The 110,610-nt window shown below is 45.5% G+C and overlaps 3 protein-coding genes across 12 annotated transcripts; 2 read left to right on the plus strand and 1 right to left on the minus strand.

The window, feature by feature from the left end:
- The first annotated feature begins 33,649 nt into the window (after positions 1 to 33,649).
- Positions 33,650 to 56,733, plus strand: CDC23 (cell division cycle 23). The gene is made up of 16 exons (XM_038413900.2): positions 33,650 to 33,821; positions 34,067 to 34,139; positions 41,930 to 42,067; positions 42,334 to 42,376; positions 43,331 to 43,436; positions 45,682 to 45,814; positions 51,585 to 51,762; positions 51,854 to 51,951; positions 52,227 to 52,308; positions 52,883 to 53,036; positions 53,245 to 53,364; positions 53,677 to 53,752; positions 54,221 to 54,282; positions 54,735 to 54,813; positions 54,911 to 55,030; positions 55,917 to 56,733. Exons 1-16 carry the CDS (start codon positions 33,685 to 33,687, stop codon positions 56,085 to 56,087), a joined length of 1,770 nt encoding a protein of 589 aa, XP_038269828.1. The 5' UTR covers positions 33,650 to 33,684; the 3' UTR covers positions 56,088 to 56,733.
- A 10,438-nt stretch (positions 56,734 to 67,171) lies between these two features.
- KIF20A (kinesin family member 20A) lies at positions 67,172 to 78,220 on the minus strand. Of its 2 annotated transcripts, none has more exons than XM_043520385.1 (19): positions 78,018 to 78,220; positions 76,973 to 77,151; positions 75,585 to 75,674; positions 75,267 to 75,386; positions 74,844 to 74,982; positions 74,572 to 74,759; positions 74,347 to 74,491; positions 73,366 to 73,566; positions 72,882 to 72,993; positions 72,674 to 72,745; positions 71,940 to 72,083; positions 71,688 to 71,853; positions 71,394 to 71,558; positions 70,606 to 70,745; positions 70,376 to 70,478; positions 69,141 to 69,345; positions 68,524 to 68,615; positions 68,054 to 68,191; positions 67,172 to 67,780 (listed from the first exon to the last, which is right to left on the minus strand). In XM_043520385.1, the coding sequence occupies exons 2-19, from the start codon at positions 77,132 to 77,134 to the stop codon at positions 67,460 to 67,462; spliced, it is 2,703 nt and encodes a 900-aa protein (XP_043376320.1). In that variant the 5' UTR covers positions 77,135 to 77,151; positions 78,018 to 78,220; the 3' UTR covers positions 67,172 to 67,459. The 2 variants fall into 2 exon arrangements, with proteins under 2 accessions (XP_043376320.1, XP_038269823.1); XM_038413895.2 differs by having other exon boundaries at positions 76,973 to 77,156.
- Positions 77,127 to 98,756, plus strand: BRD8 (bromodomain containing 8). 9 transcript variants are annotated; one of them, XM_043520384.1, is made up of 22 exons: positions 77,127 to 77,176; positions 78,454 to 78,550; positions 80,546 to 80,615; positions 81,170 to 81,219; positions 82,583 to 82,705; positions 82,854 to 82,934; positions 83,428 to 83,492; positions 84,252 to 84,388; positions 84,734 to 84,949; positions 86,716 to 86,860; positions 88,041 to 88,250; positions 88,722 to 89,002; positions 90,144 to 90,584; positions 90,924 to 91,017; positions 91,220 to 91,257; positions 91,627 to 91,841; positions 92,234 to 92,326; positions 92,620 to 92,688; positions 93,980 to 94,157; positions 94,544 to 94,648; positions 95,566 to 95,610; positions 98,334 to 98,756. In XM_043520384.1, exons 2-22 carry the CDS (start codon positions 78,528 to 78,530, stop codon positions 98,391 to 98,393), a joined length of 2,739 nt encoding a protein of 912 aa, XP_043376319.1. In that variant the 5' UTR covers positions 77,127 to 77,176; positions 78,454 to 78,527; the 3' UTR covers positions 98,394 to 98,756. The 9 variants fall into 9 exon arrangements, with proteins under 9 accessions (XP_043376319.1, XP_038269815.1, XP_038269821.1 ...); XM_038413887.1 differs by lacking the exon at positions 77,127 to 77,176 and adding an exon at positions 78,207 to 78,302; XM_043520380.1 differs by lacking the exons at positions 77,127 to 77,176; positions 98,334 to 98,756 and adding exons at positions 78,209 to 78,302; positions 97,748 to 97,922.
- Positions 98,757 to 110,610: the final 11,854 nt, after the last annotated feature.

The raw sequence follows: 110,610 nt of genomic DNA on the forward strand, positions 1-110,610 counted from the left end.
TGAGAAAGTTCCAGACAGCCTGTAAGTAATGGCTGCTATGAGTCAGCAAGGTATGCAAGGGCATGTGACCATGCCACATGACACGGAACTTCATCTTGGATACCAGTGTTTTTCCACAAACTGAGTTTGCGACAAAGGGTTCCCGCCATATGCTAAAGCTATATAGGCAGGGAGTGACATCCTCGGTTGTTCTTCACTCCCTACACAGGAGGATTCCTGGAAACACCTGAGGAACAAAGGATGAACTGGGGGAAGTGCTACACCCAGGCTGAAGGGATTTCTAGCCTGTGTATGGAAACTGGGGATCCCAAGCTGCAAAACAAGTGCAGTTAGTGCCCTGACAATCTGCTTGTATCATCAGACAGGGTGAGAGACTGCTAATTCATATCCAATCTATCTAACATGTTAATCTTAGTTTGCATTTTTGTTTATTTGCTAAGTAATCTGTTTTGATCTGTTTACTACCACTTAAAATCTATCTTTTTGTAATTAATAAACTTATTTTATGTTTTAATCTAAACTAGTAAATTTGGAGTGAAGTACTTGGGAATCTTAGCTCAGGTGGCTGTTGCATTTCCTCTCCACATTCAGGGAGGGTGAACTTTATGACCTTACGCTGTACAGTATAATTTTGGGTTTATACTCTAGTGGGAAGGTGCATGCCTGAGGAGCTACGGGTTATCTTGGCTGTAGCCTCTCCATTGTTGGTTCATGCAGTGTCTGGTCAAAGAACCCGCATATATCTGCAGTTGACCCTACCTGTGTGAATCCTGGTGGAAGTGTAGGACTGGGAGCGGGTCTGAAAATTGTCACAGCAGCACAGTGTGAGAGGGAGACCAGGCTGGTGAATCAGAAGGCTCGGGGTACCCCAGTTCCAGCTGTCTGGGTGGAACCAGTTACAACCACTTTTATGAGTCTATGATAAATTTTGTTCAAGGTGTGCCTTGTGAGGTATCATTTGAGATGTCATAATCTGCTGAACATTATTGTTCTGGTAAAATATGTGTATTAACATTGTATGTGAAGTTATAAATTCTGCTGTTATAACATGCTTCAAGATTAAGAAAAGCAGGCCCAAACCAGTTTTTCAGAGACAAAGACACACTGACACCCAGCCAGGTATTAAAGAGCTATCACCCGCTTAAACAGCCATTCTCCAGCAACGGGAACATGCAAATAAGAAACTTACATTTAATGACAGATACAGTTTAACCCTCATGTCCACAACAGACTATCTGTCACCTGCACCCCAGCAGGGGTATAATCCTCAAGGGCGGGGGGGGAATGGTATAAGAATGGAGGACACACACAGCACAAAGGACCTCTCTCCTCCATCTCTGCTCATGATATCAATGACTCTCAAAGAACTGAGCTAAGGGTAAGGGGTCCCAAGCTGAAAGGAAGCCCAGGCTGTGAAATTTACTGCAGTGTACGGTGAGACAAAACCTTTTGCTTTTAAGTTCATGTACCTTGTTAAATTAGGTAGTAGCATGCTGTGACTGGAATCCCAGGGGAGCCAGCTGAGGTCACTCAATTAGGAGGAACTGCAAAGAATGGGATAGGCAATCCCCAAAGCTGGTGGATGTTCTAATACTTAGATTTATCAAGCCAGCTCAAAACAGCTTCTATTATACCTCACTGCTTACTCAGAAGTCAACAACACAGTTCCCTTAAAGTAACCCAGCCTCAGGCCTCCATCCAGGTACCCAAGACAAAAATGATGAAGACTACTGAAAATCTTATTCATCATATAAAAAAGGTTCTACCAATCCCAAAGGATCGGAAACATTACCTCCCAGGTTAATGAATATTCCAGATCTTACCCAAATACACGCTTATGATTCTTATTAACTAAACTAAAATTTATTAAAAAAAAAAGAGAGAGAGTATGATTAAAAGAACAGTATACATACCGACATGAGTCAACCTTGAGATTCCGATTCATAGCAGAGATGGAGAGCTTTGTAGATGCAAAGAGTTCTTTCAGAAACAGTCCATAGGTTATAGTCCAATGTTTGTATTCAGGGTGGTGCAGTCAGGACTGGGATCTCAGTGCTTATGGCTTAGGCTTCCCCTGTATGAAGCCTCAAGCAGAACTGAGATAAACAGAATCAGGACCCAAGCCATTTTTTAATACAGTTTCAGGCCTTCTTTGACAGCTTGGAGTCCCTCGGTGAACAATAGGCACTCTTTTCCTAACCATCGCTGGTAATTATCCACACAGATTAACATAAGGCAATTGCCTGTTTTTCCACCATTCGCAGACGATTTGCTATACATTTCAAAGAGGGATGAGTACAGCGATATCCTATGTTTACAGTTCATTTAAATGTTAAGAGGTTCTTTTGATCTCTGAATTAACAGAATACAGCACAGACCAAGACATTGTTGACCACGACCAATATATATGTAAATACACAAAACCACAAACATTATCTCCCAATATGTTTTTAAGGGTTGAATTTGAGTTATTGATCCTGCAGGATGCTTAACCCTTTCTGGTCATGCATCATACTTGCATTTTACCCTTTTATTTTCTTTTGTAACCAATCCTGACTTTTATGTATCATAACTTGTAATCACTTAAGCTCTATCTTTCTGTAGTTAATGAACTTATCTTATTGTTTTATCTTAACCAGTAAGTGACTTATCAGAGTACTGATGTATTTATCTGGGAGTGACTTTGCATGCTGTAGCCTGTGTGAGTAGACCAGGCGTGGATGCTCTGACACAAAAGCAGTGTAAAAGGCACCGCAGGCTAGAGAATTAAGGGGAAACTGCTGTTCAACGGTCCAGACTGTACCAGACTGGGGAATGTCACAAAGTGACACATGGAGCATTTTAATGACAGGCTCAATACTTATTGTAAGCCATGCTTAGAAAATGCAGCTAGCAGGTAGTCATGTGGACATGGGACTTTACTTTCCTGTAGGGCATGCATGTTCTTTTCTGTTTAGCTACTTCAGCCTCTTTTGTTCCTTTTGGTTCAAAAGAGCTAGTAAAGGCCTGTCTACACTTAATGCTGCAGCGGTGCAGCTGCTCTACTGTAGCGCTGAGTGAAAATGTTACCTATGGCAAAGGGGGAGCACCCCAAGAGGCAGTAGCTATGGCGGTAGGAGAAGCCCTCTCCTTTTCCACACCCGAGTGACAGAGTTATACAGACATAAGTTGGTAGTGTAGACCAAGTTTAAGTGTTGCAGATTTAGAAGGCTCTGTTAAACTGCTCCAAAGAGGATTTTAAGCTGCATCAATTTACATGAATTCCTGCCTACTATTTAGTTAATTGTGGGAATATTCTAACAGAACCTTTTTAATTCTCAAGTGAGATAGATGTGCTTTATTTCTTTTTCATTCTGAAGCACACTGAAATTACCAGCCTTGTCTGCATTTGTCTCAAAGTAGGGATTAGTTTCTTTCCAAGGAAATCTGCACATTGTTATCCATCAGCAATGCATACAGAGAGAACTCAGTAGAGTTAGCAATGGAGATAGCGAAGGGATGCAGTGGAGATGGATTAGGAAAAAAGAAGTTCTGCTATAACATTCAGCAGAAATTTCCTTCTCATATGAACAGAACACAAGCTACAGTATTCACCCTCATGAAATTCTCTTTTACTCCTTTTTTCTTAATCAATTTAACTTTTGTTAGAGTGAATAAAATATTAATCACATGGAGAAGAAAACTCAGATAATCACGCAAGTGGTATTTGACTCCTATGCCAGCTCTGATTTTTACAATTAGGGATAGAAAGACATAGCTCTTCTGTCATGGTGAAACTGCCAACAGTTCCCTTGCTTCCTCTGGGACCCAGAAGATATTTGCATGGTATCCTCAGTTTGGCTGGATAAAATATTGTCTCTTCCAGAAACAAGAGAGGAGTCTAGGAATCTTAAATTGGAGTCTCTAAGTGACCCAGTAACAGTGCAATACTGGGCACATAAAATCTAAATCTTTTAAGAACATAAATGACCATACTGGGTCAGACCAATGGTCCATCTAAAGCAGCATCAACACAATCAAGTAAAATTTAGTACTAAATCAGAATCTTTGTCCTGTTTTGAGTTTAAGGCATCATCTGGTCATCAGTATGTTGTATGTATGAACTGATGGTGTGTCTAATTTACAATGTAAGCATCTTAGGCGACAAACTGTTCTCTAGGTTTGGTGCAACACTCAGTAAACTAAAAATAAAATAAAAAAGGTACCTGGCCCTTGCTTCGTTCACCAGATTTAAAGATTTGTGCTCTTATAAGATTCCAGAAGGTCAAGGAGTTTATTTTATTCCAAAGTAGTTTTAACAGGAATCATTTTGCCCAGTGAAATGACAGATTTCCAGAGGGTACTGATAGCAAATGTTTAAGGACTGTCAAATACCAATGTTGCCAGTACGTGTCCTCTGAAATAGACAGATTACAAACTAACTTCCCTTCTCAGACTATAACCAGTTGTAATTTAGATTGTCCTTAAAACAAAATGCATGGTATCAGGCCAGAAAGCCCCAGAGGAGGTGAATGTAATCAAACAAGGTGTATATGGCTCATTACACTGCTGGTCATGGAGATCAGCAGGCTTCTCAATCAACCTACACAGAGGGAAACCAGAACGCTAATAACTTCAGCACCACAGGAACCATGAAACCTCTTAATAACCCTGTACCTTTATCTTGTTTCTATTTTCTGATATACATAGTTCTACCTTGTGTTCCTCTCTCCATTCTCTCCAGGGAAGCACTGCTGTGGAAAGGCCTAACACAACAGGTTCTCTTGCTCAAGAGGGGAACTCACAGCAAGTTTCTATTTTCTTTTTTCCTCCAGTTCTAATGATTTACAGTGTTTATTTTATTCCTGCTGAACTGCACAGAGAATATACACCAACACAGCTGATTATTAGAAGAATACTAGAGATATACTGCTTTTTATTTTGAACAGGTCAAGTTGTCCTCTTTTGCCATTAAAAAGATCCCTTTAAAGTTCTTGTAACAAAAACATCATTCCCATTTTCCCCAATAGTGGTATGATTTTCAGAGGTGTTGAGCAACCCCAGTTCCCACTGTAGTTGATATGAGCTGCAGGTACCTTTGAAAATCAAACCACAAAACTAGTGCTCATAATGATACACAAGTCTGCCATGAAACCTGCTAATGGCATGCCAGTCACACAAAGTGATATCCTCCAGCAGTCCCAGATGATAATTTAAATCACTGGGGGAGAAAGATGGAGGGGAGAAATATAATTGCACAGGGTCTGGACACTGCAAGTACTAATAGTGATCTTCAAAGGCATTTAAGAAAATTCTTGCTACTTTAGAAATCTGTGTGGACTTGCCCAGTGGCCATCCTCTGAGGCAGTCATAGTATTAGCAGCTTCAAGGGCGCTACTCAATCTCCATGTTTAGTTCCTGTGATGTCACGACACATCATTAACTCCTGCTGCAAGTAAGATACACCAGTATGGAGAGTGCTGTGCCATTACACAAGCTACCAAACCTCATGGTAGCTACTTACAGACATCAGCCCTATACGTTGGCTTCAGCCTAATTTTTTCTGCATTGGTGTCCACAAGTGTAACGAGGTGCTCTAGGTATGATCCAACAGAGCTTTTGCCTCTCTAATGTCTATTACACAGCCCAGATTTCCCTTCTGATGAAGGTTAGTTTAATTCCCTGGACAAAGACCATAGATTCATAGATACTAAGGTCAGAAGGGACCATTCTGATCATCTAGTCCGACCTCCTGCACAGCGCAGGCCACAGAATCTCACCCACCCACTCCTACGAAAAACCTCACCTACGTCTGAGCTATTGAAATCCTTAAATCATGGTTTAAAGACTTCAAGGAGCAAAGAAGCCTCCCTCAAGTCACCCATGCCCCATGCTACAGAGGAAGGCGAAAAACCTCCAGGGCCTCTCCAATCTGCCCTGGAGGAAAATTCCTTCCCGACCCCAAATATGGCGATCAGATAAAACCTGAGCATATGGGCAAGATTCACCAGCCAGATACTACAGAAAATTCTTTCCTGGGTAACTCAGATCCCATCCATCTAATATCCCATCTCAGGGGATTAGTCCTATTTACCCTGAATATTTAAAGATCAATTACTTATCAAAATCCCATTATCCCATCATACCATCTCCTCCATAAACTTATCAAGTAGAATCTTAAAACCAGATAGATCTTTTGCCCCCACTGCTTCCCTTGGAAGGCTCTTCCAAAACTTCACTCCTCTGATAGTTAAAAACCTTCATCTGATTTCAAGTCTAAACTTCCTGGTGACCAGTTTATACCCATTTGTTCTTGTGTCCACATTGGTGCTGAGCTTAAATAATTCCTTTCCCTCTCCTGTATTTATCCCTCTGATATATTTATAGAGAGCAATCATATCTCCCCTCAACCTTCTTTTAGTTAGGCTAAACAAGCCAAGCTCCTTAAGTCTCCTTTCATAAGACAAGTTTTCCATTCCTCGGATCATCCTAGTAGCCCTTCTCTGTACCTGCTCCAGTTTGAATTCATCCTTTTTAAACATGGGAGACTAGAACTGCACACAGTATTTTAGGTGAGGTCTCACCAGTGCCTTGTATAATGGTACTAAAACCTCCTTATCCCTACTGGAAATGCCTCTCCTGATGCATCCCAAAACCGCATTAGCTTTTTTCACAGCCACATCACATTGGCAGCTCATAGTCATCCTATGATCAACCAATACTCCAAGGTCCTTCTCCTCTTCCGTTACTTCTAATTGATGCGTCCCCAACTTATAACTAAAATTCTTGTTATTACTCCCTAAATGCATAACCTTACACTTCTCACTATTAAATTTCATCCTATTACTATTACTCCACTTTACAAGGTCATCCAGATCCTCCTGTATAATATCCCGATCCTTCTCTGAATTGGCAATACCTCCCAGCTTTGTATCATCTGCAAACTTTATTAGCACACTCCCACTTTTTGTGCCAAGGTCAGTAATAAAAAGATTAAATAAGGTTGGTCCCAAAACCGATCCCTGAGGAACTCCACTGGTAACCTCCCTCCAACCTGACAGTTCACCTTTCAGTAGAACCCGTTGCAGTCTCCCCTTTAACCAATTCCTTATCCACCTTTTGATGTTCATATTGATCCCCATCTTCTCCAATTTAACAAATAATTCCCCATGTGGCACGGTATCAAATGCCTTACTGAAATCTAGGTAAATTAGATCGACTGCATTTCCTTTATTTAAAAAAATCTGTTACTTTTTCAAAAAAGGAGATTAGGTTGGTTAGGCACGATCTACCTTTTGTAAAACCATGTTGTATTTTGTCCCATTTACCATTGACTTCAATGTCCTTAACTAATTTCTCCTTCAAAATTTTTTCCAAGACCTTGCATACTACAGATGTCAAACTAACAGGCCTGTAGTTACCCGGATCACTTTTTTTTCCTTTCTTAAAAATAGGAACTATATTAGCAATTCTCCAATCATTCGGTACTATTCCTGAGTTTACAGATTCATTAAAAATTCTTGCTAATGGGCTTGCAATTTCAGGTGCCAATTCCTTTAATATTCTTGGATGAAGATTATCTGGGCCCCCCGATTTAATCCCATTAAGCTGTTTCAGTTTCGCTTCTACCCCCGATATGGTAATATCTACCTCCATATCCTCATTCCCATTTGTCATGCTACCATTATCCCTAAGATCCTCTTTAGCCTTATAAAGACTGAGACAAAGTATTTGTTTAGATCTTGGGCCATGCCTAGATTATCTTTAACCTCCACTCCATCCTCAGTGTTAAGCGGCCCCACTTCTTCTTTCTTAGTTTTCTTCTTATTTATATGGCTATAGAACCTTTTACTATTGGTTTTAATTCCCTTTGCAAGGTCCAACTCTACTTGACTTTTAGCCTGTCTCACTTTATCACTACATGTTCTGACCTCAATTAGGTAGCTTTCCTTGCTGATCCCTCCCATCTTCCACTCCCTGTATGCTTTCTGCTTCTTCTTAATCACCTCTCTAAGATGCTTGCTCATCCAGCTTGGTCTACAACTCCTTCCTATGAATTTTTTCCCCTTTCTTGGGATACAGGCTTCCGATAGCTTCTGCAGCTTTGATTTAAAGTAATCCCAGGCCTCCTCTACCTTTAGATCCATAAGTTCTTCAGTCCAATCCACTTCCCTAACTAATTTCCTTAATTTTTGAAAGTCAGCCCTTTTGAAATCAAAAACCCTAGTTGCAGATTTATTTTTGTTAATCCTTCCATTTAGTTTGAACTGAATTAACTCATGATCACTTGAGCCAAGATTGTCCCCTACAACCATTTCTTCTATGACGTCCTCGCTACTTACCAAAATTAAATCTAAAATGGCATCCCCTCTCGTCGGTTCAGCAACTACTTGATGAAGGAATCCATCAGCTATCGCATCTAGGAAAATCTGAGCCCTATTATTATTAATAAAAAGGGCTCTATCCATATCCAAATTAGATCCCGGAGGTCTATAGCACACCCCAAGCACTATCGTAGGAGAGGCTTTACTAGTTTTCTTCCCCAATATAATTTTTGCCCAGACAGACTCCGTCTTATCCATTGCATCGCTTCTTATTTCTTTACATTCTACCTCATCACTGATAAACAATGCTACTCCACCACCTTTACCTTTGTTTCTGTCTTTCCTAAACAGCACATACCCTTCAATACCTGTAGTCCAGTCATGACTAATATTCCACCATGTTTCTGTTATCCCTAGAATATCTGGTTTCACTTCCTGCACCAGTAGCTCTAGTTCCTTCATTTTGTTACCTAGGCTCCTCGCATTGGTGTATAAACATCTTAATTTTTGCTGGTTGGCCTCGCTCACATTTTGTACCCTATTAGGCACAGTCATTCTACAGCCAGTATAACCTATTAGACTAGTATCCACACCGCCCTCGCTCCTTATATACAGTCTCCTACCCACGGCTGTATCCTTTCTTACTTCGTCTTCTTCCCTCTCAATGCTATAATCTGGCGTGGAGATTTCCTGGACATCTCCCAACCATCTCCCCCTAATTCCTAGTTTAAAGCTCTCTTTATCAGTTGTGCCAGCCTTGATCCTGGAAGTCTATTTCCTTCCCTACTCAGATGAAGTCCATCCCGAGAGAACTGTCCTCTGTCCGTGAATGCCTCCCAGTGGCCATACATCCCAAAGCCCTCCTTATAGCACCACTGCCTAAGCCATCTGTTGGCAGTCATAATCTTGTCACACCTTTGTTGCCCTTCTCTAGGAACAGGCAGGATCCCACTAAAGATCACCTGAGCCTCAATTTCCTTAAGCGTCTTCCCCAGCCTAGCATAGTCTCCCTTAATACTTTCCAGCGAGAATCTAGCCATATCATTTGTTCCCACATGAAGGATAATTAGGGGATTCTTTCCCGCTCCCTTTAGGATCCTTTTCAACCTCAGGTCTACATCCCGTATCTTAGCACCCGGAAGACAGCACATCCTTCTATTCTCTGGATCAGCTCTAGTTACAGGCCTGTCTATTCTTTTCAATAAAGAGTCCCCGATCACATAGACCTGACTTTTCCTGGTGACGGTGCTATTCTCCAGTCTCTCCCCTGTTCCCTCTGGCTGCAAGTTCTTTCCATTCCTGTTTTCCCTTATAATCCTCTTCAACCCATCCTGTATCCTCCTGGGGCTCATATTTGGTGTAGTCTCCCTTGACTCTTCCCCTTTTCCTATAGGACTAGCCTCTCTTCTCTTCTTCCTTACCCTTCCACCTTCAACAAGTACCTGCTGAGCCCCTTCTTCATTTTCCAACTCTGCAAACCTATTCCTAAGCTCTATTTCTCCTTCACTAGCCTGTCTTTTCCTCTGCCTGGTTCTTTTAGTCACATGCTTCCACTGACCACTTTCCTCACCCAGTCTCCCCTCAAAATTCCCCAGCCCTGCTTCCATCCGTAAGTCTGAGCTTTTCCCTTCAGATACCTCATACCTTTGCTCCATCATCTGCTCAAACCCCTTCCTAAACTCAACGATTGTCAGCTGCACCGACATTCTAGGCAGCCTGGGTATAGAGGGACAAGCAGAGGGCATGACAGTACCACTAAGATCCAGCAATGTGAGACCACTATATTGGACTGTTTTAACGGTGATGTTTAGTCTTCTGAAAAGAAGACTGAGGGTGGACCTGAGAGGGCTGATACAAAGGGGATGGTGAGCAACTGTTCTCCATGTTCACAGAAGGTACAACAAGAAGTAATAGGCCTAATCTGCAGCAAGGGAGATTTAGGTTAGATATTAGGAAAAACTTTCTAACTCTAAGGGTAGTTAAGCTCTGGAATAAGCTTTCAAGGCAGGTTGTGGCATCCCCGTCATCTGAGGTTTTTAAGAACAGGTTGGACAAATACCTGCCAGGGATGGTCTATGTTTACTTGGTCCTGTCTCAGCACAAGGTACTGGACTAGATGGCCTCTTAAGGTCCCTTCCAGACCTCCATTTCTATAATTCTATGGCTTTTGGTGGCAAAATGCTGAGAAAATAGAGCTCACTGAGGCTGTCCTCAGGAAGCTAGTCTGTCTGTTTCTTGGACTGAGCACTCTCAATAAATGGTGATGATGGTAACAAAGTCTCTTTCCTGACTAGTTCACTCACCTCAGATATTTAAATGGAATAATTTAGATATGGTAAGTACCCTTTTATTGCATGACTCATGGGTCCCCAGAGGCAGCTCCTATGGCACTTCTGTCTCAGTACATTAACTATATCACTCACCTCACCAGGGAGCAGTTTGGAATCAAACAGAAAAGATTTATAATATTGATGACATGTAAAAAGCCTCCCATGAAGTCATAATGCTGTAATGCTGAAGTCATAGACAGGCCACTGGCTGCCTGTAGTTAAGTGCTGAAAGTGGAATAGTAGAAACTAACAGGATCCAAGATAGAGACAGAGGAAGAGCCACCTAAGCTGCAGTGAATCAGGACAGTAATGAACTCATGAGCCCTTGATGAAGTTGCCATTGTTTCTATTGCAAGTAAAAGAAATGTTTTAATCAGCATCTTCTTAACACAGGATTTAGCCTTCACATGTTCCCCTTTCCTCTTCTGTATACATTCTGTGTATGAACAACCTTTCTAAAACAACTGTTCTGCGTTCTCTCTGATCTACATATGTGCTGGAATGCTTTCTGGTTATCTAAACCCGGAGTCTGTGTTCTAGAACAAAGATGAGATGGCAGAATTACTTGCATTGTTTTAGCTGAATACAGAGTCCTGAACACTTCATTAACAGCCAACTTTACAGTTATCAACAGTTGTAACACCTTAAAAAGCCTTAAACACAAACTTATTAAAATTTGGACCTTTATTACATATACTAAAGAAGGAAAGCACTCTGTGTTTGCTGTCTGACCCTGCACTATTCACAGATCAGTATATGCATAGTGTAATTCTCCTTATTTTCAGCTATAGTGGAGTGGTAGTTATAAGTCTGAAGGACATGTTTGTGCCTTGAGTGCCAGGGCCAGTGTTAATCAAGTTGTCCATAGAATCCAAAAATTACTGGTAGGAGGTTTCTGGATATTTTGCTCCATAAATGTTGTGCAAAAATTGTTTTTGTTGCTTACACAGAGTCATTATAGTCTAGTGTGCCTGCTAGTAATAATAATGACTATTTCTTGTATAGTGCTATTCACCTGTAGATCTCAAAATGTTTTACAATCTTTAAGGTAGGGCATTATTTTATAGATGGGGAACTGAGGCACTGAAGCTAAGTGACTTGCCCAAAGTCATACAGGAAGTTCATAGTAGTGCATAGCAGAGAATGGAATTGAACCTAGGACTCCCCACAGCCTAGGACAGCACCCTAATAACTGGACTATCCTTCCTGCTCTGTTGTTCATGCATCAGAGCTGGAAGGACTGGGGATTACAGTGGATGAAAAGCTGGATATGAGTCGGCAGTGTACCCTTGTTGCCAAGAAGGCCAACGGCATATTGGGCTGTGTTAGTAGGAGCATTGCCAGCAGATTAAGGGAAGTGATTATTCCCCTCTATTTGGCACTGGTGAGGCCACACCTGGAGTATTGTGTCCAGTTTTGGTCCCCCCCACTACAGAAGGGATGAGGACAAATTGGAGAGAATCCAGCGGAGGCACATGACTTACGAGGAAAGGCTTAGAGAACTGGGGTTATTTAGTCGCAGAAGAGAAGAGTGAAGGAGGATTTGATAGCAGCCTTCAACTACCTGAAGGGGGATTCCAAAGAGGATGGAACTAGGCTGTTCTCAGTGGTGGCAGATGACAGAACAAGAAGCAATGGTCTCAATTTGCAGTGGGGGAGGTCTAGATTGGATATTAGGAAACATTATTTCACTAGGAGGGTGGTGAAGCTCTGTAATGGATTTCTGGGGAGGTGATGGAAACTCCATCTTTAGAGGTTTTTAAGGTCCGGCTTGACAAAGGCCTGGCTGGGATGATTTAGTTGGTGTTGGCCCTGCTTTGAGTAGCGGATTGGACTAGATGACCTCCTGAGGTCTCTTCCAACCCTAATATTCTATGATTTTAGTCTCTCTGCTTTTTTTCAAGCATGGAGTCCTTCCATTCCCTACTCTCTCAATCAGCAGCCTCTGAGGACTGGAGAAGTTCTGAAAACATATCCTCCTTTATCCACTTCTTTAATTTCCTAATCAGGGCTAATCTTTCAGTCATGGAGAGTTCACCTCCCAGGGCTACATTGGTCAAGGAGGCTGATAAAGTGATAGAGCCATTATTTGAATTACAGTGGTAGCAGAAAGGAAAAGTTAAGTCGCAAAACTCCTGAAATTTTTAAGAACATAAGAATGCCCATACTGTGTCAGACCAATGGTCCTCTTGGGATATAAAGCAGTACATGTTGTAATGTGTTATAGGCCACTGAGGCCTAGTATGAATGCTGTGTGCTTGACATGAGTACAGCGACTCCTCACTTCATGTTGTCCCAGTTAAAGTTGTTTCCTTATTACGTCACAGACCTATTAGAGAATATACTAATTTAAAGTTGCGCAATGTTTGCTTATAAGGTTGTTTGGCTGTGGGGGCTTGGAATCAGAGTGGGCCAGCAGATTCCCTATCAGCTCCTCTCACCCCCTCCCCAGCGCCGCCCACTGGCAGCTCCGCACATCTGAAGCTCCCCACTCCCTCCCTGCGCCTCCCGCCTGCAGCAGTCAGCTGTTTTGTGGCATTCAGGAGGGTGAGTGGGAGGAGCGAGGATGCAGCATGCTCAGGGGAGGGAGTGGAGCAGGGGCGGGAAGAGGTGTGGCAAGAGAGGACCCTTAGAGGAAGGGGTGGAGTGGGGGTGGGCCTGTGGCAGAGCCAGGGATTGAGCACCTCCCGGCACTTTGGAAATAAATTTGGAGTCAGACATCGATCCAGAGCCCTGATTTTGAAGAGTGTGCAGTGCTGGCTCCCCATGCCTTATGATTGGACCAAACCTTGACTGACCATGGGGATTTTGTTCTAATCTTCAAAATCTGGTGCAGTATGTTTGGGGTGTGAATGTGGAGTGAGTGGGGTTTATATTGTAATCAGTAAAAGTATTTAGAGTATTATATACCAACACTGTGTCCATGTGGCAGGGTGGACTAGGTCCAGAGGCCCCCTGCTGGAGGCCTTCTGGCCCTGCATCACCCTGCCACAGAATAGAACAGTGAGAAGTCCTCCAGACAACCTAGAGTGGCTGCAGAAGAGTGGCCAATCAGAGGGGCTGAAGGACCCTATATAAGACAAGCAGCAGAGCCAGGAAGTTCAGTTGCTCGGTGGAGCTCAAGCAGTATTGTGAATAGCTCATTGCAGACAGAACTGAGCCCAGGAGAGGCTGCTAAAGACCAGCTGCCTGGCTGGCTGGATAGAGTAGCAGCAGCAGGACCATGAAAAGGTCAGGGTGGGTAGGCTGAGCCCAGGGGACTGGTGAGGCCACACCTGAAGTATTGGATCCAGTTTTGGTCCTCCCACTACAGAAGGGATGCAAATTGGAGAGAGTCCAGTGGAGGGCAATGAAAATTATTTGGGGGCGGAGGCACATGACTCACGAGGAAAGGCTTAGGGAACTGGGATTATTTAGTCTGCAGAAGAGAAGAGCGAGGGGGGATTTGATAGCAGCCTTCAACTACCTGAAGGGGGATTCCAAAGAGGATGGAACTAGGCTGTTCTCAGTGGTGGCAGATGACAGAACAAGAAGCAATGGTCTCAAGTTGCAGTGGGGGAGGTCTAGGTTGAATATTAGGAAACATTATTTCACTAGGAGGGTGGTGAAGCACTGGAATGGATTTCTAGGGAGGTGGTGGAATCTCCATCCTTAGAGGTTTTTTAAGGCCCGGCTTGACAAAGCCCTGGCTTGGATGATTTAGTTGGCATTGGCCCTGCTTTGAGTAGAGGATTGGACTAGATGACCTCCTGAGGTCTCTTCCAGCCCTAATATTCTATTATCTTAGTCTCTCTGCCTTTCTTCTGTCTCTCTGCTTTTCTTCAAGCATGCAGTCCTTCCATTCCCTGCTCTCTCAATCAGCAGGTGACTGAGCCCAGGACCTGGCCAGACCAGGTGAGGGTACCAAGTTGGGCCCTGCTGGTCTGGTTGAAGACTGAGCCCAGGGAGGCCTGCTGAAACGCCACCAGCTGTAGGTACTGTGATGGGCCCCAGATGGGTGGTTGAAGAAGGCAGTGCCTCTAGGAGAAGCCTTAGGCTCTGGCCCCGTACCAGGGCGTAGATAAGAACTTGGACTGTGTACCCCGGAAGGGGGGACAGTGTATGTGGCTTGACCGGAGGGCTGAGTCACTGAAAACCTACAGAGAGAACCGTCAGCTGGTGGGGGTGCTTGCAAGATAGGGGTGACAACCAGATATAAGAACTAAAGCCAAAAGCGTGCTCACACCAACCAAAGGGGACTGCCCATGATAGGTGGGTGCTGCTCCAAAAAAAGACTGACTGCAGGTATTTTGGCCAGAGAGAAATGGGGCCTTATTCGTTTTTCTCCCCACCATCCACAATTTTATAGGTCTATCATATCCCCCTTAGTCATCTCTTTTCTAAGCAGAACAGGCCCAGTCTCTTTAATCTCTCCTCATATGGAAGCTGTTCCATACCCCTAATCCTTTTTGTTGCCCTTCTCTGTACCTTTTGCAATTCAAATACATATTTTTTTTTGAACAGGGTGACCAGACAGCACACAGTATTCAAAGTGTGGGTGAACCATGGATTTAGATAGTATCATTAAGATATTTTCTATCTTATCTATCTCTTCCTAATGGTTCCTAGCATTGTCAGCTTTTTTTTAGACTGCTGCTGCACGTTTTCAGAGAACTACCCACCAGGACTCCAAGATTTCTTTCTTGAGTGGTAACAGTTAAATTAGACCCCATAATTTTGTACATATAGTTGGGATTATTTTTTCCAATGTGCATTACTTTTCACTTATCAATGCTGTCAGTTTGTTGCCCAGTCACCAAGTTTTGTCAGAACACCCTTTGTAACTCTTCAAAGTCATCTTTGGATTTAATTACAGGTTTCAGAGTAGCAGCCGTGTTAGTCTGTATTCGCAAAAAGAAAAGGAGTACTTGTGGCACCTTAGAGACTAACTGTAGCTCACGAAAGCTTATGCTCAACTAAATTTGTTAGTCTCTAAGGTGTCACAAGTACTCCTTTGGATTTAACTATCTCAAATAATTTTGTATCATCTGCAGACTTTGCCACCTCACTGTTAAACTGTTACTCATAAATTATCTGGAAATGTTAAACAGATCCGTTCTTAGTACAGATACTTGGGAACCTGCTATTTACCTCTTTCTGTTGTGAAACCTATTGCTTCCTATCTTTTGTTTTCTATCTCTTAACCAGTTACTGATCCATGAGGGTCTTCCCTCTGATCCTATGACTGCTTATTTTGCTTAAGAGTTTGTTGTGGGATCTTGCCAAAGGCCTTCTGAAAGTCCAAGTACACTATATCCACTGGATCAACCTTGTGCACATGCTTGTTGACACCCTCAAATAATTCTAATAGATTGGTGAGTCATGATTTGGCTTTTGTAAAGGGAAATCATGTTAACTCTTCCCCAACATAGTATTCATCCATGCATCTGATAATTCTGTTCTTCACTATACTTTCTACTAATTTGCCTGTGCTCAGTGCCCTATAATTACCTGGTTCGCCTCTGGATCTTAAAAAAACAAAAACAAACACACAAAAAAAGTTACATTAGCTATCCTCAGTCATCTGGTACAGAAGCAATAGGTTACATCTCACAACTAGTAGTTCTGCAATTTCACATTTGAGTTTCTTCAGAACTCTTGGATGAATACCATTTAGTCCTGGTGACTTATTACTGTTTATTGTATCAATTTGTTCCAAAATCTCTTCTGACCCCTTAATCCATAAAGAAACATTTAAAAATATGCCGAGAGTCTGTACCTTTGGGACAGCTTGATTCAGAAGCACTCTACAGGTGCCACCATTGTAAGTAACATGGTGATTCTATTATAAATCTGTGGTCATAAGGGGAGGAGTAGCCTACTGCATATCCCAGAGTATGAATGTAGGAACAGTGCAGTAAATATTACTAAAATTATTACAGGCAGTGCTAATTATGGGTGATGTATTGTTCCTGAGTGACACAGGCCCAGTGAAGGCATCTGCTCTACAAGGTGTGAGGCCATCCTGGCCTTTATGCTGCCAGGACATTTGCAATGATCGTGCTAATGGAGATTACAAGGAGAAAGTCTCCTCTCAGGATGGGTGGGAGAAACAAGGCTGCAGTCCTTAAACCTGACCCTTTCCTGAACTTGGTTATCTCCTGGAAAATGTTGAGATTGGTTCCAGAGGACAAAAGGGGCATTTGTGCACAAATCTACACATTCTTCCACCAGGGAAGAAGGATTATCCCCACTGCCTAAAACCACATGGCAAGGAAATTAAATCCCCTGAACCAAGAATCACAGGTTTCAGAGTAGCAGCCGTGTTAGTCTGTATTCGCAAAAAGAAAAGGAGTACTTGTGGCACCTTAGAGACTAACAAATTTATTAGAGCATAAGCTTTCGTGAGCTACAGCTCACTCTCCTACTTCCATCCAATCACACAGTATAAAAGGGATTTATTTTGGATTGGGGAAACTGGACTTTAAAATGAAGCACTGTTTTGTAATATTTTCATTACATGTTTACTTTTAAAGTAAACTCTTAAAAATAAGAGCCTAGACAGCCACTAAAGTGATTTATTTTTATGGCCCGGTATCAGTGTATCTTTCTGTTTGCTTGTAATGAACTGATTTTTCTAACTTGCTAGAATTGTATGATAGCTGAAATTCTATCTGCATGCCAGAACATGTTGGCCACTAAATGACTGTAATATTCTTATTTTATTGCCAGTACATGATTTAAAAATCAATCAGCTGGTTCAAAAGTAAATTCCTTAGTTCTTTGATTGTGCAAATAGGTGCCATTTTGAAGGAGGGGAGAAGTGGGATGGAGGCAGGTGCAGGCAACACAAAGGGGAAACGCTTTTTAAAGATTCATGAATCAATATGCCTAAGCCCCCTTCCTCACTGGGCTCATTCTCTTGGCTCATCTGGGTCAGATCCAGCTGTTTCAAAGAGGTCCCAGCTCTTTGCTTCATTTGCTCCCTGCTCCACATCCCATTCTCTGACAGCTTGTTCTTGCTGACAGGGCTGTCCCTAGACATTGTGGTGCCCTACACAGCTCCCCCCCGTGGGGGGGGGAAGCTGGCCCCAGGCCTCTGCAGGGGTGGGGGGGTGTGCCGCACCCAAGATCTGTGGGGGGGCAGGAGCAGGCTTGGACAGTAACGGGGAACTCACTCCCTCAGCACGAGCTGGCAGAGTGGAGTGGGTTGGGGTCAGGTCACTCCACTTCCTGCTGCCTGGTGATTGCAGGGCAGGCCTGACCCTGCACTCAAGGCGCAGCGGGAAGTGAAGTGACCCAGCCCCAGCTCGCTCTGCTCCTCTGGCTCCCATCCTTGGGACTTGGGGGGTAGGGGTGAACCACCCCCCAGCACTCACTGGTGACATGGCTGGGAGCTGGTGGAGTGGAGCAGGCTGGGGCTGGGTTGCTCCACTTCCCGCTGCCCCGTTAGTGCAGGGTGCACCCAACCCCTGCTGCAGTCCCCCAGGACGTAGCTCAGGGAAAGGGGTGGGAAGAGGCGGGGTGGGGGCAGCTTTCCTGGCCGGCAGCTGCATAGGGCACCAGGAAATTTGGGGCAAGTTGGTGCCCCAAGTTTCCTGGTGCCCTAAACAGCTGTGTAGTTTGCATATGGGTAAGGGCATCCCTGCTCGCTGACCACTGCTGAAATTCTCACCATCACATTGAGGGTGGCAGTCAGGTCCCCACCAAGTAAGACATGGAGCTCACTGTAGAAGCAGTAGCTCTGGGGGCTAAGGGTGGCCCCAGCTTGTTTGTTGTCCTCCCTAACCTTCATAGAATATCAGGGTTGGAAGGGACCTCAGGAGGTCTAGTCCAACCCCCTGCTCAAAGCAGGACTAATCCCCAACTAAATCATCCCAGCCAAGGCTCTGTCAAGCCTGACCTTAACTTCTAAGGAAGGAGATTCCACCACCTCCCTAGGTAACCCATTCCAGTGTTTCACCACCCTCCTAGTGAAAATTTTTCCTAATATCCAACCTAAACCTCCCGCACTGCAACTTGAGACCATTACTCCTTGTTCTGTCATCTGCTACAACTGAGAATAGCTCCATCCTCTTTGAAACCCCCTTTCAGGTAGTTGAAAGCAGCTATCAAATCCCCCCTCATTCTTCTCTTCTGCAGACTAAACAATCCCAGTTCCCTCAGCCTCTCCTCAAAAGTCATGTGTTCCAGTCCCCTAATAATTTCTGTTGCCCTCTGCTGGACGTTTTCCAATTTTTCCACATCCTTGTAGTGTGGGGCCCAAAACTGGACACAGTACTCCAGATGAGGCCTCACCAATGTTGAATAGAGGGGAATGATCACATCCCTCTATCTGCTGGCAATGCCCCTACTTATACATCCCAAAATGCCATTGGCCACCTTGGCAACAAGGGCACACTGACTCATATCCAGCTTCTTGTCCACAGTAACCCCTAGGTCCTTTTTCTGCAGAACTGCTGCCTAGCCATTCGGTGCCTAGGATTCTTCCATCCTAAGTGCAGGACTCTGCACTTGTTCTTGTTGAACCTCATCAGATTTCTTTTAGCCCAACCTTCTAATTTGTCTAGGTCCCTCTGTATCCTATCCCTACCCTCCAGAGTATCTACCTCTCCTCCCAGTTTAGTGTCATCTGCAAACTTGCTGAGGGTGCAATCCACACCGTCCTCCAGATCATTAATGAAGATATTGAACAAAACCAGCCCGAGGACCAACCCTTGGGGCACTCCACTTGATACCAGCTGCCAACTAGAAATGGAGCCATTGATCACTACCGATTGAGCCCGACAATCTAGCCAGCTTTCTATCCACCTTATTGTCCATTGATCCAGCCCATACTATAACTTACTGGCAAGAATACTGTGGGAGACTGTGTCAAAAGCTTTGCTAAAGTCAAGGAACAACATGTCCACAGGGCAAGTTATCTCATCATAGAAGGCAATTAGATTAATCAGGCATGACTTGCCCTTGATGAATCCATGCTGACTGTTCCTGATCATTTTCCTCTCCTCTAAGTGCTTCAGAATTGATTCCTTGAGGACCTGCTCCATGATTTTTTCCAGGGACTGAGGTAAGGCTGACTGGCCTGTAGTTCCCAGGATCCTCCTCCTTCCCTTTTTTAAAGATGGGCACTACATTAGCCTTTTTCCAGTCATCCAGGACCTCCCCCGATCACCATGAGTTTTCAAAGATAATGGCAGATGTGATTGCAGAGCCATTGGCCAACTCCTTTAGCACTCTTGGATGCAGTGCATCCGCCCCATGTATGCCTACTGCAGATCCTTCGCCTTGCATTGCTTTTTGTCCCTTTCATAGCCCTGGACTTGCATCCCCATTGCAATGTTCACACAGACCTCCTTAGTCCTGTAATTGCCCTGCAGCTGGGCTTGCACAGCCTCTTCTCCTGTCAGGCTGAGAAGATCCAGGACTTTTTTCCTGGTCCAGGCAGTGGCATGAAGTTTAGCTGGAGCTCTTTCTTCATGCTGAGCCATACCTTTGTGCTCACACAAAGGTGGGCTAATAAGAAAAGAAGCATTTCTAAAACATGCTGGGTGTTGTAAGGAGGGCTGGGCTTCTGGTAACTGACTCTTGGGCAGGAAAGCTTAGAACTGTGGTGAGAGCAGGAAGAGGCACGCTGTGGGCTATTGCTGGATTGTTTTCACTGATACCGGTAATGCAGTGGCCTCCACACTGGCATACCTCAGCCAACAATTCTCCATTGGTGGACTTGTGGTGTTCAGAGAGATGGTGTTTTTTTGGTGACAGGCTGGAATTAAATTTGTATGGAAGTGTGCAAACCTGTGGCAACAAAAGGCAACTTCTGTCAACAAAACTTTGTAGTGTATCCTAGGCCTGACTTCTCTGTTCACACACTAAAACATGGCAGACACACAGTAGTGGGGTGGGAAAGCTTGCTTTTCTGCTACCCATGCTTCAGTTCAGCAGATGGAGGACTTGATCTCCAGGGATATCAGCCTAGCACTTTTTACAAGAAGAAAATGACTAGAATAAACTGTTGCAATTAATGGTTTGCTCCTGCCATTTCTATAATAAGGAACAGACTGTTTTCAATCAGGGCTGTTCTATGCTTTCCCTTAAGTGTATTCTATCATTGATTGTCCCTTAAGGGCTGAAGACTAGATAGCATTGCATCCAATGATTGGAAAATCAAACTCTGCTCTATTACTCATGTTAACAGGCTCTCTAGATACTAGATATTTTAGATGGAGAGCCACTGCTGACTGTGCCCTTCAGTCACATGGGACATCCAGGCAACAGCAAATAAGTGAAAGAACCTCTTGTTATGCAGAGCCCATGATTTACAAGATAAGTATGTGTGTGGTGGGGGTGCAGGCAAAGGGCAGATGGAGAAGGGAGAATGAATCACAAATTCGAGATGGAAATGCCATACTAAATCAGCTGCTCCTTTCAGCCTGAGGTGAATGTGGGATTGTTCCCTAAAGTCTCTTCTCCAGTCTAGTTTAAAGTGTCCCATATGGCAGGGTTTCCACTAATCCCATAGAGGTTATACAACCTAATGTACCTCACCAGTAGGGCTTGTTTTCTTAGTCTCCTTAATTGTAAACTTTTTGTTCAATTTCATGCTACTACTCACCCTAAATTTCTATCCCTGTCTGGAGTTTACATTCTTCAACGTTATGTCCCCACCCCTTCCAATCACAAACTCTCTGAGCCTTAATTACATTTGAGAGGAAGGATTCTCATTGTTCACCTCACTATTTGGCAGCTCCACATTAAGACCAGACACTCAGATTCTCAACTTTCACTGCTCAGTGAGGACTGGGCCACAAGCAGTAGGGACGGGAGACACATTACAGGTGAGAAGTGTGCAGATATCATGATGTAAAGGACTTTCTGGAACACAAGAATTGCCATAGTGGTCAGTGATCAATCTAGTTCTGTATCTTGCTTCTGAGAACAACCAGGACTAGCTGCCACAAGAAAGGTGAAAGATCCTGCAATAGGCAGTTATAGGATGACCTACGCAGAGGAAACATTTCTTTCTAACCCTAAACCCTCGTTAGAGCTTGGTTTGTGCTCTGAAACATTATTTACATCCCACCCAAAACTATTTTATTAATCTTTCTGTAACTCTGCATATCCCTGTTATCCATATAAATGCCCAGTTCTTTTGGAATCCTGCTAAGCTCTTGGCCTCAAGTATATCTTGAGGAAAGAGCACCACTGGGCTAATCATGCCTTGTGGGAAAAGGTATTTCTGTTTATCGGTTTTAAATTTTCTCCCCTTCAATTTACTTGAATGTCCCCTTGTTCTTGTATCAGAGTGATTAGCAGTGCCTTATGCCACTCAATTTTGTATACACTTTAATCATTCACCTTGTCTAAGGCAAATAATCCTAATATTTTAATATGTGAAATATCCCCCCATTCATCTGTTAATGTCAAAGCCTTGTTGAGATTTATTCATAGACTTAAGCCCAGAAGGGACCATTAGATCATCTAGTCTAACCTCCTGTATATCAGTCCATTAAATTTCACCCAAGTACCCCATATTGAGACTAATTTGTGCTTGCTTGACTAAGCACTCTGTATGTTTGGCTAAAGTATATATTTCAGAAAGGTATCCAGTCTCTGTGAAGAAATCAGAGATGGAGAATCCATCACTTTCCTTGGTAGCTTGTTCCAGTGATTGATCATCCTCATAGTTAAATTTGTCTTATTTCTAATCTGAATTTGTCTAGTTTCAGCTTCCAGCTCCTGGTTATACATTAAATAACTTTCATAGCTAGTATATTTGCCCTATGAAGGTACTTAAACACTAATCAAGTCACATCTTAATTTTTTGATAAGCTATACAGCTTGAGCTTTAAGTGTCTCACTGAAAGGCATTTTTTCCAGCCCTCCAATAATAGTGTAAAAAAACTGCAAAATATCCAATGTTTCCATATTCTTTTTTAAAATATGGACACCAGAACCAGATGCAATATTCCAGTATCAGTCTCACCAAAGCCATATACAGAAGCAAAATCACTTTGTTACTTATAATCATTATTCCCTTGTTGATACATCCCAGGATCACTAACTCTTTTTCCCCACAACATTGCACTGGGAGCTCATGCACAATTACTAGTGGATTATGACCCCGAAAACCTTTTCAGAAGCATTGCTTTCCAGGGTACAGTCCCCCATTGTGCACTTGTTCCTAGATGTATAACTTTGCATTTGGATGTAATATTTTATTTGACTGGGTCCAGCTTACAAAGTGATCCAGATCCTTGTTGCATCCCTATCCTCATTATTCACAACTCTGTCAATCTGTGTCATCCAAAATTTTATCCTCAGCAATTTTATATTTACCTCTAGATCATTGAAACAGTGGAATATTGTCAGGCTTAATACCAATCCCTGCGGACCCCTTTAGAAACACTCCCATTCAATGATGATTGCTCAACAGCAAGAGCCCCCATTCTCAACCCTGGGTGGCCGACAGCAGAAAATCACAGAAAAGTAATGACTTTATTACCACCAATGATGTCCATTATTACTTTTCCACAATCTTCCATGGCTTATCTGTAATTCAGCTGCAATTTTTTGACAAATCATCCTGCAATTCTTGTAGGGCCTTAGTAATTAAGAGTCAACATGGATTTGTCAAGAACAAATCATGTCAAACCAAATATCCTTCTTTGACAGGGTAGCAAGCTTTGGCGGGCGGGACGGCAGCAGTAGATGTGGTATCTTGACTTTATTTAGGCTTTTGATACTGTATCACATGACCTTATAAACAAACTAGAGAAATAGTCTAGAGGGACAAACCTACAAAAAGGTAGGTGCACAATTGGCTGGAAAACCATATTCTGTAGGTATCAATGATTCACAATCAAGCTGGAAAGGCATTGGTGGGGTCCTGCCAGGACCTGTCCTATGTCTGGTTCTATTCCTTATCTTCATAAATGATTAGGATAAGGGCACAGTACACTTAAAGTTTGCAGATGATACCAAGCTGGGAGGGGTTGCAAGCACTTTGGAGACTAGGACTACAAATCAAAATGATCTTGACAAACTGAAGAAATGGTCTGAATTAAACAGGATGAAATTCAATAAGGGCAAATGCAAAGGAATAATCAATTGCACAAATACAAAATGGGAAATGACTGCCTAAGAAGCAGTATTGAGGAAAAGGATCTGGGGGGGATTATAGTGTATCACAAACTAAATTAGTCAATGTAATAATGCAAATAACATTATTCTGGGATGTATTAGCAGAAGTGCTGTAAGCAAGACAAAGTAATTCTTCCAGTCTACTCAGCAGTGACAAGGCCTCAATTGAAGTATTGGCCAGTTCTGGGCACCACACTTCAGGAAAGATATGGACAAACTAGAGAAAGTCTAGAAGAAAGCAAAAAAAATTAAGTCTAGAAAACATGACTTAAGAGGAAAGATTGAAAAAGCAAAACCTGGGTTTGTTTAGTCTGGAAAAGAGAAGTGTGAGGGGGGGACATAAGTCTTCAAGTACATAAATGGTTCTTATAAAAAGGAATGATAACTTCTCCTCAACCACTGAGGACAGGACAAGTAGTAATGGGCTTAAATTACAGCAAGGAAGATTTAGGTTAGACATTAGGAAAAATTTCCTAACTGTAAGGGTAGTTAAATATTGGAACAAATTACCTAGGACAGTTATGGAATCTTTTTCATTGGAGGTTTTTAAGAACAGGTTAGAGAAAGACACAGGTCAGGGATAGTGTTGTGGGGCAAGTACACTCCATCTCATGTGCCAGGTCATGTATGGTGATAAGAGAAACTGTATAGCAGCTAATTAGGTTCCATGTTCATGACCCTGACTATAAAACATGGCAGCGTGGCCAGAGTCTATAAAGCAGCCCTTCTACTCAGGGTAGTGTGGTCTAATAACTAGAGTCAGTAAAGATAGTGTGGCAGATCAGGGAAGTGGGGCATCACTCAGATGTGTGGTGCCCAGGGTAGGGGGACTCAGGCCCTCCCTGCTCCTCCAAATCCCAGCCCAGGGCCTTGGTGCTCGCCACCAAGTCAGTAGGGATCCTCCAAAAACACTCTAAGTCCTCAGGATAGCAAGCAGCCCATTCTCCCTTGACAAGGCTCCACAGTTTCCCCCGGCTCTCTGGAGTCCAAGTGGCATAATTCCTGCCAGCGCAGTCCCTTCTCTAGGCTCGTGAGGCAGCCTGGAGTCCATCTGGAACTCTGCGTGCTGTGGCTCTATAGTGAGAGCCTGCTGCAGCTTCCTGGAGAGAGTCTGCATCCTCCCATTTCAGCAGCCTGCCTGGACTGAGCTGGGCTGCTTCCTTTTATACTCTGCCTCCTGGTTGAGCATGCCCAGCAGAGTTGGAGGGGCGGGGCTTCCTCAGCCTGCAAAAGCACAGTTAACCCTTTCAGGGCTGGTGCAGGGTACGTGCATCCTGTCACAGATGGTCTAGATCAGGGGTTCTCAAATGTCCTTGCACTGCAACCCCCTTCTGACAACAAAAATTACTACAAGACCCCAGGATGGGGGACCGAAGCCTGAGCCTGTCTAAGCCACACCACCCCATTCAGGAGGGGGTCAAAGTCTGAGCCCCACCGCTCCAGGCAGGAGCAGCGCCCCAAGCCTGAGGCCTGTAAACCTGAGCCCCACCACCCAGGGCTGAGGCCCTCATGCTTTGGCCTGGAGTGGTGGGGCTCAGGCTTCAGCACTGGGCCCAGCAAGACTAATGCCAGCCTTGGTGACCCCATTAGAACAGGGTGGCAACCACAGTTTGAGAACCGCTTGTCTAAATAATATTTAGTCCTGCCTCAGTGCTAGAGATTGGACTAGTTGACCTAACAAGGTCCCTTCCAGTCCTACATTCCTATGATTCTATGTCAATTTGCTAAAGGCACAGAAGGATTGAGAATGGCTTCTGGTAAAACTGTTTTTCCCCAGGAACTTAGGCTACAGGCCACCACATCCCCACCTCCAACCAAGTGCCAGTGGGAGAGGAATTGCAGAAAGAACAAGAACAACTGATCTGAAAACTTGCACAGTCCATTTCTGTGTCTTTTCAGCAGTGCCAGGATAGACGCACTTGATGTTTTACTACGTAGAGACTGACCTGTGAAAAAAGGTGACAGAATTTTCAGCCACTGCTGAAACATGTGGGAGACAGTGTGAAAACAGCTGCATGCCATGTTGGACCACAGGGTAGAAAAGGAGTATCACAGTGAATGGCAGAGCTCCACTGTGCTTAAGCCTGACAAGCTATGACATGCTCTGGCCTTGAACAATGAATAGTGTAAAAAACACTATGTCATGCGGGAGACATGAAAGTCAACACAATATTTTATATTTGTTAAAACATTGTGTAGTTGTAAAATAACTTTTAGATTGATGGAATTACAAACCAGGATATTTCACACATCCCAAAGGAAGATTCCAGCATGTCATAGAGAGGGGAAAAAAATCAGGACTACCCTGGTAAAACCAGCACATATGGATTCTCACTAACATCTCCTAACCTGGGGAAGGGCTAGTACTAGATATATATAGCTACATGCCCCACACCCTCCTCTTGGGGTTTGGGGGGGTGGGTGAGAAGCAGCCCTACCACATAGGGGCAGATGTCCCTATGGATTCAAAAACCTGAAAAATCTCACCCCTTTAAAAACAAACAACCCTCAATAAAATAGCAATTTTCAAAGTGCTGACACGGCTTCCCAAATGACCTGTGTCAGCTCTGTCTGACAAGAGACAGTAGATTGTAGCTACCATCCTTGATCTATGAGGGTTTGCTCCTCAGTCAGGGTGTAAATCAAATACAAATGGTTTCCCTTACATTTTAGGGTCATGTGGTTTCCAAGATCTAATCTGAATTATATCCTGGCAGACACTGTATTATAGGTACAGATAACAGTCACATGACTATACCAAACAGGGAATGCAAACACTATCAGGCAAAAAATTATGTGTAATTTCACACTGAGAAATCTGGTACAATGGAGCAAAAAATTGCATTCACTATAGTTTTTTCTGTACAGGTTAGAAAACCCTTCACAATGTAAGCCACCTAACTAACAAAACAAGCCTAATGTAGATAGATGTGAATTATTAGCTGCTGTAAAAGGACACAATTTTCCAATTCTTTTAGAAGGCTAGAAATCATGTTTATAACTGTATGATGCTCTCCATGTCTGCAAAATGCTCTTTACCACTTATAAAGCTCACTCAGTTACATTTCTTTTAGCTAACGCTGTGGGTTTGAAGACTTTAACCTTAAAAATTAACCCTTGTAAGATGGCAATTACTGCGTTCTTAGCAATATATTTGTCTAATAGTCATGTTAGCCTTCATTTTTCCATTGACCTCCAGTAGATTTTTTTTATCAGATTTTCTAAGGGAGACTAGAGATTATTAATCTAAATCATGCAATTGTGGAATGATGTGTTGAACAAAACTTCTGCTTTTCCAATAGTCCCTCAGTTAGTGTCAGCTAAATTAATCTGCAGCTCTCTGAGATGTTATCATTTTCATGCAGAGTATTTAATTAGCCTCCTGCTTTAAGAGTCAGCCCTGGGTGTCACTTAAAAGATGCATCTATTACACAATGGAGTGACAGAATGAATTAAGATTTCTCATTATGAAGCCTGTCTTGAGAAATTGAATTACTGAACTTTTAGCAATTGGTACCCTTTCACCCTCTTACTACAGCTGCAACTAAAAGACCAGAGCACCACCTTCTGCTCAATTACTGGAACCAAACCTAATGATGTAGGCAGTGGACTCTCACGGAGGAGAATTGCTGACATAAATGATCTATCTGGTTGCCAATTGAAAAAAAGTTTTCTATTAAACTCATCTATACATGCCATACTAGTCAAAATTCATGGTCCTTCAAATCAGCCATTTGTAGACCATCTAGAACAGGGGAGGGCAAACTTTTTGCCCTGAGGGCCACGGCGGGGCTAAAAGGAGGCTGGGTAGGGAAGGTTGTGCCTTCCCATACAACCTGGTCCCCATCCCCTATCCAACCCCTCCCACTCCCTGTCCCCTGACTCCTATCCACATCCCTGTCCCCTGACAGGCCCCCTGGGATTCCCACACCTATCCAACTGCTCCCTGTCCCCTGACTGCCCCCCAGGACCCCGTGCCCCTTATCCAACCCCTCTGCTCCCCGCCCCTTACCATGCCACTCAGAGCACCACGACTGGCAGCAGTGCCACCCGGCTGGAGTCAGCCACACCGCCACGCAGTCTAGAGCACTGGGGCAGGCTGATGGCTCTCGCAGTCACACTGCTCTGCAGGACCTCACAGTCCATAGTGCTGGCGGCATGGTGAGCTGAAGCTGGGGGGGACAGGGGACAGCAGGGGAGGGGCCAGGGGCTAGCCTCCCAGGCTGGGAGCTCAAGGACTGGGCAGGAGGGTCCCGCGGGCTGTAGTTTGCCCACTTCTGATCTAGAACAATGAAATTACCAAACTTGAGAGTTAAACTTCTGAGCATAGGAGCTACCCTAGCACATGGTCCATGACTTTGGAATGCACTGTGAAGAGAGAGCAGAAAGCAGAATGACACCAATAAAAACCTACAGAACAAAATATAACACCAACGTCTTAAACCTCACATTCCCAAATAAATATATTATTAAAAAACCTGTGGGGGGGGGGGACTGAGACAGATCCTTTGGTACTCTCAGTACCAGAGTTATATGTGCCAGTCCACAACCATTTAAGATTCCATTTACATTTCCAATGTATAGGCTGAAAGAGTCTGGAAAGCAATACAAATATTTAAGTTGCAAGTTCTGTTAAATTTTTAACAGCAATTAGACATGGGAACTAATCTGAAATAGAAACAATGTAGTAGTATTAAAACAGACCCCCATCATCCACCATACTGATTTGTTTGGTCTATTTGAAAGAGCAAGAGAGACTAAAAATACCTCATAATTTTCCATTTTAAAGACAAATTAACTATCCATTTCTGTCAATCTGTAAAAGACAAGACAACCCTCATTTCAGCAGACAGCTCCAGATGACATGGGCCTGAATCAATGTACAATTACAACTGCGCTATCTCTGTACAGTTCTTATCAACAGACAATTGAATAACCGGTGGTGGCAGGCATAGAAGTTAATTTGGATTCACAGCAACAAGAAACAGATGACATTCAGCAATAGCAGCTTTACAAAGGATCACAGAAAAATTCCCCCATTTTGATAATTATGAATAAAGTATGGTGACATCATGCTAATCAATTATTCTCCTTTTATCACCAATTCATGTTCTTGTGGCACCTTAGAGACTAACAAATTTATTAGAGCATAAGCTTTCGTGAGCTACAGCTCACTTGAAGTGAGCTGTAGCTCACGAAAGCTTATGCTCTAATAAATTTGTTAGTCTCTAAGGTGCCACAAGTACTCCTTTTCTTTTTGCGAATACAGACTAACACGGCTGCTACTCTGAAACAAAACAATTCATGTTCTGTGACCTCTGACTGAAGTCACTTTTGTTATGATAGAAAGGACACGTGAGCAGAGTCGAGGAACCGATGCTTCCCCTGATACAGATAACATGGAGCCTTCATGGTCATGAAAAGAGATGGCAGCAATCACATTAGGACGCAACACTGTAGCCAAACAGGAAAAAGTATTTCCACAATATTCTTTTATGACCTCTCTTTAGTGAATAAGCAAAGCTGCTGTTCTATGCAGCTAGGCCAGCCTGTGCACATTAACATACTGACTACCTTTCTTAGAGAAAGTGCTAACAAGATGTTGGTGCAGTGGAAGATTTGTGTAGAATGGCGTGGAAACATCTGCTTTACACAGCTCACTTTTCGGGAATGGTATAACCAACATAAAAAACATGCTAGGCCAAATTATTCTCTAGTGTGACACCAATGAGTCTATGGAGTGTGTTTAGGCTAAGACCAAACATGGAAACTTCAGCCCAAAATAAATTTGTCTGAGAATGCTATGAATGGCCAAGGGGAGTATAATGGAGGCTGCATTTCACCCTAAACAATAGCATTGCTGTTAATGCAGCACCCTGGTGTTCCGTTCTCTGGACTGGCTCCATAATGAATATAGAGTCCGGTTCAAGATACCTGCCTCCTGGTGTTCAAAGCCCTCTGTGGAATTGGCCCTAGCAACCTGAAATCTCTCTTCTCCTTCCATGAGCATGATCTCCCCTGGCAGCTATGTTCCACTGGAACAATTAAACTGTTGATTATAGAAGGAGGCTTGTGAGTTTTGGAGACAGAACTTTTATGAAAACTGGATCTAAACTATGGAACTCATTCCTGTAAGGAATAAGAATGATCATAGAGCTCACTATGTTCAGAAATAAATACAAAACTAATTTTGAACCCTAAATTTATACACATAAACATGAGAGAGGTTGTCTCTTTTTTAAGGTACTTGGTAGGCACTTCAACGCTATGGTGATTGGGAGAGGCAGATGCATATAAATACAGAAAAGCAGATCAAACAGACTTTCCTGTTAAAATTAGTTTGTATAAAAGAAGGACCGAATTCTTTTTGTACTTTCTTGATTATGATGTAATACCCAGCACTTATGTAGTACCTGACAAACATTAATACATTAATTCTTGCCCTCCTGTAAGATAGGTAAATATCTTCCTTTTATAGATGAGGAAACTAAGGCACAGAGGTTAAAATTTAACTGAGGGCACAGAACAAGTCACTGGGAGAGTTAGGATTAGAACTCGGGAGCTCTTGTCGCCCTGCTGTGAATACAAACCACGAAAACATGCTGACTCTCAACTCTGTTGTAAGAGGACCAGAAGCAACTGCTATCATTTAGGGTGAAATGCAACCTCCATTATACTCCCCTTGGCCATTGACAGCATTCTCAGACAAACTTATTTTGGGCTGAAGTTTCCACATTTGGTCTTAGCCTAGACACACTCCATAGGCTCTCAGAAACTACTGTGGTTTGTATCATTTGGAGCTTTTTCAGACTGTGGCTGTACTATTGCTATAACAAACTGCAATAATTAAGCCTAAAGGTGGTTTGTTGTAGACAGGTTTGTGTCTAACAGGTTTAGGTACAATAAGCAAGCCAGTCTCAATGGAAGTGGATGCTTTTTATCATGGTTATTTAGGCATCCAGAAGTACTGAGGAATCCAAAAGTTTCCCTAGGTTGTGAACCTACTTACTCTTAGAGTAAATGCCTTTGATAGTGGGAAATGCTATAGAGGCATGTTCTTCAAAGCAGTTGCTCTCGCCTTAGCAACATCACGTCTGTTGTGCCCAGATTCATCTTTAGCCAATTGTGAATATTAACTAGCCACTGAGAACACTGGGATATAATGCTATTTGTGTTTTGTGTATAGGAAATGTAGAGTTGGGCATTGTTTGCATACTCATAATGCTGGCACTTCAGCCCATGTCTCACCAGCTCTCCCAATGGCTTTATACATATGTTGAATAATATGGGGAGAGTAAGATTATACACAAGATGTCTACACAAGAAAATTGCATCAGTTAAATTTAAGGAGCAATTTCAAATTATTATAGTTAAACTGGTGCAAATCACCATGTGGACACTTATCTCAGTTTAAACGTGCCTTATTTTGGTTTCACTTAATTTGATTTGGAATAGATTTAAAATACATTGAAATAAGTCACCCTTAAACCAAAAGAAAAGTGTTCATGCAGATGGTTTCTACAGTTTAACTAAACTGCTTTAAAAACTGATATAAGTTGAATGGGTGCAATTTTCTTGAGTAGACAAAGTCAGGGTTGCAGATGTTGGTCCTGACTGCTATTAGTGCTTCCATAACTACTACTAGTTTCCAAGGATACCCACAGGCTGAGCAAATGAGGAACGCAGGAATTACCATACCAAAACAAAACAATGGTCCATTCAGTCTAGTATCCTGTCTCCAGGGAAATCAGTGACTGAGGGGAGCAGAATGGCAAAGGGGTGCACAGAGTGACCAAGCAGACCTGGCAGAAGGAGAGAGAAGTGATTTGGCAGGTAGGGTGAGAGAAAAGGGGAGAAATAGAGGTGATGGGGGAAGGGGAGATAGAGAAGACAAAAGTGCAAGAAACTCTGCAGCAGATAATTTTGGAATAACCTACCCAGAGGGGAAGTTTCTTCCTGACTGTGGCCAGTTAATGATTGTTTATGCCCTGAAAAAATGAGGATTTACATATCTTACATATGCACCGCTACAGACTAGGGACCGAATGGCTCGGCAGCAGTTCTGCGGAAAAGGACCTAGGGGTGACAGTGGACGAGAAGCTGGATATGAGTCAGCAGTGTGCCCTTGTTGCCAAGAAGGCCAATGGCATTTTGGGATGTATAAGTAGGGGCATAGCGAGCAGATCGAGGGACGTGATCGTTCCCCTCTATTCGACACTGGTGAGGCCTCATCTGGAGTACTGTGTCCAGTTTTGGGCCCCACACTACAAGAAGGATGTGGATAAATTGGAAAGAGTACAGCGAAGGGCAACAAAAATGATTAGGGGTCTAGAGCACATGACTTACGAGGAGAGGCTGAGGGAGCTGGGATTGTTTAGTCTGCAGAAGAGAAGAATGAGGGGGGATTTGATAGCTGCTTTCAACTACCTGAAAGGGGGTTTCAAAGAGGATGGCTCTAGACTGTTCTCAATGGTAGCAGATGACAGAACGAGGAGTAATGGTCTCAAGTTGCAATGGGGGAGGTTTAGATTGGATATTAGGAAAAACTTTTTCACTAAGAGGGTGGTGAAACACTGGAATGCGTTACCTAGGGAGGTGGTAGAATCTCCTTCCTTAGAGGTTTTTAAGGTCAGGCTTGACAAAGCCCTGGCTAGGATGATTTAACTGGGACTTGGTCCTGCTTTGAGCAGGGGGTTGGACTAGATGACCTTCTGGGGTCCCTTCCAACCCTGATATTCTATGATTCTATGATTCTACATTCACTAGTCTAAAGTAACTGTAGATGTTCTCATCCATAAAATGTCATTTTGAGTACTACTAAAATCCTTGTCCCAATGATAGTCCCAGCACTTATGTGTTGTGTAAAAAAATATGAATCGGTTTTAAGTATTTTTTTGTTCTTTTGCACATCTATTCCCTACCATTACAACACAGAGACAAGTTAAATATGAAAAACGAGCACTAAAGCTTACCCTGAAAAGATTATCTTGGTGCTAAGCCTCGTGGTGAGATGATGATTGTAGCATGAGATGACACAAGCAAATGTCAACAGGGGAACTCAGTGACTGAGGAGCACAGGATGGCAAAGGAGTGCATGAAATGACTGAGTGGGCCAGGCAGATGGAGGGGTAAATGACTTGGCAGGTAGCATGAGAGGACAGGGGAGAAATGGAGGTAATCAGGGAAGGGAGGATGGCAAAGAGAGACAGGTATGAACACACAGGACAGATGGAGCAGTCAGAGACAGGAAAAAAATGCTTGGAGAAGGGCCCTGTGCTGGGTTCCTCAAGCCCCCAAACAGCTCCCTGGTTGGGCTGTTCCATAGGAGTTCTGTGGATGCAGGAATCACCTTGTGAGGGAGGCACCTGGGGGTTCACAATCACCCTGTCGGGGAGGGAACTGATGGGTGCAGGGTCACCCTGTAAAAGGGACACTGAGGGATGCAGAGGGTTCCAGGATCACCCTGTGGGGGAGCAATGAAAGATGCAGGGTTACCCTGCAGGAACTGCATGGGGTCACACTGTGGGCAGACACTCAGGGGTGCAAGGTCACGCTATGGGGAGTCCCTGAGGGGTGGAGGGTCACCCTGTGGGGGAGCAATGAAAGGTGCAGGGTCACCCGGTGGGAGGGGGCTCTGAGAGGTGCAGGGACACGCTGTGGAGGAGAGGGGGGCAATGACTCGCCAAACAAGCCCTAGCCTAGCCTAGCCCCGACTCCCCACCGAGGGAGGGAGGTGCCCAAGGGGGGGCAATTTACCCCCTTCACATCTCTTGCCCAAACCATTCTATTTCTCAGCCAATCAGCAGTCAGAAACCTGTGTCTCCCGCTTTGACTGGATGAGATGCGCGGGCTGCTGCCCAATAGAAATAATAGTTGTTAGTGCCGCTAAGCGCGTTGAGGATGTCGGGCTGTGATTGGTCGGAGAGAGTATGGGCAAGATGGCGGCTACTGCAGTTGTGCCCGGTTTGGGAAGCTGCGATTTCTCTGACTTGCGCGAGATCAAGAAGCAGCTTCTGAGCGTGGCGGAGCGGAGCCGCGAGCGTGGGCTGCAGCACAGCGGGAAATGGTGAAGGGGGAGCGGGGCGCGTGGCACAGTGGGAGCTGGTGAGGGGAGCCATGGGGATGGTGTTGGCGTGCGTCTGCCCTGCTGCCAATACCTCCTCCCCGGTGCCTGGGGTCCCCGCTGAGCGTTGCCCAGCTGCTGGTGGGGTGGGGTCCGTGGGGCCTGGCGCCATGCCTGCGTGAGGGCTGGGGATGTGTGTGCGGTGTGGTCTGTGGGGTGCTAATGTCTTCGAGGTCTCTTGGTTTCAGGGCCTCTGAGCTGGCGTTTGCCCTGGATCCTCTGCCTCTGAGCGAGCTGCCTGCCGCTCCTCCGCTCACAGAGGTATGGATGCAAAGAGGATGATACCAGACAACAATGAGCAGAAGGGGCTGTCTCTTTTGGGTGTCTTCCCCTTACATCCAAAATGTTTTCCCTTTAATATGTGAATGGTCCTGTGCGAGGAGACCTCAAGGCCTAGTAGTGCTTCTTGCTATGCTCCATTTGACAGCAGCAACTCCATTTTTATTACCGGAGCATTAGGACTGCTGTGGTGTTGCCCTTGCTATATTACGACCAAGGCGGGAGACCATCTTATCGCACTCTTGTTCATTGGCCTGGTCTCAATGCCATCTAAGTTTGTAACATAGATAGTACCTCAACTATGTCTCTGAAGTACAGTAAAACTCCGGACACAAGTTTAAAATTGTTGGTCTGGGGAATACGATTGAGGTCTTATCTATGCTGCTGAATAGAATCATGTTATAACTAATTGAGGGCAGCTCTCTGTAGTGTAGAGGGCTTTGCATTGAGAGCCCTTTCTGAGATGGGTGATAAACTTTCCAAAACAATTACTCTTTGAACTCAAATTTGGGAAAGCTTGTTCTCTGCCCAAAGGTGAATTTCTATTGGAAAATTAGCTTTCTCTTCAGCTCTTCTTTACATATCTGTAAATATATATGAGAGATGATGGTGTCTTTCACTTCAAGAACATTTCAGGTGTTTTTATTTGTATTCGGCTAGCCAAAAACTCTTCAACATCAAGATCAACCTGAGCCTTTTCCTAGTCTTTACTGAGGAATGTACTTTGCCAAGGCTGTAAAATAAAATATGAATGGTTGGAACTAGCACAATTAGTTGATATCCTTGATGATCTAAAGTCACACTAAGGACAGTATCCAGATACATGTGGGAGATTTATTCTAATATGCAATCGTTTGTGCTTTTTTCTTAGTTATTTTTAAATAGGGAAACTGTAAAAATGTATATTAAAACAACATTATAGAAGTGCATTCCACAAAATCAGAAATTTCAAATTTGAAACCCATAACAACTATTAACTTGGCCTCCATTTATGTATACTTAATTTCAATGTATACTGTTACCTTAAGAAAAGGAGTACTTGTGGCACCTTAGATACTAACAAATTTATTAGAGCATAAGCTTTCGTGAGCTACAGCTCACTTCATCGGATGCATTTGGTGGAAAAAACAGAGGAGAGATTTATATACACACACAGAGAACATGAAACAATGGGTTTATCATACACACTGTAAGGAGAGTGATCACTTAAGATAAGCCATCACCAGCAGCAGGGGGGGGAAAGGAGGAAAACCTTTCATGGTGACAAGCAAAGTAGGCTAATTCCAGCAGTTAACAAGAATATCAGAGGAACAGTGGGGGGTGGGGTGGGGGGGAGAAATACCATGGGGAAATAGTTTTACTTTGTGTAATGACTCATCCATTCCCAGTCTCTATTCAAGCCTAAGTTAATTGTATCCAGTTTGCAAATTAATTCCAATTCAGCAGTCTCTCGTTGGAGTCTGTTTTTGAAGCTTTTTTGTTGAAGGATAGCCACTCTTAGGTCTGTAATCGAGTGACCAGAGAGATTGAAGTGTTCTCCAACTGGTTTTTGAATGTTATAATTCTTGACGTCTGATTTGTGTCCATTCATTCTTTTACGTAGAGACTGTCCAGTTTGGCCAATGTACATGGCAGAGGGGCATTGCTGGCACATGATGGCATATATCACATTGGTAGATGCGCAGGTGAAGGAGCCTCTGATAGTGTGGCTGATGTGATTAGGCCCTATGATGGTATCCCCTGAATAGATATGTGGACAGAGTTGGCAACGGGCTTTGTTGCAAGGATAGGTTCCTGGGTTAGTGGTTCTGTTGTGTGGTGTGTGGTTGCTGGTGAGTATTTGCTTCAGATTGGGGGGCTGTCTGTAAGCAAGGACTGGTCTATCTCCCAAGATCTGAGAGAGTGATGGGTCGTCCTTCAGGATAGGTTGTAGATCCTTGATGATGCGTTGGAGAGGTTTTAGTTGGGGGCTGAAGGTGATGGCTAGTGGCGTTCTGTTGTTTTCTTTGTTGGGCCTGTCCTGTAGTAGGTGACTTTTGGGTACTCTTCTGGCTCTGTCAATCTGTTTCTTCACTTCGGCAGGTGGGTATTGTAGTTGTAGGAATGCATGATAGAGATCTTGTAGGTGTTTGTCTCTGTCTGAGGGGTTGGAGCAAATGCGGTTATATCGTAGCGCTTGGCTGTAGACAATGGATCGTGTGGTATGATCTGGATGAAAGCTAGAGGCATGTAGGTAGGAATAGCGGTCAGTAGGTTTCCGATATAGGGTGGTGTTTATGTGACCATCGCTTATTAGCACCGTAGTGTCCAGGAAGTGGATCTCTTGTGTGGACTGGTCCAGGCTGAGGTTGATGGTGGGATGGAAATTGTTGAAATCATGGTGGAATTCCTCAAGAGCTTCTTTTCCATGGGTCCAGATGATGAAGATGTCATCAATGTAGCGCAAGTAGAGTAGGGGCATTAGGGGACGAGAGCTGAGGAAGCGTTGTTCTAAGTCAGCCATAAAAATGTTGGCATACTGTGGGGCCATGCGGGTACCCATCGCAGTGCTGCTGATTTGAAGGTATACCAGTTGGAGAACACTTCAATCTCTCTGGTCACTCAATCACAGACCTAAGAGTGGCTATCCTTCAACAAAAAAGCTTCAAAAACCGACTCCAACGAGAGACTGCTGAATTGGAATTAATTTGCAAACTGGATACAATTAATTTAGGCTTGAATAGAGACTGGGAATGGATGAGTCATTACACAAAGTAAAACTATTTCCCCCTGGTATTTCTCCCCTCCACCCCACCCCCCACTGTTCCTCTGATATTCTTGTTAACTGCTGGAATTAGCCTACCTGCTTGTCACCATGAAAGGTTTTCCTCCTTCCCCCCCCCTGCTGTTGGTGATGGCTTATCTTAAGTGATCACTCTCCTTACAGTGTGTATGATAAACCCATTGTTTCATGTTCTCTGTGTGTGTGTATATAAATCTCTCCTCTGTTTTTTCTTGCTTGTCACTATGAAAGGTTTTCCTCCTTTCCCCCCCCCCCCCGCTGTACTCCTTTTCTTTTTGCGAATACAGACTAACACGGCTGCTACTCTGAAACCTGTTACCTTAAGAGTATGCTTTAGTACAGTGATTTTCAAACTGTGGGTTGGGACCCCCAAGTGGGTCATGACCCCATTTTAATGGGGTCGCCAGGGCTGGGGTTAGACTTGCTGGGGCCCGGAGTTGAAGCTGAAGCCCAAGATCAGTCCTGGATGGCTGGGCTCTGGTTACAGGCCCCCTTGGGCTTCAGCTTTGGCCGGCTTGCCCATCTGGGGCGGTGGGGCTGCGGCTTTGGCCCCCTACTTGGGAGGGGTCAGGCTTCGGTACCCCCTCCTGGGGTCATGTAGTAATGTTTGATGTCAGAAGGGGGTTACAGTGCAATAAAGTTTGAGGACTGCTGCTTTAGTGTATGTGTGCGTGTGTACACACACACACACACATATGCTGAAAGTTGTTCTGGGAACCATAGTGTAAATTCCCAGAATTTTATGTCTGTCTTTTGTAACAATATATTAAACCATACATCTAACAGTAGATTTATAGACTTCAAGGCCAGAAGGCACCATCATGATCATCTAGACTGACCTCCTGCATGTTGCAGGCCATAGAGCCTCGTCCACCCACTTTTGTAATAACCTCTGGTTGGGTTAAACACTTCAAGTTACAGAGAATCCACCATTGACTATAGTTCAGATCTCTGAGTGACCCATGCTACAGAGGAAGGTGAAAAAAATCCTAGGGTCTCTGCCAATCTGGCCTGAGTGAAAATTCCTTCCCATCACCAAATATGGCAGTAGATTGGACCCTGGGCATTTTGGCAAGACCCGACAGCTGGGAAAGAATTCTCTGTAGTAACAGAGAATCCTCCCCATCTAGTGTCCCATTACTGTCAGTTGAAGATATTTGCTGCTATTAGTCACAGAGCGGCTACATGCTATTGTAGGCAGTTCACTATATCATCCCCTCCACAAACTTATCAAGCTCAGTCTTGAAGCCAGTTAGGTTTTTTTGCCCCACTGCTCTCCTTGGAAGGCTGTTTCAGAACTTCACTCCTCTGATGGTTAACTTCATCTAATTTCAAGCCTAAACTTCTTGATAGCCTGTTTATATCCATTTGTTCTTGTGTCAACATTGATGCTTAATGTAACTCATCTCCCTCCCTAGTATTTATCTCTGAGGTATTTATAGAGAACAATCATATCTCCCCATAGCCTTCTTTTGGTTAGGCTAATCAAGCCAAGCTCTACATAGATATTAAGATCAGAAGGGACCATTATGATCATCTAGTCTGATCTCCTGCACAATGCAGGCCACAGAATCTCACCTACCCACTCCTGTGATAAACCTCTCACCTATGTCTGAGCTTATCGAAGTCTTCAGATCATGGTTTAAAGACTTCAAGGAGCAGAGAATCCTCCGGCAAGTGACCCGTGCCCCATGCTACAGAGGAAAGCGAAAAACCTCCAGGGCCTCTTCCAATCTGCCCTGGAGTAAAATTCCTTCCCGACCCCCAAATATGGCAGTCAGCTGAACCCTGAGCATATGGGCAAGATTCACCAGCCAGATACCCAGGAAAGAATTCTCTGTAGTAACTCAGATCCCACCTCATGTAACATCCCATCACAGGCCATTGGGCCTATTTACCGTGAATAAATCATGTTATCCCATCATACCATCTCCTCCATAAACTTATTGAGTTTAATCTTAAAGCCAGATAGGTCATTTGCCCCCACTGCTTCCCTTGGAAGGCTATTCCAAAACTTCACTCCTCTGATGAAATTAGACGAAGGTTTCTAACCAAGTCTAAACTTCCCAATGACTAGTTTATATCCATTTGTTCTTGTGTCCACGTTGGTACTAAGCTTAAATAATTCCTCTCCCTCTCCGGTACTTATCCCTCTCATATATTTAGAGAGAGCAATCGTATCTCCCTTCAGCCTTCTTTAGCTTAGGCTAAATATGCAAAGCTCCTTGAGTCTCCTTTCATAAGACAAGTTTTCCATTCCTTGGATCATCCTAGTAGCCCTTCTCTGTTCCTGTTCCAGTTTGAATTCATGCTTCTTAAACATGGAAGACCAGAACTGTACACAGTATTCCAGGTGAAGTCTCACCACTGCCTTGTATAATGGTACTAAAACCTCCTTATCTCTACTGGAAATACCTCGCCTGATGCATCCCAAGACTGCATTAGCTTTTTTCATAGCCATATCACATTGGCAGCTCATAGTCATCCTGTGATCAACCAATATTCCAAGGTCCTTCTCCTCCTCCGTTACTTCTAATTGATGCGTCCCCAGCCTATAATTAAAATTCTTGTTATTAATCCCTAAATGCAATCCCTAAATCTTTATACTTCTCACTATTAAATTTCATCCTATTACTATTACTCCAGTTTACAAGGTCATCCAGATCTTCCTGTATGATATCCCAGTCTCTCTCTAAATTGGCAATACTTCCCAGCTTTGTATCTTCTGCAAACTTTATTAGCACACTTCCACTTTTTGTGCCGAGATCAGTAATAAAAAGATGAAATAAGATTGGTCCAAAACTGATCCCTGAGGAACTCCACTAGTAACCTCCCTCCTGCCTGACAGGTCACCCTTCAGTATGACCTGTTGTACTTTCCCTGTTAACCAGTTCCTTATCCACCTTTCAGTTTTCATATTGATCCCCATCTTTTCCAATTTAACTAATAATTCCCCATGTGGCACCATATCAAACGCCTTACAGAAATCTAGGTAAATTAGATCCACTGCGTTTCCTTTGTCTAAAAAATCTGTTACTTTCTCGAAGAAGGAGATCAGATTGGTTTGGCACGATCTACCTTTTGTAAAACCATGTTGTATTTTGTCCCATTTACCATTGACCTCAATGTCCTTAATCACTTTCTCCTTCAAAATTTTTTCGAAGACCTTGCGTACTACAAATGTCAAACTAACAGGCCTGTAGTTACCCGGGTCACTTTTTTTTCCTTTCTTAAAAATAGGTACTATGTAAGGAATTCTCCAATCATACGGTACAACCCCAAGTTTACAGATTCATTAAAATTTCTTGTTAACGGGCTTGCAATTTCAGGTGCTAATTCCTTTAATGTTCTTGGATGAAGATTATCTGGGCCCCCAATTTAGTCCCATTAAGCTGTTCGAGTTTCGCTTCTACCTCTCTGAGTCTCCTCGCATAAAGTAGATTTTCTATTCCTCTGATCATCCTAGTAGCCCTTTGCTATACCAGTTCCAGTTTGAATTCATCTCTCTTAAATGTGGGAGACCAGAATTGCACATAGTATTCCAGATGAGATCTCAATGCCTTGTATAATGGCATGAACAGTTCCCTGTCTCTACTGAAAATACCTCACCAGATGCATTCTAAGATTACATTAGCCTTTTTCATGGCTGCATCATATTGACTCATAGTTATCCTGTGATCCACCAATACACCCAAGTCTCTCTGCTCCCCTGTTGTTTCCAACTGATAAGTCCCCAGTTTATAGCAAAAATTCTTTTTAGTCGCTAAGTGCATGACTTTGCACTATTAAATTTCATCTCATATCTATTACTCCAGTTTTCAGGGTCGTCCAAATGCAAACAAAACCTGTTAACACAGCATTAAGACAGCAAAGTTAAAATCATAAAAACAAGAATGTAGTAATTGCTGTAACCTATCAGTGATGCATCTAGTACAGTGTCCTGTTTTCTACAGGGATCAAAGGAAGCTATAATCTCTGTAAAGATGTGGAATACCTGACTACAGGGGCAGTTTCTTCCTAATCCTACCTTTCCCTGTCATATCTCTTTTCTGAACAGTTCTAATCTTAATTTCTGACATGGAAGTCTTCTGGTCTCTGATAACTTTCCTAGCCTGTCTCTAGACCCCTTCTGTTTCTTTTGTATCTTTTTTTTTTTTTTTTCATATGGAGTGATCAGAAGTGAACAGTTTTCCAAGTGAGGTCATACCACTGATTTATAAAATGACATAGTAAATCACATTATGCAGACTGAACGTGGAAATCATGGTTATTAATACTATTCACAACTTTTCCCGCTTTTTTAAAAACCAAAATCAGTATAAGCCAAGAAGAAGAAATTCCTAACGTGAAACTTGTAGATTAATGTTAACCAGCATTTTCAGTGGCTCAAGACCATTCTGCAAGAAACAAATTGTGTACAGGCCTCCACCATTTTGTAGGGAGAGTGGGGCAATGATTAAAGATGTGCTTCTGCAAAAGATAAACTGGTTTCTGACTACACCAATTTAGTTTATAATTGATGCGTTATAAGGCTCTATGGAGGCAGTATAATGAAGGAGATTTTAGAGTGCTCTGGCTTTAAGTTTAAATTTGCAGTCTGAAATTCTCAGTTAAATTACTTGCTTTCCCCTGTCTCTCCCTTCCCCCACCTAAATTTATACTTTGCATTCATTCGTGCTCCGCATTCAGCTAACTCATCTATTCTCATGGTTGATCGCTTAATATTTTATTTTCTGGAATTTCACTGTTTTGATACATTTGTTTCAAACTAAGATTTAAATGTTTACATAAAACAACTGGGTGGTTGGGATGAAATAAGGGGTTGGGGAGAATGTCTGAAAGTACTCAATTTTTATTTGGTGTGGCAGAGAGAATTAAATCTGAGCTTCCAGAGCAGTGTTTTCCTTTTTTCCTTCCTAACCATTTGTCACCATGAGATGACTTCCAAGGAACTCAAAACTGTTGATTTCATGAACCCTCTCCTCTTTAGGAGGATGCTCGTGATTTGGATGCTTACACATTAGCTAAGTCTTATTTCGATCTGAAGGAATATGACAGGGCCGCATACTTTCTGCGGGGATGCAAGAGCCAGAAGGCCTACTTCTTGTACATGTACTCCAGATACCTGGTAAGACAATGAGGAAAGCTATCCTTTAATATTGAATTTTCCCCTTCTGTCTTCCCACAGAGCCTTGCGGGTTATAGTCTTTCACTTATTCTCTTCCCAGCAACAATCTAGAAAGCCAGGTTAATCCCTTGTTTCCTTGCTAAACCTAATGTAATTTTTTGTTGTTGCTGTTGGGAGCTAGACTCAGATGCTGTTAGCAGAATTATACTGCAATCTCTGGAATAATGTATTGTAAAACTAGGGTTTTTTTCCTTCTCTTTTTACAGTCAGGAGAAAAGAAGAAAGATGATGAAACAGTGGATAGTCTGGGTAAGGATCTGCTTTTCTCACATGGAACAGAGAACCTAAGCTAATGAAAACAGAACTGCCAATATCTCTTTATGCAAACCATATTTGCTTTAAGAAAAGGAGTACTTGTGGCACCTTAGAGACTAACAAATTTATTTGAGCAAAAGCTTTCTTGAACTATAGCTGTGGTTGGGCAGTGTAGCTCTGTCTGCTGGGCCTATGCATGGTCTCATATTCCTAAAGGCATTTGCCACAGATTCTCAATGACTGACCCATTCCTAAAGAACATAGGTCACGCTTAAAAAATGGCGAGGATTGGATGTCTTTCTAAAAGATATGGTCTAGGAATTATTTTGGGGAAGTTCTACAGCCTGTGCTGTACAAGAGATCTGGCCTTAGAAGTGACCAGACCTACACACCTGTGACTGAAAAGGATTAGAGGTCATAATGGACAAGCAACTGCGATACCGTAGCAAAAAGAGCTAATGTGTTCCTTGGATGTATAAACAGGAGGGGATGTATAAACAGGGGGAGGTGACTTTTTTACCTCCTGTATACAGTACTGGTTAGATCAGTACTGCAATACTATGTTCAATCCTGTTGTCAACATTTTAAAATCAGTTTAGTTTACCAAAAACATTGAGGTGACTTGATTAGTATATAAGTACCATTATTTTTAACAGTGAAGGTGATTAACCATAGGAACAAACTACCAAAGGATGTGGTGAATTCTCTATTACTTGGATGTCTTTAAATCAAGACTGCATGTCTTTCTAAAAGATGCTTTGGTTCCACCAAAAGTTACGGACTTGATACAGGAATTACTAGGTGAAATTCTTTGGCCTGTTATGCATGAGATTAGATTAGGTGATTGTAATGGTACTTTTCAGGTCTTCAAAAATCTGATTCTCTAAACTGGTGAAGCCACAAGCCAGTGAAGGATCCTGAAAGCCAGTTGTGTGCTTCTTTTTGCAGGCCCCTTGGAGAAAGGACAGGTGAAGAATGAAGCACTAAGAGAGCTAAGGGTGGAGCTTAGCAAAAAACACAAAGCACAGGAGCTGGATGGTTTTGGCCTTTATCTGTAAGTGTCTGTCTGGGAGTTTTCATATGAACCCTTCCCTGAGGAGATGGGATGGGGATGCAGTAACCTCTGGAGCACTCTGTTCTTCCTCTGCCCTTTTCCTAAGGGAGAAGTAGTATCTTTTTGGAGAATTAGCAAACATCTTGTTTATTGGCTGGTAAGATTGCAGCAGGACATGCCCTATCCACATTAAAAGGAAAGACAAATGTATTCCAATCCATCGTTGCCTAAGATTTTGCATTAGAGTGCAAGTTTGAAGTTGTGGTTCATAATGCTTTTTGATATCTGGAGATGGAAGTGAGCGTCTTACTCTGTGTGTGGATGTGTTATTGACAGCATTGTGTACTCCTTTCCATCTTCATATTGATAAGTCTTTCCCCTTAACTTATTTCCACTCTCTTAAGGTTTGAGGTCTATAGTATGTCCTGCTGCAATAGTAAATGCCCCTAAATTTAGGGTTTTTTCGTCTGTTAATTTCTTAGCTGTGTGTATGTGGTGTGAGGTTTTTTTTGTTTTGTTTTGCTTTTTTTACAGCTTTGCTGTACCTCAGTTCATGGCTCTCTAGATTCAGGGAGAAAGGAAGCTGCCCCTGCTGGGGAATATGGGGGAAACTGCACTACATTTTACATTTTATCCCTGTTTTAAAAATTGCTGTAACAGGGTGGATTGATTTAAATTACAATTGAAATCACCAAATGGAAAGCCTTGATTTAAATCGATGATGTAAATTAATGCTTCCATTTGTACATCTCTTATTTTATAAATAAGATGCATTCTCAATGGTTGATATAACCATTAAAACATGTAGATTTACAACTAAATAGAGACTTTACGCTAACTTTGGTATATCTCTTTGCTACCAGGGAAGATACACTAAAACTATATACACTTAAGCAATTATATAGCTTAATATTTTCAGATTCTTATTAATTAACTTTGTTTTTAATATGATAGAAAATGGTGAATGACACATTGCTTATTTACTAGATAATTAACTTTTTGCTCATGATTTGTACCAAGCTGCATGAGGATAGTAACTGGACTTTAAACACACACAATATAATGTAAAATATATTTTTATTAAACAAAGCAAGACCATAATACTGTGCATGACCTATTGTACCATATTTATAAAGCTTGACCTCAAAAGCTAGATGGTTTTCCCCAAATTCTTCCTTTATTTAGAAAAACAGCCTTTAACTCAAAGATTTGAGGTTCATGGATTCAGCATATTTATTTTATTTAAATGTTTTAAGAGATCATAATAAATTAAGGCCTTAACATATTTTGTATTAAAATCAGATTTCATTTTTAAAACCTTGATTTTAAAAGAAAAATTTACTATAAATAAAATGAAAAAATGATTTGAATAAAATTCCATTTTAATTTTTTTAAACAAGTCAATTTTTAACCATACTGTACTGTAAGTACAGCAAGAGTAATCCTCTATGTTAGTAATGATGACATAACTTGTCGGCCAAAGAGAGCCTTTGAAGGAGTGTGTGGAAACACTTTGTACCCTCTCAAGAACTCTTGGAAGCAGGTGGGTCAGGAGCAGCTGTTAGTTTTGTTAGAGACCCAGGTTGTGGGCCTGCAGTGACCTTGCATAAGTTCTCTCCTAACTTGTTTTTAAAAATGTGGTGTGTTCAGAAACTCTTCCCTGGGTTTTAGGTAGGGGTTTATGGCCTTAGTCAATGATATGGAATTCAACCAGTTAGGAGGCATGGGATTTGAACTCCTGGCCTCTTATTTCACAGCTCTCTGCTAAAATTTTATGAAAGCTTCTATAGACAAACATTACCTATGTATAACTGGTATTAAAGGAATCAACACGGGAGAAGCAACCATGTGGCCAAAAGACAGGTTCCGGCATAAAATAGGTATTTTGCAAAATGGGAGACAAAGAAAAGTGAGATTGATCAAAAATTGCCAGAAGGGTGACTTTTTAATGCTTGTCTCTGTACCATTTTTCAAACCACTATGAAAAATTCAAATAGGGCTCAAAGTTTATATTCTGTGGCTTGGTTTTTGCTATTTCAATTTGATTTTTACAGAATGAAGATGTAAAGCTCCTGTTAAACTGAATTCTAGTGCTGTTGCTGCACCATAATGGGGAATTTGTCACTGGGGAATTTGATTTTTCCCTTCTTGTAGCCCTGTCACTTGTTTGAGGTTATGACTAGATGGGTACAGCTAGTAGAGGTGAGTGATGCAAAGAGTTATACTGGTATCTTTCTCTACTCAGGTATGGCGTTGTGCTGCGGAAGCTGGACCTGGTGAAAGAGGCCATTGATGTGTTTGTTGAAGCTGCCCATGTTTTGCCTTTGCACTGGGGAGCCTGGCTGGAGCTCTGTAATCTGATCACAGACAAAGAGATGGTAAAATTTAGCTTTATTCCATCAACCATTGTCTTGTACCACAAAATTAATGTCCTGGAATTGACATTGCACTTGGTTTTATTCTTAGTGCAGAAGCTCATCAGATAGGCAAGGGACCCTTTACATTGTTTATCTTGTTGAAACCATTGCTATGCTGCACCTATTTACTGCCATGTAGTCTGTAATGCTTTACTGCAGGCAGGATCTGGTACAGATTTTTTCTCATCTCTGACTTTTCCATCTGAGTCCAACCCCCTATGTAAGTGAAGGCAGCACTTAGAAACAAAAGATAACAACAAATGGAAAAGTAGACAGCAGTCAATATAAATTAGAAGTTATTGAAGTGTAGAAAGTTGATAAGGGAAGCTAATAACTTCAAGGCAAAATCTCTGGCTATCATGGCCAAGGACATCAAGAAGTTTTTTAAGTATATCAGGAATGAAAGAAATCCTAACACTGTCTAGGCCCATTACTAAATGCCAATGGTAAAATTGTTAGTGAAAAGGCAGAAGTGCTCAATACATTTTCTGTTCTGTTGCTGGAAAAAAGCATAATTATTTCATATTGCATGAGGGTGAACTACTTTCCAGTCCATTAATGACTCAGGATGATGCTAAACAGCATCTGCTAGGGGTGAATATTTTTAAATCAGTGGGCTGGGATAACTTAGACTCAGGAGTCCTACAAAAAGCATCTGAGGTGTTCTCTGGCCTGTTAATGTTAATTTTTGATAAATCTTGGCATGGGGGAAGTTCCTGAAGACTGGTAGAATGCTAATGTTGTGCCAATATTCAAAAAGTACCTGTCTGTCTGACTTAGATAGTAATAGGCCAGTTGGTCTGACAAAATAATGGAAAATCTGATTCAGTATGTTGATTGGATTTTATTATTATGGAAAATCTCTTGTCAAACAAACCTGATTTCATTTTTTGAAGTGATAATAAATTTGGCCGATGAAGGTAACTGCATAGATGTAACTTATTGTTCACTGTTTGTATTGCTGCAGTGCCTTGGAGCCAGTGCTTAATTTGTAATGAAACAGGTTCCTGGGCTCAAGCAGTGATTTACTTCATAACTGATGTGGCAAGCCCAGAGGTACCAGGGCTATGAACTGCCAAGCCGAGGGGTGCTGGGTTCAGCCCTGGCACAAATGAAACACTGCTCAGAGCCCTAGTCATGGACCAGAACCCCATTGTGCTACATGCTCTACAAACAGAACAAAGAGGTGGTACCATATTTACAATTCTATACGGTGTCTGACATTAGATCACATTCTGATTTAAAAAAAGAGCACCGTACAATTTCAGTAAAGCCCATCTCAACTGGATTAAGAATTGGCTAGCTGACAGATCTCAAAATGTAGCTGTCAAAGGGGAGTCTTCATCAAATAGAGGTGTTTCTGATGTGGTTTCACAGGGAATAGTAGAGGCCTGATACTATTCAACATTTTCATCAGTAATTCGGAAATCTGCAGATGACATCAAGATTGATGGAATGGTAAATAAGGAAAGTGCAGTCTTGTTTATAGAGCAATCTGGATCTCTTGGTAAAATGGACCCATTCAAACAAAATGCATTTTAATAAAGTCAAATATAAGGTCCTATATATAGCAACATTGAATGCAGGTTATTCCTATAGAATGGAAGACTGTATCCTGGACACCTCTGACTCTGAAAAGATTTTAAGTTTAATAGTGGACTGTGATGGGGGCCCTGTTGTTAGGCCGGGGATGAGTGGAGTAACAACAGGATGTGATCGCTGGGTTTGAAGGCCCAGAGACGGGTTCCCTAATTGTATCTCTGCTCCTGGGTCTGTTGCTCTTTCATTAAATTCCCATGAACAAATCCTCCAAGCCTCCTACGGCGCTCCTCAGTTGCAATAAATATGGAACTGACTCCATAACCCGAAACTCTTGTTCCTCCCAGGTCTCTTGGAGGAGGTCCAAGATCCCTCGGGGTTGCCTCCCATACAACAGTTCAAACGGGAAGAGCCCCGTGGGTGCTTGGGGTACCTCCAGTACTGTGAACAGTAAGGCGGGTAACAGTTCATCCCAATGTCTCGGGTCATCCTCAATGAATTTGCAGAGCATTGATTTCAGGGTCCTGTTAAACCTCTTGACAAGGCCATCCATTTGGGAGCGGTAGACTGAAGTCTTCAGGGCCCGGATGTTTAGTAGCTTGCACAGTTCCTCCATTAGTTGGGACGAAAAGTTGGCTCCCTGGTCAGTCAATCTCTCTTTTGGTATCCTGACCTGGACGAACATTTCCAAGAGTTCTTTTGCTCAGGAGGTCCCCATCAACCATCAGCCATTCATGCTCCACCTCCTCCAGCTTCTCTCCTCCCATGGGATGCTGTCAGGACCTTGTAAAGGATCAGGGAGTTCCTCCTCTTGTCCTTCCTCTTCCCTTTGGTTCTGGAGCCCCCTCGCTTGTGATCTTGGGTTCATTTCCACCGTCAGCCGCTGCCCCCACTCTTGCATAACCTCCCCGAACCACCACCATTCATGACCTAGGACCATGGGATACGCTAGCTTTTTGTCAAAGCCAACCCGGCAGGTCTCCTTGTGACAGCCCACCTCTGGCTTTACCTTAGTGGTGGGGTACGGCTGTACATCCCTGTGGATGCTCTGGAGATATATAGGGGCCTCTGTCTGATCCAGTGACTTCATTAGATTGGCCCACACGAGTGTCTGGCTGCACTCTGAGTTGACAAGACATGCTACTTGGGTGTCATTGACCCGCACAGGGACTATCAATTTGGGTGAGTCTTTCTTCAGGGCCGAGTGCCTGCTACCCAGACCTGGCCATACTTGCAGCCCATAAAAGGGCAATCCTGTCTGAAGTGTCCCTCCTGGCCGCACTCATAACATCGATCCTTCAGTATCTCCATCGTGAAGTTCTGTGGTGCTCATCTGGGCCCACCAGAGGGGCCTTTTCCCCTTGGGGTCTCATGCTGGGTTTTTGCTTAATTCCCAGGTGGGAGGTTATCCTCCATGGGCCAGGCCTACTCCGGGGTCCTACTTCTTCAGATTTGAGCTTAGTCTCATCTGTGGCCTCCAGGGCTCCATGGTTTAGGAGATGGAAGTTGGGGGCCTTCTGCAGCTAAGTAATCCTCCATCAAGGACACTGCCTCTGCAAGAGTTGTCAGCTGATGTCGGTGGACTCACTCCTTCTCCCCGGGGGGAAGATCTGGGTAAACTGCTCAAGGATGATGGCCTCTGCCACTTGAGGCCCAGTCAACTTCTCAGGTCTTCAAAGACCTCCAGCAATAATCCCAGAGCTGCTGAGCCATTGGCTGGGGTTGTGCTCCAAGGGGATATCTCTCCTGTTGAAACGCCTGACGGACATTTCGGGGCTCACCCCTGTGTGGTCTAAGATGGCGGCCTTTACTTTGGCATAATTGAGAGCTTCTGTAGGGTCTAGACTCGGATGGCCAGTCTGTGCAGGTCCAGTTAACTATGGGGCACTAGGGTAGCCCAGTGCTCTGGAGGCCAACGGGCTGCAGTGGCAACCCGCTCAAATGTGACCAAGAAGGCCTCCGGGTTGTATCCAAGTCCCATCTTGGCCAGCCTTACTGGTAACCCAGTCAAAGTGTTCTCCGAACCCTGGCTCAGCCCGGCAGGTCTGGGTGGTCCCTTCGGTTACAGGAGTGCCTCCATCTGCTGAACTACATGCTCTTGCTGAAATTGGTGCTGTGCTGCTAGCTCCCTAATCAACTGCTGCTGTTGCTCTTAGTGCTGGACCATCTGTTCTTGTTGTTGGGCGGCCATTTGCTGTAGCAGCTGGGCTTCTTGTTGTTGCTGGGAAGCCTGCCGCTGCTGGCTTTCTAGTATCCATTTTAATATCTTGTCAGTTTCCATAGTGGCTGTGGGGTTTTCTCACTCAGCTCTCCTCATATTAGTCTTCTTAATCCGACCGCTGCCCGCATTCTCCAGCATGTGTGATGGGGGGGGCCCTGTTGGCTCAGAGCGGGATTTGTACGTCCTGCCACCCACTTGTCAGGATTCCCTGTTAGATCAGGTAACTGCAGTACAGTGAGCTCCGAACACCTGGTGGGGCTGAGCAAACAGTCAGTAGCCCCCGAGTCTCTGGGCTGGGGCCGACAAGAACAGCTGGAGTTCTGGCCATCTGGGTAGGATGGAACAATGGTCAGCCTGCAGCCCCCAGGCAGGTTTGGGCAAACAATTAGTCTGTAGCCCCTAAGCTTCCTGGCTGGGGCAGACAGTAGCAATTGGGGAATCAGTCTCTGGAGCAGGGCAGAACAGCAATCCGTCTATAGCTCCTGGGCGGGTCAGAACAGACAGTCTATGGTCCCTGAGTCCCGGGCTGGAACTGAGAGCAAACAGCAGCCACGCCTAGTGATCTGTGTGGTGTGGTAGGGGAACCCGGCCTCTCCCTCTCCACCAGGTTCCAACCAGGGCCCTATGAAGCCAGGGACTTCCCCCGTTGAGGGTTTAGGTATCTGCTTCCACAACATCCCCTGGGTCACTTCCTACCACAATTTGCGTCCCAGGCATCTCTTCAGCTGGTGGCAGCTTGCCGTCCTTGTCAGTCTCTGCAGTCGGCGAGTTGCCCATAGCGTAGTCCGGGTCCACAGGCTCTGCTGCTTGGAGAGTCACAGTCCCTTTGGAGAAGCCTGCAGTACACATCCTTCCTCTTCTGCAGCCAGCCCCGACTGAGCTGGGCTGCCTCCTTTTATCTGGCCCTTCCACCTGGAGCATGCACAACAGGGCGCGGCCTCCAGGGCCCACAGTGATTGGTCCATCCCCTTTGGCCCAGTGTGGGGTTGGTACATGCCCTCACATGGACCAGCAACTGAACATCAGCTCCCAGGACAATGGTATGGCAAAAAGGGCTAATGTGATACTTGGCTGTGTAAACAAGGGAGTAGTGAGATGATTTTACCTCTGGATATGGCATTTCTGAGACTGATATGGGAATACTGTGTGTGTGATTTTTTTTTTTTTTAAAGTGGCCATATTTTAAAAAGAATATTTGAAAAAATTGACAGGTCCAGAGAGGAGCCACAAAAATGACATGAGAGCTGGAGAAAATGCCTAAGAGCGAGAGACTTAAAGAGCTCAATCTGATTAGTTTATCAAAAAGATCAAGAGATGACTTGATTATCGTGTACAAATATCTTACCTGGGAAAGAATGCCAGGTGCTAAAAGGCCTTTTAATCTAATGGAGATGGTCATAACAAGAAACAATCCATGGAAGTTAGTCAGACAAATTCAAATTAGAAATAAGGCATACATTTTTAGCAGTGAGGATGATTTAAAAAATGGAACAAATTGCCAAGGAAGCTGTGGATTCTCCATCTCTTGAAATCTTCAGATCAATGGTGGATGTCTTTCTGGAAGATATGTTTTAGCCAAGTAAGTTATTGGGCTCAGCGCAGGAGTAACTGGATAACATTTTATGGGTTGTGTTTTATATAGGACATTGGGCTAGATGATCTGAGTCCCTTCTGGCTTTTAAAAAAAAAAGATCTATTAATCTGTGGTCCGGATTGAATTCTTTCTATAAAATGACTGATATTAAGTTGATAGAATCCTTTAGTTCATGCTTTTGTTTCTTTGTCTTTGCACCACTGGGTGAAGTTACTGTCTAAGGAGAAGGCTTTGTTGCGGGAGGAGAGAAGTGTTGCCCTTTGTCCTCTAAAGATCCAGCCATTGGGTGAAGAGAGCTGATGGTTTTCCCTTTTCTGCAGGAGGCATTGAGGTGATGTGGATTGTCCTCTGAGTGTGTGTTTTTGTTTGATTGTCAGCTGAAGTGCCTGTCCTTGCCAGACACCTGGATGAAGGAGTTTTTCCTGGCGCACATTTACACAGAGCTACAGCTGATAGAAGAAGCTCTGCAGAAATACCAGAGTCTCATTGATGCAGGATTCTCCAAGAGCACCTACATCATTTCCCAGATCGCAGTTGCCTACCACAATATCAGAGGTCAGTGAACTCCGCTAAGGGGAATGCCTCCTGCTACAAACTCTGCATCAATCAGCAGCACTCACTGTTGTTTGTCTTCCTCTGTCGGCAGATATAGACAAAGCTCTCTCTATCTTCAATGAACTAAGGAAACAAGACCCATACAGGATAGAAAACATGGACACCTTCTCCAACCTGCTGTATGTCCGGGTGAGCATCTCTTCCTTTCACCCACATCCTCTGCAGTAAATTACACCAGCTCACACAGCAAGCATTTTATGGCTTTTTAGCAGAATACCTGAGTTAAGTCTGTCCAATCATATGAATGCTAACAGGTCTCTCTGGACATAAACTTGCATCTGTCTTCTTTCCCCTTCTTCCCCATGGACTGGTATGCTAGATGTGCATTTCTAATCTTCCTACCACCTCTTCCCTCTGAAGTGGTGTCACACTTGTCCCCACAGCAATCTCCTCCTTCTTTTCAGAGCATGAAGCCTGAGCTGAGCTATCTAGCTCACAATCTGTGTGAGATTGACAAGTATCGTGTGGAGACCTGCTGTGTGATAGGTGAGTGGCCGCTCTTCTACTAGTGTGTCACCCAGGCTACAGGGAGTGGGAAGGCAGCTTATTGATCCCTCTCCGCAGGAATTGTTAGCAGGTCTGTTGAGGCTAGGCTGGCTGAAGCAGCTCTCAGTCATGGTAAAACAGCAGATGAAATGATATAGCAGCAAAAGAAGTCAATGCAGTGTTGGCAGTGCACAGAGGTGATGATGCAGGCCTTTGGTAGGGCGTATTGGTGGTGGGTTCTCTACGCAGCTCTGAGATACTGGAATACTGTTGTTTGGTTCTGGGCACTTAGTACCCAAATAGATAAGTAGAATTTATTAGTTTGTGGGATAGTTTTCCAGGGTAAGGGATGGGAGCTTCATTGGTTTGCACAAATGAAATGGATTGGACAAAAGCACTGGAGACCAAACCAATGTCAGACTGGGGCTTGGAGTTACGCAATGAACTGGATCTGACTTAATAGGTTTGTCCCTTCTCTAATTTATATGAAAAAATAATAGATCCTGCAGCTTGCATGTTTCCTAATCTCCTGCTGCTTTTTCCTGTTCACCTTATTCCTTTGACCTTCCTCTAGGAAATTACTATAGTCTACGCTCTCAGCATGAAAAAGCAGCACTCTATTTCCAGAGAGCCTTGAAACTGAATCCTCGGTATCTTGGAGCCTGGACCCTCATGGGACATGAGTACATGGAAATGAAGAACACATCTGCAGCTATCCAGGCTTATAGGTGTGTGTGCAGGAACTATGCAAGGCAGAGAATGGCCTCTAGGTGTGCATGAAGTAGTGACAGATTTGGGTGAAAGGGGAGGAGTATCTTTTGTGGCCTTTTAGGAGCTCTCTTTTGTTGGTCCATATTCCTAACCCTGTGAACTCTGACTTGTTTTGGATCCCGCCTGTTTTGGAACACTTACACCACTTTCTCTTTTCTTTGGCAGACATGCAATAGAGGTGAACAAGAGGGACTACAGAGCCTGGTATGGACTGGGGCAAACCTATGAGATCCTCAAGATGCCATTTTACTGTCTGTATTACTACCGACGGGCCCACCAGCTGAGGTAAAGCTGGGAACGCAGCCATAACTGTTGGCAGTTCAGAGTGAATGCTATAAGCTGAGGTGCAGGAGGTATCAATTACTTAGTGTATGCAGTCTTGTTGAAGTGATTACATTCTGTAGAGATTCTATTCAGCCTCTTTAGAGGCATCAATAAAAGTTTAGTACTCCATGTATCATCAGGGTATAGAAGAGTGTGGTTAGGTAGTGTATTTAGGGCTGGATTTCAGTGGTAGGGTCCATCATTCAGTTAGCTTGAGACAATACTATGTTCTGAGGTAGCTTGACTGTCTGTCTGTCTGTCTGTTTCTCACAGACCCAATGATTCCCGTATGCTGGTTGCTCTGGGAGAGTGTTATGAGAAGCTCAATCAGCTGGTGGAAGCCAAAAAGGTAACTGAGGGCTCAGATGTGCTGTGGGGCAGGCTGGGCATCCAGGTGGCTGCCAGGAAAGCAGACAGAGGCACAAGTCTCATTAGTACTTCAGATCGTCCCGAGCTGTCTTCCTCTGCACACCTAAGAAGTAATGGATGTGGGATAGTGCTCAGAATGGCTATTCAGTCCTCTTCAGTCCTGACCTTGATTCCAGAGTGGGAGTGGGGAGCTGTGTGCAGTCTGGGCCTAATCTTAGCAGGTTCCTGTTTATAATTGTGACTTCAGGGGAAGTTCTTCACTAACCAGCTGCCCTGAGCAGTTGGTGAATATGTCTGCTGCAGCCTTCCAGAAAACCAGCCCTCTTCATGCATCTCTGCTTGAGGGCGTTGCAGTGACTGGGTCTGTATATGATCAGCGTGAACCCACTGCAGGCTAGAGAAGACATTTTTGCTGAGGTGCTTGTGTGACTTTTTCCCTCCTTGGCAGTGTTATTGGAGAGCTTATGCTGTGGGAGATGTGGAGAAAATGGCATTGGTGAAACTAGCCAAGTGAGTATGGCTCAGCATTTATTCTCAGTGTTATTTGAAAAGCGCTTTGAGATCTGTAGGGCTAGGTATTATTTAGATGTGCTATTAGTGGTATCCCTAGGTCTATGGAAAGTGCAACTCCTATCCTAGTGTCCTGCCCTAGCTCTGAAAAAGAGCCTCTGTTTGCATGTGTTGTCAGCTGAAGAACCTAGAAACCCATAGTAAAATTGGCAGGCAATATTAGTAACTAGTTGCTATCCTGGTGGGTGGTCTGTTACCCTGTCCCTCAGGCATAGGGTGTTGTCTGTCTGCTTCTAGGGGACTGGGCCTGGCTGCAGCTAGTAAAGCACGATCCAGAACTTGCTTGTATTTGGGAGAGGCCCTTTCTAAAGGCCTGTCCAGGACAGACAGAAATTCTTGCTTTTGTGTCTTTTCCATGCTATGTTTTTGACCCCATTTCTCTCCTTTCCCAGGCTGCATGAACAGCTGAATGAATCGGAACAGGCTGCTCAGTGCTACATCAAATACATCCAGGATATCTATTCCTGTGGGGTGAGTCAATGGTAGGGGGACAGGAAGGAGAAGTGAGGGAGAATGATGTAGAACTACCTTCCAAACCAGCTCTTGCTGTTTCTTTACTGTGCTGTAGGAGATAGTGGAGCACCTGGAGGTGAGCACTGCCTTCCGCTACCTAGCCCAATATTACTTCAAATGTAAACTCTGGGATGAAGCCTCTGCCTGTGCTCAGAAATGCTGTGCTTTCAATGATGTGAGTAGCCAATGCCCCTTTCGTAGGGGGATTCTTATCTTGATCTCTTCTGGGAGTCAGAGCAGTCCTTCTCTTGAAGGAGCATGGGCTGCATCCACCTGGAGTGGACGATCTTCAGCTTTGTGAGAAGACCTGCAGTGCTGCTGCTCACCTATTTCTTGCTATTGCTTCTTAGTAACTAGTTGAAGATCTGGGGCTAAGGGTTGCACTGGCTTGGCATTCAGTAGTACAAAAATAACTTGTAGTGGTTTCCAGATCTCTAGCAGGAAACCCTGCTATCTTTCTGCAGGAACTAATGGACTTGCTGTACGGTGTGCTTTTGGAATCCCGTGTTTCTTCCACATTGACAGTGCAAAGTATCTTGGTATCCTGGCATGTGTGGAATCTGAGATTCTCTCAGGCCCTAGCTGGGTGCTCTGGATTTCCATGTCAACCCAGGAGGGGATGTTGTGGCCATCACCAGCATAAAACTTGCCCCCTCTCCCAAGCAAAGTTGTCTAGAACTTGAGAAGAGAAGACCAGAGCCTGAGTCCCTTAAAGTCTTTGCTATTGCCAGTCTATTTTGTGAAAGGTGCCTAGATGTTATGGTGAGGTGGCAGTATAGACACGCAAGATAATCAGGTGTGCAAAGCATGTAACCTACACGTCAAAGGATTGGGAAGAGGATATTGGGGGGGGTTGTTTTATCTTAAACCTTGCTGTTAATAGCTGTAAAACCAACATCTTTACTATGTGATATTGTATCTTGCAATCCCTGTGAGAGCCAAACGAGTAGTATTGCGTGATTGTTCACATTTTTGCTGAATTTGACTTAGAAGCTTCTTTGCCCCAACCTACATTTAAGTATGGAATTGACCTACTAATGCAGTATTCTGACTCTTTTCAGACAAGAGAAGAAGGAAAGGCCTTGCTAAGACAGATTTTACAACTACGCAACCAAGGGGAAACCTCCTCTACAGAGATCTCTGCTCCCTTCTTCCTCCCTGCATCGCTGTCATCCAACAACACTCCCACACGGAGAGTATCCCCACTCAACCTGTCTTCAGTTACACCATGAATTGTGCTGATACTTCTCTGGGCCACCCTAGGGCAAGTGGGGACTTGAACCCATGCTCCAGAAACAACCACCTCACTCCTGTGAAGCTTCGGTCTGGTACTGCCTTCTGTTGGAGGCAGAAATCCTGAGAACCCATAGCTGAAGCTAGCTGTTGTGTCAGTGCAGGCAAAGATTATTGTGGAACCAATGTGAAGTGCCTATGCTGAGATGTCAGAAACCACTATGCTTCTCACTGTCACGCTCCAAGTGTTTGAGAAGTAGCTGCTTCCTAGATGAGGGGGTTTTGTCTGCCTGAGTTGAAACATGTTTAAACTTGTTGTCTCTGCTCTGTTACCCCTGAACTTCACTGAACTTCTTTCAAGGACCTCACAGTGGGACTGCTGCTGCCTACTGCAAGGATTGTTCTCTGTGGACTTTTTTCTGCAGCTGCATCCAAGCAAGCACAGTAAGAGGGACATTTCAGCTTCACTGCTGCCGTGAAAGGGAAATAGCATTTGAGGATTGAGAGGTGTCAGTCTTAAGTGGCCTCCCCAGTAACTGGTTGCTGTTAGGTCTGTGGCTCAGATAAATGTCTTGGCTTTGCTGGTGAGTGGCAAAGCAGCTAGTGGAAATGACCTCATTAAATGTTGGTGGACATGTTACTGTCCCTGGGTATTGTCATGGCACAAATTTCCTTCCCTTTATAACAAACACAATTGAACTAAATACAGAAAAGATCCAATATTCCATAAGTTCATTAAGGGGAAGGGAGGGGAAAAGGTGTCTAGTAGCTACCTCACTCGAATTTGAGTAGCCCTGTTCAATGTCCCATGTGGCAGTCAGAGTCCGTCAAACTAATGCAGTATCTTGTTTGGACTTCAACTGCCTGGGACAGAAGTGGTGGTTAGATGGGCCTGGAACAGTGTCAATTTGACCACTGACCTGCAGTCTGACTTCAGCCAAGTCACTCAATTGCTGTTCAGTTTCATTCTCTAAACTGAGTATATGGAGCTATTTCTACAGGTGCTTGGTTTGCTGAATGGTTGGAGTTTCTGTGCACATCCCAGAAGACAGAGGTTCGAAAAGGGCAGAGTATCTTCACTTACATCCTAACTTGGCATTCTGTTGGACAGAGCCTGGGGAAGATTGTTAGAAGAGAAACAAACCTGTTTTTATGTGAGCCTCTTGCTCATGGTCTGGAGCTGTAAAGAACAGTAACTTTGGTTCTTCTGCAGATTGTCCATGCAGATCCCACTCTTGGTGCACATGTGCCCTATGCTTATGAGAACAGTTTTTTTGGCTAGCAGTGTCTATTGGGGTTGTTCTCTGCGTGAGCTTGTTGTGCCCCTCCAATCTAAGGGCAGAACTGCTCTGTCTCAGTTCCTTCATCTTTATGGAATCTCAGAGGATTAGGCCTTTGAAATAGTGGGGAAGGAGGGCAGGCTCTAGAAGCCGAGTGGACAACACATCATGAACCACAGTTACTGTAGGGTAAGGAATTGTTCTTCTTTGAGTGATTGTCCACACAGATTCTACACTTGGTAACCACTTAGGTGGGGTCTGTGGACTCAGAGTCGTACTTGAATAGAGATTGCAGGATAGCCCTTCCAAAATGAGCATCCAATCTGTAGGAAGGAATAGTCAATGGTAAATATGTAGCTCATCTCCACATTGCTGCTCTGTATATGTCAGTTATGGAAGTATTCACCAAGCAGGCAGCAAAGGCTGCCTGAGCCCTAAAGCAGGGGGGGGGCATACTATGGCCCGCAGGTCGGATCCAACCCGTGAGCTGTTTTAAGCTGGCCTGTGAGTTGCACCACGTGGCTTGGCCCCGCTCCGCCCGGGGCGCTGGGTCAGGGGCCGCAGCAGCTCAGCCCCACTCTGGCCAGGGCGCAGGGTTGGGGGCTGCAAAACGCAGCTCCCGGAAGCTGTGGCATGGCCCCCCTCTGGCTCCTACAATGGGAGCTGCAGGGGTGGTGCCTGCGGATGGGGCAGCATGCAGAGTTGCCTGGCTGCACTTCCACATAGGAGCCGGAGAAGGGACATGCCACTGCTTCCGGGAGCCACTTGAGGTAAGCGCTGCTCAGAGCCTGCACCCCCTGAGCCTCTCCCCATGCCCCAACTCCCTGCCCTAGCCCTGATCCCTCTCCTGCCCTGCAAACCCCTCAGTCCTAGCATAGAGCACCCTCCTACACCCCAAAATCATCTCTAGCCCCATCCCAGACCCTGCGCTCCCTCTCGCACCCCAACCCCAATTTTATGAACATTCATGGCCCACCATGCAATTTCTATTCCCCAGTGTGGCCCTCAGGCCAAAAAGTTTGCCCACTCCTGCCCTAGAGAAATGTGTTCTAAAATGGCTAGGGCACCTTTCATAGCTAAATCATATGTTCTTATGCAACCAGACACTCTTTTGGATAACCTGTGACAACATAGAATGATGGTATAAGTTTCCCTGGGCATGTTATGAATGATCTTCTGCCTAGACAGAATGCTTTCACTGTATTGAATGTGTGAAACTTCACTTCACCTGGGACAGAGTGAGGTTTAGGAAAGCAAATGGGAGTTGAATGGGCTGGTTTATATGGAACTTTGAAATAACCTTCAACAGGAACTTTGGGTGAGGTCTAAGAGTAATCCTTTTGAAATGCCATATTGGGGATCTGGCATAAGGGCCTGAATCTCTCCTACCCTCCTAACTGATGTACTTGTAGTGCATCATTGTGGAACCTAAAACTGGGGCTTAGGCACCTAACTTCTTTTGTGCATCCAGGCTTAAGAGTTCGCACTGACACATAGTAAAGGGAGTAAGCTCAGAAGCGGGGACCCATCAACCCTCTTGGTACTAAGATCCCAGAAAGGATCATGGGGCCTCAGACTGGGGGGAAAACATGCGAGAGTCAGTCAGGAATTTTGTCACTGGAGGGAGGGGAAAAAGTAGTGTGGCCCTGGGTAGGAGGGTGACTTGCCTAATATTCCTGCTAGGTGGATTCTTATTAAAGCTAATGGAAATTCCCAGTTGCTTCAGGACTACCAACTAGTGGAGTAGTGATGCATGTGTTGCTGTCGGGGAGAAAGCTGGTGCTGAAATGCCAGATAGCAAACATTTCATGTAGTTCTGCCAGTCCTTCTGTTGAAGGTTTCCTGCTCTAGAGTAGAATGTTCTGAACATTAGCCCAATTGCATCATTTGGTGAACACCATCTCACTGCCACGTATAAAGATTCTTCAAATGCTTCCTCATGTCTATTCCATTCTAGGCGTATACACACCCACGTGCACAGTTGTTGGAGACTTTTGCCTTAGTGATATCTGCAGGGTTGGCTGTGGTGCCACCTTGAGTGCCACGCTCATGCGTCGATATATTAGGCACTGTCAACCCTACACCCTTTTTTACTGCCATGATGGCAGGTTGGAGTGCCTTGTCTTGCAGATCGCAAGAGCATTAGCAGTTCTTTACAGCCTTTATCTTCTTTGTATATAGTTTGTAGGTACTTAGTTAGCCATTAAATGTTAGGTTAGTTGATACAGTAAAAGCTTTGTTATCGGGCATGTTGGGGAGATGGCGAGGTGCCGGTTAGTCAAAAATTCCAGCTAAGTCATAATTACTAATGGATTTCCAATTTTCAAAGAATTAGAATAAAAAAGTGAATAAACATTCCTGTTCACAGTTTTCAAGATGTGAATAAATATCTATTTTCTGTTTTAATGTCAACATAACTTACGCTTTTTGCTGGTATTTTTGATGCGATAATGGTAGGAGGGCATTGATATTTTATGATAAACATCGGACAATACACCACATAATAAACCGACTGATCACAAGGGCGGATACAAACAGAAAGAACAGCATTCAGCTCTTCTCTGCTAACTCGAGCGTTGTCTGACTGCTCTCGGAAATTCTTGGGTCCTGAATAGTTTCAGCATTGATTCCAGTTAGCTTCGGCATTGGTCCCTGTAACTAGATTGAAGTTTTATAGTGGGAGATATCAGAAATGCTGGTTTCTACAGCTTTCCGATTGGTAAAGTGCCAGATAACACAGCTTTTACTGTAATTACTCCTGCCTTGGCCTTCGTACCAAAGCAGGGCATGACCCGCTCTCCTAGGCTTGCTGCTTGTCTCGCATGGTTTGAAGCTATCAGTGATACCTATGACAGCTGCTTGAAGTGTTTGGGGGAATCCCATAGAAAAGACAATTGTCGCATCTGTAAAAACTTTTGACCTAGAACCCAAAAGGAGCAGGTTATTCACTTGAGGGCTCTCCTCATGGAGGCTGCGCTTTGTCCTGTATCAGAGCCCTCCCATTCGGACCCCACACCGAGCACTTCGGATTCCATGTAGAGCACACCGCCAGCACCGAGCTCTGCCTAGCATCATTCCCCTTCACTGGTGCCTAAGAAGCGTCAAAAGAGGAGGAGCCCCCTGGCACAGAAGGAAATGGGGCTTTCACGGGTACCACGGCGGTTGGACACCCCAGCCCGACCAGGGATCTGACTGGGGAGCAGCAGTGGACCCTGGTATCTCCCAGGGACCTCATTGCCTGAAGCAGCCCTGGTGGCTAAAGAACAAGTAGGCAGACTGGCACTGCAGGCGCCACACCAGGCAGCAGACTCAGTTAAGACCCCATCATCTAAGGGCAAGCTAATCATGGGACCACTTCATAGGGCAGTGGGCCAACCTCAGTCACTGGACTGCAGGCGCAGATCTCCATGGCCTTCGACCCTGGCACCGTATCCTAGGTCTCTGACTAGAAAGCCCAGGTCTTTGATGTGCTTTCCACCTACAAGATGTGGAACATCGGAGTTGAGGTGCCAGTCCCCATACTACCAGTACTGGCGAGCTTCCTGTCAGAGATCGCCATAGCCAGGTCACATTCACCCAGACGGTCTCCCAGATGTCTGTCCCTGCCCAGGCGGGGCTGCTCCTTGTCACACACCAATCCCTTTACCCTGGTGCCGTTCGTCAGGCAGGCACCATTCCTCGTCCTCGCCTTGCCAGTCGCTGACCGGAGGCAGACCAGAGGCCTTGATAGCTCCACCCTGGTTGCCGGAAGGGCAGTGGTCTGAGGCAGACCAGGAGTTCATACCGTCGCCAAGACGAGGTGATTCGTAGCCGACTCGTGAGACCAGCGCAGCACCTATGGTGACATCGTGGCAGCAGGGACAGTGGCTTGCTCAATGGTCACATTGGAACCTGTGGGACATGTCTAAGGGTGGTCCCATGTTCCCATAAGCCCTTCCTGGCTGTCTTGGACAAACTGGTCCCAGCACTGGAGTCGTAACGCAAGGGCAGCACCCCAAACCCCAGCACCCAAGGAGCCGTCTCCGGAGAGGGAGGGGAAACCTGCTTCTCCACAGGGGGTGCAGTCATCATCCTCTGACAAAGCGGTAGCAGGTCCCTTGGAAACAGGTAGTCCCACCGATGACTTCAAGGAGCACCACGCCCTCCTTAAAAGGGTGGCTGCTAACTTGAACCTACAGATTGAGGATATCGCAGAGGAGTCCAATGGCTCTTTAATGTTATATCCTTTGCCACCCTGGCCTGGGTTGTGCTGCCCGTCCACCAAGAGGTACTCCAAATTGCCAAATCGCTGTGAAAAACCCCCTCTTCCATTCCGCCAACTTCTAAGAGGGCAGAAAAGAAGAAGTATTGCGTCCCTGCAAAAGGGTTCACATACCTCTACATGCACCCTCCGGTGCCATCACTGGTCATGTCCATTGTGAATGAAAGGGGCAGGCAGGGCCACATTAGTGGCACACCAAAGAACAAAGATGCCAAGAGATTTTATTTGGCAGAAAGATTTATTCAGCGGCCAGCCTACAATTCAGGGTGTCTAACCACCAGGCCTTGATAGGCAGGTACAGTTTTAACCTGTTGGATTCCTTTAATGAGTTCAAAGAGGCCCTCCCACAGGATCGAGCCCAGGAGTTTACTGCTTTGGAGGACGAGGGCACAGCTGTGGCAAGAGGAACCCTCCAAATAGCTTGGGTTGCTACTGACTCAGTGGCTGGGGTGGTCACCTCTGTGGTGTCTATAAAGCGCAGCTCCTGGGTACAGTCCTCTGGGTTGTCCCAAGAGATGCAGGCTACTATTCAGGACCTCCCATTTGAGGGGGCGGGGCTCTTCTCCAAGCTCATGGACTCAAGGCTCCACAGCCTTAGACTCCTGGGCCATCCTCTGCTCCTTGGGCCTAACATAATCCTCAGCAGGCCAGGAAGCTGTTCCATGCTCTGCCTCCTCCACCCCTGTAGTCAAGATCCCGGGGAACTCCCAGATTGGGTTCCTGCAGGAGAAAGGACCGAGACAAAGGGTCTAAGCAGCGACACTCGTCATCTTCCCACCCATCTGCTCAAGCCTGACCCTCCCAGCAACCAGGGAGGCCAGAAGCAGGCATTTTGAGGGTACACTCAAGGATGTCACCCCAGTCACTTCACTGGATCCACTCTCCCTCTTTTTTCTCAGCTGCCGCCACCCTTTCTAATAAGCCTGGTCTCTGCTAACCTCAGACCGTTGGATGTGTGACCCAATTTCTTCAGGCTACACCCTGCAATTTGTCACGATCGCTTCCTACACATCAACGTCGGGGAGCTCAGAGTGGTTCGCCTGGCCTGCTGAGCCTTTCTACCTCACATAGAAAGCAAGATGGTCCAGGTCTTAACGGACAACACAGCAACTATGTTCTATATCAACAAGCAAGGCAGAGCCAGATCGTCTGTCCTTTGCCAGGAAGCCCTCGGGCTGTGGGACTTCTGTCTGCAGCACGACATCCATCTTGTAGCTGCTCATCTCCCTGGGGCCAAGAACGCTTTGGTAGATCACCTCAGTAGGACCTTCTCGTCTCACAAAGAGTGGTCCCTCCATCCAGAAGTGGTCAGCTTCATCTTCCACAAGTGGGGAACTCCCCAGGTGGACTTGTTGCCTCCAGACAGAACAGGAAATGCCACGTTTTCTGTTGATTATGGGGATCGACTGAGGCTTCTTGTAGGACGCTTTTCTGCTCCCGTGGGCGAGAGCTCTGTTTTAAGCCTTCCCCCCAGTACTGTTAATTCACAGAGTCCTCAAGAAGATCAAGCAGTACAGGGCAACGGTGATCCTCATAGCATTGGCTTGGCCGTACCAACATTGGTTCAGCACACTGCTGAACCTCTCGGTGGCTGCTCTGTTACAATTCCCGCTCCGGCCAAATCTGCTGTCCCAAAACCATGGCAGTTTTCTGCATCCGAACCTGGCAATGCTGCACCTGACAGCTTGACACTGTTGCATGGTTGAATGAGCAGGAGCAGCAGTGCTCGGCCGCTGCCCAACAGGTCTGGCTGGGTAGTAGAAAGTCCTCCATCAGAGCAACCTACCTGGCCAAATGGAAGTGGTTTGCCTGCTGGACCTTGGATAAAGACATTCAGCCCAAGCGAGCCTTGCTGCAGTTAATCCTGGACTACATTCTGCATCTCAAGCTCCAAGGCCCATCCCTTTCATCTATCCAACTTGGTAGCTATCACAGCCTTCCATCTGCCACTTGAGGTTAGGTCATTTTTTTGCCCAAGACATGATGGCCAGGTTTCTCAAGGGCCTTGAGCACCTTTACCTACATGTCAAGGACCCCGTTCCTCCATGGGACATGAATCTGGCCCTGTCGTGGCTCACAGAACCCACCTTCATGCCTCTGGCTTCCTGCTTCCTCCTCCAGTCCTAGAAGGTCATGGTCCTAGTTGCGATAACATCTGCCTGCTGAGTCTCTGAGCTTAGGGCGCTCACCTCAGAACCAATCGCCCTATACAGTATTTTACAAAAACAAGGTCCCGCTGCAGCTGCACTCTGCTTTCCTGCCCAACATGGTCGCTCTGTTTCATATGAGCCAGGACATTTTCTTACCTGTCTTTTTTTCCAAAGCTGCATAAGGCGGAGGAGGAGTATTGGCTGCATTCCCTGGACGTCAGGAGTGCTCTGGCCTTCTGCATTGAAAGGACCAAGCCATTCTGCAAGTCAACGCAATTGTTCACTGCAGTGGCTGAACTCTAGGGTACAGATGTGGGGACCCCCATGAAAGACCCCTTAAGCTTATTTCTACCAGCTTAGGTTAAAGCTTCCCCAAGGCACAAATTCTTCCTTGTCTTTGGAACAGTATTGCTGCCACCACCAAGTGAGTCAAAGATTTAGGAAAAAGGATGACTTGGAGTTCCTGTTTTCCCAAAATATCCCCCCAAGCCCCTTCACCCCCTTTCCTGGGGAGGCTTGAGAGTAAACAAGGTAAGCACAGACCAGACCCTTGGGCTTTTTAGGATATTAAAAACCCCAATCAGATTCTTAAAAACAGATCTTTTATTATAAAGGGGAAAAAAGTAAAAGAACCACCTCTGTAAAATCAGGATGGAAGATCTTATTATCCCATAAAATTATTTAAAACAGAGGATTCCCCTCTAGGCAAAACGTTAGTTACAAAAAACAAAACAGGAATAAACCTTCCTCTTAGCATAGGGAAAATTCACAAGCTAAAACAAAAGATACTAACGCATTTCCTTGCTATTACTTACTCTTTCTGTAATTTTAGATGTATCATTCAGTAGGAGCTGGATTACTTGCTTGGCCTCTCTCTTTGTCTCTGGAGAGAGCAACAAAAGCACAAAATAAAAACCTTCCCCACAAATTTGAAAGTATCTTCTCCCCTTATTGGTCCTTTTGGTCAGGTGCCAACCAGGTTATCTGAGCTTCTTAACCCTTTACAGGTAAAGGAGGGATTTTATGCTACCCTTAGCTGTATGTTTGACAGGCTGACAGGACAAAAGATCGCCCAGTGTCCGCTCAAAGAATTTTTTCTTGGATCACTGCCTGAATTCGCTGCTGCTATGATCAGGCAAAGGTGCCACCCCCAGCAATTTGTAACCACCCACTCACCCAGGGCACAGGCCTCTTCGGCAGCTTTTTCTGGCCCAAGTGCCTATCCAGGACATTTGAAGGGTGGCTACCTGTCCGTCCATATGTTCACGTACCACTATGCACCTATCCAGCAGGCCAGAGACTATGCTGGCTTCAGTAGGGCAATACTACAAGCTGCTAAATTGTGAACTCCAAGCCCACCTCCAAGGATTCTGCTTGTGAGTCACTTAGAATTGAATTGACATGAGTGAGCACTCGAAGAAAAAATGGTTACCTACCTTTTGTAACTGTTGTTCTTGCAGATGTGTTGCTCATGTCCATTCCATGACCCGCCCTCCTACCACTCTGTCTGAGTTGCCGGCTGGAAGGAACTGAGAAGGCATAGGGTCGACGGCACCCAGTGTACCGATGTGTGAGCGCAGCACAAGGTGGCACCACAGCCAATCCTACAGATACTGCTAAGGTCTCAGACAACTGTGCACATGTGCACACACACACCTAGAATGGAATGGGCATGAGCAACACATCTCAAAGAACAGTTACAAAAGGTAGAAAAGGTAGAAAATATAACTTTTTTCTGAGCCCAAATGCAGTTTGAGAACTGACTTGGGAGACTGTTGCATAGAATGGATAACACGACCTGTGGCTGTTTAGATCTGGTAAATCTATCAAATCAAACTCCCTGGCCTATGCTGGAGCTGTCAGGACAATGTAACCTGCTTTTTGCCTCAGGTTTCTCAGGATCCTCACTTTCACAGGGATTGATGGATATGGGTATATAAACCCTAGTGTTCAAAGAATGAGGAAGTCCTCTGTCAGAGAACCTGGGTTTTTGCCTGAAGCTGTGTACAACCGAGTCTGAGACTACTTGTGGCTTTCACAAAAGTCGCTGCTGAACTAGTCTGCCAGGATGTTCTGAAATCCAGGAAGGTGCCACGCTACTGGTGTGATCTGTGCAGAATGCTGCACCACTCCCACAGCTGGGGCTTCTTGACAGCCTGGAGAAGAGTCAGAAAAATCTTGCATGCCAGGCAGCTAGCCCTAAAAAGTTTGTGCAAACAATCTTCCTGAGGGGACCATAGTCCCTGAATTTGAAGCCAGATGAGGCCCCTCTGATAACATAGCTCCACTCAGAGATAAAGTCTTTGTAATTAATGGTATGGAAAAAGAAACACCAGTGAATACCTGAAGGGGTTCTGTCTTCCACTGTGGGACTGACCATATCCATGTGGTGCCTGGTGGGTATACATACCACTCTTAACAGCACCTTTGATCCATGCATGGAAGTCTGGCATGCTGTGTGACCAAAGTGCATGAGATCATATGTCCTAGAAGTCAGAGAGTGATCTCACTGGTATTGGATGGGTTTGAAGTCTGTTGATGATGATCTCTTGTCTGAAATCCCTGCTGTGGAAGGTAGAGTCTGACAGTGCAGCTATGAACTTTATATTGTGAGCTGAGGGCTGTGAACTTATTGACTTTAAAATGTAACAAGGGAAAATTTTAGGATGCTGTGCTTTGTTGGTCACCTGTTGGGTTAATCTTTTGAAATGTTGGGGCTAGAGCGAGGGCAAAACTCTGTACGGGGAGTGGGAAACAAGTATTTCCTGTGGCTGCTTCCTGTTAGGAGTTGAGACAGAATTGTCTTAGAATTCTGGGAGGAGTTGGGACACAGAATTGCCCTGGAATCCCTGAAACAGCCAGCACCACGTCCCTGCAACTTCTGGGCAGGGGCGAAGAAAAGGGCTCTCTGCATTGCCCTTGCCTGCAGGCACTGGTCCCCTGAAGCTCCCATTGGCTGGGAACAGGCAAGGGCAGCACATGGCAGAGCTGCTTGCCCCACCCCACCCCCAGGAGTCACTGCTGGGCATGCTGGCCACTTTCATGAGTGGCATGGGGCCATGGCAGGCAGGGAGCCTGCCTTAGCCCTGCTGCACACTACTGCCATCCCACACCTGCTCAAGGTAAGCAGGGCCAGAGCCTGAACCCCCCCCTGCCGTCAGCCCCTTCCTGCACACTGCACCCCCTCCGACACCAGCCCTACATTCATGGCCCTGCATACAATTTTCCCATCCAGATATGGCCCTTGAGCAAAAAAAATAAATAAAAAAAAATCAGCTCAAATCTACTTTAGGCACATTATGCTGACATGGCTGTAGAAAGGCTAAAACAGGTGATTATCCTGGAGGATCGCAGGGTTGGTACTATCATCTAGGACACTTTTTGCAGGCACATTTTTGCACAAGTAAAACACTAAGTTTGTATATTTGTCATGCATAGACCATGTAACAGAATACACAAGTTGAGAGGCAAGGTAATGTTAGAGTTTGGACCTGAGGCCCTATTCCATAGAGACTGGAGTAGCAGCTGGCCTGAAACAGAGTAGGCTACCTGAAGCCATCTTTGGGAGTTACATGCAGTGTTTGCACAAGCCCGTGAAGAATTACTAACTATGGTAGTTTATACACATAGACAGGGAAAGTAATTCCTTGCTGGTGGGTCAACTCACCCACAGGCCCCACTTAATATTTTTTACTAGGGGGCAGGGCCTTGAGCACTGGTGATCGCCGGGCACGCAGGATACGGCTATAGGGGCTGCTCTCTGCCATACGAGGATGTGCAGGTGAGCGGGACAGAAAGCCATGCAGGAAGGGTTTCTTGCCAGGAGGCTGACTTGGCTGCAGGTTTTCCCTATTAGCACAGAATCGTTTCTTTAAAGTAGATGTTGAAGGGGCCTGGAGCTTCTGCACAGTATGGTACTGTTCAGCAATGCAGGTTGCCTTCTTCCGCAGATCTAGCTTCACCAACATCATGTTGTTTTGCAACTCCGCCAGTGTTTGGTCCTGAGAGGGGGAAGCCGGCACTATGGTTACTCTTACACATATGGTCCCATGGAATAACAAGGGACAGTACTAACTGGTGGCTTTCTTTATCCTGATCTTCCCTTCACCAACTGAGAAAGGAAGGGGAAACAGACATGGGAGTCCTTTCTATTCTCCATCCTGCCCCCACTAAACATATACTTCCATCGATTTAAGCAGCCAAGTTTTTGGTGACATTCAAGTGCCTAGGCTAAATCCCATGTAAGCCCCCCCAAAGAGCAATTATCACATTACCTGTCTAGCCAGGATGTCATCACAGGCACAGAGGGCTTCTCGAAGTTTTCCTGCACTTGTAGTGTGACAACATGCTCTCTCAGCAGCCTGGAGAGACTCCCCGAGTCTTTGCAGCTCTGACCGCAGCAGCTTCACATTCTGCAGGAGGGTGGGAAATTCAGTCCAAGCAAGAGACTCAGCAAGGCAGGACACAAACACTCAGTCCTCAAGGCAAAGCCATACCACAGCAGCCCTGACCTACATCTCACCCCTCAAAGTTCCCACTGGAGCAAGGATCAGTACAGCAGCTCCCTGAACAACTGGGGAGGCAATACACCCCACACTCCAGAGGAGAATGTTACCAGCAGAACACTGGCTTCCATAAGTGTGTGGCTGAAGCTAAGCAGGTGATCATGAAATACACAGTGCTGATTGTGAACTGGTAAGAGCCCTCCAAAGGGGTTCCCATATCCTTATAGGGGTACAGTTACCTTTTGTCCATCCTCCAGCTTCCTGTCCACATCCAGAGTGAGGGGTTTGGCAGAAGGTGGTGGTTCCAGCTGCTTCTGGTATCTATGCAACTCTGAAAACAACCAGGAGCAGAGTGGGGAAAAAGAACATCTCATGCACATACCCCAGCACAGAGATCTAGGTTCTGTATAATCCAGAGCCCTGTGAAACACCTGGAAGCAGCAACAGGTGAACTGAACCAAAACTTTAGAATTGCACAGGTCAGGCTGTTCAGATCTAGAACTGCTCCATTTGAGACTCCTCATACTCAGGGCTTTTCCTTTTATTTGGGTGAGGGAAATTTCTTCTCAACTCTGCCCCCCAACTCTTATTTACAGTGCCTAGATGCCCCAGTAGGCTAGACACTATTTGTACATATAGGGAGAATCTCTGCCCCAAACACCATCTTTATGTACATCAACAAAGGGTGGGTGAAGTAGCAGCACATAGAAGTGAAGTGGCTGGTCACATGGTAGAGCTGGGACCAGAACTCTGGTCTCAAGATTCCCAGTCCCACTGCCTTGAGCACATTCCTAATCAGAGCTCTTTGAGGAGAACCCAAGCCCCATTCAGAGCCACCAAGGCACTAATGCCACACCTGCAGTAGCGGTATTCAGCTCTGATTGACATTGCTCCAGCTTGTCTTTAACTTCCAGCAGCTCCTGCTGCAGAGTGCATGTAGCTGCTACTACTCGTTTTGATCTGCGCAGGGGCTGCTCCTGCTGTTTCCTCTCCAGGGCCTCTGACTGTAGCTTTGCTTCCTGCAGAGCAGCCTCCAGCTCTTCAATCTTTTCATCACGCTCCTGAGGAGGAAGGGTGGATTTGCTCAGAGCCAAGCCCCGTTACTGGGAAGAGGTGCCAAACTTTCCCATGAGGAAACCTAAGTGGCATGTGGGCTGCAGTTCACTAAATTGTAACATACACACAGCTTCCAGCTACTCCCAGCTGGGTATTTTATAGATCTGCACCTTTAAGAGGGGTCTGCAGCATATCCCCAGACACCCGCCTGCTCAATTGAATGAAACCAAACAGTTCTGTAGCTACCCACCATCGTCAATAAGAATAGGTGGGAAGAGAAGTCTACCAATCCTTAACATTAATCTGTCAATTTTACTATTTTCTCCAGAATGTACACTAAGATTGGAGGGTGTGTTTGCAACGTGCTCAGAACACAGGAAGCAAAGATGCTGTTTTTCAGCAGACTGGCTGCCTGTTAGCCCTGGCCCAGCAGTGGCCGTGCTAGAGCCCTGCAACCAAATGGGACCTGATGACAAGTGTCAAGGCTGGTTCAGGTGAGTAAAAACTAGACCCTCTCAAGGGTGGGTCAGTAACAGCTGTGTGCTCGGCTCCTGCCCACTGCCACCACCTGGCTGCACTGCACATGCTATGGAGCAAGTGCGCCAAGGAGACCCAGCGCCTCTCACTCCGTAGAGCACGCACAACAGGTCCCAGCATGCTGACCCCAGGGCAGGAGATGGTGGTGCCTGCAGCTCTGGCTCAGGTCGAGTGGTAACTCAACCTGCTTACGTTTTGGTCCAGTTTGGGCCCAAAAATTAGGCCCAAGCAGACCATGATGCTGTGCTACATAAAATAGCAGCCAAGAAGTTGGAACTGGGGACTAGCCAGACCCCAAGGCCTGTAGGGAGGAGCAGAAGATACAATTGGAGCGGTCACATAAAAGCACCAAATGGGAGGCTGGAAAGCCTTGCTATTGTGAGAGTCACAGAAGATTCCTGGGCTCAGACAAGCTCTTCTCACATCTCTGGCTCTACTCCCAAGCCTGGTTTCCTCATGCCCCCTCCCTACAGTGGGTCCATTTTCCCCCACATATACCTGAATCCTCTCCTGGTAATAATCAGTCAGTGACTCCTTCAGATTGTTCAGTTTATCCTCATACAGTTCCACCAGTAGCTCCTTCTGCGTGTCCAAGTGTTGGCTGCAGAGAGAAGGCACAATGTGACATTGATGCCATGTGTACCAGATCAGAGATGTATAGGGAAGGCTCAGAGTTGAGGGGTGATTAGCAGAGATGAGTTCCCATTTCCCTTGCAGTATGACGGTACCTGCACCACTGCTCCTTTTGTTGCAGCTGCTCTAGCATCTCATTGCAGAGCTCCTCACGGAGGCGCATTTCCAGATGCATCCTGTCCTGCCGCTCCTGCACCAGAAGATCCCACAGAACCTCCACCGCTCGCGGAAGGTCCTGCAAGGAGGACACAAGATGATGTGAGCCTTCTACCTATGCATCAGGGAATCCAAGCATAGAAAAGGTTTCCCTGGCCCAGTAGAGGTTTCATTGGGCTGGTCCTTGATCTTGGTTCTGCCACTGAATTACTGTTCACTCCCTGCTCTTTGTGAAGGGCCGAGTATCGTTCTTACTGTGCATTATTTGTCCTCACTAGGATTTGCAATTCCTCCCAATTTCACATCACTGAGTCAGTGGATCTGCTGCTTAGTACCCTTTTCCTATTGGGCAGATTGTTAAATGAGGCTAACTCCACACTTTCCAGTAGCCCTTTGCTGTCAGTTGGTGCCCTTTCCTGGTCAGCAGATGCTCCACTCATGGGACAGTGTCATGTCCAAGTTGATTTGAGACATGGATGCAAGTGTCCGTTGTGTATTGAGGGAACCTGTGAGGCTTAGTACTAATGGTTCTCTGACCCTCCCAGCGTTCACTGATTCAATAGTTGTGCTGGCAGCCATCTGGAGCTGTTCCCATTCCCAATAATTTACAGTGCCTGAGCTCCAGTCCCACCTCCCTGCTCCCAAAGGCTGGGGCTGAGACCAACTCACCCCTCCATCCCTGCAGGTCAGGGTGGCTTCACAGGGTACAAGATAAACCATCACCCACCTCCTTATCATACATGGACACTTCTGCAACATCATCGCTCTCTTCATCAGTCTCCACTTCTTGCTTTGAGCCTGCCCCTAAACTCCTACTGTCTCGCCTCGTGTGTTCCTTGATTAATGATTGGATAGACGGCAGTGCCAGCTTTGTGGGAGGCACTTGAACAAGCTGAAGAGACAAAAGAAGTCCACGGTTATGACCCCACAAGGCCCGTGGACCAGGCTACAGGCTCTTGGAAGATCCAGAGCGACTTCTGCACTACTGGGCACCCTGGCCCCTAGGCACTGGCCCACTGACCTGGCTGGCTATGGCTGAGAACTTGGCCACATGCAGGGTCTCATCATACGTGGATGCGCACTGGTTAATGTTGACAATCATGCAGGAACGCCCACGTCCCGTGAAGAAGCCTTGAAACACACGGGTCAGCTTGCTGTCCCGGAAGGGAACAACACTCTGCTTCAGCCTAAAGGGAGAGAAGAGAACCTGCTCAGCCCAAAAGCCAAGCACTTGGGGAATCCTCTTCCTCCCCCTCGTCTCCTGTGCACTCACTTTGACTGCTGGTTCTGGCGCAGGGCAGCGATGCAGCGGCCGAGCGTGTGCAGGGAGGTGTTGATGTTATTTGCCTCCTTCATGCGGTCCCCGCTTTTCTGGTTCTTGCAGCGCTCTGAGCCAGCGAGGTCACAGAGGGACAACCTGAGGAAAGCCCAGAGAGATATCTGTGATCTGGTCCCACTGGCTCTGCCCCAACCCACACTCCAAATATCCCATGATCCCTGCTCTAAGATCACCCTCCCCTTAAAAGCCCATCTTCCAGTTTCTTTGAGAAGGTGCAGAAGCTGCTTGGGCCCCAGGACAGCTGATGGGGTAGCTGTCATTACAAACCTAGAGGCCAGTCAACACTGCCACCAAAATCAGAATGGGGGACCAAGACAGCCAGAAATCCCTGATTCCATGGTGGCAGCTGCTTTCCAAGCACAGAGCCAACTCGCATCTGTAGTTTATTACATTGCTAGTAGGCAAATCCATTAACAGCAGCTCAGCCACAGGGAACCCCACAATCCCTGAGATGGGAGCAAGACACCCTATTCACACCAATTCAGTGGGGAGCTGGTGACTCAGATGGTGCTTTCCAACACCTCTCATAGCAGTTCCCCTTTCTCCCCCGACCCAATTGCCAACCCCAACAGCAAACCCCCATCCTTAACAGCAGCAAAAATGGGAGAATTATGAGCACACAGGAGCTGCCAACTTCCCTGTCCCATACAAAGTAGTGCAGGACTCACTCGCTGATTTTGGGGAGCATCTCACTGCTGCTTCCCTTTAAGTGCAGAATCCGAATTGAGAAGACGCTGTGACTGCAGGGAGCAAAGACAAAAGAAGCTTGAAAGGAACATGCATCAAATGCTCCTGGAAAACACCCCAGTTCCACAGCTCCCAGCCTCAGAATAAGACCACCACCACACCAGACCAATCCTCTTCCCTGTCTCAGACCTGCGGCTGGAGTTCTCATTCAAGTGGGTGCAGGCAAAGCTCTGGTTTTTCCGCCCCAGTTTCAGGAGCTTCCAGGCCTCATCAGCATCTTGGACATTGATCCAGTTCAGATCTGAAAGAGCAGACACAGATCAGGCCAGGCAACTGGGAGAGTGACAGATGCCAGGGTTGCCCTCTCAGGCACTGACTACCTACCTCAGCCCAGGCTCCATTACCAGGAGCCAGTCTGAGCTCCCTCAACATTATCCATTGCAGGGACCAAACATTAGCACAACAGCACAACTGGGAGGAGCAGCTGACTGGGTATAAGATACCACAGAGCACGCTCCCTTCCCCATTGGTGCCCCTTTCCACACACATTACATCCTCCACCCCCAAGTTACTGCTCTGTCACCCGCTCGGTCTATAGCTCCCTTCAATCTAAACCTGAGCTGGCAAGGCCCTTCCCCAGATATCCCCAGAGCACAAGACTGGGTAGCTTTACCTTTCACATAGGGGCTGCCAGTCTGGTCTTCGCACAGCCGCAGCATCTGCCTTTTGCGGTACTGGCCAGGCAACGGCACCTCCAGCAAGTCATAGATCTGCTCATTGTAAATCTCAAAGAAGGAGACCCAGATGGAGACCTGCACATCCCCCATGGTGAGGAGTGAGATGCGGTCTGGGTCAGCCCAGCGAGGACCCAGCTCTGGGAGGGAGAGATAAAAAGGAGGGTAGTAATTGCAGCAGTGCCCAGTATGTCCCAGCTGAATAGCTTGGGACTGGGAGAGGCTGCAGACACCCCCTCGCCCAACAGAAACTCTCTACCCCAGCCCAAAATGCACTCCATATGCCCTGCCTGGGAGTCCCCAACCCCCAGCACGGACTTCAAGCCAGGATATGCTAGGTATCCCCTTAGCTCTCACATCTTTCCCTTGTCAAGAACTTCCTACATGCCCTGTCTCTGATCTGGAGAACTGGGGGAGCACACAACCTTCTATACTTGATCCCTCTATGGCTTTGGTCCTGGCTACCCAAGATTCCCTACTCTCCTTGGGTTCAAGTCTATCAGATGAGATCAGCTGACTGTCCCTAGGTTTCCCAATCTAGGGGACAAGTTCTTTCAGTGGGGCCCCTCAGCTCCAGAGCCTGCTTCCTTAGTAGTCTGACAGAGCCCAAGCCATTGGCCAGCTGGGTGTGGTGGAACACTCAGCTGCTCAGGTAGGTACCCCCTTGTGGGAGGGGCATGTCTATTTCTTTCATGTTGATTTTTGCCCCAGGATGATATAGGTGGGCAACTTACAGAACACAGAAGAGAGCCCAAAATTTCCCAAACACAGAGCTTCCCCCAAGAGAAACAGGGAGCCCCAGAGAATGCAGAATCCTTACTGCCCCTCCCACAGCACAACTATCCAATAACAAGGGTGCAAAATCCACTCCTCCCCAATCCAGGAATGGGTGGCAAAGGATAGCAGGGCGCTGGATGTACCTTCTAGCTGGCTGATGCTCAACTGGTTGGCAAACTGGCTGGTAGAAGAGAGGCCACCAACCCCACTGTCAAAACTGGCACTAGTGGCAGCCTGGAGCTGGGACTCTGCACTGTGGCTCTTCTTCAGTGGAGTCAGCACTTCCTCCTGGAAAACCATGGACAGTGTGAGTCCAACACAACCAACATGCTCTCCTACCTGCCCTGAGACCCAGAAGAGACACTCACCTCCTGCAGCCCCCCACACAGCAGGACCAGCTTCTTGGTCTCCTCCTGATGCACCTGTTTGCTGTCCAGCCAGGCCACCTCACTGGAAAGCGAAGGTTTCAGATCCATAGCCTTGTAGAGCCGATCCTCCACACTATTAAAGATGACAGCTAGGGAGCGAGGCAGAATCCCACCATCTTTGCTGCTCCCTGGAGGAGAGAGCAGCAGCAAGCTGAGCACTCATACTGGCAGAAATCATCAACCTATCACTGGATAGCAAGGGCTCCTCTTACCCTGGATGGTGTGTGTCTTCCCAGAATTGGTGATGCCATAGGTGTAAACCAGCCAGTTCTGCCCATGGAGTACATCCTTTAGCACTTCGCCCATCGTTTCATCAAAGAATGCCTTCTGCCCCACCTCTGCCCCAAAGATCTGCAACCACAAACACCACAGGGGAGTAAGGATGACACCACATAGTGGCTTCCCTCCCTTGGCTGAAGCACCCACTGCTATTCCAGTGCTGCCCTTCCCCCTGCTCCCTCTTTGCCAATACTCCTCAAGCCTGACACACAGCCCTATCAACTATTCCAGTCCCAGCCTTTCCTGAGCACACGCTGCCAGTTATGCTTGATCTAGTTCATTTATGGTTACATGTTTCTTTAGAGAGAAACAAATCCCTCTAAGGCAGGTTGCATGATCTGGGCCTGAGCACCTACCTGGGTGAAGGTGAATTTATGCACTGCCTGGCCTACGCCCCGTGCAGTGCTCCGCATGGTGAAAGAGTCCTGGGGCGCTCTCAGAAGGAGGGTCTCTGAATTCTCAATACAGACACAGCCCTGAGGGGTACAAACAAAACTCCATCATCAGAGTGGCTCAGAAGAGAAATCTTCCCCCCACCCGCGACTCCACCACACAGACACAGCATGAGGTTATGGAATCTCCACTTGCAGCACAACCACCCTGTTCCCAGTGGGTTGGGGAAATGGATTCTTGTATTTTCCACATGCAGCTCCTGCTTGGCCCCAGGCTCTCACCTGATCCTCCTGTTTCTCCAGCTCAGATGGCTTCAGGGGCCGGACTCTCAGATACACCTTCACTTTCCCATTATTGTCCTCAGATGCAGCCTGCAAAACCCCGCACAGGTTAAATACATCAGCCACTGGGGAAGTACCAGAAAGTTCTGTCAAATTCAGTGCACTAATGGGAACCATAGCATGCAGCACAGGTAGCTCATAGGATTCATGCTTCAGAAGCTTCTGGGCACTTTACTGGTACCTGCTCCAGAATCAGCCTCAAGTGCTCCAGAAGTTCAAAAAATAAGCTTGCTCAGGCACATCCACTGGGTTCCCAGGCAGCCACTAGGCAGCGCATCCAGCAGTACTGGAAGTGAAGAACTAGCACAACTCTCACCCCATCAGAGGCACCACCCACACAGATCCTGATTGGGGATAATGACGTGCCCCGGGCCAGACCATACTATTTAAGCCAGAAGGAGGCACAGGAAGTTGACTGAGCAACTGAATGACTTCCTGACTCATGGGTGTTCCAGACCTGACTCTTGTTTGATCCCTGGACTTATTCTGGCTCTGGCCTGTAGAATGGTTTAGATGACGAAATAAGCAGAAGTTAGGTTTTGGGCCTAAGTATAGAGGAGTATGAGAAACTGAAGTTATTACAGTGAGAAAGCTAGAGGTAAGTTGGAAACAAAATATTATGGGAAAATAAAAGTTAGCAAGTGCATGACCCAGGGTTATGTTTTGGTTATAAGGTTTGAGAATTGTGAATTTATTAAAATGCTATCTATATTGATAGTATGGGAAAGACATTGGTGCAGATGTTAATTTAAATAATGTATAATAAAAAAAGCCAGTAAGAAGGTGATAGAAATAGAATTATGGTAAAGAGCAGTTTAATGTTAATTAGTATTAGAGTATAAAATGAGTAGCCTTGCCAAATTGCAGGGAGCCCCAGTTGTCAAAATGGTACTGTTAGGTTACAGGATTATAAGGCTGTACTTCACTGTTAGTGGACTCACAGGTTTCAGAGTAGCAGCCGTGTTAGTCTGTATTCGCAAAAAGAAAAGGAGTACTTGTGGCACCTTAGAGACTAACAAATTTATTAGAGCATAAGCTTTCGTGAGCTACAGCTCACTTCATCGGATGCATCTGTAGCTCACAAAAGCTAAATTTGTTAGTCTCTAAGGTGCCACAAGTACTCCTTTTCTTTTTGCGAATACAGACTAACACGGCTGCTACTCTGAAACCTATCATGGAACTGCGTCTGTGGTCTTTCTCTACAAGAACCAGGGAGGTCTGCTAAATTAGCAGGCTATGCTAGCTGCTAGCAGTGAGAACATCAAAGCTCCAAAAACAAAAGCATTAAGCAGTCTTAACACCATTCCACCTTTCTACAGTCCACTCACCTGCTGGGATTCCCCCAGGCTTGGGGAAATAGCAGAGAAATCCGATAGCAAATCTTTACGCAGGCCGGACCCAAACTCCGCAGCTGTGGATTCGAGCAGGGGCGAGGCTGTGACCTCCTCATCAGAGAGCAGCCCCTGCGGGGAGAGGAGTCCCTGGGCCATGGTCCCCACAGGTGGCTCCGACCAGGAAGGGGAATAGACAAGGTGAGCTCGACTGCATTCCCTGACCTTCTCACCCAGCCCCGACCACCCACCCCCAGTCCCAGCCCCAGCCCATGACCACCCCCCCTCGGCCCCGCGCCCCCCCGCTCCCGCCAGCCCGTGACCACCCCCCCTCGGCCCCGGCCCCCCCCGCTCCCGCCAGCCCGTGACCACCCCCCCTCGGCCCCGGCCCCCCCCGCTCCCGCCAGCCCGTGACTCCCCCCCCCTCGGCCCGGGCCCCCGCCCCGCTCCCGCCAGCCCGTGACCCCCCCCCTCGGCCCCGGCCCCCCCCGCTCCCGCCAGCCCGTGACCACCCCCCCTCGGCCCCGGCCCCCCCCCGCTCCCGCCAGCCCGTGACTCCCCCCCCCTCGGCCCGGGCCCCCGCCCCGCTCCCGCCAGCCCGTGACCCCCCCCCCTCGGCCCCGGCCCCCCCCGCTCCCGCCAGCCCGTGCCCCCCCCCCCCCGGCCCCGGCCCCCCCCCGCTCCCGCCAGCCCGTGACCACCCCCCCCTCGGCCCCGGCCCCCCCCCGCTCCCGCCAGCCCGTGACCCCCCCTCCTCGGCCCCGGCCCCCCCCCGCTCCCGGCAGCCCGTGACCCCCCCTCCTCGGCCCGGGCCCCCGCCCCGCTCCCGGCAGCCCGTGACCCCCCCCCTCGGCCCGGGCCCCCGCCCCGCTCCCGCCAGCCCGTGACCCCCCCCCCTCGGCCCGGGCCCCCGCCCCGCTCCCGCCAGCCCGTGACCCCCCCCCTCGGCCCGGGCCCCCGCCCCGCTCCCGCCAGCCCGTGACCACCCCCAACACGCCCCCTCCGGCCATGCCCCCCCACCTGCTCACAGCCCCCCGCTCACTTTAGATTTGGGGGCGACTCCGTCCTGCAGCTTGTTCAAACCTCGCGGTCTGCCCGCTTAACCAATCAGAACGCGAGCAGCCCTACCGCCAATCACAGGCTGGGACGGGGCTGAGGGAGTCAGAGCGAGGCTGGGGGCGGGGCAAGGAGACCGCGTTTATTTCCCAGCCGCCCGTGGGTGCCTGCAGGCCGGTGAGTGAGCGTTTCCCGGCGAGCTTTGCGCTTGGCCCCCCACCCCCCCTTCTCGTGGTGGGGCTATCGGGGAAAATGGCCGCCGGGACAGGGAGTGAGTGAGGGGCGCGCGGCGGGGAGGTGCCACCTGCCGGGACGGGGCTCGCGGGGACGGGGCCGGGGGGAATAGGGTGGGGGGCTCTGGAGGAGGGAGGGGACCCCACCGTCCCTCCGCAGCACCCTGAGTTTTCCCTTCTGCCTGGCAGAGCACAAGCTGCTGGGCGCCGGCCCCACGGAGCCATGGTCCGTCCGGGAGAAGCTCTGCCTCGCCTCCTCCGTCATGCGGAGTGGGGACCAGAACTGGTAAGTGGCAAGAGTCTCTCAACGGCTAAAATCCGTCTCCCGGGTGCTGCCCTCACGCGCCGTAGCCTCGCTCACTCCAGAACCCGAGCCGCGGTAGGGTTGGTGGAGTTTACGCTGACCAAAGAAAGCGCCGATTCACAAACCATCTGCTCCTGCCATACCTCCTGCTGTGAGCAAGCAAGGAGAGCGTCTCCCGGAAATCTTCGCTACAGGTATAAGGACCAGTAGTAGTGACTGAGCAGCTGGGCTATGTCCGGGAAGGGCTGACAGCGAGTAGAGTGGTGTTGAGAATTGAACGACTATCCACAATGGCAATTGGCTGGATCCCTTAACTGTGTCTTTCAAGACTTGTAACTAGGGCTGTCAAGCGATTAAGAAAATTAATCATGTGAGTGATCGCACTGTTAAACAATAATAGAATACCATTTATTTAAATTCTTTTGGATGTGTTTTCATTTTCAAATATATTGATTTCAATTACAATAAAATAGGAAAAAGAAAAGGAGTACTTGTGGCACCTTAGAGACTAACAAATTTATTAGAGCATAAGCTTTCGTGAGCTACAGATGCATCCGATGAAGTGAGCTGTAGCTCACGAAAGCTTAAGCTCTAATAAATTTGTTGGTCTCTAAGGTGTCACAAGTACTCCTTTTCTTTTTGCGAATACAGACTGACACGGCTGCTACTCTGAAACCTGTCATTAAACAAAATAGGAAGTGTACAGTGCTCACTTTGTATTTATTTTTGATCACAAGTATTTGCACTGTAAAAAAACAAAAGAAATCGTATTTTTCAATTCACCTAATATAAGTCCTGTAGTCCAATCTCTTTATCATGGAAGTTGAACTTACAAATGTAGAATTATGTACAAAAAAGCTGCATTCAAAAATAAAACAAGGCAAAATTTGAAAGCCTGCAAGTCCACTCAGTCCTCCTTGTTCTGCCAATAGCTCAGACAAACAAGTTTACATTTTTTAGAGATAATGCTGTCTGCTTCTTGTTTACAATGTCACCTTAAAGTGAGAACGGGTGTTCTCATGGCACTGTTGTAACTGGCATTGCAAGATATTTACATGCTAAATATTCATGTGTCCCTTCATGCTTGAACTACCATTCCAGGGGACATGTGTAGATAAGAAGAGGGCAGCATTATCTCCTGTAAATGTAAACAAACTTGTTTGTGTTTGTGATTGGCTGAACAAGAAGTAGGACTGAGTGGACTTGTAGGAATTAAAATTTTGAGTTTTATTTTTAAAAGCAGCTTTTTGTTATACATAATTCTACATTTGTAAGTTCAACTTCCAGAATAGAGATTGCACTACAGTACTTGTATGAGGTGAATTGAAAAACACTACAAATATTTGCACTGTAAAAATGATAAAATAATCAAAAATAATATATAGTTTGATTTCAGTTACAACACAATACAGTATATATGAAAATGTAGGGAAACATCCAAAATATTTAATAAATTTCAGTTGGTATTCTATTATTTAATAGTGCAGTTAAAATTGCAATTAATCATTAATTTTTTTTAGTTAACGGCAATTAATTGGCAGCCCTACTTATTACCATAGTTTTTTCCTCGACTGTGCATGTTTTTGTAGAGTGAGCGTAATGTTGTCTTTAGGGTATTCTCAGGAGTCTGAAACTCACTTTCTTCCAAAGGAAGCTTTAGTTTGTTTGGAAATGAGCAGATACCTTCAACAGACCTAGGGCTAAAACTGGACAATTCCCAGGAATGTACTAGCTAACTTATTATTTGTATTATGAAAGTATCTAGGACCCAAGTCGGGGACCAGCACCCTGTTGTGCTAGGACTTGTACAAAACAGTACCTCTTCCAAAGAGCTTATGCTCTTAAGTAGCTAGGAAAGTTCTGTACATTACATATGCTATGGCCAAGTGAGCAGTGATGCAGACTAGCACCCTTCCACCATGTATTGGTGAGGACAGGAAGGCAAGTTTCCAGTCATTTACCTGCTCTTTCTTGCAGGGTATCAGTCAGCAGAGCTATCAAACCCTTTGCAGAGCCAGGCCGCCCACCTGACTGGTTCTCTCAGAAGGTAAGATGCTGGCTTTTGAGTTTTGGAAAGGGGCTACAACTTGCCAAGACTGGCTTCTGGGAGTATGGCTGCTTGAAGGTCAGTAACTTGAGATATCAGGGGAGGAGGTGTTTATCTGGAGGAGATTTTTCTAGTCCCAGTTATGTCCTATGAAGAACTGGGCTTGGTCCTGTTCTAGCCAACCCAATACCTTTGAGATATTCTTGGCTTGTACTAACTCTGAGAACATCCTGCTATTGCTGCTCATAACTGTAGTATTTCCCTTCTTAAACACATACATTAGGTTAGGGAATCTGCTTTTCTCTTCTCTGGCAGATCAGTATGGACAGGAGCAGAGAGTGGAGTGGGAGTAAATCCTGGTACATTGAACCCACTTGCAGTCATAAATGTGACTCAATGTGTGCAGCTGTATCCCCATCCATACCTCTGAACACGCTCAGTGGGTGATAGATCTTTGAAGAGGGGAGCCCAGTGCCCACATGAGCTTTGCTAATAGAATTGTCTGTGATGACTGTTCTCTGTGTGCTCTAACTCCCTTTGTTTTTTTTCCCTAGCACTGTGCATCTCAGTATTCGGAGCTTCTGGAGACCACGGAGACCCCCAAGTGAGTGCAAAGGATGAGGAATGTGGCTTCTGCAACAGCTCTTGGAGGGCTCAACAGTCTATCTGGCAGTGCATTTGCCCACACTGTTAAAGGAAGAGCAGGCAGGAACAGGGAAATCTAGATGTGATATCTGGGCAGGGAGGGTGACTGCTGCCAAGGGAGGAGCAGCTGGGAAGGAAGCATAGGAATGTTCACCTAGAATGCTCTTTCTGTTCATCCAGTTTCCTACTTTAGAGGACTAGACCCTTTCAGATCTAAAAGTTTCTGTAACTGGTTACTGTAACACTTATTCCTGAAATGGTACTGTTCATTCATGTATATCACTTCCCACAACCTTTATAATATAGCGCATTGTGGAGCTCCTGAATTATCTTGGCCACAATTCCCAGCAAAGCTCCCCAAAGTAGCATTTTATGGTAGTTGCAGTCCACAGTTAGAAAGATAATGTAACATAATGCATCCCAGTAAGACAGTAATATTAAACAAGGACGTATTTCATAAAATATATGGCACTGGTGTTGTACCCAAATAGTTTTGGCTTTTAATTCAAAAAAGTCTTGATCACATGCATTGACCATATAAACCAAAAGCTGTATGCATAAAACTGCAGCTCGGAATAAGAAAGGAATCTGGGATTATAAAAGTCAGTGCATGTTAACCAGCAAGTTTCAAGCTTTTTCCACTTCTCGTTGTATACTGCTCTTTATATACCCATAGCATTTTGGGATTGTGCAAGGAGGAGCAACTGAACCTCCTGTTCTTTCCATCTATACTAACACTGCAACAGTTCAGACTGAAATGTTTCAGTCTGTGCTTGTCATAGGCCCAAGTTCTGAGCTAGGGTGCTTATGCTGGCCCTTTTTCCCTCTAATTTCATTGGGTGTTAACATTTCATAATAGTTTTTGTTTGTTTGTTTTTCATGCTACACATCATTAGCATGTGGAATTCACTGCACATGTTACTGAAACAGAGTAGAATTCAAGAGAGGGATTGAGCATTTATGGATAGTAAGAATCTTATCTAAAGTTATACTAGCTAGGGTAAAAATTTGACAGGAAGGCAAACCCTCCTGCTTCATCCCCTTTTTGTTTGAAGATAGGAAGAAACTTGCCCCGTGATGGGGTTTTCTGCATCTTCTTCTGGCTAGGTCAGCAGGAGGGTGTTTGAGCAGTGTGAGTTCCCCTTCTTTTCCCAGAGAAAATACTGGAAGAGGTGAGCTGGGGACCAGGTTAGTTGGTAAGGAAGAATCTGATAGGGCATGGCTGGAATGGTGGGGTTGTGTGGGCAGCAGACGGTTTTTATAGGAGGACTGGGGACTCCTGTGGTTGGTGCTTGTATCATTTTCCTGTCCTTGTTCTGTAGGAGAAAACGTGGTGAGAAAGGGGAGGTGGTGGAAACCGTGGAAGATGTCATCGTGCGGAAACTGACAGCAGAACGAGTTGAGGAGTTGAAGAAAGTTATCAAGGAGACACAGGAGAAGTATAGGTACATATTAGAGGGATCAGGTTCTGGTCTGACTGAAGGCTGTGGGCAGCAAAGCTGCCCTGAGAGAGAGAGAGTACAGCAGAGGGAACTGAAGGGTGTACATTGCAGGCTTGGTGTGGAGCTGAAGTGGTGCTGTGTCTGTCTGCAGGCAGCTGAAGAAGGATGCAGAGCTGATCCAGGCTGGGCACATGGATAGCAGACTGGAGGAGCTGTGCAATGACATTGTGGTGTGGGTTATCTTATTATTTCCCTGTTCCAATTCCCCCTGAGATTGTACTTCTCAGAGCCTTTGGGCTTGGGGATATTCCCCCTTCTCTCTGTCTCTTTCAATCATTGCACTCTCAGGCTTGGGAGGAGTAGCTAAGCTGGACAGATGCTCTGGCTTTGAAGGGTTAAATTTGGAATGGGAGCGCAAGCCAATATGGAGTGTCTCTTGGAGCTCTCCAGCATTGGCATAAGGAGCCTGGTGCAGGCTTGCAGTATCCTGTTGGCATCATCTTGGGTGTAGAGCTGAGTGAGACTCCCTGGAATGTCTTTCATTCCCTGACTGGAGCCTGATACTCCTTTGCTCAGGGCAATCGGGCCTTAGCTAGGAGGGATGTTTCATTGACATATGAAGACTATGGATCAGGTGTCTGACCTGCTGGCCGTGGGGGAGGCACCAGGTGGCTTTTGGGTCCCAGGGGCATTGTGCCACCAAGTACTTTGTTTACTTTGTTCAGGAAGAAAAAAATGGAAGAAGAGGAGGCAGAGGTGAAAAGGAAGGCTACAGATGCTGCTTATCAGGGTGAGATGGGACTATGTTTGTTCCCCCCACCCCTGCACATGCACACATAGAGCTCTTGCTTATTTTAAAAAAAAAAATCTGGGGTGAATTTAAGGCTGGTTAGGATCCAGCCCTGAGAAAGGGAGGAGCCTGCAGAGGCCCAGGTAAGAAGAACCTGGACACTCTGCTCTCCTTGGCTCAGGGTTAGGAGGAAGAGGGATGCACACGGTTTTCAACACCATATTGTAAAAGTGCAAAATGAGGAGAGTTCAAAGAAGAACCCATAAAGTAAAAATGCCCCAGTAGGCAAGGGGGAGAGCTGGATACACTCATTTGCAGAAAAGGCACCTGAGGGGAAGCAGGAGAATGGCCTGATAAGGAATATTAGAAATAGATCAGGAATAAGACTCTCACTAGTTATGGAAGATAAAACTTCCATTCATTCCTGAAGGTGCAGCAGCAGAAAGATGGGTTAAATATTCAGAACAACTTAGTAGCTTTCGGGACAGTTCAGCCATGGAACCAGTGCTAGAGGAGCTTGTGCAGACCCTGCCACTGGGCAGGTTCAAAGCAGGGATCTATCAGCCATTCATTAGGGATGGCATATGATGGTCAGCCTTGCTGTTGTGCAGGAGTTGAATTAGGTGACTCTGTGGCAATCACTGTAACTGAAGTGGTTGATTTGGTGGTGTCTGCTAGGCCAGAAGCAGAACTGATTCCAAGGAAGTTTTCCTCCCAGCTGGAGCCTTGAGGTCTCACTTCCTTTCAATTTTCTTCCAGCTCGTCAGGCAGTTAAGAACCCCCCACGAAGGCTGACTTGTGTGATGGTCCGCTCTCCTGCAGGCTCATCCTCCCCTGGAAGAGACTATGCTCTGGGGGACTTGTCTCAGCAAGCTATGGAGGAGACCAGCCCAGGGGTAAGGATTCTTCCCATGGTAAGAGAAAGCAGCAGGGACTGGGGAGCTCTGTGCAGCTTGGAAGGGCACCTTGCCTTGCCCTATCTTAGTGCTGTAGTATGGCCAGTGTGCAATGTTATCCAGGATACAAATTCCCTTCAGTGTCCGTGATGAGGTAGTGGAGCAGATATCTGGGGCAAAGGCAGGGAGTGAAAAGGTGAAGGCACATGTCTGGAGCAGTGCAGTGAATGAATGGAGCAGGTCCCTGGGGTGTGCTGGGTCAGTGGCCTTGGGGGAAGGGATAAGTGGGTCTAGTCAGTATGGTGAAGGTGTGGCTTTGAACAGTGTGGTTTTTCTCTTTCTCAGGTAACTCCAGGGACATTGCCCAGCACCCCAGTTGCCTCCTTCATTGGGATCCCTGACACCCCTCCAGGCTCAGCTCCCCTGGATGTCCCCATAACCCCAGTCACTGATGATTCACCCCAGAAAAAGATACTAGGACAGAAAGCAACTCCGCCTCCTTCCCCTCTGCTCTCGGAGCTACTGAAGAAGGGCAGCCTCCTCCCCACAAGCCCCAGGCTGGTATGGAGCATTCTGCTCACATATACGAGCATACTGATGAATTTATGCTTCAGGCTCTCGCACTGAATAGGGGAGCTGTAAAAGGCTTCAAAAAACTATCCAGATCTTGCAAGATTCCAGCACAGGGAAAATTCTAAAGCTGTCATTAAACCCTGTGAGCCACAAAGGTGGAACTTTTTCCTTGTGGTACTGTGAATTCAGGACTGAAGAGGTTGGGTAACTTGGGGCTTGTCTTCGCTATCAGCTGCTGCAATCGATGCAGCGGTTGTTGATTTAGCGGGTCTAGTGAAGACCAACTAAATCAATGGCAGAGTGCGCTCTGGTCAACCCTGGTATTCCACCTCCTTGGTAAGTCGATTGGAGAGCTTCTCCTGTTGATGCAGCGCAGTGTGGACACCGCAATAAGTCAACCTAAGCTGTGTCAACTTCAGCTACATTATTCACATAGCTGGAGTAGTGCAACTTAGGCCAACTTACCCTGGTAGTGAAGACAAGCCCGCTGAAAACGAACTGTCTCCTTTGGAACCTGAAGAATTGGAGTAGCAGACTGCTATTGAGTGACACTGCACTCAGAAGGGAGATTAGAGTTAGTCTACTTGGAGGCCTTGTATCTGTATCTGCTTGTCCGCATCTCAGCCCAAAGTTGAATTTTAATTTTCAACAAAAATCAGGTTAACTTTTATAAGTAGGGAGGTCAAACAAATGCCCTTTATGCATTTAAAAACTGAGACCAGGGTTCAGACTGGTTTGTTCTGTCCTGGACTTATCCCTCAATGGCTCATGTCCATAGCCAAGACAGTTGTTAAAATCACCACTGTTGCTAACACCAGTTCAACCCTACTGGTGTTAGTGATGTTGGGAGCCCTAGTATTAGAGGGACAACCAGTTGTTGACACTCTTCAGTAACTTGTCTCTTAGATCTGTTCTGAAAATGGAGTCAGCAACCATCAGCCTGTCTCCTCTTTGATTCCTAATGTTAACCCTGGTGGAGCTAAATAGGTGTTAATATGGGAAACTTCAAAAAACTGTCCCTCATGTAGATGGGTGGCCAGTGAGGCTGAGGACTTCTGACAGGTGCGGAGAAGTTTGGCTCGCAAAGAAGTGAGAGGCTTAGAGAAAGGGGTAGGACAACCTCAATCAGAGAGGCAGGTGTTGCTGCAGCCTCACTTCCAGTCCCCTCCACTTGCAGAAATGCAGTTGGTTTGGGTAACGCTTCCGTGCTGTTCTCTGGAGTTCTCATCCAGCAGTATGCCAACTTAAGGTATGGGGAAAACCGGGTAAGGCGTGTGGCAGTTTAAGTATTATAGGGGGTTTCTTGCATTAACAATGCCATTTGGCATCTATTTTCAATTCTGTCATTTGCTCGAGGTTACACGATGAGCCAGTTACTGCCCCTCTCACTGCCCCAGTTTCCCCACCTGCAAAGCGAGGCTATTTCCCGGCCACTTAGGGGATGAGATTAAATACTGATATTTGTAAAGCAATTTGGGATCCTTGGGTAGAGGGACTAGAGCACAGCAAATAATGCACTCAATCCGACTTCCATGGCATCTGTTTCAAATGATTGTAATCAAATATTTCATCCAGCCATGTTTGTGTGTCAAAGCAAAATGCACCTCAGTCAGGGGCTGGACTGGGTGTAAATGTGTAGAAGAGGCTCTGATTCACAGATTGGTGGAATATTAACGGGGTGCATATCTAGGGGAGAATCAGTGATGTGAACATGTCTCCAGCCCAGGAGCTTCATCTGTGTCCTCCTTTGGTAGGTTGGCGAAAGCGAGATGGCAGTGACTTCTGGTCACATGAATAGCTCAGGAATACTCCTGGAGGTAGGAGGGGTCCTTCCAGTGCTGCATGGTGGGGAAATGCAGTTGGCATCTGGTGCTGTCCCTGCATCCCCTGCTGCTTCAGGTAACCCACACAGACTCTCTTCATAGTTCTCTCTTCTGGGGCATCTGAGGCTTTGGTCTGCAAAATATAGTTGCATAGACGGTTCTATAACAAGCCCTTTTCAGAATGGGACCAAAGACAGCCAGGCTGTCTGCTCATCACATTCCATTAAGAAATCCATTGACACTTCTTTGCTTTCTTTAAAATGACTCTAATCCTGGCAGAGAGAGAAGCTGCAAAAACATTGGATGATAGGAATTGCCAGGCTGGATCAGATCATAGTCTTGTAGTCTGGTCTCTTGTCTCTAACAATGGCCAACACCAGAAGCTTCAGGATAGGGAGGATGGTCTAGTAGATAGGAAACCTGGTTCAGCTATGGATTTCTTGTAAACTTTGGCAAGTCATTTAATCTGCCCTTTGCCTCAGTTCTGAGGTATTGTGATTGGGGGAAAAAACCCACTAATTATTGTGAGACATTTGGATATTATGGTGCTGAGGGCCAGGTGAACAGTTAGACAAAAAGGTGCAAGAATATCTGCAGTGAACAGTTACAGAACAACCTGTCCATGGGAAGCTTTCTTCCTGCCCTCAGCCAGTTACTGTTTTTTTCCTGCTTTCTGAAGCAGGAGAGGTTATGCCTTTTATACATGGTTTTATCCTATCCAATGTGAATGTTCTCATTCTGCTTTCTGAATGTCTGAACTTTTGAATCCTGCTATCGGAGCTGAAGTGATTCAGTAAATTCGTGCTGGAAGTAGGACTTAAGATACATAGCAGCCCTTGAACCAGGAGGCAGCTGTCAGGGCTAATTTGCAAAGAGAACCTCCCTCTTTTATTCTTCCCTCACTCTGATCATGGTGAACTGCATTCTTCCTAGTTCACATCATGTGGCTCTCTATTTGCAGCAAGTTTTTTAAAGAGGGCCCTTAACATCTTTTGCATGTGTGGTGTAGCCTCTGCAGTCTCTTTACATTAAACTCATGGTGTTCCCATAGTCTCTGCATGGTTCTGGCTCAGACTGCATACCTCAGAGTCATGCATTTCTGACACAGTCTACCAGCATGGTGCTCTCTGTCCATAGGTCATTTACAGTACCTTGGCCTCAGGAGGGAGCAGTCAGTGAAGTCTGATGATTGCATTGGAAAGCTCAATGGCTGTTGCTTCTTGCTCATGTGCTTTTTCCCTCTTGTACTCTGTCAGGTGCTCCTACTCTTTCTCGGCTTCTAGAAGCTGGTCCTGCACAGTTCACCACACCTCTTGCTTCCTTCTCTGCTGTTGCCAGCGAAGCTCCAGCTAAACTCCTGCCACCCCCTGTAGAGTCTGTGTCCCAGGCAACCATTGCCATGATGCCCACGCTGTCAGCGCCATCCGTTGTGCCACCAGCTGCAACTCCACAAAGCGTAGCGACAGGTGCGTTCCTGAGCTACGCACTCATGGGTGGCTTAGTACTTGAAAGCAGCGCTTCCCATAGGCTCAAACAGATAGGGAGATGTGAGCTGGGGCTTCTACCTCACTTCAGATGCTGGTTTCCAGAAGGGGACAAGGGAGCATGGGAATGTAAAGCTGATTCCTAGATGGGTGGCTGAGCTGGGGTTCCTGAGGAGAGGTGCTGGATGGGGTTTACAAGGGAATATGCTGGGTGGTCTGGCTGCTGGCATAGTGTGCTGGATCATGATGCAAGAACTAGGTTCCTGATTTGCATCCATTATTGGGTAGCAAGCAAATTGCCCTGTGTGTGTCTTTCTTTTTTGGCCAAACTGCTGTGGGTGGGCTTGGGCTATGTGAGAGAGGCTGCTTCACTTTTCCACCTTAATGGTCACTGATGCTGGCAGGCTTTCACCTAATTGGTCTCTGAATTGTCACTCTCTTATCCTTATCCAGTGAGCCAGTCAGACACTTGTGTTTCCATGGAGGCAGTGTCTGATCCCCACGCAGTGACAGTGTCTATGGACAGCAGTGAAATCTCCATGATCATTGATTCCATCAAGAAGGAGTGTCTGGGTACTGGTACTGGCAGTGCTGCTGGGCCTTCCAAAGATCACAGCATGGATGGAAAAGAAGACCTGGATCTCGCTGAGAAGATGGACATTGCAGTCTCCTATACTGGGGAAGAGCTGGACTTTGAAACTGTTGGAGATATTATAGCCATCATTGAGGACAAGGTAAATGTCAAAGCAGGCTGGGAAGCCAACTGTATTTCTCTCCAGGGCCTGGATGTATTTATCTCAATTCTTACACAGAAGCAAGATTAGTAAGTATTTCTTGCTCATTCAACAATCTTCACCTGCCTATTTCCTCACTCTCTGTCCAAATTAAGTTCCAGTCCCCTGGCAACCCCCTAGTACGCTGGCAACAGCTGTGTGGTGTGGTGTTGCACTCGGAGGAAACCCTCTTGGGTTTCAGATGGCACCAACATTGAATGGGGAACAGATCCCTGACAGGCAAACAGATAAGTGCGACTAGCACTGTGTAGTCCCAGAAGCCCCATGTTTGTGAGCATGAAGGCCCCAAGCTCTGCCAAGGAGTCTCCTGGGCCACAAGTACAGGCAAATCCTATTTTTCAATATCATTCAGTACTTGACAAGACCAAGGAACCTGGTACTGAGTGGCTAGTAGTAAAACTTTAATCATTGCTAGCAATCTGTGATGTACTTGGCCCAAAGTGGGGGATTACCCATCTGAAGACACAATATATGTGGCCTGTCCATGAGTGTCAGGACCTGTTAATGTCTTCTCAGTAATGGCTCTTCCCAGCTCCTTAATATTCCTGTTTTAACAGCCAGCTCATATGGTTTTGGGAAGCCATGTTAGCATGGGCGGCCAGTGACCCAGCCCTTTGGGGGTGGCTAGCCCCTCCCCTTCTGCCCCCCTTCCCGAGCCAAGAGCACTCCCACACAGCCCCCAGTGCTGGGCAGCCAGGGGCAAGACCCCAGAGCACCAGGCCAGGCACAGCCCCAGCCACCCTGAATCCCTGCAGGAGGCAGGCCAACCAGGCTGGGCCAGCCAGAGCAGTGTTGAACTGCAGGAAGAAGGGGCCTGGCCTGTGGGTGGGGCCACATTAGGCTGTGTGGGGAGGCACAGCCTACCCCTACCTAGGATACCCGCTGCCCATGCATGCTGGTTTATTATTTAGGAATTAAACTGATGAAGCCATTGCAGCTTTCTCAGCTCTGGGTCACTGTGACCCTGGCCTGTTAGATAGAGATGTATTTGGGGCGGGAAGGGCTCTCTGGCTGAACCAGTGCAGGGGTTCTGCTCTCCTTGCTGACCTTTGCTTGTGCTGCTGCCTCTGTTTCGGTAAAGGTAGATGACCATCCCGAAGTCCTGGATGTAGCAGCAGTTGAAGCTGCTTTGTCTTTCTGCGAAGAGACTGATGACCCTCAGGCCTTGACTGGCCCATGGGAGCATCCGATTCAGCAGGACCACGAGAAACAGGCACAGATCCCCCATGTGGCAGTGACTGTGAAGCAGGAGAGGCGAGACTGTGACGAACCAGAGGCCAAGGAAATCCAAGACCTAATAAGCATTGGGGAGCTGGGGTCAGAAATAAAGACGGAATCTGCAGAGCTGGAGCAGAACGAATTGAACTCTGCAGGAGCCCTGCAAATAGCAGAAACACCTGAGCTCAGGAGTCAAGAGACAGAGGGGCAGCAGAAAGCAGCTGCTGTTGTGGGAGAGAACTCTGAAACAGAGACAGAATCAGCCAAGGGAGAAGCAGCAACACACAGTACGGTGAAGATAGAGGTACATAGGTGGGGATGCTGTGTTGGACTGGTGTGGTTGAAAGCAGGTAACAGTTGTCAGGCAAGGAAAACCAGTTCAAACCAGGGGTCCATTCCTTCTCTGGAGATGTTTCTTCAGTGAGTACACTTGGAGCAGAGTAGTGACTCTCTTTCCTTGTGGGTTATGATTATTGCTGTGCTAGATCTTGGAAGCCCTCAATGTATAATAGATCTTTGCGCTGTCTGCTGCCAGTCCATGTGCAGAATTGCTGTTGTCCTGGCATTCTGTGAAAACCCACTGTCGGGGACTGGGTTTGGGATAGTGAGATACTTAAATTTTATGCATTTCTTTTCCCTCCAGATACCACCTGATGATGATTCATCCCCTCCACATGTCCTAAATGCAAGTGACGACTCCTCACAGGCTGATGTTCAGCACAAATTTGAGCTGTCAGGTAATTTAACTGGGCTAGGATATCTTTTACCTGCAACTTTAAAGTCCATTCAGCTAGTGTGGTCTGGTTCAGCATGGGGGTGAAGATAATCTATGCAGAAATAGGGAATAATTAATTTGGAATGGGAGGGTACTTGTACAGGAGGGGAAGTTCTAAAAACTGCTCCTGGAAATAAAAATTTCGCTCTTTCTTTTCTTCCCAGAGTCAATGAAGGAAGAGACCCGAGCTGTTTTTGGGAAGGTAATTGGCCTTGAACTTGAGTGCAGTGGTTAAAATGAGTTTGATACCATTATGATGTTGCTGCCTCTCGGCTCCCACACAGTGGAGAGGAAAACCAGACCCCCACCCCACCCCCAGTCCTGAGTAGGAGAGGGCGCCAGTATGTATCTGCATCTGCTATCTGTAGCTTCGAGTGAGTTCCTCTAGGCCCTTGTAATGCTTTGTGGCAAGGATTTAAGTGTTTGTGCAAATGCCCCTAGAACTGGCTAGCAGCTGTGATACACTCTGCTTACTGAAACAGTCATCTTTTTGAAGGCTGTGACACAGGCATTGTTACTGATAGCTGCATTTTGATCAGGTAAATTGATGGAATTTGATCCTGTATCTCAGGATGCTCAGGGTGAAGATGATGATGAGGATGGTGCCAGTGAGGCTGCCAGTCTGGAGGAGCCCAAGGAGGAAGACCAGGGTGAGGGGTACCTATCGGAAATGGATAATGAGCCCCCCGTGAGTGAGAGTGATGATGGCTTCAGTATCCATAATGCACCTTTGCAGTCACACACACTAGCTGATTCCATCCCCAGCAGCCCTGCCTCCTCGCAGTTGTGAGTATCAGTGAAACCTTCAGCCACCCACAATGCAAATCTTAGTCCATGCTGGGGAAAGAGTATCAGATTATCTATTTCTATGTGTTGCTGGCTGATTGGGCCTGTGGTGGAGATTAGCTGTTGATCTGTCTGGCTCCTGTGGTCTCCTTACTCCCAGGAGCATTGTGCAGACAACTCCATCGAGCCAGCTCACAGGAGACAGGTGTGGCTTCCTTTCCTTTGGCTTGCACGGAGCAATGCGCGTAGATCCAGGGCTGCCTGAACTTAGGCCACTGCCGCAGTGCAGAGTTGGAGCTTGTTGAAAGCAGTCTTGCACCTGGCAATGACCCTGTGCATTTGGCTAGGGGCTCTAGTGCATCCCGCTCTGACAGTCATCCTTATCTCCTTAGCTCTGTTTGCAGTGAGGACCAGGAAGCGATTCAAGCCCAGAAGATCTGGAAAAAAGCTATTATGCTAGTTTGGAGAGCAGCAGCCAATCACAGGTAAGTGAACTTGATCCTATGTGGACTGGTAGGTAGTTGGGGCCTGTGCCCAGCAAGCTGAAGAGGGGAATTATTTGCTCTCCTGTTCCCCAGGTTGGTCTCTACTAGTGCTTGGGTGGGGGACTCTCCACTCCCCACATCTGTCTGGTGGTGGTTGACCAGAAGGGCATCTGTGTGTGAAACAAGTGCTTAGTGGTTCTGTCTGGCAGAGCATGCTCCAGCCTCAGACCAGGTGCTCACTCTGTTACCAGCGAGGAGACTGACTGCTCACAGTTGCCTTCTTCTCCCTGCAGATATGCTAATGTCTTCCTACAGCCTGTGACCGATGATATAGCACCAGGCTACCACAGTATTGTGCAGAGGTAAGTGGCCCAGCTGTCGTTGCCATCAGATTTTGTCTGATGTGTCTGTATTGGAGTCTCTGGCAGGGGATTACTAAGCCTCGGCGCACAGTCAGATTGCAAGGTGGGAAAAGAAGCTCATTACCATTGTCAGTCAGTGAGAAAAAGGCTTCCCCAGGACAGGTACATCTTCATTTACAGAAGAGTCTCTGTTCTCAGACTGGATGGGGTGCACAGCAGTCATGTTTAGAACAGTGTGTGAGTGGTACAGTAAATGGCTGTTACCCTTCTGTCCCAAATTAGTCCCTTCTGGCCTTAAAGTCTATACATTTATTTTCATCATCTAGTCTCACCTGCACATTAAAGGTCACAGAACCTCATCTACCCACTTCTGTAATGGGCCCATAAATTCTGGCTAAGCTATTTGAGTCCTCAAGTCTTGATTTAAAGACTCTAGGTTTCAGAGCATCCATCATTTACTCTAGTTCAAACCTGCAAGTGACCCAAGCCCCACCCTGCAGAGAGGAGGTGACAACCGCTCAGGATCTCTGCCAATCTGATCTGGGGAAAAATTCCTTCCTACCCCAAATAGGGCGATCACTTAGATCCTGAGCATGTGGCAAGACCACCAGCCAGACATCTGGTAAAGAATTATTTGTAGTAATTCAGAGCCCTCCCCCCCAAGTATGCTGTCTCCAGCCACTGGAGATGCTTGCAGTTAGCAGTCGTGGATGAGCCATATGCCATTATAGGCAACCTCCTCATACCATCCCCATGACGGGTTAGCGACACCCCACCACACCCCTCAGCTCCTTTAAAGAGCTGATCTTCTGTCATCTACATACTGCCAGGCAACTGTCTCTCCAAATATATTACTAGAACCACCTGCCAGCTCAAGCAGTGCCTCATGCACTATCTGTGGGCTCTGCACTAGCTCCCCTCCCATTAATGTCAGGAGCAAACACCTCTGGGCACCCCACAGTACAGCCCCAGAGTTGCTAAAGATTAACACTCTCTTTGAACCCATTCAGAAGATAGTGTCTCATCTCACTTCCTGTCTTGAGTCTGGAACCATTGATGTCAGGGAAGGCCTGTTTGACCATGATGGTGCTAGACAGACTAGCTGGAGTTATTGGATTCCTGACATAGAATCATAGAACTGGGAGGAACCTTGAGAGGTCACAAAGTCTAGTCCTGCCACGGGTGCAGGGGACTGATTATCTAGACCAAGCTTCTCAGGAAGAGAAGAGTTGTGGAGGATAGACAATGTTAGTTTCTCTTGCTGCTGCTTCTAACTGCATTTCATTCACAGGCCAATGGATTTATCTACCATTAAGAAAAATATTGAGAATGGGCTGATCCGAACCACAGCTGAGTTCCAGCGTGACATCATGCTGATGTTCCAGAATGCAGTCATGTACAACAGCTCTGACCACGATGTATACCACATGGCTGTGGAGATGCAGCGAGATGTCTTGGAGCAGATCCAGGTAAAGACTTGAGCTGAGGGCAGTGTTGGACAGAACTTACGCACTACTTGATATGGGAGGTACTGAGCAGATCTGTAGAAAGAGGCTACTCGGCTCTGAGTGCCTGCTGCTTTTTTGTGCCCTCTTAAAATCTCCCACTGGGTTGGCAAGTCCCAGCTGATAGGAATTAAAGTTAACTTGATGAGTTTGTGTGGCTTTTTTACTCTCCCTCAGAATGACTTGTAGCCCTTTAGGGCTCGGGGGGAGCTTTATGCTGAGAAGCAAACTAGAAATTGAAGCCCCCTCCAAAGTGGTCATTCTCAACCTCGTGGTTTGTGGGAGTAATGCCACTAACTGAGCTTTGTTTCACTTGATACAGTAATAACTGAATATGTGGTTTCATGCAGCAATTTCTGGCCACGCAGCTGATCATGCAAACATCAGAGTCTGGGATCAGTGCAAAGAGCCTGCGTGGGCGAGATTCCACTCGGAAACAAGATGCTTCAGAGAAGGTGAGGGGAAAAGAAGGCTGGTGATTATGCTTCTGTGTAAGAAAGTGATTCCTTCAGGAGGATCCTACTGAGCTGCAGAAGAGGGTCACCTAAACAGACATTGGGGTGCATGAATGCACTTGGGGTTAGACTAGCTCTGAGATCCTTATGTGAACAAACCTCTCTGGAAATGTGACCTTCAGTTAGCTTAGAAGTGGCAGCTGTAGGTTACCACAGCGATAACTTTTGTGAATCACCCCAGCAATTGTGATAGTTCTGTCCTTTTTGTCTGTATTAAAGTAGTAATTGAAACCTTTAAAGAACCAGGGGGTTGTTTGGAGGAGTCCCTGCCTGGCAGGGAGATTGGGGTGGAGAATCAAGAACTGGAGAAATGATCCAGTGTCCCTCCCTTGGATGGTCTGGTTTGCCGATTTTGGGGTCCCAGAAGAGACTGTTGTGATCATCTAGTCTGATCTCATGTGTAATGCAGGCCAGACAACCTCACCCAATAATTCTTGCATCAAGCTTAACTTGTGGCTGAAGTAATGTGTATCTTAGCTAGGCATCCGGTCTTGATTAAATCATTTCATATGGTAGCAACTGATGTATCCTGTCATCTGGGAGCTACATAGCTGCTGTGGGAAATAGAGGCTGAGTGCACAGAGCTCCAAAGTGGTGTTGGGACACAGCAGATTTTGATTGGAAACAATATGGTGAAGTGAAGGGAAATTCTTGTCCTAGCGTTCTTGCTGTCAGAATCCTCACTTGCTGGTCCGTCCTTTTCCCCTAATTTGTTTGTGTGATATCTTGCGGGAGGGAAACTTCCGGGTGCCTGCTTCTCTGCCTTTCTGAGTACGCAGGTTGTGTGGCTTCTGTAGGATGTGTGCATGTTCATATCTGTGCAATCTGATCAGTAAATCTCTTTGGCCTTTTGACAGGACAGCGTCCCCATGGGCTCTCCTGCCTTCCTTCTCTCTCTCTTTGTAAGTATTGAGTGACTGCGGTAGGTAACTGAGTTGGAAGGTACTGCTGGCTCCTTGTCTGGGGGATTGTGACACTGTCACAGAATCTGTGGCATTGTAGCAATGCGTTAAACTAGTAGATGTACATCTAGGGTCATCAAATAAGAGACTTCTCCCATTGTCCTCAGGGTGGGGAGGGGCTTTTGCTTTTCCTTCTGGTTTGCGGGGTTGCAGCACTGTCATCTACTTCTCTTTTCTCCATGATTTTTGTCCTTAGTTTCTCCCCACGTAAATGGGAAGACAGATCTGTTATGCTGTTTTCTGTGGAATACTTGGGCCCAGAGAGTAAAAAGTGTTAAAGCAGGGATCAGCAACCTTTCAGAAGTGGTGTGCTGAGTCTTCATTTATTCACTCTAAGGTTTTGTGTGCCAGTAATGCACTTTTAGAAGGTCTCTTTCTAGAAGTCTATAATGTATAACTAAACTATTGTATGTGAAATGTTTAACAAGCTTCATTTAAAATTTTAAAATGCAGAGCCCCCCCCAAATCGGTGGCCAGGACCCAGGCAGTGTGAGTGCCACTGAAAATCAACTTGCGTGCCACAGGTTGCCTACCCCTGTGTTAAAGGGACTCTGTCATAGTACAATATTAAACAGTTACACAAGGCTTGGGGTGTAACAGAGACCTTGGCCACCTTAGTTCATTAAAAATCTTTTTAACATTTTATTAAAGATGCAATAAAGAAGGAAAAACATGTTAAGTATTGAGTAGGGCTGTCAGTTTAACAATATCCCCTATTTCCTTTCCCTTTAGCACTAGAGCGTTTAAGGAAAACTGCCAGTCTTTTATATGGTATTAAAGAATGGTGTTAATTGTCTTTTTTTAAAGTCCAATCCTGTTTGCTGTTTTTTTCTCTCTCTGTGTCTTGTCCAAAGCAAAGTCAAAAGAGGGGCAAATACTCAAGATGCTGGGGTGCATGGAGATACTGGTTAGAATAGCTCTGTGATCACTGTATGAACCAGCCTCTCTGGAAATGCAGCTTCTGGTGCTGACTGACTTGCTGCCTCTCTGCTAGAGAAACACAGGTCCTGCACGTGGCCTTTATCACCCATTCCAAAACCTAGCAAACTTGTACCTCTGTTGGGCTGTTTAGGGCATTGCTCTTAGCTCCTTTTGATCGCAGCGTTACAAAACATGCAGTCTTCGCCGGCGAAGCCAATCTGTTAAACAAAAGACAAAAGGAGATGGATAGGAAAGAGAAGAAATAAGATGGGGGAAGGATAAGGATACCTGAGGAGAGGAGTGACAAAAGGAACCAAAATCTCCCATAGCAGGTGGGGTTTAGGATTTAGCTGGAGCCAGTGGAGGTCTGTGTAATTTGGGTCCCTCTCTAGCCAGGTCTGATCAGGACACCCCTCAGAATCAAGATGACACATACGTAACAGTGGGTTCTAGGAGGCGGCGGCAGCAGCAGCAGCCATGATGGTGAAGCACCAACCAGTCCACTGGTCCTTCAGCCAGCCAGCTTGATTCTCCCCATTGTCAGCCCCTTTTTGAAGGACCCAAGAGGGAGTGATGGGCAGAATAGCTGGTACCCTGGTGGTCTTGTACACCACTTAGGCCTAATTTCTCTCACATCGATTTTTGGTCCATTGATTTCCAGTCCCAAACTCTTGTTTACCAAACATGATGGTAATACAGTAGGCCTTTTTGTTTAGACTAATTCAGTCTTTGTCTCCGTTTTGTACCTCTTCCTATACACAGTTTTTATGGGGGACTGGAACATTTAATAAACTTTATGCACTCTTCCCCAGTTGAGCTCCCCATTGGGATTGGCCTGCTAGACCCCAGATTATTACAATGGGTCAAATGCAGCACTGCAGATTCTTATACATTTCACACCTGTTCGTTCATATATAGGCGCCCCCCTCCTCCCATCCAGGACAGTGTGCACTGAGAGCAGGCTACAGGACTGGGGGGATCTGCTCTGATCTTTGTTTCATGGCTCAGGAAACAATCACAGTCCTCTACAGGCACCCCTGCTGTGCCACTCTGGTCATTTGGGAGAGCCTGGAAAAGCACTTCCTTTCCTGGGAGCTCAAGCCCTTGAGCTGGGAACAGAAGTTTTTGAGGGTTTGTTTTCTCACACATCTGTTAGATAGAGATGCTGCCTCTGCTGAAATGCTTGTCAGCCAGAGGGAGAGGGATCCGATGAGAAGAAGCCCTCCAGTTGTCCTGCACTCATGGAGAGTAGCTGTGCGGAGAAGCTAGGGAGCTAGAGCCAGGGTCACCAAGCTGGAGGAACACTTCCTATAGGGATGAGCAGCTGGTCAGGTATGTTAGCCCGCAGTCCCCTCTTCCCACTTGAACAGCTCATTTGGAATGTTTCACATAATGAAAAGCAGCACTGTATTGGCCCCCAAAAGCCTGTCTCTCCAGGTGAGAAGCAGCTGAACTTTTGTCTCTTCCTGCTTTCAGTAGACCATAGAGGCATTGGGATTCTGAGTCCCCAGTGGGACGTCATATATTTAGACCCACATTGACTCTTGTAGGAAGGTCTTCAAGGAAGTCTCCCCTGCCTATCTTACAGCAGACTGCAGTGTACTTCCCTCCCCCAGCTTCCAGTAAGCAGAGACAGCTGTGTCTTCCATCTATGCAGTTTCCCAGCTCCTTGAATAGGGAAGGAAGCTTTTTCCATCCTTGCTAATACTGGACCTTTTTCCTTTTGTTTGCCTCTTGATTAGGATGGGGGAACCCGAGGGCGTCGCTGTGCCATTGAGGCTGACATGAAGATGAAGAAATAAGACTGTAGGCAGGAGGCAAGGCATTACTTGGCATCTTGAGCCAAGGCGTGAGCACCATGCCTGCCCATCCCACAGAATAGGGGAAGAGCTGAATGCAGGCAGGATTCTTGCTGAGGCCTGTTCCACTGTCTTGGCTCATCTACATGGGAAAACAATGTCCTCTCTGATAAGTGTAAGCTGAAGAAACTTCTCTGGAAAGCAAGAGCAGCTCCCACTGCCTGTTCTAGGGCAGCAGTTTCAGGCCACGTCTGTGTCCCAATGTTAGCTAGCTAGCTGGTGGCTAGGACATACTGTAATGTGAAGTGTACAGATTTTTATTAGTGAAGTGTAAATGTGTATAATAAAGTATGGGTGAGAATCCAGGGTTTGTGTTTGTGTAATGTGTTTGTATTGACTCGGGTCTTTGTGAATCACTGACCTCTGAAGGAAATCAAACTGATTTAGAATCATGTACATAGCACTTCTCATATTCATGGATCCTGAAGTACTTTCCAGTTATTTGCATGTACCACTAGCGGCTGAAATGTGGCCACCTCTGGATTGGAGAACAGCATCTAATGCCCAGAATGTTGCACCATAGTGTGGTAGGAAAGAGGCAATTCAGACAAATGCATCAGGATATGACCTTGCTCTTATGAAGAAGACCAGAGGCTCTTTAAAGTCTAATTTGAGACTTACCCACTGTAAATGTACATTCCTCATGTGATCCCATAGGCCGTAAATTCTGCATGTTTTGTTTTGGCTTGCTGCTTCCTGAATTTGCAGTAGGCAGGGGAATGGGCTGCTTTACTCACTTACAGTGCAAAACACAGGGTGGGTATTTAGTCCTCTCACCCAGGGATGCAGGAGCCAGAGGGCCTGTCTACGCTACCTGCTGGATTGATGGGCAGCGATTGATCCATTGGGGGTCGATTTATCATTTCTAGTACAAACACGATAAATCAACCACCAATCGTTCTAGCATCAACTCCATTACTCCACCTCAACGAGACGCGCAAGGGGACTTGACAGGAGAGCATCTCCCATTGACACATTGCAGTGAAGACACCGTGGTAAGTAGCTGAAGTTAATGTACTTAAATCAATTCCTCCCCTAGCCCCACCCGAGAGTCAAGAATTTAAAGCCAGAAGACACCACTAGATCATGTAGTCTGGCCACCTATATTTCACTGGTTACCCCATACTGAATCAAATAATTTTGTTTCACTAAAGTATAACTTCCAGAAAGGCATCTAATCTTAATCTGAAGACCTGAAGAGAGGGCAAATCTACAACTGCTGTTGGTAGTTCTAATTGTTAATCAGCCTCACTGTTTAAAATTTGTCTAATCTGAATTTGTCTGGCTGCAGTTTCTAACTATTGGTCCTTTTTATGCCTATCTCTTTCAAATTAGAGTCTTTTAGAATCCATGTGTATTCTCCCTTCGAAGGTACTTTTTAGATTACAATTGTCACCACTCAATCTTTTTGATAAACTAAACAGATTTACAGTGAGAGGCAAAGAGCTCAGGCATTTTTCCAGCCCGGAAATGTTCATAGCTCTCTTATACATCCTCTACATTTTTTTTTTTTTTCCCCAACATCCTTTTTGCACAGATGGCCACCAGAATTGGCACGGTATTCCAGTATGGGTACCAAAGCCATACGTAGAGGCAAGATCTCATAACTACTACTCCCCTGTTGATGCATCAGGTATCACATTAGCCCTTTTTGCCATAGCAGTGCAGTGGAAGCTTATGGTCAGTTGCTTGTCACTATGACTCTTAAGTCCTTTGCAGAGTGACTACCCTCCAGTGTGGTCCCCCGTTTTATAGGTATGGCCTGTATTCTTTGTTCACAGATGTACAACTTTGTACTTGACTATATTAAAATGCATTTTGTTTGAATAGGTCCAGCTTACTGAGGTATCTGGATGGGTCTGTTTCACTACCCTGTCATTGTTTACTACTCTACCAATCTTTGTGTCATCTATAAAATTGTGATTTTTATATTTGCTTCCAGATCACTGATGAAATGTTGAATAGCATCAAACTAAGTACCAATCCCTGTGGAACCCCAATAGAAACTCCACCAGTCAACGATTCCCTATTGACAACTACTTGTTGAGATCTATTAAACATAAGAACGGCCATACTGGGTCAGACCAAAGGTCCCTCTAGCCCAGTATCCTGTCTTCTGACAGAGGCAATGCCAGGTGCCCCAGAGGGAATGAACAGAACAGGTAATCAAGTGATCCATCCCCTGTTGCCCATTCCCAGCTTCTGGCAAACTGAGGTGAGCAACACTATCTCTGCCCATCCTGGCTAATATCCGTTGATGGACCTATCCTTCATGAACTTATCTAGTTCTTTTTTGAACCCTGTTATAGTCTTGGCCTTCACAATATCCTGGGGCAAGGATTTCCACAGGTTGACTGCATTGTTTGAAGAAATGGTTCCTTTTTGTTTGAAACCTGCTGCCTGTTTCATTTGGTGACAACAGAAGAATGAGAGATGAGAAGGAGTAAATAACACTTCCTTATTTACTTTCTCCACACCAGTCATGGTTTTATAGACCTCTATCGTATTCTTCCCCCCCCCCCCCGACAACTTTTTCAAGCTGAAAAGTCCCAGTCTTATTAATCGCTCCTCATATGGCAGCCATTCCATACCCCTAATCGTTTTTGTTGCCCTTGTCTGAAGCTTTTCCAATTCCAATATAACTTTTTTGAGATGGGGCAACCACATCTGCACAGAGTATTCAAGATGTGGGTGTACCATGGATTTATATAGAGGCAATATGGTATTTTCTGTCTTATCTCTCCCTTTTTTAATGATTCCCAACATTCAGTTTGCTTTTTTGACTGCTGCTGCACTTTGAGTGGATGTTTTCAGAGAACTATCCACAATGACTCCAAGCTCTGTGTTGCGTAGTAGCAGCCAATTTAGACTCCATTTTATAGGTATAGTTGAAATTGTTTTCCAATGTACATTACTTTGCTTTTATCAACTTTGAATTTCATCTGCCATTTTGTTGCCCAGTCCCCCAGTTTTGAGTTCCTTTTGTAGGTCTTCGCAGTCTGCCTGGGACGTAACTATCTTGACTAGTTTTGTATCTACAAATTTTGCCACCTCATGGTTTACCCCCTTTTCCAATTCATTTTTGAATATGTTGAATAGGACTGGTCCCAGCACAGACCCATGGGGGACATCACTATTTACCCCTTTCCATTCTGAAAACTGACCATTTATTCCTATCCTTTGTTTCCTATCTTTTAACCAGTTACCAATCCATGAGAGCACCTTCCCTCTTATCCCATGACTGCTTTCTTTGCTTAAGAGCCTTTGGTGAGGGACCTTGTCAAAGGCTTTCTGAAAATCTAAGTACACTATATCCACTGGTTTCAGAGTAGCAGCCGTGTTAGTCTGTATTCGCAAAAAGAAAAGAAGTACTTGTGACACCTTAGAGACTAACAAATTTATTTGAGCATAAGCTTTCGTGAGCTACGGATCACCCTTGTCCACATGCTTGTTGACCCCCTCAAAGAATTCTAGTAGATTGCCGAGGCATAATTTCCCTTTACAAAAACCATGTTGACTATTCCTTCATTTCTGTGCCTGACAATTTTGTTCACTATAGTTTCAACCAGTTTGCCCGGTACTGAAGTCAGGCTTACTGTCCTGTAATTGCCAGGATCGCCTCTGGACGCCTTTTTAAAAATTGGCATCACATTAGCTATCCTCCAGTCATTTGGTACAGAAGCTGATTTAAATGTTAGGTTACAAACTACAATTAGTTTGCAATCTCACATTTGAGTTCCTTCAGAACTCTGGGGTGAATACCATCTGGTCCTGGTGACTTATTATTGTTTAGCTTATCAATTTGTTCCAAACGCCTCAATCTGGACACTTCCTCAGATTTGTCATCTAAAAAGAATGGCTCAGTTTTGGGAATCTCTCACATCCTCAGCTGGGAAGACCGATGCAAATTCATTTCATTTCTCCGCAATGGCCTTGCTTTCCTTGAGTGCTCCTTTAGCATCTTGATCGTCCAGTGGCCCCACTGATTGTTTAGCAGGCTTCCTGCTTTTGAGGTACTTTAAAAAAATAAAATAAAATAGCTATTACTTTTTGGTCTTTTTGGTTAGCTGTTCTTCAAATTATTTTTTGGCCTTCCTAATTATATTTTTACACTGCATTTGCCAGAGTTTATGCTCCTTTCTATTTTCCTCACTAGACTTTAACTTCCACTTTTTAAAGGATGCCTTTTTCCTCTGACTGCTTCTTTAACTTTGTTTTAGCCATGGTGGCTCTTTTTTGGTCCTCTTACTATGTTTTTAATTTGAGTATACATTTAAGTTGAGCTTCTATTATGGTGTCTTTAAAAAGTTTCCATGCAGATTGCGGGGATTTCACTTTTAACACTGTACTTCTTAATTTCTGTTTAACTAACTTCCTCATTTTTGTGTAGTCCCCCTTTCTGAAATTAAATGCTACTGTGTTGGGCTCCTGTGGTGTTTTCCCCACCACAGGGATATTAAATTTAATTATATTATGGTCACTATTACCAAGCAGTCCAGCTATAGTCACCTCTTGGACCAGATCCTGTTTGCCACTTAGGCCTAAATCAAGAATTGCCTCTCCTCTTGTGGGTTCCAGGGCTAGCTGCTCCAAGAAGCAATCATCTAAGGTGTCAAACTTTCTCTGCATCCTGTCCTGAGGTGACGTGTACCCACTCAATATGGGGACAATTGAAATCCCCCATTACTGAGTTGTTTGTTTTTTAATTTTTATTAGCCAGTTCTTACTCCATTTACCATGGGTTTTATTGATATTCAATAGAGCTAATTTTTAATCACTTTTGTACAGTACTAAGGATTTGCCTACATGGGAAAATTGACTTAGGCAGAGTAATTACTCTTTTCTGGAGTCACTTTTATTCTGCAATATAGCATCCACAGAAGGAGTTTAATTATTTCACTACACTTATGCCAGTCAAAGACCTAATTTAAATGCCTTACAAAAAATTAAGGTTATTACATTAACACAGTTACAAGTTCCACTGATAAAGGAGGTAATCTCATCAAAGAATGGAATTTGGTATTACAGGACCTTTTTTCTATAGAACTAATGGTATTCAGATCTTTCTTCTCCCTCCCCCCCCCCCCAAAAAATTTTAGTTGGGATTGAGGATGGGCAAACTGTCCTATAGATACCCGCATCATCCTACTTGCCCTTTTTGAATAGTGGCACAACGGTAGCGGTCTTCTAGTCTTCTGGAATTTTCCCTCTATGCCAATATTTATTGGAAAATGAACAATACTGGGCCAAAGATCTCAGCCAACTCCTTGAGGGTGCAAGTTACCCAGACCTGTTTTAACAATGTTTTTCTTTGTAGATAATTGTTGAACATCCTCCTTAATTACTAGTGGACTGGAATTTATTTCAATATCCTTGTCTAATATTAGTATAATCCTCCTGCTTCTTTCCAAATAAAGAACAGAAATATTTATTGACACTTCTGCTTTTTCTACATGTAGCCTGCTCTGTGTATGAAATTGGAAAGGTACACTATTCTACTATCCCACAGATTTTCCCAAGCAGAGCTACGTAAGATGTAAGTAAATGCTTTATGTAACATCCAAATAAGTCCACTTGTTAATATAACCAAACAACATCAAGCTACAACCAAAGAGAGCTCGTAGGGTTATGAACATACTCCTAAGATTCATGGAAAACAACAAAAGACAAAATCATTCAGTAGAGCACATCAGTGAGCAAATCCTGATCCAGTTGATGCTGGTTGGCAGATGCAGTGCACCCAAGGATTTAGGCAAATATCTCAATCTCCTATACCTTTAAGGTATATAGCCCATACAGATCTATGGCCAGATTTGACCATAATAAACGTGGACCCTGCCTTTGTTCATGTGTGGTGGTCCCTGTGACCATACTTAACTTGTGTCAGTAGTCAGAAAGCTATTTGAGTCAGTTAAGTCCTTAATAAATCATTTGGATCAATACAATTATTTCCATAGTTGCAAAAACACCTAAACATCTATTTTAAATTTATTGTGTACTATATTTCTGCAGTTGTTTGTGACCATAGTAGGAAAGTATACAATTATTTGACCTCTAGGTCAAACCCTCAGGCTTACTTTGGCTAACTGAAAATTAAGCCTGCTGCACTAGCCCTCACACTAAATAAATGTTACCTTTATACTATAGCAAAGCCTTACACTTTTACTATTTTCATTCTCCCACTTACTTTGTGGCATATTTCACTCTAATAAGCATTATAAACTAATCAGCATTCTACCCCTTAGTTGCATTATATGTCAGCCAGTATCCTGTAACGTAACTCAGATATGATTAGATCATAGGTCAACATGCATCATTAACAATTTCACCATCTAATAAAGGGTCTATAACATTGCTAAGATTCCTTTAGTTCCTTGTAAACCTTTTTTAAAAACCTCCTATGATTGGCAGAACTAAGAATAACAATTTTTTTTCCTGATGTCTTGAGCCTTCCTTAGCAATTTTCTGCAGCTCATAACTTCTAGTTTGTTGCTTGCTATGTATTTTCCACTTTACCATTTATATATTTTTGTATTGTAATTTCTGCCTTCATTTTACCAGTGAAACAGGATGGGCTTTTAGCCAACAATTCTTCTCTCTGGATCGTGCAAATGTGGCTTTTTTTGCCATTTAATAACTTCCAATTTTCATTCACATTCTTCTGTCAGAGTGTTTTCTGCCCATCAATTTTTGATCATTTTCCTCGGCTTTGGGAAACGAGCTTTTGTAGTACACCAAATATAGATATAGTTGGGACTGTCCTCTATTTGCTGACACTGAATGTGATCTGCTTATGATCACTTCCTGTCCGGCAGTTAATTCTTTATCAGTTATAATGTCCAAAAGTTACTTTTCTGTGTGCAATACCTTTTGTGCTAGAAAATTGTCATATACCATTTTTAGAAACTCTAATGTTTTATTACTGGCAGCATGAGACTTCCAGCATACATCTTCCAAATTGAAGGCCCCCATAATACCATATTTCTTTCCATACCCCTATGCCTGAGTGATCAATAATGCTAAACATGTAATGTTGTCTTTAATGTAGCATCACACACACATCCACCCTCTTTTACCCTCTCTGTCCTTCCTAAGCAAGTTATAACCAGGGATTTTAACATTCCTGACATGAATTGTCCTATCAGGTTTCAGTAATGCCAATTATATCAAATTTCTTCTTATCTATGAGAGTTTTCAGTTCCTCTTGCTTGTTACTCAGACATAAAGAATGGAGAAATCTTTCAGTTGCTTATCACATCATTTCAGTTTGTTTGTGACAGAGTTTATATCACCTGTGATGACTTAGCTCCTTTCCCTTATGTTATTTTAATGATACCTAGCTGCTCTAGCTAGCCTTCTGCCAACCAAGTTTATGGAAAAGTGGATCCGGTCCTACTAACAGGATATCATCCTTTTTGATGAAATTACCAGTTTGGTTGATTAAAAGTAATAGTGTTGACATAATATGCTTAGACTTCCAAATAGCATTTGACTTGGTACCACACACTATTGATTTAAAAAAAAAACCTAAAACAATGTAAAATTAATATTTCACACATTATATGGATTAAAAACTTAGCTAACTGCTAGCTCTCAAAATGTAATTGTAAATGGAGAACTGTCATCAAGTAGTTGTTTCCAGTGGGGTCCCGTAGGGATTGGTTCTAGGCCCTATGCTATTTAACATTTTTATCAATGACCTGGTGTCATGGATCCACAGGAGCGGTGCTTTGAAACTGTCTTTAGGAGGACCCCCTTCAGTGTGCTAGACCCCCCCCCCCCCAGACATCTCGCTCTTATTCCAGGGTAAGTCACATGGCTTCACTGCCTCCTTAGACTGGACCTTTGAGCGTTCAGCCCCCCTGCTTTATAATGTGAGCTCCCTTCAGCAAGTTTAGCTGAGACAGACCGCACTGGAGTCTTGTACACTCCTCGGGGATTAATGCGCCTCACCAAGCATTTGCAGCGACACTCACGCAGCATTGTCAAAATAGTAGGGTTTATTCATTAACTGGAACACAGTACAGGAAGTCCTTAGGGTAGCATAGAGGAATTAAGGTTAAATAGTCCATTCTGGTCAGTCCAGAGCCCAGCCAAACTATATTGAACCCCTTGGTTTAAGCTCTTTCAGTCTAACCTCCTTCATCAGCCTCCAGGGAGAGCCCTATCTCCTTCCAGCCCCCAATGCTGATCCCCCACCTTACACCTTCCCAGTCTTTTGTTCTCCAAATGGGGAGTGTTGCTCAGCCTCCCTGTTAAGAAGTGGGGAGATCCAAATCCCTTCGGAAAAAGAAAAGGAGTACTTGTGGCACCTTAGAGACTAACAAATTTATTAGAGCATAAGCTTTCGTGAGCTACAGCTCACTTCATCGGATGAATTTGGTGGAAAAAAAAAAACCCCTTCGGGTCCTTGCTTGCTCGGTGTCAGTGTCTGGTCAATTAGCTTTGCCATTGTCTTTTCAAATGCTCCATTGATATGGGGATCTATCCCCAGACAGGCAACACCTCCACCCCTGTCTCTTATCCTGCTCTGAGCACAAACAGTCCTTTTCCATCTACTGTGTAACAGCATATGGGGAAACTGAGGCACAAACTGGCCTCATAAAAATATTATGAAATTTTCCCATATTGTCACACCTGGAAAAAACATAAGATCATGACTAAAAGTTTGCAGATGACACATAAATTGAGGGATTGATAAATGAAGAGGACAGGTCATTGATTCAGAGCAATCTGGATCCCTTGGTAAAGTGGGTGCAAGCAAACAATGTGTTTTTTGGTATAACTAAATATATACAACTAGGAACAAAGAACACAGGCCACACTTGGAGGATGAGAGATTCTATCCTGGGAACAGCGACTCTGACAAAGATTTGGGGGTCCTGATGGATAGTCAGCTGAACATGAACTCTATGTGACACCGTGGCCAAAACAGCTAATGCAATCCTGGGGTGCATAGAAAGGGGAATCTTGAGTATGAGCAGAGAGGTTATTTTATCTCTGGATTTAGCACTGGTATCCTTTTCAAATGGAATCCTGGGTCCAGTTCTGGTGCCCATAATTCAAGAAGGATGTTGACAAACTGGAGAGGGGTTCAGAGAATAGTGACGAATAATTAAAGGATTAGAAAACCTGCCTTGTAGTGACAGACTCAAAGAGCTCAATCTCTTTATTTTAACAAAGAGAAGGTTAAGGGGTGACTTGATAACAGTCTAAGATTCCATGGGGAACAAATCTTTAATAATGGGCTCTTCAGTCTAGTGGAGAAAACACTAACGCAATCCAGTGGCTAGAAGTTGAAGCTAGACAAATTCAGATTGGAATAAGGTGTAAATTTTTGACAGTGAGGGTAATTAACCATAGGAACAATTTACCAAGTGGCATGATGGACTATCCATCACTGAAAGAAAAGGAGTACCCATGGCACCTTAGAGACTAACAAATTTATTAAAGCATAAGCTTTCGTGAGCTACAGCTCACTTCATCGGATGCATTTGGCATCCGATGAAGTGAGCTGTAGCTCACGAAAGCTTATGCTCAAATAAATTTGTTAGTCTCTAAGGTGCCACGGGTACTCCTTTTCTTTTTGCGAATACAGACTAACACGGCTGCTACTCTGAAACCTATCCATCACTGACAATTTTTAAATTGAGACTGGATGTTTTTCTAAAAGATCTGCTATAGGAATTATTTTGGAGTAGTTCTCTGGCCTGTGCTATGCAGGAGGTCAGACTAGGTGATCGCAATGGTACCTTCTGGCCTGGGAATCTATTAATCTAAATTAGCCATCCTACCTCTGAGATGCAGGCTGTACTGTTTATACAGCCTCTTCTCCCACTGTAATGTGGCCCAGTGTTCCACAAAACCAAAACCTTCAGCTTCACACCAGCCAGGCAGCTAATGATTCATCTCCAGTATTTTCCACCTTCAGTTGTTGGACCAAAAGGATTCTGGAGAATATAACTTGACTTTCTACTTAAGATCCCTGAAGTCTTAGAAAATCTTAGTTCCCCATAATGGTTATACTGTGTCATCAGTGAAGACTTGCCAGACAACCTAATAGTCCTGTCCATCTGGCAGTTGCATCTCATATTTTTGCTCCAGGGGGACAGCGCATAGCTTCTTAACTGTGCATCTCTTCCTGACGTCTCTCTGCACTCTTTTTAATATGGAGTGGCTGATTACTATTGCTTGCTTTCTAAGGAGGTTTGAAGAACCTCTCTAACTAGCTGCTTGCTTCATATCACAAGGATGCCCATGAGGTTTGTCCCCTATAGTTTTCTCTTCTTTTCCTCAAGACAGGTTCCTCAGTTGTTGACTTGCTGGGTTATCTGAGAACTCTTTGATACCTGTAGCCAGGTTGAATGCTTCCTGGTTCTCTTTCACATCCTGGTCACAAATTGACAGTCCGCTTCTTCAGTTTCTACTCTCTCCATTATTACCGATCTCATTTCATCCTGTTCGTACTCCGTTCCTCTTCCTTCCCTCTAAGTTTGCCAAAGCCCTGTACCAACCTGCAAGGAAGCTGAAAGTGGAAGTGGGAGATTGGCTCTGACCTTTCTTGAGGCTATTACCCCAACATTGGAGAATGGGATAAAGAAACTGTCGTGAAATGAAATGCTGCTCCATGCATCTAATGATGAAAGAGTCAACTAGCAGAATGATTTAAATATGTCTCAGATGATAGCAAACAGAAAAGTGCTGCTGCAGATACATTAAGGCACACGAAACAATGCACTGAAGTTTGTCTAGTTTAACCAAACTGAGGAAAAATAGAACTTATCTGCCACCAGCTGTGCCTCCTTCTGATGGGAGTTGTACATTGTGTGACCTGGATGTTAAGCAGATTGCGAGACAGGAACAGTATGAGAATGTTAGGTCCCCCAAAGAAGCAACAGCACCAGTCACTAAATGAAGATACTAAAAGTGATAAATCTTTCAAAACTGGGCTGAAAAGATATCCAAACAGTAAATCTCTCACCCTCCAGGGGGCAGGCTTCAGAGTAGCAGCCGTGTTAGTCTGTATTCGCAAAAAGAAAAGGAGTACTTGTGGCACCTTAGAGACTAACAAATTTATTAGAGCATAAGCTTTCGTGAGCTACAGCTCACTTCATCGGATGCAACCCCGTTTGCCTGCAAGTCTGAGGTGTCCTTTCCGCTCCTAACACACCTCACACTATCTTCTTGGAAAACTTACTTTTGGGACTTACGTTTCTCAGCTTGAAGGTAATTTTTTTTCTAGAGAATAATAAATAAATTAAATAAATAATTTTAAATCTTAAATAAAACCTTTCTCTTGTTTGAATAGACAAGGAGACTCTATTGTAAATAAATAATTCAGGGTTATTTGTGCTCAACCCAAAAACAGCTGATTTTTTTTAAATGATATAATTTGGCAAATATTTGTTTTCCTGTATTTGGAGGGGAAGGGAGAGACCAAAGTGAAATTGTAAGTGGACGTAAATAGTACATGTACTATGCACTGTATGTAACTGATAGATTCAGCCCTCGAATCCTACCATCCAAACTGCTGAATTTCTCCACAATACACATTTCTTAATGAAGGAAGCAGCAGGGACATATCATGTCTAACAGGTCTTTTTCCTGGGCATGTATTATACATGTACATAAACTGTAATATTACATTAGTTCAGGAGCAGATTTATGCAATGCTATATTATTTTTAAATGCACAAGTCATACAATGCTAAAGTGAAGGTTCTTGCAGTAGCAGTAACCTAGCCACATTTCAGAAATGTAGACCTAGCTCAGCCTTCCTGTACGTTTCAGAGTCCAGACTGCTAATAGGAGATAAATAAGGTTTTTGTGTTGTGCCTTTCCACTCACTTAGCACCAATTTGAGTCATCATGTTGTCTCATTGTCATTTCAAGAATCAAATTCCATCTGTTTCCTCCAACAGTAAAATTGAAGGAGGGTATCAATAGCAAACTCCTCCTGCTGCCATCTCCAGAAAGTAAACAAACAGCTTTCCTGGTGCCATGGGTCTGATCTGCAGAATGCTGAGCACCGCCAGTGCCAAGTGCAGTCAGTGGGAGCTGTGGCTGCTCAGCACCTCTGCAAATCAGGCCCCACCTGACTAATATGAAACTCCAACACCACTGCTCAGAGCTGCCTCTCAAGAGCTTTGCACCATTTAAGT

The sequence above is a fragment of the Dermochelys coriacea genome, chromosome 8 (genome assembly GCF_009764565.3).
Source record: "Dermochelys coriacea isolate rDerCor1 chromosome 8, rDerCor1.pri.v4, whole genome shotgun sequence".
Classification (NCBI taxonomy): domain Eukaryota; kingdom Metazoa; phylum Chordata; order Testudines; family Dermochelyidae; genus Dermochelys; species Dermochelys coriacea.

Coding starts and splice junctions, on each gene's coding strand:
- CDC23 (XM_038413900.2), top strand. CDS start 33,685: ATGGGCAAGATGGCGGCTACTGCAGTTGTGCCCGGTTTGGGAAGCTGC. Junction 45,815..51,584: donor TGATCACAGACAAAGAGATG/GTAAAATTTAGC, acceptor TTTGATTGTCAG/CTGAAGTGCCTGTCCTTGCC. Junction 53,037..53,244: donor GCAGCTATCCAGGCTTATAG/GTGTGTGTGCAG, acceptor TTTCTTTGGCAG/ACATGCAATAGAGGTGAACA.
- KIF20A (XM_043520385.1), bottom strand. CDS start 77,134: ATGGCCCAGGGACTCCTCTCCCCGCAGGGGCTGCTCTCTGATGAGGAG. Junction 75,387..75,584: donor TGGAGAAACAGGAGGATCAG/GTGAGAGCCTGG, acceptor TGTACCCCTCAG/GGCTGTGTCTGTATTGAGAA. Junction 74,492..74,571: donor TGTGTGGGGGGCTGCAGGAG/GTGAGTGTCTCT, acceptor ATGGTTTTCCAG/GAGGAAGTGCTGACTCCACT.
- BRD8 (XM_038413887.1), top strand. Junction 84,389..84,733: donor TGGAGGAGACCAGCCCAGGG/GTAAGGATTCTT, acceptor TCTCTTTCTCAG/GTAACTCCAGGGACATTGCC. Junction 91,258..91,626: donor CCCGAGCTGTTTTTGGGAAG/GTAATTGGCCTT, acceptor CCTGTATCTCAG/GATGCTCAGGGTGAAGATGA.